The 144,179-nt window shown below is 41.5% G+C and overlaps 2 protein-coding genes and 1 long non-coding RNA gene across 5 annotated transcripts in view; 1 reads left to right on the forward strand and 2 right to left on the reverse strand.

The window, feature by feature from the left end:
- Window positions 1-19,515: 19,515 nt before the first annotated feature.
- On the reverse strand, window positions 19,516-21,647 carry LOC106589253 (uncharacterized). The gene is made up of 3 exons (XR_001324817.3): window positions 21,539-21,647; window positions 20,841-20,899; window positions 19,516-20,715 (listed from the first exon to the last, which is right to left on the reverse strand). It is a non-coding gene; the product is annotated as an uncharacterized LOC106589253 (long non-coding RNA).
- Window positions 21,648-33,689: 12,042 nt separating this feature from the next.
- On the forward strand, window positions 33,690-82,975 carry rgs17 (regulator of G protein signaling 17). 2 transcript variants are annotated; one of them, XM_014179913.3, is made up of 6 exons: window positions 33,690-33,848; window positions 41,876-42,148; window positions 51,348-51,478; window positions 70,581-70,652; window positions 73,077-73,308; window positions 73,632-82,975. In XM_014179913.3, exons 2-6 carry the CDS (start codon window positions 42,146-42,148, stop codon window positions 73,818-73,820), a joined length of 627 nt encoding a protein of 208 aa, XP_014035388.1. In that variant the 5' UTR covers window positions 33,690-33,848; window positions 41,876-42,145; the 3' UTR covers window positions 73,821-82,975. The 2 variants fall into 2 exon arrangements, with proteins under 2 accessions (XP_014035388.1, XP_014035389.1); XM_014179914.3 differs by having other exon boundaries at window positions 41,876-42,010.
- Window positions 82,976-121,075: 38,100 nt separating this feature from the next.
- pcnx2 (pecanex 2) overlaps window positions 121,076-144,179 on the reverse strand; it is a 30,319-nt gene continuing 7,215 nt past the window's right edge. The window contains exons 5-34 of one of the 2 annotated variants that reach the window (XM_082970517.1): window positions 143,592-144,179; window positions 143,301-143,439; window positions 143,020-143,162; window positions 142,025-142,103; window positions 141,752-141,887; window positions 140,901-141,043; window positions 140,645-140,798; window positions 140,326-140,358; window positions 139,498-139,669; window positions 139,254-139,364; window positions 139,044-139,135; window positions 138,785-138,894; window positions 138,567-138,675; window positions 138,333-138,425; window positions 137,800-137,950; window positions 137,395-137,536; window positions 135,397-135,574; window positions 134,987-135,095; window positions 134,662-134,791; window positions 133,675-133,733; window positions 133,285-133,500; window positions 132,743-132,996; window positions 131,961-132,194; window positions 131,627-131,730; window positions 129,394-129,538; window positions 127,055-127,285; window positions 123,402-123,676; window positions 122,811-122,986; window positions 121,957-122,390; window positions 121,076-121,672 (exon numbers count right to left, since the gene is read on the reverse strand). The exon at window positions 143,592-144,179 is cut by the window's right edge and continues 558 nt beyond it. In XM_082970517.1, the coding sequence (XP_082826643.1) occupies window positions 121,502-121,672; window positions 121,957-122,390; window positions 122,811-122,986; window positions 123,402-123,676; window positions 127,055-127,285; window positions 129,394-129,538; window positions 131,627-131,730; window positions 131,961-132,194; window positions 132,743-132,996; window positions 133,285-133,500; window positions 133,675-133,733; window positions 134,662-134,791; window positions 134,987-135,095; window positions 135,397-135,574; window positions 137,395-137,536; window positions 137,800-137,950; window positions 138,333-138,425; window positions 138,567-138,675; window positions 138,785-138,894; window positions 139,044-139,135; window positions 139,254-139,364; window positions 139,498-139,669; window positions 140,326-140,358; window positions 140,645-140,798; window positions 140,901-141,043; window positions 141,752-141,887; window positions 142,025-142,103; window positions 143,020-143,162; window positions 143,301-143,439; window positions 143,592-144,179 (5,111 nt within the window). In that variant the 3' untranslated portion in view covers window positions 121,076-121,501. Of the gene's footprint in view, window positions 121,673-121,956; window positions 122,391-122,810; window positions 122,987-123,401; window positions 123,677-127,054; window positions 127,286-129,393; window positions 129,539-131,626; window positions 131,731-131,960; window positions 132,195-132,742; window positions 132,997-133,284; window positions 133,501-133,674; window positions 133,734-134,661; window positions 134,792-134,986; window positions 135,096-135,396; window positions 135,575-137,394; window positions 137,537-137,799; window positions 137,951-138,332; window positions 138,426-138,566; window positions 138,676-138,784; window positions 138,895-139,043; window positions 139,136-139,253; window positions 139,365-139,497; window positions 139,670-140,325; window positions 140,359-140,644; window positions 140,799-140,900; window positions 141,044-141,751; window positions 141,888-142,024; window positions 142,104-143,019; window positions 143,181-143,300; window positions 143,440-143,591 lie in introns of both variants that reach the window. The other variant, XM_014179915.3, reaches the window with a different exon arrangement.

The raw sequence follows: 144,179 nt of genomic DNA on the forward strand, positions 1-144,179 counted from the left end.
TTGTCCATAGCTTATGCCTGCCCATACCATAACTCCACCGCCACCATGGGGCTCTCTGTTCACAACACTGACATCAGAAAACCGCTCACCTACACAACGCCATACATGCTGTCTGCCATCTGTACGGTACAGTTCATTCAAGGATTCATCGATGAATAGCACGCTTCTCCAGCGTGCCAGCGGTCATTGAAGGTGAGCATTTTCCCACTGAAGTCGGTTACGATGCAGAACTGCAGTCAAGTCAAGACCCTGGTGAGGATGATGAGCACACAGATGAACTTCACTGAGACAGTTTCTGACAGTTTGTGCAGAAATTCTTTGGTTGTGCAAACCCACAGCTTCATCAGCTGTCCGGGTTGTTGGTCTCAGATGATCCCGTAGGTGAAGATGCCAGATGTGGAGGTCCTGGGCTGGCGCGGTTACACATGGTCTTAAGTTGTGAGACCAGTTGGACGTACTGCCAAATTCTCTAAAACGATGTTGGAGGCAGCTTATGGTAGAGAAATGAACATGCAACAGCTCTGGTGGACATTCCTGCAGTCAGCATGCCAATTACATATGCCCTCAAAACTTAAAACATCTGTCACATTGGGTTGTGTGACAAAACTGCACATTTAAGAGTGACCTTTTATTGTCCCCATCACAAGGTGATATGCCACACCTGTCAGGTGGATGGATTATCTTGGCAAAGGAGAAATGCTCATTAACAGGGATGGAAACAAATTTGTGCACAACATTTGAGAGAAATACGTTTTTTGTGAGTATGGAAAATGTATGAAATCTTTCATTTCAGTTCATGAAACATGGGACCAACACTTTACATGTTGCATTTACATTTTTGTTCAGTGTAGAATGTGTGGTCATGAAGGGTTTACTTTCAATTTAAAGGCATTCACTTACACAGTCAGTTGGTGAAGGTTTCAGGATTGTAAATAATTGAATGTAACAACCATGTCTCTGTCACTAATAAACACAGTCATGGTTGTGTACATCTCATATTTACTTGAAAGGCTTGCTGGGAAATATGCAAATATGGCTTTACACCCTAGAGTGTTGAAACAACAATCTCAGTGTTTAGTGTTTGAAACCTAAACGCCTTAAACTAGGGCTGGGGAATTGATAAGGATCTCACAATACGATATTATCACTACGCTTTGGTGCCGATGGGATATGTACTGCAATTCTCACGATTCTATATGTATTTCGATTCAATACTGGGATTTTATTGCGATTCGATGTTCCAAACATATTGCTCACCATACGTCTGCTGCGGAGGGACAAGAGAGAGCCATGACAATTTAAAAAAAAATCAGGCATGGAAATAAAAGTGTGGAAAAAAAATTGGCTCCCTATTTAAAAAGAAGATGGAAGGAAAAATACTGGAGCTTTGGTGCAGGTACTGCCAACTAACGCAAAATAATATTGCAATACTGTCAAAACAATACGATATATCATCAAAAACAATATCCCGATATGTAACTGTCGATTTTTTCATCACTAGAATAAACATGTTCATGTGTTTAAAAAGTGTTAATGAATAAACATGTTCTGGTGTTTACAATCTAAAAACTGACGGATATCCATTGAAATTCAAAATGCCTTGACACATTTCAAAAGTGTAACAAAAGTATTTATGTGTTCAGATCCTAAACACTTGGTTTTACAGTTTATATACTTAAATTGAAACCATTTCAATTCCCAATTGTTACTCTTGTATATGCTACCTTAGTTATCAGCTATTCTGTACTGTACTTATAAATATATAGAATGTAGGCCTAATACATTATATTGTCATTCCAAGATGGCATAGCAGTCAGACGTCCTTTGTCCTCCTTTTGTCGTGTCCCGTGTATATATATATTTACATATTTTCTTCGCATATCTTTAAAAAAAAATTTCTTCTAAAAACTCAACCTCAAAACACTCTCCTGCAACCCGCCTCACCAATTAAAAAAAAAAGTATTATTTACCTCAAATCTGAAATCCACAACAGAAGCTAGCCAGAGGTTAGCCAGAGGTTGGCCAGTTCACTGGCTAACGTTGGAGTTCAGCTAGCCACGGTTGGCGGTCATCAGCTATCCCTTAGCTCGAAAAGCTATCGCCAGTTTTGTACAGCGCGACTCAGACCAGAGCATACCGGATCTATTTTCTCTCCATATCCCCGGATTTCTACCGCAGGCTCTGGACATTTACACCTGGATCTTGCAGCTAGCTAGCTGCTACCCAAGTGACTATTGGCTAACATCGGTCCCGGAGCTAACATCAATTATTCCGGAGCTAGCCAGCTGAAGAGTTCCATCAGCCACTCCTGGGCTACAATCACCTATCCGGACCCGTTTTACTGCCAATGCGGAGCCCCAACGGGCCTTCACGACTGGACTACCTACGTTATCTACCAAAGGAAGTTAGCCAACTGGCCCCTCCGTCGCAACGTAAGCTGAACGCCCATCTGCGGCCCGCTAATCGTTAGCTGTCTTATCGGCTGCTATCTGAATAGGTCTATCGGACAATTTTCTTGGGCCACTATAACTAGAACTATTTTGCCAATTGGACTGGTCCCCCCTACCACACGGAACCCCACTAATCTACAGACGGAAACGCACAAGGTGGCTAAAAACAGACCTCCATCCATCTTCTGCCAGCTTGCTACCTATGGCCCGGCTAGCTGTCTGAATTTCACTGGACCCTGATGATCACTCGGCTAAGCATGCCTCTCCTTAATGTCAATATGCCTTGTCCATTGCTGTTCTGGTTAGTGTTTATTGGCTTATTTCACTGTAGAGCAACTAGCCCTGCTCATGCTATGACATCTTCTGGTTTCAATGATGTTTCTAGAGACAATATCTCTCTCATCATCACTCAATGCCTAGGTTTACCTCCACTGTATTCACATCCTACCATACCTTTGTCTGTACATTATACCTTGAAGATATTTTATCGCCCCCAGAAACCTGCTCCTTTTACTCTCTATTCCGGACATCATAGACGACCAATTCTCATAGCTTTTCGCCGTACCCTTATCCTACTCCTCCTCTGTTCCTCTGGTGATGTAGAGGGGAATCCAGGCCCTGCAGTGCCTAGCTCCACTCCTATTCCCCAGGCGCTCTCTTTTGATGACTTCTGTAACCGTAATAGCCTTGGTTTCATGCATGTTAACATTAGAAGCCTCCTCCCTAAGTTTGTTTTATTCACTGCTTTAGCACACTCCGCCAACCCGGATGTCCTAGCCGTGTCTAAATCCTGGCTTAGGAAGTCCACCAAAAACTCTGAAATAGAACGGCCAAAGGGGGTGGTGTTGCAATCTACTGCAGAGATAGCCTGCAGAGTTCTGTCCTACTATCCAGGTCTGTACCCAATCAATTTGAACTTCTACTCTCTAAAAACAAGTCTCTCACAGTTGCCGCCTGCTATAGACCACCCTCTGCCCCCAGCTGTGCTCTGGACACCAAATGTGAACTGAATGCCCCCCATCTATCTTCAGAGCTCGTGCTGCTGGGTGACCTAAACTGGGACATGCTTAACACCCCAGCCATCCTACAATCTAAGCTTGATGCCCTCAATCTCACACAAAGTATTAATGAACCTACCAGGTACCACCCCAAAGCCGTAAACACGGGCACCCTCATAGATATCATCCTAACCAACTTGCCCTCTAAATACACCTCTGCTGTTTTCAACCAAGATCTCAGTGATCACTGCCTCATTGCCTGCATCCGTAATGGGTCAGCGCTCAAAGCCTCCTCCCTAAGCTTGTTTTATTCACTGCTTTAGCACATCATAGACGACCAATTCTCATAGCTTTTAGCCGTACCCTTATCCTACTCCTCGCCCAAGCCTTCCCCATTTCTCCTTCTCCGAAATCCATTCAGCTGATGTTCTGAAAGAGCTGCAAATTGATGTTAGCTTCGGGATGGTCGCTTTGTAATTGAGAATGTCAATAAGCATTTTTCTACGCACTCCCAAATCCATTCAGCTAATGTTCTGAAAGAGCTGCAAAATCTGGACCCCCACAAATCAGCCAGGCTAGACAATCTGGAACCTTTCTTTCTAAAAAATATCTGCCAAAATTGTTGCAACCCCTATTACTAGCCTGCTCAACCTCTCTTTCGTGTCGTCTGAGATTCCCAAAGATTGGAAAGCAGCTGCTGTCATCCCCCTCTTCAAAGGAGGGGACACTCTTGACCCAAACTGCTACAGACCTATATCTATCCTACCCTGCCGTTCTAAGGTCTTCGAAAGCAAAGTCAACAAACAGATTACCGACCATTTCGAATCCCACCGCACCTTCTCCGCGATGCAATCTGGTTTCAGAGCTGGTCATGGGTGCACCTCAGTCATGCTCAAGGTCCTAAACGATATCGTAACCGCCATCGATAAGAAACAATACTGTGCTGCCGTATTCATTGACCTGGCCAAGGCTTTCGACTCTGTCAATCACCACATCCTCATCGGCAGACTCAATAGCCTTGGTTTCTCATGATTGCCTCGCCTGGTTCACCAACTACTTATCTGATAGAGTTCAATGTGTCAAATCGGATGGCCTGTTGTCCGGGCCTCTGGTAGTCTCTATGGGGGTGCCACAGGGTTCAATTCTTGGGTCAACTCTTTTCTCTGTATACATCAATGATGTCGCTCTTGCTGCTGGTGAGTCTCTGATCCACCTCTACGCAGACAACACCATTCTGTATACTTCTGGCCCTTCTTTGGACACTGTGTTAACAACCCTCCAGACGAGCTTCAATGCCATACAACTCTCCTTCCATGGCCTCCAACTGCTCTTAAATACAAGTAAAACTAAATGCATGCTCCTCAACCGATTGCTGCCTGCACCTGCCCGCCCGTCCAGCATCACTACTCTGGACAGTTCTGACTTAGAATATGTGGACAACTACAAATACCTAGGTGTCTGGTTACACTGTAAGCTCTCCTTCCAGACTCACATCAAACATCTCCAATCCAAAGTTAAATCTAGAATTGGCTTCCTATTTCGCAACAAAGCATCCTTCACTCATGCTGCCAAACATACCCTCGTAAAACTGACATCCTACCGATCCTCGACTTCGGCGATGTCATTTACAAAATAGCCTCCAATACTCTACTCAATAAACCGGATGCAGTCTATCACAGTGCCATCCGTTTTGTCACCAAAGCCCCATACACTACCCACCACTGCGACCTGTACGCTCTCGTTGGCTGGCCCTCGCTTCATACTCATCGCCAAACCCACTGGCTCCAGGTCATCTACAAGACCCTGCTAGGTAAAGTCCCCCCTTATCTCCGCTCACTGGTCACCATAGCAGCACCCACCTGTAGCACGCGCTCCAGCAGGTATATCTCTCTGGTCACTCCCAAAGCCAATTCCTCCTTTGGATGTCTCTCCTTCCAGTTCTCTGCTGCCAATGACTGGAACGAACTACAAAAATCTCTGAAACTAGAAACACTTATCTCCCTCACTAGCTTTAAGCACCAGCTGTCAGAGCAGCTCACATATCACTGCACCTGTACATAGCCCATCTATAATTTAGCCCAAACAACTACCTCTTCCCCTACTGTATTTATTTATTTTGCTCCTTTGCACCCCATTATTTATATTTCTACTTTGCACTTTCTTCCACTACCATTTACTTTGCCACCATGGCCTTTTTTGCCTTTACCTCCCTTATCTCACCTCATTTGCTCACATTGTATATAGACTTCTTTTTCTACTGTATTATTGACTGTATGTTTGTTTTACTCCATGTGTAACTCTGTGTTGTTGTATGTGTCGAACTGCTTTGCTTTATCTTGGCCAGATCGCAATTGTAAATGAGAACTTGTTCTCAACTTGCCTACCTGGTTAAATAAAGGTAAAATAAAAAAATAATACTTAAATCTGAAGCAAAATATGCACTTAACATTTCCAGTTAGACAACCATAAGAGACTCCCGTGCATATCTTGATAAGAGGCTATAGTTCATGTGGTGTAATTGAAATGAATGTAAATTACAGATATTATTCTGTGACGTGTTATCTCGAACATGTTCCTCAGTTATTAGGCCGACGGGCAGAGGAGTTGGACTGTTACCAGGCAACAGTTGGAAGTGTCTATACCAGCAATCATGTGTTCTGCCTTTGTCAATCAAAGCAAATTATTTTAAATGCAGTGTTTTACTCCCTCTGTGCAATGACAAAAAAAGAGCAGATTCACAGCAGTACCCGTTTTGTGTGGTGGTATAATCATGGGTCATTCATTGCATGAATGACATTAACGGGTTGTTGGAGCTCCACGCACTGTAGCCCTTTGTTTGCCATCCTGTGAGTTGTTGACTATAACTCTACATCTTATGAGCTCACTCTGCATACCAGCTGTTGGCATAGAGAGGCTTGGTGAAGTAGCTAGTCATCCATAAATCAAAGTCTTACAGATCTCCTCACAAACGATGCAACATGGTACTGTGGCCCTATCCATTAAAAGTCAGTGATCTTTCTCTCACCTGATCTTCAGTACTTCAAACACAACTTCGCGTTGCCTTTGTTGATGCTTTTGTAAAAAAAATGCTAAAAAGTCAATTAAAATAGAATTAGACCATTTAATGCATTCAATAGTTAGTTCTTTATATGCACTGATTGTATGAGGAGGTGTCTTGAGACAAAGAAAGTGTAAAAGTCTGTAACAGAGACACTGTGAGTCGAGAAGCAGGTGAACCATTTAATAAAAAAACAAACATGAACCGAGACACCATACCAGCGGCATTTACCCATGAACACAGGAACAATACTGACTGAGGAAGGAACCCAAGGGAGTTAAAGATATAGTGGAGGTAATCAGGAAGGTAATGGAGTCTAGGTGCGTATCATAATGATCTGCAGGTGCGCGTGATGATGGATGCCAGGTGTGCGTAATGATTGACCCCAGGACCGGTAGTTAGTATACCAGCGACATCAAATGGAGGGGAGGAGCGGGAGTAGACGTGACAAAGTCTAATGGGTCCTGGTCAACCATGAATAATAGAATATGTGCTCATGAAACATGGTGTCTTTTCCCTCTTGATCGTCTGCTGTCTCTCTCTGACGCCGTGCACACACACACACACACAAACACGCACATGCACACACACGCACACACACACACACACACCACGCACACACTTAAATCATGCCCCAGGCATGCCCCAACCTGTGTGGAAAAGTGATTTAGGAGACTTAATAAACCTCATAACAACAAATTTAAAATGTCTTTATTTTACACTAGGGCATCCTCATAAATGAAGTTCCCAGCATTGTCTTATCCCATTTTGTCTGCGACTGAAATAAAATATTATTTTTACAAACTCACAACAGTAGTTGTTGACTCCCACCCAGTTTCATCTTCTCTCCAAAATTCTTTTCAACTTTTTAATATTAGATATTCAGCACACATACTTCAAACAAAGCTATTAGGGTTCTTATGTTATTCTCATTACAGTATTATATACTGAGCTGTTATGTCTGAACATTTAAAGTAAATTAAATCTATTTCCAAGGTCCACAAATTAAATGATCACTTTTCCCAAGTAATAGAAAAAGCTACCTTAAAAAGTTGGTCTTCAACCATGTAGACAAGATTTACAATCTATCTGTGATTACTTCTTGATTATTCACCAATTGGGACACTATAGTTTTAAACTACAATGGATGATAGCTACTGTTTGTCGGTCTGCTGTGTTATAGCTTTACCATGCATCACACAACCCCTTTGGTAATATTCTGCGCTGGGTTCTCATTATTACCACTGTCATTGATTTCACAGGTTAAGTTCAGCAGGAGCAGCAGTCCTAGATACGTGTTAGTGCTAACGTGTTAGTGCTAACAGACTTTCCATGTTTACGGTTCACAGAAAACACAGCACAACGCCCTCATTGCCACATTGATCTGCTCACCTGCTTTTAACACCCTTTGAGGTGAATGCATTTTGGAATTGGTTGGATGACCAATTAGATGCTAAATTAAATCTGGTGCCATTTCTTTAGTTTCCCCTGTGAACGTGACGAGGGTGACAGAGCTCAGATAACAGCTTGACATTCTTCCATTCCACATTGCTCCAAACAATCTGCAGACTATGTTCTGAGTTTGCTCATTTTGGACATACGCCTTTCCGTTGAAGTAAATATTTAGCTGTTAAACACACTCAATTACACAAAAGAAAGGCTGGCGTAGTGACTAGATAATTTGTCATGTTTATTGTCTAAATACTGTCAAACATTTCAGACAACAGACTAACAGACCTGCAATGACCTTGCATAAAATCTCCTGAACTTCCTTGTTTTTAAACTCTATTCTTGCTCTATTTTAACCAACTAAATGGTGCTGCAAAAGTTTTGTTGCTATTTTTCTTGCTGGATTCATATGCTGTCATGCTTCCCCACCTACAGTATATTATTGAACAGTAATGGGAACTAGCACTTCAGAATGCTTCCTTTACATGTAGGATACTGTATAGTATAACCATAGGTCAGTATGTACAGGACCCTGCCTTGGTGCAGTGGTAGACAATTTGAAGTGTTTTTCCCTTGCGGGTGCATCAGTCTTGAGTGCTCTCTTTTGTCACTGCTGTGCTGCCTGGTTGAAAATATTCAATCCAGAGCTCATCTAAAACAGACAGACCGGGGAAAGAGGATGTTGCACTTCAGAGTGTTCGATGTGCAGAAGAGACTTCACACTGCACTGCTTAGAGAAACAATAATTTGGATTTAATTATGGCAATGGATGGTCCTTCCATCCATAGCCATGTCGATGAATTTGAGTGTGGTTACATTTCTTCAACCCCATGCCTCAGTGTTTATCAAAACAGTGGCGGGATGGTCGCTTTGCTGTTGTTTGACCTGCATATTGCCCTTTTAATGATAGATAGTTATTACAGTATTGACATTATGCATTCATGACTTGCACAACGGCTAAATGCGTCTTAGTCTGATTATTTCAATCTTTAGCTCAATGTCATAGGAATTAATCTCATGCCCTTGAGATACCGCTTGATCCCAGAGAAGAGGATATTCATTAAAATGAAGTTTTTCTATTGTTATTCATTATTTAAGATTACAGTAATATAGGGAGTTAAGTTATTCAGCAACACAGAATGAAATCTTTGTAGGCAATATTATGGACAGTAACCACAGCACAGATCCAAATCAAAGGGAACTGGCAACCTAATCTGGCCAACTGTACCAATACGATTACGTGGATTGGGTCCCTGATCAGCCTGTCAGCCTTAGACTAAACTCACATATGTCATTTTTCCTTTCACAACAACCAGATGAGTCATGATAGTGTTGTTCTGGTTGGCCGTTGTAAAACATTGTTCACCCTGCTCAGAAGCAATTCATGAACGGTGAGTTCTTTCTTATTTCTTACATTTAGCTATAGTATATATCACGAAAAATAGCATGTTATGAATTATGAGTTCTTGCTTATTTTTTAAGTTAGCTATATATCACAAATATATATATGGAAAGTGTGTGTGTGTGTTTTTTTTTGGGGGGGGGGGGGACTTCCAGTAATGGCACAGTGATTAGAGTAATGAAGATGGAGGATATTTGTAACTCAAGTAATGACCACATGGCACGCATGCACACACACACTCACACAAATACAACGTCACTCATTGATATGCCATTGGAGTCTTGTGGATTCTGAGTTGAACAGATTTACAGAACATCCATGCAAATGCAACCAATTTTCTTCCAGCGCTAACAAAAAAATGAAGTCTTTGTCAGTTTAAGGCCATGTCTGCAGCAGGTAAAAGGGGTGATGTGGCAAGGCACGCAGGTTGTTAGCTTCTGACAGTAAAAAAAAAAGTTCTACATCATGAAGCAACAACCATGCACATGTTTTAGTTTTGGTTTTGTTTTCAGAATGTGTTCTTTCTGTTTCATTAACCTGTACCTAACCCATACCTTGACCATAACCACACAGGGTTTATTATCTAACCTTAACCCTACACGGTTCTTGCATCCTTGAAGTCCTAATTTTGTTGAGTGAATGTGATTATTTTTACAAGGCATGTCTCCCATAAAGAATGTTACATTTCTACATTTAAAAAAAAGAATATCGTCAAGAGCTTGTGAGATCAAGCTGCTCTCAGAGGATTCTGCTGTTGTAAAGCAGAGAGCATGACATATTTCTAATTTATATTTCTTTGTGTCTTTTTTTATACTGATAATTAGACTACAGTAGTTGTGTAATTTCAGCCTCTGGGATTTTTCTGTGTTGCACTATTTGATTTGAAATTAATGGTTAAATAAAAACCCAAGGCTGCTTCTTGAGTATTTAGCATGGATTCTGGAATGCTAATGAAAGAGGAAATCAGAAAAAAAGTGATGATGCACTAATCAGTCACGCTCCCATTTCTCCAGTGACACAGAGAGGCCTCAAGCAAGAAGCCCTTTTCAAGGCCAATGAGAGAAATGGGAGAGACACTTAAATACACCATCAAGATCACCTGGGGTGCATTTGTGACAGGCTAAACTTTTTGCTACTTGTTGCAACTGTGTGTACAGAATATCACATTGTCCTCAAATGGTGAGCCCTTTAACAGTCTTCGAGGTATGTTTACCAAAATAAAGTGACTGGGCGACTGTTTTGTTGTTGTTTGAATTACAGACTGCAGTGTTAAGATTATAAAGTGCGACCCTTTAGAATAGTTTCACTAATAAGCATTTTCATCCGAGCAAAGTTTGCACCTAATATTTCAGTTGGGAATAACAAACAAAGCAAATGGAACAGTCTAAACTCCTCATTATAAATATCAGCACTTGCACTTCCCAATTAAAAGGCCTGCATTGTTTTTCTTTCTCAGCACTGAATAATCTGAATACATTTGGGGGAAGCTATAGTCTGTTGAACAAGAAGGATAAAAGGGGGAAACGTGTAGAATTACACACCAAAACAATATTTGGGCCTCTCCAGTGTTCCCTCCTAGGCTTCTAGATTCGGACTTAGTATAATGCACCCACCCTTAGCGGCATTGGTAGAAAGCGGATGTTTCCAGTTTTCAAGGATACAGTATTTTCAACCTAAATTCCCTTTCCCCTGAAAAACGGATGTGTGGACTCAGCCCAGGCTTCTTTTACGCCTGCTACGTTAGGTTAAGTATAATGTAATGATACAGGGATCCAAACACATCTACCATGCTGTACGGCCCATTTTTTGGCAAATGGGATTATATACATGGAAATTAGCCTCCCCATCAATTACACATTGCTCAGCAATTTAAGAGCCCCCAGGTTCGTCTGGCTTTATCACAATGGAAACACTGCAGTTCAATGCACTCATGTAAATATATTTTAAATGTAAATAAGATGAGTATAATAAAGCGTTTCATGCTTTCTAGGAAGCATCCTTATGAAGACAAATGCTTGTAATGGGTAGCAGACGGTCTAGTAGTAACTTTACAATAGGTCTCCTGCACACTTCAACAGATGAGGCACTCAATTACACAGTCTGACTGGTGAAGTTGTCCCTTGTAAACTGTCAAACTGTCAATTTGTGAGGGAACCTATAACTTTCAAGAGGAGACTTGAGATTGAGGATGGAGCATCTTGATCTATCCACCAGGGGGAGACAATTAAGACCTGTCCTGATGTCCTCAGAAAGCTAACTATGGTCTCACTCATTGAATCTCAATGAGTAATCGATTTTCCTTGACAGAGAAACACCAGCCAATGAAACATCTCCAACCGTTGGGCACTTGGACAAGGCACTTAACCCCAAAACATGCTCTCCATTCATCGGCGCTACACTGCCACTTTACTGTGTATGTGTGTGTGTGTGCGCTGGATTCTCACAAAGAAATTGTTATGAGTTCGATCAGTATTCTATTCCATGGGTCCATTCATGTTTGACATTTTTTAATATACCCACATGGCAGTAAGACACTGAAATACATAGGTATGGACTAACATCAATAAATACAAAATTACATACAACAATTATACACAACTTAGATGAGGAGACTCAAAGAGTCTTATGGGGGATTTCTTGTATCTCTCAGTGCTGGCATGTCAGACAGAGGAGGTGGGTGCTGCAGGTGGTCTTGGAAGTGGGACTTGTATATATAATATTGTTACTATTCTATGAGGACATGTTCATCTGTATGGTTGGACTCCCAGTGAGGCATAGATTAGGTAAGCAAACCATGGAAACGCCGTAGGGGATAGATCCAGAATCTCCTCAGCCCCTTATTGCCGCCTAAATCATCTGTGTACCGGAGGGTGCTTCCTGAACTCTTCCCCCTCCATAATTACAGCCACACCCATCACCCACTTGAGTGGACCACCCCGTCTGGCAGTCATGGCAGTGCCGTCTTGGACTCCTAGCCCCCTTAGCATCACCATGTCACAATGTACACCATGTCTCAGGGCTGCTGAGCCGTCACCCGTAGGGCACCTCAAAATGGTCAAGGCCAGTTCGGACATGCTGGGTCTTCCTAGAGAACAATAGGGGAAAGCTCCATCTTCAGCCCTGCCACTCCCAGGACTACCAGACTACATAGGTCATCCTGTAGGGAAACAAACGTCAAAAGCAAACAAACTACTCTACTCCACAACTGCCCACTCAGTGGCCCAGATCCTGCCGACTACGCCAAATGTCAAGAGGTGGAAAAGTGACAGGTTATTTTGGATTTGAGTTGAGCAGGCAGAGTGAAGTACAAACCAAGGACCAGTTTCAGCATTTAATAAATAATAGGGAATGGTTTACAAGTTCACCTTTATAGCAGTGGCCATTCTCACTGGCCCAGGAACATTCACAAACCATGCAACAAACAAGCAAAGTAACAAAATAGCCCAGGAGGCAAGCATCCATCTTGTTACCCTCATCAAACTCACGAGACTCTATTTCCCCCATACTCCCGGAAACCACCTTACCTCTGGACTGCATCACCTCCCGTGAGCAGCCGCCCCTCAAACAGAAAGAAACAGGGGTTTTATATACTGTAGGTCAGGAAACATATTAACCAATGAGATTGTTTTGAGAGTTAACGAGGCAATCAGTCACACCTGCGGCAGTACCCTATTCCCTATATAGTGTATTCATTTTTTCCAGTGCCCTGTCAAAAGTAGTGCCCTACATAGGGAATAGGGTGCCATTTGGAATGCAGTGTATTTTATGGAAGGTTACCATCTGACTTTCCCAAGGGAGTAGCAGCATCGTAAGAAGTGTTCTGTTGACTGAATCTAGCATTGTGAAAAAATATAATTTCTGAGCCATTTCTCTAAGTTCGTTTGCCTGGCTACCCATCCACATCGCTCCAGCCAACGCCACGCCCACGAACGTTTCTTTTCAACCGTGAGTCTGGATTTGCCTCCCTCCCCGACGACTTCTGGAATGCGAACACATTCTGACCATTCTGATTGGTCCCAGAAACTGATGGGCTGGGGAAGAGCCTGCCTACATGGTGACGTTATCAACTTTGATACTCTGATTGGTTAGATTTGTTAGACAATCCAATTGCTGATTAATTTGTTTTGTACAATGCCCCTCGTTTTAACGTCACAAAAACAACTTCTATGATGGCAAATTCAGACTGAATGTATGTAGCGATGAATAGAGCAGCGGAATTAAATTCAGGATGGGTCATCAGGCAATAGGTTTGTAGCATTCAGGTACATACTGTAATGTCAATTCTGCTATCATCAATGGTGTAAAAATACTTTAAAGTACTACTTAAGTTGTTTTTTGTGGTATCTGTACTCTACTATTTATATTTTTGCTAACTTTTACTTCCCAACATTCCTAAAGAAAATAATGTACTTTTTACTCCTTACATTTTCCCTGACACACAAAAGTATTCGTTGTTATTTTTGACAGCAAAATGGTCTAATTCTGTCAGGTCTACTCCCGCTCCTCCCCTCCGGCGTTTGACGTCTCGCCAGTATACTAACCACTGGTCCTGGGATCCATCATTATGCACACCTGGTATCAATCATTACGCGCTCCTGCACGTCATCATCAGACACACCTGGAATCCATTACCTCACTTATTACCTCCCCTATATCTGGCACTCCCTTAGGTTCTTTCCCCAGTCAGTATTGTTTATGTGTTTCATAACTATATGCAACTCGTATTGGTTATATTGCTTGATGCTCCGTTTATTATTAAACTCACCACCTGTACTTGCTTTCCGCCTCCCAGCGGATACGTTACAAATTCACACACTTATTTAGAGAACATCCCTGGTCATACCTAATGCCTCTGAACTGGTGGACTGTCACGATCGTCGTAAGAACTGCACCAAGGCGCAGCGTACGTAGCGTTCCACATCTTTATTATAAAGTGAAACTTCAGCAAATACAAAACAATAAACGAACAAACGAAACGTGACGTTCTGGAGTGCTCACAGGCAACTACACAAAAACAAAACACAACAAAATCCAACAAAACACAGTGGGGGAATGGCTGCCTAAATATTTACATTTACATTTTAGTCATTTAGCAGACGCTCTTATCCAGAGCGACTTACAGTAGTGAATGCATACATTTCATACATTTTTTCCCCCGTACTGGTCCCCCGTGGGAATCGAACCCACAACCCTGGCGTTGCAAACACCATGCTCTACCAACTGAGCCACACGGGACCAAATATGATCCCCAATCAGAGACAACGATAAACAGCTGCCTCTGATTGGGAACCATACCAGGCTGAAATAGAACAACCTACATTACCCACCCTAGTCACACCCCGACATAACCAACATAGAGAATAGAAGGCTCTCTATGGTCAGGGTGTGACATGGACTCACTAAACACAAATACCCCGCCCCTCCCCCCCCCAAAGGTGCGGACTCCGGCCACAAAACCTGACTCAATAGGGGAGGGTCCGGGTGGGCATCTAGCGTTGGTGGCGGCTCCGGTGCAGGTCGTAACCCCCGCCCAGACCCCAGATCCGACCATGGCGCCGGGCTGAACATCGTGCCTGGACAGGGCACCGGCGCAGAAGAGGACTCCGGCCATTGAGCCGTGCCTGGACTGGGCATCGACGCAAAGAAGGGCTCCGGCCCTGGAGCTGGGTTGGACGCCATGCCTGGACTGGGCATCGGCGCGGAGGAGGGCTCCGGCCATGGAGCTGGGTTGAACGCCGCGCCCGGACTGGGCACCGGCACAGAGGAAGGCTCCGGCCTTGGAGCTGGGCTGGTCGCCGTGCCTGGACTGGGCACCGGTGCAAAGGAAGGCTCCGGCCTTGGAGCGGGACTGGATGCCGTGCCTGGACATCGGCGCAGAGGAAGGCTCCTGCCATGGAGCGGGACTGGACGCCGTGCCTGGACTGGGCACCGGCGCAGAGGAAGGCTCCGGCCTTGGAGCTGGACTGGACGCCGTGCCTGGACTGGGCATCGGCGTGGAGGAGGGCTCCGGCCATGGAGCTGGGTTGAACGCCGCGCCCGGACTGGGCACCGGCGCAGAGGAAGGCTCCGGCCTTGGAGCTGGGCTGGTCGCCGTGCCTGGACTGGGCACTGGTGCAAAGGAAGGCTCCGGCCTTGGAGCGGGACTGGACGCCGTGCCTGGATATCGGCGCAGAGGAAGGCTCCTGCCATGGAGCGGGACTGGACGCCGTGCCTGGACTGGGCACCGGCGCAGAGGAAGGCTCCGGCCTTGGAGCTGGACTGGACACCGTGCCTGGACTGGGCACCGGAGCAAAGGAGGGCTCCGGACTGTGGACCGTCGCAGGAGGTTCCGGACTGTGGACCGTCGCAGGAGGTTCCGGACTGTGGACCGTCGCCGGAAGCTCCTGACTGTGGACCGTCGCCAGAAGCTCCGGACTGGGGACCGGCACAGGTTGCACCGGACTGGTGACACGCTCTTCAGGGAGAGTGCGAGGAGCAGGCACAGGACATGCCGGACTGGGGGGGTGGGCGCACTAGAGGCCTGATGCGTGGGACCGGCACAGGTTGCACCGGACTGGTGACACGCTCTTCAGGGCGAGTGTGAGGAGCTGGCACCGGACGTACTGGGCTGTGGAGGCACACTGGAGACCTGGTGCGTAGGGCCGGCACAAATCGTACTGGAATGATGACACATTTCGCACGGCGAGTGCGGGGAGCTGGCACAGGATGTACTGGGCTGTGAAGGCGCACTGGAGACTTGGTGTGTAGAGCCGGCACACATGGTACCGGACAAATGATACACTCCTCAAGGCGAGTGCGGAGAGCTGGCACAGGACGTACAGGGCTGTGGAGGTGTACTGGAGACCTGGTGCGTGGAGCTGGCACAGTTTATACCAGACTGCTAGCACGCTCCTCAGGACGAGTACGGAGAGCTCACTCAGGTGGCATCAAACAGATAACACGCTCCTTAGGGCGAATGTCGTGCATCATACACCAACACAACAACTCTCTCATTTCTCTCTCCTCCAATTTCTCCATCAACTCACTGACGGTCTCTGACTCTCTCCGTTCACTCTCCTCCAATTTCTCTCTCTTCTCCCAGATCGGCTCTGGTTCGCTCCTCGGCTCCGCCGACCACCCCGTGTGCCCCCCCCCCCAAAAAAAATGGGGCTGTCCTTTGGGCTTTCCTTGTGGCCGCGAACCCCGTCGTCGCTGTCCTCCTTTCTCTCCTTGCGTCTGCTGCCAAGGAAGGCGATCCTGTCCTGACAGGATTTCCTCCCAAGTCCAGGATCTCTTCCCAAGTCCAGGATACCTTCTCCTCCTGGGCATGCTGCTTGGTCCTGTTGTGGTGGGATCTTCTGTCACTATCGTCGTAAGAACTGGACCAAGGCGCAGCGTACGTAGCATTCCACATCTTTATTATAAAGTGAAACTTCAGCAAATACAAAACAATAAACGAACAAACGAAACGTGACGTTCTGGAGTGCTCACAGGCAACTACACAAAAACAAAACACAACAAGATCCCACAAAACACAGTGGGATAATGGCTGCCTAAATATGATTCCCAATCAGAGACAACGATAAACAGCAGCCTCTGATTGGGAACCATACCAGGCCAACATAGAAATAGAACAACCTAGATTACCCACCCTAGTCACACCCTGACCTAACCAACATAGAGAACAGACAACAGAGCATTTGTAGAAGCATTTGCCTTTATACATCTTCTTGTAGTATACCTATATGTATTTAGACTAGAGAATATATAGTTAGTTCATCCCTATTTCTAGAAGTATGTAAATTAATCATGGTCCACTCATTTCATGTGAAGGATTTTAGGAATTTAAATAGAAACCAAACTGAAAAATGTCCAATGTTGGCTGTGACTAAGTAAAAACAAGGTGAATGCACCAATTTGTAAGTCGCTCTGGGTAAGAGCGTCTGCTAAATGATGTAAATGTAACAAGTTACTGAAGAGTTCTCTCCCCCATTAGAGCTGTCAGGCCTGTAATTGTGCCTTGATAAACACCCATTTCCTAAATTCCCAGGAGAAGGACAATCTAGTCTGCCGTAATAGACTATACTATCAGCTCAATTAGTGTCTATTGGACATATCCACAAGTGACTTTCCAGAAGCCCGCTTTCCAGGAAGCTATTATTACTGACTCATAGACCTACTCAAACATTCCATTAATTCCATGTTCCAAGTATGGCTTAGCTTTTTCGAGTCATCACTTGTATGCACTTGCCTTTTGCATGTTATGTTTTTTTGTATTTGTGTGTGTGTTCTTTGAAGATTAATTAACATTTAATTAATGGGAAATGTACCACTGTTTTTGATTGAAGCCAAGGTTAATTAATGGTATAAATGGAACTGAGACTCTATAGGTGTGATTGATTAGACCAGTGGAGCCTAATAGCCCAACAGTGATTTCCTCTGGGAGCTGATGCAGTGTTTCTCTAGCTTTTTGTGCTAGGAACACACTTTAATAGAGCTGAATCGATCCCGTCTAATCTGTTGGGAAGACAGGATACGGTGGTGGGCAATATTTAACTCGAATAAAATGTTCAAAATAATGTCCATTAAAAAGGCAGCAGCATTCTTGATTGCAGAAGTATTATGGGATGCAATAAAGGTACACACGTGTCTAACATTGGACTGCAGTACCCAATTTGACCAATGTCCAATTTTAAACACACTTTGGTTATTCATTATTTAAATGAAGAATGTATGATGGAAATAAAGAAGAACCCAATTTGTCGTGTTAATTGTTTCATCATGAACAGTTTCTGGGTTAGAGAAGGTTAATTGGTGAATGTGAGACAGGTAATGTTATGGAAACTCCAATCCCAGCAGATGTATTACATAATACTGGCACATACAGTACACTCTTAATACACTCACATGAACACTAACACTGTTAATGTGAATGTATTAAGAGTGTACTGTATGTGCCAGTATTATGTAATACATCTGCTGGGATTGGAGTTTCCATAACATTACCTGTGTCATATACAGCCAGTGTTAAGTAGCAGTAAATGTAAATTAGACACCGAGGGGAGCAATTTTCTCTACTGAGGGATGTTATGGTTTTTAATCCTTGCTTGTTTTGTGTAATGTAATTATGTAGAGCTCTCTTAATGAGTGTTTGCTGTACTTTCACTATTGGTCATTTCAATTACCTATTAAATCCAGTTGGTAATTACATATTGTGATAATGCTGATCCAGTGATCCAGCATGGTACTAGCAAGGGCCCCCCCTTTTTGCCATGGGGCAGAGAGGAAAATGTGTAGTTTTATAGCTAATATCATGCTATTTTTTTTAAAATTCCCCCACAGAGACCAATGTATCAGCTATCATACCATGTAAAGAAACAACCTAAATGTATTTTTTTTCTCATAAAATACAACTAACTGTATTTATGTGACCTTCACCAGACACCATAAAAGGCATTTTATTTGTACAATTTTTGTTCAACAAGTGTTTGAAGGCCTTGCTTGTTTAATTCTAACATTAGATTATTTAAATATGTCATACAAATTTCTAAACATCTTTTTGTTTAGTTTTATAGCCCTATTAAGTGCTCCAGGGCTAATTTTGTTAGCATTCTGGCATGTTGTACTAGATTTAGAACTTAAAACAACATTTCTAAAATAAACATTATCCCTTAGGTTTAGCACAGCAAATGCTTCAATTGTTTAAGCATATGTTGCAGAGAAGTTAATAAAATATTTGTTCATAATTTTGACACCGAAAAAAACGACTTTATGGTTATTAGCCATCAGTGACGAAGTTTACAAGCCATTGACGGAGTTGTTAACAGATATTCAAAACAGACATATTTTAGCCTCTAAAAATAAAAGTTCAATACAAAAATTTGCAAAATATAGAAAATTATTCATTTGAAAATCCTTAATGAAAACATATCCATTCTATCAGATCTTTCAGCACTCTGACGGAGTTGACGTTAGACACAAATATGACGGAGTTCATGTTTTACAAATTTGACATAAATTGCATTTTTCTTCTTCATTCAAGTGTTATACACAGTAGCAATCTAGATTTTCCTAAATTGCTTTATAACTCTAAACCCTAATTAAATGTAACATATTTGAACCAAAATGTATATTCTATTGTAATCTATCATTCAGATGGATTTGACAGTTAATGGTTGCACCAGTTAATGGAAGCACCATACCATGGTGCTTCCAATATTGTTTGTTTAAATCTATCAAAAGTATAGAACTTTACAGACCATGTGTGGTCTTGTTGCACTACATGCAATGAAGACATGAATAGGGGGTCCTTATGGTATAACTGACCCTGCTCATTCCTGATTCATTTAGGATTTTAGACAAATCTGACGGAATAAATCAAATCTCTGGACATCTTTTAGAAATCACTGTTTTGAGATACATTTTCATTAAAGATCATTTTTCAGTTGTTATCCATAATTGCCTGTTTTTAGAATTTTATACACTGTTTTGGAACGTTTGAAATTGGGATATTTTGCTCCAGACGGGCATTTCTAAGCATAGAGCCAAAATGGAAATACACAATATTGAAGGTATTTAGAAAATTCCCAAAACAAATCTTTTCCTGATAAAATGATTTAGCAAGTGGCTATGATTATGGCCAAACCAGAGTGGGTCTGGCCTTCTGGGACCATACACCATTTGTCAGTCCACTGACAGCTAGTTTCAACAGGTTTCTCACAAACTTAGAAAAAAAGTTCCTTAACGAACCAAAAAGGGTTCTATCTCTTGCTTCATATATGGAACCTCTAAAAGTTCTATACAGAACCATTTCATAGGGTTCTTTGGTCAGAACCCTAATGGTTCTTCTTCACTGAACCTAAATGATTCCATATAGAATCCTGCATGGTGCCATTTTATGAATTATGGCTGCTACTATTAAATAGTAATATTTTTTAACTAACAGCATCATTTAATAAACTATTCAATAACGGAAAAAAATATACCAGCATAGTTTTAGGAATGTATTGTCATTATATTCAAACATAGTTTGAAAATTTGCACTGGTGGCCAGGGAGACATCTCTTTGTTTGAATGATGGCCCATGTCAACTCTGGATGACTTCTTTAGAATACAATACAATGCAATCCAATACAACTTTGCCCATTAGTTACAATGAACAACAAAAATGTGTCTTCTGCTCCATTCTCAACCCCCATAAACAGCAGACCTCACACATATAGTTGAGACGAGCATATGTTCAAGCTGCAGTGCAGCAGCCCTCCAATTGTCAGATCAATTCCACTTTTCGGCCACAGGTCAAACTCCTGCATCAGGAACCACTCCTAAACCGCTAGGCAGCCTTCCGCCAGTACAGTATGGGTTGTTGCAAGACTGGTTCTAGAGAAGAAGAAAAAAGGAGCAAAAACATAAATTAATCTTCAGAAATAGCTTGAGTTAATCTGCCAAAACGAAGACAAAAGCCTATGCAGACATAATTATTAAGATGTAGAAGAACAACTTACAAGCAGTGGCTGTCAGTAGCAGCAGCAGCCAAAAGAGAGATCCTCAGCCTCTGATAGTTCTAAGTTAATACCAGACAGAGCAGAGGCTATTGAATCACCAAAACTTGTTATACATAATCTATTATAAATAATTTATACATACCTCAGTCTTCTAATGGCTTCATGAAATATTTTCATTTATACATTGTTTTATTTAACCTTTATTTAACTAGGCAAGTCAGTTAAGAACAAATTCTTATTTACAATGATGGCCCAGGAACAGTGGGTTAACTGCCTTGTTCAGGGGCAGAACGACAGATTTTCACCTTGTCAGCTCGGGGATTCAATCCACCAACCTTTCGGTTACTAGTCCAACGCTCTTACCACTACGCTACCTGCCGCACAACAAAGTCCCCTCAATGAATTCCACATTGAAATAGTGAAATAAATGTAACAATTGCTAATTGACAATGTCAGGCTGGGTCTGTAGCTGTATTTGGCATATCCCATAATAACAAATAATATTTATTTGAAAGAGTTTGCTGGCTAGCTAGTAAAGTGGTGAATTAGCCTAAAGTGGCCTTGCTTTTTCTGTTTAGCTAGCTAAGTTTACAAACATGCTCAAATTCTAATCAAGTTTCAACTTTATTTATCAAGCCTATAGTTTATCATATGACTTTGGCCTCATATATTTGAAATAAATAATAAACTTTGCTTACCTTAATACATTGAAAAATAATGTGCTTATTGGTAGGCTACTTCCAAGTTGGTTCAACAATCATCCCCTTGAATGGTCATGCTGGAATGACAGTTGGTTTTATAATAGGAATGGCAGTTACATTTTGAATTGACCAACATTTTCTATAAATGTAACATATTTTGTATCTAAGGGTGCATTCCTAAATTCACTCTGGCTATCTACTCCGATTGCAGAGCACTTAGTGTGCCAGAGCGCAGAATAACTGATGAATTTACGAACACGCAACACTCACTGAATATATGACCGGTGTCAGTGAACTCAGCAAAACAACATAATTAAATTGTTGCCAGCAGCACAGTTACAGTCACCAACTCCAGATAACATGAAAACAGCCTAACCAGCTCTTCTCTGGCGAGTTAAATGGTCAGAGTAAGGTGTTCTCTCATTTGTGTCTGGAAGGAGCTAGCAAGGTAGCCATCTTTAGCCTGTTAGCTTGGGTGCTTGACTGCCTTTGTGAGGTCAAAATGCTCGGATCAACGCTATTCCTCGGCCAGTGTCCAGTGCAGTGTGCGCTCTGAACGCTCCAAGAGCGAACTTAAATCTTACAGTACATTGCTCTGCATGTATGAACGCCCAGAGCGCACTTTCGAACACACCCTGTTTCTATGAACCTTGTTGTTAGTCACTCAGACCTTGGCAACAATGTTGCAAACTATGAATTCCATCTCCCCCTCTGCCATAGAGAGCTAATGGTGTCAGACATCAGCTAGCCATTTTTCTGACCAGGCGAAATCATACAGCAGAATCGTTAATATGAATATAAATATCAATGCAAAACAGCTAAAACAAATGAAAACAGAGATAATCAGCTGTCATTTCAGAATTTGATGTGACTGGCTTAGCTTTTGTTATCTGTTGTTGTCTAAAATCCCCATTACAGAAGGGGGAAGAGACATCATCCTCAAGGTTGTTTGCCTTCACTGGGTACACAGCATATACCTTTACTTTATCCACATTTTGTTGTGTTACAGCCTGAATTGAATATGTATTACATTTAGATTTTGTGTCACACTGATCTACACACAATACCCCATAATGTCAAAGTGGAATTGTGTTTGTCTGTATTCAACCCCTTTGTTATGGCAAGCCTAAATAAGGTGACTAAATAAGGTCAGGAGTACAAATGTGCTTAACAAATCGCATAATAACTTGCATTGACTCATTCTGTGTTCTGTAATAGTGGTTAACATGATTTTTAAATGACTACCCCATCTCTACACATCACATATACAATTATCTGTAAGGTATCTTAATCAAATAGTGAATTTCAAGTCCAGATTCAAACACAAAGTCCAGGGAGGATTTTCAATGCCTCGCAAAGAAGGACACCGATTGGTAGATGCTGAATATCCCCTTTGAGCATGGTGAAGTTATTAATTAGGCTTTGGATAGTGTATCAATACACCCAGTCACTGGCAAGACTTGAAAATGGCTGTCTAGCAATGATCATTAATCAACATGACAGAGCTTGAAGATTTTTTTCAAGAATAATTGGCAAATATTGTACAATCCAGGTGTGCAAAGCTCTTAGAGACTTACCCAAAAAGACTCACAGCTGTAATCACAGCCAAAGGTGCTTCTACAAAGTATTGACACAGGGGTGTGAATACTTATGTAAATGAGATATATATGTATTTCATTTTTTTTATAAATTCAGGCTGTAACACAACAAAATGTGGAATAAGTCAAGGGGTATGAAAACTTTCTGAAGGCACTGTATATATATAACCTTTTTCAGTAAAGGTTTCTTTAAACTCATCCAAAGAATCATAAGGTTCTGTACACCTCAAATAACCATTTTTTTCTAATAGTGCATGGCTTTTCAATAGTGCATGGCTTTTTGCCCTTTCTCTCTCTCTCTCTCTTCCGAAAGGGATTCCAAATGCCAGATTGTTTTCTAGTTTTTGTGAAAGCATGGGTGCCTTGAGGCGAGCAGTGAGGTTTTGTTTTTGGTGGGGGATTTTCTTTTCTAATTTGAAGCTTATTCTGCATTTCCCTGACTGCTAAGAACAATGGCTTTGGAATGCATCTGTATGGTTAGAATTTATTTGCTTGAATGAGGAAGAGAATGACTGCCCAGACCTGATATCCACAAGCAAATGATGAGGATCAATGATTAAGGACAAATCTTTTGTTTACACAAGGACATTTAAAAGTGAGTTAATTGAGTTGCCATGGAGGGACAGTATATTATAAAGGCAATGCATTTGATTGCTTTGGTTTTGTTGTAACCTTTAAACAAATAGATTTTGTTATCATCTCTGTTCACATTTGGGAAGGGCCTGTAGTGGCAGTTTAGGCAGATTGAACTTCTTTATGCCAATTTCTGTAAGTAGGAAGCTACCCTGCTTTGGTTCAAGATGTCATATTGCAGTTCATCTTTCATGTCATTAATACATTTCATGCCGTATCTTTGTCCATAGGCTGTGGATGTCAAAATAGATTCAGTACCATAGTGTGTGACAGACATCTCATCTGTATTCCGTATGAAATGTCAAGTGGAAAAGAGAGAGGGATGATTTCATCTGGGGGATTCTGAGCCTATCATTATGTTTGAAAGCATGAAACTGCAAGCAAACCTTGTTATCCTTGGACACTGAACAAGATTCCAGGACTTCATTTTAATCGCTACCCTCTATAAATCAGCTGAGCCTGCTCCCTTGCTGTGTGAATTGACTACAGCATATTTAGAGGTGGAAATCAAATAAAAGGTATAGCATATTGGTAACTATTAAATTTGCCCTGGATCAAACATTCCATTCAGTTACAAGGGTATGAATCCTATTCAAGACAGGCTCTGTAGTGTGTGAAACTTAGACTAAAGATGCTATAGTTCATGTCAAGCTGTTAAACTTTTACTCACTTTCTTGCCTCCACAATACATTACATATTAATGTTATATTTGATAAGGACTAGGGAGTTTTTTAGGATGAAAAAAACCCGTAATCGAGCTAAGCACAGGCAAAATCCTAGAGGAAAACCTGTTTCAGTCTGCTTTCCATCAGACACTTGGAGACCAATTCACCTTTCAGCAGGACAATAACCTAAAATACAAGGCCAAATATACACTGGAGTTGCTTACCAAGACAACATTGAATGTTCCTGATTGGCAAAGTTCCAGTTTTGACTTAAATCGGCTTGAAAATCTATGGCAAGACTTGAAAATGGTTGTCTAGAAATGATCATCAACCAACTTGACAGAGCTTGAAGAATTCTAAAAAGAATAATGTGCAAATATTTTACAATATAATTGATGCTCCAAATACATCACATAACTGGTAAGTACTCTCAATTAAAGAGGAATAAAGTATGGATATGTTTGAAGTCTATAAACAAAGAATATTAAGGAAGCTTAGTAAATGAAAACATAAGTCACCTTCATTGCCTTTAACAATGCAATTAGCAAGCAGCATTTTAATTATCTTTCAACTCTCTAAAGAAATATAAGATACCTCTGATTTCTAAGTAAGCAAATTAACACATTTTGCTGTAGCTATTCCTTCATGAACATCTCACATTCATTTCAGTCTGATGAAGCTGTCACCTTGACGACGCTGGCACCTAAGGCCCACTCATTGCCATATAAACAGCTCCACAAAACTGAAAACCTAAGTGTTGATCTATTATAGCACTAAATGGATTTTATTGAAATCAAACTTTATTCCCTAAAGCTTCACTTGAAATATCCAAATGCACTTCGCGGTACACACCAACATCCCTGTACTTTGCAATACTTTCACAAATGTACAATGCAGCACAGCAAATGACCACAGGGATTATTTTTCACCTTGAGGAAATAGGATAATGTGTTCAAAGAACAAATTTAAATAATAATGGTTTCCCCCCCCCAAAAAATTCATATTGTCTTACTTGCTGCTTCATGTAGATTAAAGTGACAGCACATTATGGATTATGCATTCGTAGGTCGCAGTTGTAAATGAGAACTTGTTCTCAACTAGCTTACCTGGTTAAATAAAGGTGAAATAAAATAATTGCACAAATGGCAATCTGCGATTGCTACATCAATTTTTTTACTTTTTAATTTATGATATACACCTATTTATTCTTGAAGAATATAACTTATAAATGCCTCATGAGCTAAGTTCAACTGTCAGAACCCAAAACAATAGCTTGTTTTACTCCATTGTTTGCAAACAATGTCATTTTAAACCAACACTGTATAGCCTCAAACATGGTTAAAACTATCATTTTCATACAGTATCATAAATGGCCAGTCCTTACATCCATAGCTCTGCCAATCAATTTGAGAGTGGTTACATTTCTCCAGCTCCAACCCTCAGCTGTTTACTAAAACAGTGGCGGGATGTACGCTCTGTTAATGTGTGAACTTCAGATTGCCTGACATTAACGATGGTCCCTCCCTGATCTGAATTCTGCATGAGAACATCCTGACAAGGACATTCAAAGTCACTTGTGACATCATCCCCTCAGTCCATCATCTTTACCAATTTTTCAATGACTCAGACTCACTGAAGGAAAGTTTTGTTCTTTGAATTTACTTGTGCAATTTCAATACTTTCTTTCAGCGATTCTTTCTCTTAGAGCAGCATAATAATTGCGCAGTATTGGGGAGAGTAATACATTTTTTTCTGAACACAATGATTAAAAAGGAAAAATAGCTGCTTGCAAGCTAAGTAAATTCTGAATATTGCATAACTAAAAAACTATTCTGAATTTTTATTCTCTTTAATTATAAGTTTTTATTTTGACTAAAGAAGAAAAGTAAGCTCCATTATTAATCGTTATCCATTTTTTGTTTACTGAGTGGTGGCCATCATCCCCTGTGTTTTAATGCCAGCCAGTCCATAGATTACCTTTTTCGAATAGCATCTATACCAAGTCATCACAACCTTATAGTTTTTACTAATTCGAGGGCACCAGCACTTTGTTTTTCATATTTATTTATTATCGTGTAGCAAACAAGTTCACTTCATGACACCATGACTCACAATGTAGTGAAACACATTTTGCAACCTCCAATTTGCTCCTTTGTGCCTTAACCAGTGGCGTCATTCGTCCCGAGCCTTTTGATCAAATGTTTTTTTTACATTTCAGTCTGATATGAGATTAAATAACCACAAATCACTTACGTTTTACTGACACATTTTTATGACAAAAATAAAAACTACAACATACTGCACTAGAAAGTAGCTGGCATTACAAGAAGCCCCTGGAGTGACGAGGTGTCTGCTGTGTTTAGTTGAGATTTCACATCACAGTGGACCGCTCCCATCCCTTGACCCCTCACCCACCCCTACAGCACCGGTTAGATATCAATCTGGCATCGATATGAGTCAAAAACATTTATTCTACTATCAAAATTGACTACAAAGTGTAAATAGTACAATTTCGGTCATGCAGTCAGTCTTCTCCAAAACTGAGTTGTGTGAGACTTGTGGTTGTGACTGCATCACAACATAAATTAAGGTTGGATGTGTTTCAATCCTGCCCACATGCCCACAGCTGGCAACAGGCAAGTAAATATCAATTCAGAGTGCAGCTACATGCAACACAATTGTAATGCCTGTGGTAAATTTGGGTTGACTTTGAATATCCCTTTGGGGCTAGTTAGGGACCATTGGCAAATTACACAATGTACATGGGACAACATGTTAAAATTCCAATAGCTCTAAATTTAAATGACTTAAAAACCTCAAACCAACTATGAATTGTAGAAATTCATATACAAATATTGAAAGCATTTAATGAGAAAACTTAAAGGTGTGCTACATGAAAATATTGTCTCATTTACATGTATTTATTAACGGTCCCTAACTAGCCCCAGAGATAGGCAATCTAAAGTCAAAGTCAGGTCGCACACCAGCCAGCTGAAACTAATTTGCTAAATAATTTGGCTATCTCATCCCACCTACAAACACACACACAAGACACCCACATCAAACCACACCCCGAAACCAACTCACATTTGAATTTACTCATGGCCGCTAGCATTTCTTAATTTCTTACCTTATTTACATAAGTATTCAGACCTTTTGCTATGAGTCTCGAAATTGAGCTCAGATGCATCCTGTTTCCATTGATCATCCTTGAGATGTTTTTACAACATGATTGGAGTCCACCTGAGGTAAATTCAATTGTTTGGAAATGATTTGGAAAGGCACACACCTGTCTATAGAAGGTCCAACAGCTGACAGTGCATGTCAGAGCAAAACCAAGCCATGAGGTCGAAGGAATTGTCCGTAGAGCTCCGAGACAGGATTGTGTTGAGGCACAGATCTGGGGAAGGGTACCAAAAAATGTCTGCAGCATTGAAGGTCACCAAGAACACTGTGGCCTCCATCATTTCTAAATGGAAGAAGTTTGGAAGCACTAAGACTCTTCCTAGAGCAGGCCGCCCGGCCAAACTGAGAAATCGGGGGAGAAGGGCCTTGGTCAGGGAGGTGACCAAGAACTCGATGGTTACTCTGACAGAGCTCTAGAGTTCCTCTGTGGTGATGGGAGAACCTTCCAGAAGGACAACCATCTCTGCAGCACTCCATCAATCAGGCCTTTATGGTAGAGTGGCCAGATGGAAGCCATTCCTCAGTAAAAGGCACATGACAGCCTGCTTTAACAATTTTTAGGGCCTTCCTCTTATACCGCCTGGTATAGAGATCCTGGATGGCAGGGAGCTCAGCACCAGTGATGTGCTGGGCCGTGGCCTACGCACTAACCTCTCTAGGGCCTTACGGTCGGATGCTAAGCAGTTGCCATACCAAGCGGTGATGTAGCCGGTCAAGATGCTCTCAGTGGTGCAGCTGTAGAACTTTTTGAAGATCTGAGGGCCCCTGACAAATCTTTTCAGTCTCCTGAGTGGGAAGAGAAGTTGTCGTGCCCTCTTCCCAACTGTGTTGGTGTGTTTGAACCATGATAGGTCCTTAGTGATGTGGACCCCGAGGAACTTAAAGCTCTTGACCCGCTCCATTACAGCCCCATCGATGTGAATGGGGTGTGCTCTGCCCTCCATTTTCTGTAGTTCACAATCAGGTCCTTTGTCTTATTGACGTTGAGGGAGAGGTTGTTGTCCTGGCACCACACTGCCAGGTCTCTGACCTCTTCCCTATAGGCTGTCTCATCGTTGTCTGTGATTAGGCCTACCACCGTCGTGTCGTTGGCAAAGTTAATAATGGTGTTGGAGTCGTGCACGGCCACACAGTTGTGGGTGAACATGGATTACAGAAGGGAACTAAGAATGCACCCGAGGGGCCCCAGTGCCTACCCTCAACACCTGGGGGCGGCCCGTCAGGAAGTCCAGGATCCAGTTGCAGAGGGAGGTGTTCAGCCCCAGGGTCCATAGCTTAGTGATGAGCTTGGAGGGCACTATGGTGTTGAACGTTGAGCTGTAGTCAATAAACAGCATTCTCAAGTAGGTGTTCCTTTTGTCAAGGGGGAAAGGGCAGTGTGGAGTGCAATAGAGATTGCGTCGTCTGTGGATCTGTTGGGGCGGTATGCAAATTGGAGTTGGTCCAGGGTGTCTGGAATGATGGTGTTGATGTGAGCCATGACCAGCCTTTCAAAGCATTTCATGGCTACAGATGTGAGTGCTACTGGGCAATAGCATTTAGACATTCTTGAGCACAGGGACTATGGTGGTCTGCTTTAAAAATGTAGGTATTACAGACCGGGTTGGGAAGAGGTTGAAAATGTCAGTGAAAACAAGTGCCAGCTGGTCAGCACATGCTCTGAGTATGCGTCCTGGTAATCCGTCTGGACCTGCGGCCTTGAGAATGTTAACCTGTTTAAAGGTCTTACTCACATCTGCTACGGAGAGCGCGATCACACAGTTGTCCGAAACACCTGGTGCTCTCATGTATGGTTCAGTGTTGTTAGCCTCGAAGCGAGCATAGAAGGCATTTAGCTCTTCTGGTAGGCTTGCGTTACTGGGCAGCTCGCGGCTGGGTTGTCCCTTGTAATCTGTGATAGTTTGCAAGCCCTGACACATCTGACGAGCATCAGAGCCAGTGTAGTAGGATTCTATCTTAGTCCTGTATTGATGCTTTGCCTGTTTGATGGTTCGTTGTGTATAGCAGGATTTCTTATAAGCGTCCTGATTAGTGTCCCACTCCTTGAAAGCGGCAGCTCTAGCCTTTAACTCAGTGAGGATGTTGCCTGTAATCCATGGCTTCTGGTTGGGATAGATACGTACAGTCACTGTGGGGACGATATCATTGATGCACTTATTAATGAAGCCGGTGACTGATGTGGTAAACTCCTCAATGCCATCCGATGAATCCCGGAACATATTCCAGTCTGTTCTAGCAAAACAGTCCTGTAGCTTAGCATCCGCTTCATCGGACCACTTCCGTATTCAGAGCATCACTGGTACTTCCTGTTTGAGTTTTTGCTTGTAAGCAGGAACCAGGAGGATAGAGTTATAGTCAGATTTGTCAAATGGAAACCGGCCAGTGAATGAAACCTGTATCTCCTCTGCACCACAAGACTGTGTTAGGAGATAAAGCCTAGCTTGTGGAGCTAATAATGTAGGTCTTCAGGTCTCAGACAAGGTTACTCATCATGCAAGCATGATTCCAATCCGCCTTCGTTACACTTCACTCTCCTTTGACCTTGTGGTCGTTTGACCCATTCCAGTCACGGCACAAAACTTTTTTAAAGCCAGGTTGAACCCCGGTCTCCTGAGCACCTGCTCGTGTGATGAAGCAAGGTTACTTATCACACAGGCGTTGTTCCAAACCACCTTCGTTATATTTACAAGACAAGGAAAATAATTAACCTATGTTTTCTCGACAGAAGCAACAACTGCTTCTACCCTTCTTGCCGCTTATCCTCCCGTAAATACCATGGGTCTAATAATGATTTGATTATTGTTTGGCTATTGAGAAAGTTAATAACTTATTTGACACACTTTCCTGTTTTCAGAAGACAGTAATGTCAGTGTACTATTAACCTTTTCAATGCAAATCCTAAGTGGCTGATGGTTCTTGTCTCGTTAAAAGGTCCTTTCAGGCTAGTCCATCAAAGGTCATTTCAGGCCAGTCTAATCAATCAAATCCATTTAATTATGACAATCAGAAACATCATGTGCTGTGCATCGTTCCTAGGTTATCGATTTATTAGTTAGTTACAAGATAGAATTAGGAATTATAATACTATTAATTTAATAGGATCTGTATGAGCAGTGGTGGAAAAAGTACCCAATTGTCATACTTGAGTAAAAGTAAAGAAACCTTAATAGAAAATAACTCAAGTAAAAATGAAAGTCACCCAGTAAAATGCTACTTGAGAAAAAGTCTAAAAGTATTTGGTTTTAAATATACTTTAGTTATCAAAATAAATGTAATTGCTTAAATATCAAAAGTAAAAGTAAAAGTATGAATAAGAAAACATTCCTTATTTTTTTTTAAACCAGACGGCACAATTTTAATGTTTTTTTTATATTTACGGAGAGCCAGGGGCACACTGCAAACACTCAGACCATTTACAAATGAAGCGTTTGTGTTTAGTGAGTCCGCCAGATCAGAGGCAGTAGCAATGACCAGGGTTGTTCTCTTGATAAGTGTATGAATTGGACCAATTTCTGTCCTACTAAGCATTCAAAATGTAACGAGTACTTTGGGTGTCAATGTATGGAATAAAAAGTACATTATTTTCTTTAGGAATGTAGTGAAGTAAAAGTTGTCAAAATATAAATAGTAAAGTACAGATACCAAAAAAACAGGGGGTATCTGAAGTCAGAAGTCGGAAGTTTACATACACTTAGGTTGGAGTCATTAAAACTTGTTCTTCAACCACTCCACAAATCTCTTGTTAACAAACTATAGTTTTGGCAAGTCGGTTAGGACATCTACTTTGTGCATGTGTCACGCTTGTCGTCGTAGAGAGAATGGGACCAAGGCGCAGCGGGTTTCGTGCTCAACATATTTATAAAATAATGCGAACACCACGGAAGAAAACGATAAACAAACTAGCGACATGAAACAGTGACTGCAGGCTCAACAAAAAGCAGTGCTCTCAAACAACTACCCACGAAAAACAAAGACAAACACACCCTACTATATAGGACTCCCAATCAAAGGCAACTCAACACACCTGCCTTCAATTGAGAGTCCAACCCCAATCAACTAGACATAGAAACACAGACATAGACCAGTGACAAACCCCATAATACATACATCAACTACCCTCTGCCACGTCCTGACCAAACTACAATAACCAAATATACTCTATACTGGTCAGGACGTGACAGCATGACACAAGTCATTTCACTTATAATTCACTGTATCACAATTCCAGTGGGTCAGAAGTTTACATACACTAAGTTGACTGTGCCTTTTAACAGCTTGGAAAATTCCAGAAAATTATGTAATGTCTTTAGAAGCTTCTGATAGGCTAATTGACATCATTTGAGTCAAATGGAGGAGTACCTATGGATGTATTTCAAGGCCTACCTTCAATATCAGTGCCTCTGCTTGACATCATGAGAAAAAAAAAAAAACATAAATTGGGATTTCATCTGGGCCCGCTGCCTTATGGGTTTTCACCTTCTGTAGCTTTCTGTAGACTTCCCAGGCTTGGACTGTTGGAGCAGGGCATGCTGGTAAAAAGAAGGGCAGCAGGGCTGGGTGGTAGGGACTGTGCTACTTTTGATAGTGCTTTGATCATTTCATTTGCTGTACCATGTCTATCGTCTGGTCTAAGACCCTCTTTGTGGAAGGTTGCCTCAGTTTGGGAGAGGTTGGCTAATTCTTTGATGTTGTTATGCCACTGGGCATAATGAAACGACATTCACTGTTACTTAACCCCTGTATTGATTAGCCTACATTAGGCCTTATAAATGTATTCTATAATATGATAATGCCTCTATAATTTCCTCTTCGAGTTGTACAAAAGAAATAGGCTATACTTTTAATGAGTCACTACTATCACATTATACAGTGACACCATGAATTTTCAGAATATAATTTCTATTGCCCTCCATTTAACAATAGGCATGATTTACCCATTGTAGTCATCGGAATTAGAAGGCAACATGGTTTTGATGCCTCCCAGTGGAGGATTAGAGCAAACATTTGTTGCACTTCCCATCTCTCACAAAGTGAAACTGCAATGTCCACTGGATTTTGTCTAGAAGGGATACAGTTTATGTCCAAATAGATTTTTTTGTAGCAGGTTAGGAGAACTTACGCAGCAGGTTAGGAGAATTAACTTAACAGGTTAGGAAAATTAGGTTATGGTTAGGAAAAGGGTTAGCAAAAATAAAAAATAAAAAAGTAAATTTTTACCATCAATTTGACAAAAGCTGTATCCCATCTAGACATGACCTGTCCACTGGCACTGAAGCCCTCATACCAAGATAGTAGTCTACAACAGCAACCACAATTAGTAAAGTGTGATGGAGGGGCTTGAAAGCACACAGGGCTCTTTTCTATCTCCGGTGAGAACAAACTCTCATTCCCATTTATGTTGGATATTTGTCAGGGTACTTCTATGGTGCAATGCGATTTTTCTTGTTGACCTAAATATGAGAAAAGATCATTAATTTTTCTATAAAAATGTCACTCGTATTATTTAATTTGTGTTAAATGTCTGCATCCATTTTATGATAAGATTGTTTAAGATCATGTTGGAGTTTTAATGTGTTCTATAATAATCAGCTGGTGATACAAAATGCCTATTCCTATTGCAATTTAATATCCAAATGATTACAAACACAAGATTAAAAAAAAAAAACATTATGTTAAAGATGGGAATACTTAATATCTTGTTAGAGCCAAACAATTGTTCATCTTGGTTCAGAAAAATATTGTATACATTCCATATGCAAACACATGTTTTAGTTTCAGACACTTGAGCAACAACTAGCTTGTGCTTAGATTGACATAAGTATCGAACCAATGGTGTAAACAGGAATTGTAAAAACTTGGGTAAGAATGAAATTAGCAACTGTATTTCAGACTACATTAAGGTGGGCCAACCGGTGGCCATCTATGTGGCAAAGACACTGGGAAACTTACAGTAAATGTTTCAATATTACTTCTCCATCTTTGAAAAATCAATGTAAGCAGCTCCCTTTCCCGCACCCTGCATGGCCAGCGTTGAGCTGACAGTAGCACGCATGCGCAGTATATCAACTGTTTCGGTGTCGGTGCTGAAGTTGGGCGGATGGAAGAAAAACACCGCCGATGGAGATTATACGGCAGGATGTATCTTTACTGTGCGATCTAACAAGCATCAACATAAAACACATATAAAGTAACCACTATAGACGACTGACAACCAGAATTAAAAGGGTAAGATGATGGATATTCTTATGTTAAATGTCCCACGAGCTAGCACTAGCCATGCTAGTCTCAGTAGCTAGCTGCCGCCTCTTCGCAGCACAGAACATGAGAACGGTCTGACGGTGGAGGGCTAGCTAGCTATACAGAAAGTGGGTGTTATTCGTAGTTTTTTTGATGCGACAATAAGGCACTATCGTATCTTTGTAGTGGTTTTGCATTATCATTTGGTGTTTTGCCATGCGGAATCAGGTTGTCTTTGCAGCTGACGTTACCTGCAATGATTTAGCTAGCTAGCTAGTTCAGATTCTTCGAATCACAGCTGCAAGACAGTGAGAGACCATACAAAACACCCAAGGATGAGCAGCAGGCAACGACCGCTATGTTGCGAATGCTTTAGGAAGTTATGACAAGAATGCATATACTTTAACATGTATTTAGCTCTAAAATGTACGATTGTATTACAGTTCATTAGCTAACTTATTTCTTCATGCATTTAATTAGGCGAGTCAGTGTATTTGTTATTAACGAACTAGGGGTTGTCACAAGTTACGACAGCCACAAAGTCCAAATTTGCTACTGGCTTATCGTAAAAATTCATGGAAACAAATATTTTATTTTTGTCTTAATTTAAGGTTAGGCATAAGGTTAGAAGTGTGGTTAAGGTTAAAGGGATAATTCGAGATTTTGGCAATGATGCCCTTGTCTACTTCCCCAGAGTCAGATGAAATCGTGGATACAATTTTTATGTCTGTATCCAGTATGAAGGAAGTTAAGAGGTCGTTATGCTAGCCATAGACTTCATCATGATGCGCTGATTCTTGTTAGCAATTGCAATAGTACTAGTTAGCAGCTTCATTCAAACCGCATGCAGAGACATAAAAATGGTATCCACAAGTTCATCTGACAAGGGAGGTAGATAAGTGCATCATTGGTTAGGGTTGAACCAGAATCTGTACTTACAGGAGGCGAAATTTCGTTCCATAGGAAGTGGGGGCAATTTCACAATAGTGTGTGATTGCAGCCGCAATTCAGGGCGTTCCTGTATCTGCAGGAACATCCCATTGGTGCACGTGATCTTCATGCTTGTGTTACACTTGATATTATGGATTTCCCCTGATTGTCTCTGTGATTCAAATGTGGTCCAAAGGGAAATATAAATATTTTCGGTGCTTTTCATGGGCGAAGAACATTGTCTACCGGTGTCCTAGCTAGCTACCTACCTGTGTCGCCCTCGCCTCCCGCCTGGTGTGTACCGGAGTCCTAGCTAGCTAACTAGCTACCTGCCCTCACAGTCATTAACAGAACTGTGGGAAAAAAGTGCCGGACAGGAGGTGGGCGACGTACACTGTCTACCGGTGTGCTAGCTTGCTACCTATCCTGCCTCCCACCTGCTGTGTACTGGAGTCCTCCTAGCTAGCTAGCAAACAAGTTAGCACACAGTGTCCTACGCTCCCACCTTCCAAACACCTGCCCTCGCCATCATTAACAGAACTGCGGGAAAGCAGTGCCTGACAGGCAAGGGCAAAGGACACTGTCTAGCTGTCGTTAGCTAGCTAGCTACCTATCCCGCCTGCTGTGTACTGGAGTCCTACCTGCCCTTGCTGTCGTTCACAGAACTGTGGGAAAACAGTGCCTAACAGGTGGGGGCGAAGTAGTCTTGTCTACCGGTGGCCGAGCTAGCTACCGTTGTCGCCCCCACTCCAGGCTGTATCACATTCGGCCGTGATTGGGAGTCTCATAGGGCGGCGCACAATTGGCCCAGCGTTGTCCGGGCATGTCTGGGGTAGGTCATCGTTCTATACAGTAATTTGTTCTTAACTGACTTGCCAAGTTAAATAAAAATAAACATTTTGTCTCATCTGATATTTTAGTTAAAAGACTCAGGTAAAAAAAAAATGAAATGAAATTTAGCAATATGTCACATTACATCTTACTAATACATTTTAAGTAATTATGGCAAAAATATTTTGGCTGCTAAAAAATCTGAGTGGCTGGTAGATTTTTTTTTCATCTACCTACCACAGTGGCTGATAAGACCAAAAAGTGAATTTTAGGCCCTGCTCTGAGCCCTTACCAAAATACAAAACATGGCGGACAATTTCTCTTACCTCGGATCTGAAACCAATAGTAACCCCCAACTTCAATGACAGTTAACATAAAACAAAAATACGAATTTGACATTCCCGCGCCCCAATGACATTGGCGCAGAGGAGGGCTTGCTTACTAGCTACAGTGTTTGATTCATATCAGCCGTTTTCTTATAAAACAGCTCAGCTAGCGAAATGCAAATTCGTAAATCATACCAGATGTGAAAAGAATGTCTGTCCATATTTCTAGATTGAGTTCTTAACTTCTATGGGCTAGCGTCCCACCCGTGGTACACACTATCAACAGCCAGTGAAATACAAAACAGCAAAAATTTCATTTTCTCAAACAATCAACTATTTTACACCATTTTAAAGATAAACTTCTCGTTAATCGAACCACATTGTCCGATTTCAAAAAGGCTTTACGGCGAAAGCATAAAATTAGATTATGTTAGGACATAAACTTCACAAGAAAAACCACACAGCCATTTTCCAAGCAAGGACATGCATCACAAAAAACAAAAATACAGCTAAAATATTCACTAACCTTTGATCTTCATCAGATGGCACTCATAGGACTTCATGTTACACAATACATGTATGTTTTGCTCGATAAAGGTCATATTTATATCCAAAAACCCCATTTTACATTGGCGCGTGATGTTCAGAAAATGTATTCCCACCAAAAGATCCGGTCAATGAGCACATCAATTTCCAAAAATACTCATCATAAACATTGATAAAATTTACAACAGTTATTGAAAGAATTATAGATATACTTCTCCTTAATGCAACCGCTGTGTCAGATTTTAAAATAGCTTTATGGAGAAAGCACGTTTTTCAATATTCTGAGAACATAGCTCAACCATCAAAGCAAGCTATACAGATACCTGCCAAGTTCTGGGGTCAACTAAACTCAGAATTAGTATTATAAATATTCTCTTACCTTTGCTGATCTTCGTCAGAATGGACTCCTACTTCCACAAGAAATGTTATTTTTGTTCGAAATACTCCATATTTATGTCCAAATACCTCCGTTTTATTCATGCGCTCAGATCACTATCCAAAGGCATAACGCGCAAGCGTAAATCCAGACACGAAAAGTCAAATAGTTCCATTACCGTTCGTAGAAACATGTCAAACGTTGTTTACAATCAAACCTTAGGGTCTTTTTTTTAACATAAAAGGTCGATAATATTCCAACCGGACAATAGCATATTCATTACAGAGGAAAAAGAAGGAGCGGCGCACCAAACGTGCCCGCGCAGTAAACAACTCACTGGTCCCAGGCAGTCCACTCATTGACTGAGCTCCTATTTTCTGCCTAGTAACAGGAGAAGGATGAAACACGTTTCTAAAGGCTGTTGACAGCCAATGGAAGCCTTAGGAAGTGCAACGTGACCCCACAGACACTGTAGTTTCGATAGGGATTCAAAAGAAGAACTACAATTCTCAGATTTCCCACTTCCTGGTTGGATTTTTCTCAGGTTTTTGCCTGCCATATGAGTTCTGTTATACTCACAGACATCATTCAAACAGTTTTAGAAACTTCAGAGTGTTTTTTATCCAAATCTCATACTAATAATATGCAAATATTTGACCCTGGGCCCGAGTATTAGGCAGTTTACTCTGGGCACTCTTTTCATCCGAAAATGAAAATACTGCCCCCTATACCTTAAAAAGTTAAGGGTGTGAGGGGTCTCCCCTATTTAACCCATGAGCACACCTTCACCATCACCATTGGCTAAGCTAAATGGTTGAACTGGCTAACTAAGCGGACCCACACAATGAATGGTTGGAAATGTGGTTGAACACTCAATTAGGCTAGCCACCACAACTTTAAAAAGTTCCTGCTACATCTCACTTATGGAAGATTCTCGTTGTTTAACACTGACTGACTAAGCTACCGTAAATCATTCAATTACAATGGAAGAAGGGGACGTAAAGGAGACATTCAGCGATTTTACCATTGGCGACTGGTTTGAATGCGCAAACTTCGTAATAACAAATTGGAAGATGGAAGCTGTCGCTAGCCATAGATAGACCACCACCAACTCGCTGTATAGAAAGCAATGATGTGAATCCTCTGTTGGGACTGCGGAGAAGTCGTGGGGATGTGAATCCTCTGTTGGGACTGCGGAGAGGTCGTGGGGATGTGAATCTTCTGTTGGGACTGCGGAGAGGTCCTGGGGATGTGAATCCTCTGTTGGGACTGCGGAGAGGTCCTGGGGATGTGAATCCTCTGTTGGGACTGCGGAGAGGTCCTGGGGATGTGAATCCTCTGGGACTGCGGAGAGGTCCTGGGGATGTGAATCCTCTGTTGGGACTGCGGAGAGGTCCTGGGGATGTGAATCCTCTGTTGGGACTGCGGAGAGGTCCTGGGGATGTGAATCCTCTGTTGGGACTGCGGAGAGGTCCTGGGGATGTGAATCCTCTGTTGGGACTGCGGAGAAGTCCTGGGGATGTGAATCCTCTGTTGGGACTGCGGAGAGGTCCTGGGAATGTGAATCCTCTGTTGGGACTGCGGTGAGGTCGTGGGGATGTGAATCCTCTGTTGGGACTGCGGTGAGGTCGTGGGGATGTGAATCCTCTGTTGGGACTGCGGAGAGGTCGTGGGGATGTGAATCCTCTGTTGGGACTGCGGAGAGGTCGTGGGGATGTGAATCCTCTGTTGGGACTGCGGAGAGGTCCTGGGGATGTGAATCCTCTGTTGGGACTGCGGAGAGGTCCTGGGGATGTGAATCCTCTGTTGGGACTGCGGAGAGGTCCTGGGGATGTGAATCCTCTGTTGGGACTGCGGAGAGGTCCTGGGGATGTGAATCCTCTGTTGGGACTGCGGAGAGGTCCTGGGGATGTGAATCCTCTGTTGGGACTGCGGAGAGGTCCTGGGGATGTGAATCCTCTGTTGGGACTGCGGAGAGGTCCTGGGGATGTGAATCCTCTGTTGGGACTGCGGAGAAGTCCTGGGGATGTGAATCCTCTGTTGGGACTGCGGAGAAGTCCTGGGGATGTGAATCCTCTGTTGGGACTGCGGAGAGGTCCTGGGAATGTGAATCCTCTGTTGGGACTGCGGTGAGGTCGTGGGAATGTGAATCCTCTGTTGGGACTGCGGTGAGGTCGTGGGGATGTGAATCCTCTGTTGGGACTGCGGAGAGGTCGTGGGGATGTGAATCCTCTGTTGGGACTGCGGAGAGGTCGTGGGGATGTGAATCCTCTGTTGGGACTGCGGAGAGGTCGTGGGGATGTGAATCCTCTGTTGGGACTGCGGTGAGGTCCTGGGGATGTGAATCCTCTGTTGGGACTGCGGTGAGGTCCTGGGGATGTGAATCCTCTGTTGGGACTGCGGTGAGGTCGTGGGGATGTGAATCCTCTGTTGGGACTGCGGAGAGGTCGTGGGGATGTGAATCCTCTGTTGGGACTGCGGAGAGGTCGTGGGGATGTGAATCCTCTGTTGGGACTGCGGAGAGGTCCTGGGGATGTGAATCCTCTGTTGGGACTGCGGAGAGGTCCTGGGGATGTGAATCCTCTGTTGGGACTGCGGAGAAGTCCTGGGGATGTGAATCCTCTGTTGGGACTGCGGAGAGGTCGTGGGGATGTGAATCCTCTGTTGGGACTGCGGAGAGGTCGTGGGGATGTGAATCCTCTGTTGGGACTGCGGTGAGGTCCTGGGGATGTGAATCCTCTGTTGGGACTGCGGTGAGGTCGTGGGGATGTGAATCCTCTGTTGGGACTGCGGTGAGGTCGTGGGGATGTGAATCCTCTGTTGGGACTGCGGAGAGGTCGTGGGGATGTGAATCCTCTGTTGGGACTGCGGAGAGGTCGTGGGGATGTGAATCCTCTGTTGGGACTGCGGAGAGGTCCTGGGGATGTGAATCCTCTGTTGGGACTGCGGAGAGGTCCTGGGGATGTGAATCCTCTGTTGGGACTGCGGAGAAGTCCTGGGGATGTGAATCCTCTGTTGGGACTGCGGAGAGGTCGTGGGGATGTGAATCCTCTGTTGGGACTGCGGAGAGGTCGTGGGGATGTGAATCCTCTGTTGGGACTGCGGTGAGGTCCTGGGGATGTGCAGCAGCTTGTTTCTGTATTGTCAATGTTAGCAGAGCCTTTACTTGGGCTACCATTTAGGGTTTTATCTTCCTTTTTTTAAAGGAGTGGGGCAGTCCCACTCTTTACGTAGGTCTATTTTTTGTTTATTGAATATTAAAGAAGTAGAGAGGAAGGATAGAGGAGAGGGTTGCTGAAATAGCAGTGGGCCAGATTCTAAAGTTTTAAGTTCCTCAGCGTACAAATCACAGACAAACTGAAATGGTCCACTCACACAGACAGTGTGGTGAATACGCCTCTTCAACCGCAGGAGGCTGAAGAAATTTGGCTTGTCACCCAAATCCCTGACAAACTTTTACAGATGCACAATCGAGAGCATCCTGTTGGGTTGTATCACAGCCTGGTACGGCAACTGCATCGCCCTCAACCGCAAGGCTCTCCAGAGGGTGGTGCAGTCTGCACAATGCATCACAAGGGGCAAACTACCTGCCCTCCCATGACACCTACAGCACCCGATGTCACAGGAATGCCAAAAAGATCATCAAGGACATCAACTACCTGAGCCACAGCCTGTTCACCCTGCTTCCATCCAGAAGGCGAGGTCAGTACAGGTGCATCAAAGCTGGGACCGAGAGACTGAAAAACAGCTTCTATCTCAAGGCCATCAGACTGCTAAACAGCAATCACTAACTCAGAGTGGCTGCTGCCTACTTTGAGACCCAATCACTGGACACTTTAATAAATGGATCACTAGTCACGTCATACAATGCACTCTAAATAATGCCACTTTAATAATGTTTACATGTCTTACATTACTCATATCACGTGTATATACTGTATTTTATACCATCTATTGCACCTTGCCTTTGCCGCTCGGGCATCACTCATCCATATACTTACATGTACATACTCTCATTCACCCCTTTTGATTTGTGTGCATTAGGTAGTTGTTGGGGAATTGTTAGATTACTTGTTAGATATTACTGCACTCTCAGAACTAGAAGCACAAGCATTTCGCTACACTTGCATTAACATCTGCTAACCATGTGTATGTGACAAATAAGATTTGATTTGATTTTAAACCCATGCTGCTGTGGTATAGGCTATGTAATCTGGAGGCAGCGACCCAGACCACTAAACTTCCCTAGGCTACTAGGCACTGTTTCCTGACCAAGCTAATTTTGACTTGTGAGTATATGTATTAATGTCTTTATTGTGAACCTCCTGAGCCTCTGACACAGATCTCGGCTAGGCAGGGTACTGTACAGTGGCCCTCCCCAGGCCACGTTAGAAACCAGATGAGGAAGTGTGTCTGTTTGTAGTTGTCAAGGAGATGACAATCTAGACCTCTGCGGTCATGTGCTTGCAGTAGTTTTGCAGTCGGAATATACAAACATACTGTAGGCCCATGCTATAGCTAGCCTAAAGGCCTAAAACTGTAGAACACAAACTCACGTGATATACTGTCCATAACAGTCACTTTTGAAAACTGTTGGCTATATCCTACATTATGCACAGTGGTAAGAGACAGACCTAGATTTTTGGTGGACTTTACTATTTTGTTTTATATAATAGGCTACTCCAAATCACCAAAAGAGTGAAAAGTAAGCCTAATTTAGGGGTGTCAAACTACATTCCTGGAGGGCCATGTGTCTGCTGGTTTTGTTGTTTCCTTTCAATTAGTTTCCAATTAAGACCTAAACAACCTGGTGAGGGAAGTTCCTAATTAATCAATGACCTTAATTAATCAAATACAGGGGAGGAGCGAAAACCCATAGACACACGGTCCTCCAGGAATTTATTTTGACACCTAATACTTTAGTGGCACAAGATCAAAGGTTAATATAAACCCTGTCTGTCTGTACAATATTACAATGCACTGTATTTCTCTTTTGTGTTTTTCAGATGGTTTATTGTTGCTCCTCGTGCGATCAACACTGCAAATGATCCACCCACTGAGTCCCTGAACTCTGCTGAGACCCAGGCGGAAACCGCTGTCCTCCTTATCCCTCCTCACTTCCTGGCCCTCCGTCAGGGATGGTGAGAACAACAATACTACCCTGTAGACACACCCTAGTGCTTTACTTCTGAACCCACCCAAGTTCAACCAACCACTTACCTCAACGCCATGATTCACCTGCCTGGTCTGTCTGTGGAAGCAACTGACTAATTTTTATGGTAGGTTACTTAGGACAGATTTCCAATACCTTATAGTAGTGAATGTGACTGTTAAGTTTCATTACATTTTATCCGTACATCATTGAAAGAAATTCTTTATGTTACGACATTAAAACTTAAATTAATAGCCCAGGCGTTTATTTGCTTAAATCACTGAACACAAGAGGCGCTTGCTTATTAGAGACGGCCTTCTACAGTGCCTTCAGAAAGTATTCATACCCCTTGACTTATTCCACATTTCATTGTGTTACAGCCTGAATTCAAAATGGATTAAATATAACTTTTTTCTTACCCATCTATACACAATACCCCATAATGACAAAGTGAAAACATGTTTTTCGAAATTGTAACAAATTTATTGAAATTGAAATGCAGAAATATGTAATTTACATAAGTATTCACATCCCTGAGTCAATACTTTGTAGAAGTAGCGATTACAGCTGTGAGTCTTTCTGGGTAAGTCTCAAAGAGCTTTCCATACCTGGATTGTGTAACATTTGCCCATTATCCTTTTAAAAATTCTTTAAGCTCTGTCAAATCATTGCTTGATAACCATTTTCAGGTCTTGCCATAGATTTTCAAGTAGATTTAAGACAGAACTGGAACTCGGCCACTCAGGAACATTAACTGTTAGTCATAAATCATGTTAAACACTGTTATTGCACACAGAGTGAGTCCATGTCATTTATTATGCGACTTGTTAAGCACATTTTTACTCCTGAAGTTATTTAGGCTTGCCATAACAAAGGAGTTGAATACTTACTTGACTCAAGACATTTCAGCTTTTCATTTTTTTTAAATTAATTTGTAAGAATTTTGAAAAACATAATTCTACTTTGAGGTGGGGTATTGTGTGTGTAGGCCAGCAACAAAGAAATCTACTTTTTTAATCCATTTTAAATTCAGGCTGTAACACAACAAAATGTGGAAAACGTCTAGGGGTGTGAATACTTTGTGAAGGCACTGTATTTAAGCCAGGTGTCTTTTTCCTTAATGAACACAGCGTTTGCTAATTTGCATAGTTCATTGTTTCTAATTTGCGTAGTTCATTGTTTAATTCCAGCATTCACTTCCAGCATTTTAATACATTTCCTGCACTCATGTGTTATCATTTACACACTGTGTCACGTTTCTTTTGTCTTAGTATGTCTCTATAAAAAAATATAAGCAACTTTTCCTTGACAGAATAATTATTCACCACTTTGACTAGAGGTCGATCGGTAGATTTCTAGTTGTTAACTGGCAAGCAAAAAAACTGTCATCAGCGTTTCTCAGCTGTTAGCAGCCAATGGCTAGCAGTTTCTTAATGGCGATAAAAGTCATTACTGAATTATTTAATGTAACAAATCAAACGTTAAACCTCGTAAACAATTCATGGTAATACATGTGAACCTTGTAAACAATTCATTTAGACCATGCGTTTATTTGAAACGTGCGTTAATTCACTGAAATGTGTACCGTTGCCAGGCTATTTATAGGGACAGGCGGCAATTTCAGACTAGGCGTTTAATACCTTTTTTGCACTATTGGTTAGAGTCTGTAAGTAAGCATTTCACTGTAAGGTCTACTACACCTGATGTATTCGGCGCACGTGACAAATAAACTTTGATTTGATTTAAGTTTTACAGTATTTGAATTCTCTGAATTCTCTTCAGCTGTACGCATCAGACAGGTGTAGACTAATTTATTCTGACAGTCACAGCATAAATGTAGTAGATCTAATTTAAGGCTTTTTTGTCATGCACTGCATGACCTCTCTGGGTGGAGACTGGAGAGTGGCAGGCGGAGGAGGATCCTCTTGTGCAGTGGGCCGTAACCCTTGCTCTGCATCACTGGCTGCTGCTTTAGAACGGCTAGGACCATGAGCTGTTAATATTGAATAAATTAGCCTTACATTTAAAGAGAGTCATATTTGCCATTGAACAAAATGATGTCTGCCTCTGCTGTATTTTGTGCCACAGCAAGATCAAAGGACATTACATTTCCCAAATGGCTAATAGAATAGAATAGAATTTCTCCTCACTGTAGTTCGACAATAGAATTAAAATAAGAAATTAATCCTGGCCAAAATGATGGAGATGCAGAATGAAAATTAGGTTCTTTGGCTAAGCCTATATTTGTCTTTCCACATGGAGGGATCCTTTATTTGCATTTCTTTTCAGTGGCTTGGACGTGTCCCCAGCTAGAACAAAGGTGTTTGTCACTGTATTTTGCATCAATGTGCATGTTTTCCACCGGTAGAAGGTGAATAACCGATGGCTGCTCAAGTGACCAACTCAGGATTTGCATGTTTGGTTTATTGGTTCATATATGACCCCTAACATGAATGTCGAAGTGTAGGCCACACAGAGAGACAGACAACATTCTCACTGTTCATTGTTAGTGTCCATAAATACGGAGCAAAAGTTGAATGATGACTTTGCAGGTAAGACAATCCTTTATTTAATAGTTTTGGGATTCAAGAGCAAAGTTTAAAAGTAGTGAAATGAAGTAGAATCACAGGAGAGGTCAAATGAGAGCAGAGAAGACATTTATTTTTTAAGTTTAGCCAACATGTACCATCTACAGTACTTGGGGCCCGTGTTCCACACCCAGATTGTGCAGAATGGTATTTATTAACCTGTCATAATTATTATAATTATATTAATAATGATCTGTTCTTTGGGATTGATTGAAACAAGCATTATTGTACCATTCCTTACCAGGATGTTAATAATCGTGGTGATAGTAACCATTCTCTGAAATAAGTACCAGAAAGAATCCAATGTTGGCACATATTTTCAAAATTGCTCCTCTTATTTCCTAGGGATGTTCCCAATAGGCCATTTTATATTTAAGATTCTTCAAAGTAGCCACCCTTTGCCTTGATGACAGCTTTGCACACTCTTGCCATTCTCTCAACCAGCTTCACCTGGATTGCTTTTCCTCACTCTCCAGTCCAACTCATCCCAAACCATCTCAATTGGGTTGAGGTCAGGTGATTGAGGAGGCCAGGTCATCTGATGCAGCACTCCATCACTCTCCTTCTTGGTCAAATAGCCCTTATACAGCCTGGAGGTGTGTTTTTGGTCATTGTCCTTTTGAAAAACAAATGATAGTCCCACTAAGCGCAAACCAGGTGGTATGGCGTATCGCTGCAGAATGCTGTGGTTGCCATGCTGGTTAAGTGTGCCTTGAATTCTAAATAAATCCCTGACAGTGTCACCAGCAAAGCACCCCCACACCATCATACCGCCTCCTCCATGCTTCACGGTGGGAACCACACATGCGGAGATCATCCGTTCACCTACTCTGCGTCTCACAAAGACACGGCGGTTGGAACCAAAAATCTCAAATTCGGACTTATCAGACCAAAGGACAGATTTCCACCAGTTTAATGTCCATTGCTTGTGTTTCTTGGCCCAAGCAAGTCTCTTCTTGTTATTGGTGTCCTTTAGTAGTGGTTTCTTTGCAGCAATTCGAGCATGAAGGCCTGATTGACGCAGTCTCCTCTGAACAGTTGATGTTGAGATGTTAATTGAACTCTGTGAAGCATTTATTTGGGCTGCAATCTGAGGTGCAGTTAACTCTAATGAACTTATCCTCTGCCGCAAAGCTTACTCTGGGTCTTCCTTTCCTGTGTCGGTTCTCATGAGAGCCAGTTTCATCATAGCGCTTGATGGTTTTTGCGACTGCACTTGAAGAAACTTTAAAAGTTCTTGAAATTTTCCACATTGACTGACATTCATGCTTTAAAGTAACGATGGATTGCTGTTTTTTTTGTTGCTTATTTGATATTTTCTTGCCATAGTATGGACTTGATATTTTACCAAATAGGGCTATCTTCTATATACCAACCTTGTCACTACACAACTGATTGGCTCAAACACGTTAAGAAGGAAATACATTTCACAAACAAATTTTTAACAAGGCACACCTGTTAATTGAAATGCATTCCAGGTGACTACCTCATGAAACTGGTTGAGAGAATGCCAAGAGAGTGCAAAGTTGTCATCAAGGCAACATCAAGGCAACGGGTGGCTACTTTAAAGAATCTCAAATATAAAATACATTTTGCTTAACACTTTTTTTTCTGTTACTACATTATTATATTTATTTTACCTTTATTTAACTAGGCAAGTCAGTGAAGAACAAATTCTTATTTTCAATGACGGCCTAGGAACTGCCTTGTTCAGGGGCAGAACGGCAGATTTTTACCTTGTCAGCCCGGGGATTTGATCTTGCAACCTTTCGGTTACTAGTCCAACGCTCTAACCACTAAGCTACCTGCCGCCCAGATGATTCCATATGTGTTATTTCATAGTTTTGATGTCTTCACTATTATTCTACAATGTAGAAAAGTTACAATGTAGAAAAGTTATAGTTACAAAAATAAAGAAAAGTTTGGACACTCATTCAAGGGTTATTGACTGGTACTCAACCTTCAGCATGACATTATCTCAGTTTAATAACTGTACATACATATACATACGTATATTATATATACACTACTGTTCAAAAGTTTGGGGTCACTTAGAAATTTCCTAACTTTTTAAAGAAACACTTTTTCTCCATTAAAATAACATCAAATTGGTCAGAAATTCAGTGTAGACATTGTTAATGTTGTAAATGACTATTGTAGCTGGAAACGGCAGATTTTTTTGTTGTTGTTGATTTTGAATGGAATATCTACATAGGCCTACAGAGGCCCATTATCAGCAACCATCACTCCTTTGTTCCAATGGCACGTTGTGTTAGCTAATCCAAGTTTATTGTTTTAAAAGGCTAATTGATCATTAGAAAACCCTTTTGCAATTATGTTAGCACAGCTGAAAACTGTTGTTCTGATTAAAGAAGCAATAAAACTGGCCTTCCTTGGATTAGTTGAGTATCTGGAGCATCAGCATTTGTGGGTTCGATTACAGGCTCAAAATGGCCAGAAACAAGGAACTTTCTTCTGAAACTCATCAGTCTATTCTTGTTCTGAGAAATAGCCAAGAACGCGAAGATCTGGTACAATGCTGTGTACTACTCCCTTCACAGAACAGAGCAAACTGTCTCTAACCAGAATAGAAAGAGGAGTGGGAGGCCCCGGTGCACAACTGAGCAAGAGGACAAGTACATTAGGGTGTCTAGTTTGAGAAACGGACACCTTACAAGTCCTCAACTGGCAGCTTCATTAAATAGTGCCCGCAAAACACCAGTCTCAACGTCAACAGTGAAGAGGCAACTCCAGGATGCGGGCCTTGTAGGCAGAGTTGCAAAAAAAGCCATATCTCAGACTGGCCAATAAAAAGAAAAGATTAAGCTGGGCAAAAGAACACAGACACTGGACAGAGGAACTCTGCCTAGATAGCCAGCATCCCAGCAGCTGTACTGTTTCCTTTGTTAAAATGGACTCTTTTGACCTAAATTGCTTTTGTTTTAGAGATGAGTCCTGAATTGCATGGCCTCTAAAGGCACATTTAAAAGTGTCCCGTACAGTAAGGGGATCTGCTGTACCTATGTTATGTCGGGAAAAAGTAAGTTATAAATTATTCTGTCCTAGTTAAAAACATGTTATCGTACAAAAGGCTTTGATTAAATTTCCAATATCCTCGTCCACGTGGAAATGCTGTAAGAATAATGTATATGCCAATTATCTGATTGTCCGACCGCATTCTGTCCCCTAACAACACTTTTTAAACTTTTGGTGCCAGAGAGAATGACATAAGAAAGTAGTCAAGACGACAAGCTTGATTGAGACTCCACCATGTATATCTCACTAGGTCAGGATATTTAAGCCTTCATATGTCCACTAGTTCCAATATATCCATGACATTCGGGATTTCCTTAAGTGGATGAAGGTGATATCCTTTAGGCTCCATAGAGGTATTTAAAACTGTATTATAATCTCCCACCATAATAATAGTCTTGTATTGCTTGTAGGGTTGATTCATTATTATATATATTTTCAAAGAAGCGTGGATCATCATTATTTGAACTGTAATAGGTTAATGAGCCATATCTGTTTATGGTCCAATAACATATTTAAAATCTACCTTGTTTGGACAATTTGCACATTCTGATCAAAATTACTGTTAATTAATATCCTCACCCCTTTTTGAATTTTTTTGCACATAGGAGAAATATATTTTGCCCCGCCCCCCCAGTTCTTTTTCCACACAACTTCATCTAAAATTGTTGAATGAGTTTCCTGTAAACAATAGATATTGTATTCCTTCTCTTTTAGCCGGGTAAATGCTGATTTGTCTTTTCTCATTATCTGCTAAGCCATTACAATTATAACTGGCTATCATTTTTTTATTGATTGATTGAATGTGCTTGACTGTCTAAGGCTTGATTGTACTGGAGTGTTCATTCACTCAAGAAAGATTTGCCATATGTCAGTGTCTACTGCCTAAAGTAGGTAAATGCCTTTGTATCCTACTTTTGTTGGGTTTCACAATGGTGGTATTGCACACAGCTATTGCACTGCAACCTTTAGGCTAGCTTATGTCCACTTGTTTACTCCCCTTCACACATATAGGCCTAATAGGCTATAGACAGGCCCTTGATTTGTGCTCCTTGTCATTGGGGACAAACATAATATGTTTCTCTGTTACAATGATATACAGTTGAAGTCGGAAGTTTACATAGGTTGGAGTCATTACCCCGGGGCGGCAGGGTAGCCTAGTGGTTAGAGCGTTAGACTAGTAACCGAAAGGTTGCAAGTTCAAATCCTCAAACTGACAAGGTACAAATCTGTCGTTCTGCCCCTGAACAGGCAGTTCCTAGGCCGTCATTGAAAGTAAGAATTTGTTCTTAACTGACTTACCTAGTTAAATAAGGGTAAAATTAAAACTCGTTTTTCAACCACTACACACATTTCTTGTTAACAAACTATAGTTTTGGCAAGTCGGTTAGGACATCTACTTTGTGCATGACACAAGTCATTTTTCCAACAATTGTTTACAGACAGATTATTTCACTTATAATTCACTGTATCACAATTCCAGTGAGTCAGAAGTTTACATACACCAAGTTGACTGTGCCTTTAAACAGCTTGGAAAATTCCAGAAAATGATGTCATGGCTTCTGATAAGGTAATTGACATCATTTGAGTCAATTGGAGGAGTACCTGTTGATGTATTTCAAGGCCTACCTTCAAACTCAGTGCCTCTTTGCTTGACATCATGGGAAAATCTAAAGAAATCAGCCAAGACCTCAGAAAAGAATTGTAGACCTCCACAAGTCTGTTTTATCCTTGGGAGCAATTTCCAAACACCTGAAGGTACCACGTTCATCTGTGCAAACAATAGTATGCATGTATAAACACCATGGGACCGCGCAGCCGTCATACCGCTCAGGAAGGAGACGCGTTCTGTCTCTTAGAGATGAACGTACTTTGGTGCGAAAAGTGCAAATCAATCCCAGAATAACAGCAAAGGGCCTTGTGAAGATGCTGGAGGAAACGGGTATTAAAGTATCTATATCCACAGTAAAACGAGTCCTATATCGACATAACCTGAAAGGCCGCTCAGCAAGGAAGAAGCCACTGCTCCAAAACCGCCATAAAAAAGCCAGACTACGGTTTGCAACTGCACATGGGGGACAAAGATCGTACTTTTTGGAGAAATGTCCTCTGGTCTGATGAAACAAAAATAGAATTGTTTGGCCATAATGACCATTGTTATGTTTGGAGGAAAAAGGGGGATGCTTGCAAGCCGAAGGACACCATCCCAACCGTGAAGCACGGGGGTGGCAGCATCAAATTGTGGGGGTGCTTTGCTTCAGGAGGGACTGGTGCATTTCACAAAATAGATGGCATCATGAGGTAGAAAAATTATGTGGATATATTGAAGCAACATCTCAAGACATCAGTCAGGAAGTTAAAGCTTGGTTGCAAATGGGTCTTCCAAATGGACAATGACCCCAAGCATACTTCCAAAGTTGTGGCAAAATGGCTTAAGGACAACAAAGTCAAGGTATTGGAGTGGCCATCACAAAGCCCTGACCTCAATCCTATAGAAAACTTGTGGGCAGAACTGAAAAAGCGTGTGCGAGCAAGGAGGCCTACAAACCTGACTCAGTTACACCAGCTCTGTCAGGAGGAATGGGCCAAAATTCACCCAACTTATTGTGGGAAGCTTGTGGAAGGCTACCCGAAACGTTTGACCCAAGTTAAACTATTTAAAGGCAATGCTATCAAATACTAATTGAATGTATGTAAACTTCTGACCCATTGGGAATGTGATGAAAGATATTAAAGCTGAAATAAATAATTATCTCTGCTATTATTCTGACATTTCACATTCTTAAAATAAAGTGGTGATTCTAAGACAGGGAATTTTTACAAGGATAAAATGTCAGGAATTGTGAAAAACTGAGTTTAAATGTATTTGGCTAAGGTGTATGTAAACTTCCGACTTCAACTGTACCTTTCTGTTTTTTGAGGGGTAAATTGTTATGCATGTTTTTTATTTTGGTATCTATTTAGGCACTCACAGCAGACGCATAATGTAGCACAGACTGAGCATCTTCTGCTCGTGTGTAAAGACATGTGAGACCTCACACATCTCCCTCAGTGTTTGCTCTGTGTGTGTGTGTGTGTGTGTGTGTGTGTGTGTGTGTGTGTGTGTGTACCAATCTCTTGCTCACACAGCAGAGCAGATTTGTCACGGTGCCAAGCAAGGCCAGCTCCAGGAGGGAATCCTCTGTCTCATTCTTTCACCACCTCTTTCTATCATTCTATCTATTTTTCTCTCTCCATCCTCGCCCTCTATCTTTCTCTTTGGGCTTGTGCAGCCTAAAATGTTCTTTGTTGGCCTCTGAGTTTGAATATCAATATTGTTGAATTTAATTTATTCTGGGTAACGGACATATATACAACAAAATGTACAATGTGGACCCAGAGGATATCACTTGAAAGTATTAATTTAAAAAAAATCCAAAGTGGTCCTTGATGGTTGTTGACATGGTTTGACTGTGATTGCCACACACACAATACCTTGTTTTAAAATGTATTTTGTTGAAATTATAAAAAGTTGAACGCATGAATGAGTGGCAAAGATAAAAGGGGAACATTTAGAAAAGAACCAGTGAAAAAATACCTTTTCACGTCTATATTGATTTCTGTATGAAATTCACCTGGTTCATGTTCTCTCAATGTTGTGGTATTCATACATCTATGAGAAAGATGGCATAGTCCTTAACCAATGTGTTTGGATTTTGTCCACAGCCCCGAAGTTTAAGCGGTGTTGATATGAGAAAACGGCAGCAGCCACACATTGAAGGACCTCCCCAGGCGCCTGGCCATCCAAGGCCCAACAACTGCTGCATGTGCTGGTGTGGTTGTTGTAAATGCCTCTGGTACGTCAATCCTCGCTTTCTGTTTACTTACCCCATGACTCCTCCATATTCAAAGGGCAATGGCTGTCTAAATGCCCTTTAGAATTATGAGAAATTGTGTTTCGATTTTCCTGAAATATAGACAGAAAAAAGCACCTGGTCATATTACCTTCAAGACCACATCCCTTTCAGTGTTTTTTTTATTAGTGGGGGAAAGTATTGTAGACTGTAGTTATCAGCACTTTAGGCCAAAATAACCAAAACTCGTACATTTGGAATTATTGTCGTTATTCACCCAATGTTTAGGCCGATCACATTGTTTATAGATTAAAGTAATGAATGCTGAAAGACTGTAGGTCTCCAGGTAAAACATGACTCGATGCTTGAAGTCTTTTTCCTCTCATAGTTTTCAGTACTATGGGTGCATAAACATTGTTTATCAGACCAATTATCTGATGCCTGGGAAAAGGGTGAGCTTAGGAAAAGAGACTCCCATATACAACTGTATGATTACTACTCTTCATGTTTCCGTGGAGAAAACAGCAGGGGCGCATTAGCTTTTAATAATCTGCATTTTCAAAATGCAGACCATCAAGAAAATCTGCATTTTAAACCATTTCACCTGCATTTTATATTGAAAGTCAGTGTTTGTGTTTATTTGCTTCAATAGAGTCATCAGGGGCATGCAACTATAGTTTTTCTTCACACTAAATAAATTAATGCAACACATTTGGTAGAAAATAGCATGGTTTTCATCAGATGACTAAAAGTGCAACACTATTTGGCTAGCAGCCACACATAAGTAAATTAGCTTACAATGAAAAAGTATGGTCTTTTTTGCAGTTCAACGTCTAGTTTTGATTTATATTTCGTTGAGTTTTCAGCTAACATTAATCCAATGTGAAATCAAGAAAGAAATGCAACGTCATTGGATTTTGGTTAAAAGTTGGGTAAATAAAGGCGAAATGCCCTTACATGCTGACCACACCGCTTGCGTCGCATGCGCGAGTGTTGCAAAATAAATGTACATGTTATTCAGTAATTTCACCCACACTGATGGTGCGCGTCAACGAGAGTCTGCGTAACCAGGCGCTAAAATAGAACTTGGTTCTATTTGTGACACTTGATGCGCTGCCAGTCCCGCCTCTCCCATCTCCTCATTGGTTTTTAGGATCATATACCCACGTGCCATCTCCTCATTGGTTTTAAGGAGCATATACCCACGTGCCATCTCCTCATTGGTTCATTGGTTTTTAGGATCATATACCCACGTGCCATCTCCTCATTGGTTTTAAGGAGCATATACCCACGTGCCATCTCCTCATTGGTTTTAAGGAGCATATACCCACGTGCCATCTCCTCATTGGTTTTAAGGAGCATATACCCACGTGCCATCTCCTCATTGGTTTTAAGGAGCATATACCCACGTGGGTGATTGAAAGATGAGGTCCACACTCCAGTTCAGTTGGTAGTGGTAATGCACCTACAAACTTTTACCCTTTTTATTTGTGGATATATTTTTGGAGAAGAGGACCTTGTACATTTCAGGTAAAATAACAACCCAATGTTTATATCCCAGGACAAATTAGCTAGCAAGCTAGCTAGCTAATTGCCATACTTTTTTTAATGCTTTTCGACCTGTTCCTAAGTTAATATAGTTGGTTTAGAGTTCGTTTTGATATTTCAACCTGCGTGTCCTGATCGCGTCTGGTGTGGGTGGACAAAATCAACATGCGCACGTGCGGTCTGGTCCGCATGTTACATTGATGACTTTTTTGCAAATCCAATCAGTCCAAGAGTGCTCTGATGTACTTTCTTCCGTGTAGTTTTTCTCCGGGAGCAAGTTAAAATGCAAGATGAACTTCAAGTAAAACATTAGGAAATGTAGCTGGCTACATTATTTCTATGATAAACATGAGAAATCTGATGCCCCACCCCCTGGACAAAAACTGGTTGAATCAATGATGTTTCCACATTTCAATGTGAAGATGTTGAATCTAAACTCAGCAAAAAAAGAAATGTTGCTTTTTCAGGACTCTGTCTTTCAAAGATAATTCATTAAACTCCAAATAACTTCACAGATCTTCATTGTAATGGGTTTAAACACTGTTTCCCATGCTTGTTCAATGAACCATAAATAATTAATGAACATGCACCTGTGGAACGGTCGTTCAGACACTAACAGCTTACAGACGGTAGGCAATTAAGGTCACAGTTATGAAAACTGAAGAGGCCTTTGTTCAGGGACACATTATTCCATTTCTGTTAGCCACATGCCTGTGGAACTTGTTCAGTTTATGTCTCAGTTGTTGAATATTGTTATGTTCATACAAATATTTACACATGTTAAGTTTGCTGAAAATAAACGCAGTTGACAGTGAGGACGTTTCTTTTTTTGCTGAGTTTACGTGGAAACAATGTTGAGTCAACCAGTTTTTGCCCAGTGAGTGGACATCAGATTTATCATGGTTATCATAGAAAGAATTTACCCTGCTACATTTCCTAATATTTTGTAAGATTTTTTTTTAGCTTACATTTTAACTTGCTACCGGAGAGAAACTATACTAGAGAAAGTATATCAGTCAGAGTGCTGTCTGCTGATCGAATGACCGTTTCTGAATGCGGGAATCTGATTCATGAAGACAATAGAAAATATTTATCATCCAAGTGGAGAAGTGTAACTGGAGCACGAAATTAAGCCGAGTAGAAATTACAATAAGAAGCATTTTAGATCTGTGTTTACAAAACGCAGCAAAATATTTTTTCAGTGTTATATCTTTCTTTTTTCACAGAATTCTGTGTTAACACGATCCCTAAATGTGAAAAGAACAATGTAAATATTAACGGATATCATTGGTTGTAGTTTGCATAGTGTATTGATAAGCCATCCTTTACATTTCCATAAAATGGGTGAAGTTTGTGATGACAACATGAGCAAACAGTAATTTGCAGTTTAAGAGTAATATATTAAAAAACTGATCAAAGGTTAAGCAAAGCTCTAAGATTGTAAGAATAATGTGTGACTGACCAGCTCAAATCGGTCTTATGCAGCAAAATTTGAAATTGTGTCTTTTACATTGGATAAAAGTAGAGACTCAGAGCTACAAAATGGTATATCATACACTGCAATTGAGGAACAATGGGAAAGTCATTCTGCTTTGAAAGTTGATCAACTCACTTTTGAGAAAGGGGCCTTGGTACCTACTGGAGAACTCTGCTTTGTCTACACCCATTAAGCGTTGTTCACACCCTCTTAAGCCAGCCTCACCCATCACTTTAAGGATTCACATGTCATGTGCTAAACAGTGAGTAGTGTAGTAAAGATTAAGACTAAAAGTGGTAGTAGAATACAATAAGGAACCATTCCAGGTAAACATAGTGTCCAGATTAAGAAATGTATAAATATTAGACACCCAGACACACTTGTCTAAATTGATGGGTCATGTGAAATAAATGCTATAACCCCCAGCCATATCCAGTGGTGGAACAAGTACTAAATTGTCATAGAGTAAAAGTATAAATCATTTCAAATTCCTTATATTAAACCAGACGGCAAAATTATTTTATTTTTATTGACGATAGCCAGGGGCACACTCCAACACTGAGACATAATTCACAAACGAAGCATTTGTGTTTTGTGAGTCGGCCAGATCAGAGGCAGTAGGGGTGACCAGAGATGTTCTCTTGATAAGTGTGTGAATTGGACAATTTTCCTGTCAAAATGTAACAAGTACTTTTGGGTGTCAAGGAAAATGTAATGCGTAAAAAGTACATTATTTTCTTTACTAATGTAGTGAAGTAAAAGTAGCCAAAAATATGAAATAGTTAAGTAATGTACACATACCACAAAAACTACTTAAGTAGTACTTTCAAGTATTTTTACTTAAGTACTTTACACCACTGCCCAAATGCCTTCACACCAGTACATTAGCATACTTTATATACCGTTAAACATGCACTTATCACATAGTATTCCATACATAAGTTAAGGCCATGCAATCGGAGTTGAAACCTGCGTGAGGTGCACATGTACAGTACATTAACAGATGCATGCGCCATATATTTATGTGGTGGACACTTGATACGGTCACATGTATGTACAAGAACAATATCAGTGATAGACGAGGTAGTTATATGCATACGATCAGGGATAATGTGGCTGAGCAGCAGGATAAAAAAATTATAGTAGCAGCAACATATGGCGTGTGTGTTAGGAGAAAGTCATGTGAATAGAGGCACTGCGGATAGTGCTGATGACTGGTCCGTCCAAACCACGCATGAACAAGGGAATCTATATTCGGAGAGCCTGTTTCTGTCCTGCCCTTGACTTTGGTGCAGGGCATGTGATGTCCATAGCCTCTTCGTAACAAAACTACCTGATCTTCTCAAAAATATAAGTTTGTCTAGCTGTGTCCAGTCCAGGTGGTGCTTTTACAGGCAGACCATCTATGGGAGGAAGGATGCGCAGCAGCTGAAACCTGGTCCCGACAGTCTGAACGCTCCTTGGCGACAACACCAGGCTCCAGAGCATTGAAGATGTAAAACAGGGAATAACAAAAAAAATCAGAAGACATTACAACCCTGAAGAAAACATCAATTCACCTCCCAAGTTTACATAAGAATAACCTCCTACAATGAAAATCATTTTTTACCTCAAGTACTGGTACTGCTTGATCTGTGGCAGCGGCCTGAAGTACAGAGTCGGGTGTTGTTGCCAGCCATAGTTTTCCACCAGCACCGCGCCATCCTCCAGTCCAACCAGCTGTGGGATGTTGACCCCTGTCACAGTGGTGTCCTTCACAACACCAGCAATCTCAGACAAAGTGTTCACTCTGGTCTTTCTAAAGCACTGCTTGATGAGGCCGAAGCACCAGTCGTGGGCAAACTTGTTGTGGCCTGTGATCAGGAAGTGAAGGTCCAGATTGTGGTGGAGCTTGTGCATGGTCCACCAGGCACAATACCAGAGCACAAACTTGTTCTTGTTTTGGCCACTGCAGTTATCACAATTCAGGTCCACACATGTTTTCCCAACTCCCTAGTTGGTGAAGAAAGGGTGCAAGTAGTTGATGACTGCGCTGCTGCCTTTGCTTGCTTAGGCCAGCTCTCTTTTTGATGACTGTATGACTGGTGGATTAGAGTCAGGCATGTTCTACTGATTGATGCTGAAAGACAAATTCCAGATACAAATATTTTAGCATTATTATACAATAGATGCAAAGTGGCATTCTGAGATCACTACACACCGTCTCATACTCCGCCGGGAATGTTAGCTACTGTAGCTAGCCAGCTATCTAACATCAGCTGGCTAGCTAACAGCAAGCTTTAACTAGAAATACAAACCGATTGTCATAGCTAGCTAAAGTTAACCAATAGGTTCAATGTTAGCTATCTAACATTAGGCTATAACTAGCAATGCGAAATGGCATTCTGAGAAAAATACACTAATGTTACACACACTTTATACACATAAGTTCATGTTAGCTAGCCAGCCATCTAACCTTAGCTGACGTTAGCTAGCTAACAGCAAGCTTTAACTTGGGGTCTTTTGTTTAGACATGTCACGTTAACGTTAGCTAGCTAGCTAAAATATGAAATATAATCCCAATCCATAGAGTAACGTTACTAGCAATACAAACCAATTGTCATAGCAAGCTAAAGTTAACCAAATAACAGGTTCAATGTTAGTTAGCAATCCAGCCATCAAACTCCAGCTTGCAATGAAAACAACTTTCTGACAAACGTTAGAAACGTATAATATCTGAATCTGTAACTAGATTCTTACCTGTATACATGGATGAAAGCTTCACGGCAGACTGCAACCCCTTTATAAAACATCCTGTGTTGTTTCCGTTTAGTTTGCGCAGCTTGTTTGGCCGGTTGTGTTCCACTGATTTCAAAATGTGTAATTTTCAGAGTGAGAGAGAGTCAGCATTGCATGGCATGATCGTCATCCAGAAAGTAGTCTGACACAACTTTTTCCCACTCACCTTTTGTTGATAGCGCCTGATAAATTCAGGGCAGCAAGTTATTGAGAGCAGTAGCAACATATTAGCAGTTCTCCATGGCTAAAGTTATATATTTTGAGAAAAAAACCTGCAGTAGACAGGACTATCTACGCATTACAAGCAGCTCATTTTATAGACACAAGATGCAACACCGCAGACCAATCCAAACTCATCTCTCGGCATGTCCAGCCCACTCATTATCTCAACCAATCATGGCTAGCGGGAAGGTTGCTGGCTTTCTCTGTGGCTAAACCAACTAGGCACGTAATTGAACAATTTTATTCGTATTTACAGATGACATACAAGTTTCATATTAAGGCACATGAAAGTTCACATGTCCGAGAAGGCATTTCTTCCAAAAAACGCATTTAGATAAAAAACATTTTTACGTTCAAAAGGCTCTCCTGTGAAGATGTGACTTGCGACATACGCCTAGTTTCCTGAATCAGGTCACATATAATACAAGGTAATCTTTTAGGACTCAGAATATGTCTGTTCTCATAAGTGTTAGCATGGAATGGTACATCCATACAGTTCCATGATCTACAGATGTAGGATGATCATTTGAGCCAGTTTGCTACAGCAAACAAATAATCCTGCAGAAACCGGAAATTTTAATTTTTATGTGAATTTATATTTAAGTGACATTTTTGTAGTGGTTGATACATTTTTTGTAAGTGGAAATTACAAACTTCAGAAGTTTTTCTAAAACTTCAAATAAACTACACGTTTTAAATGTCCTGCACTGCAGGAAGGTTATCCTGCAACAGAGTGATCAAATTAAAATCCTACATCTGCATTGTGATAGGTGATGACTGTGGAGCTTTGAGAAACTCATGTCCTTGATGTTGAAGTAAATATGTCATGTGTTTGGAGGCAATTGATATTTGGAACACAACTTCTGAGAGTTCTGCCAGTCAGAGTTGCATTGTAACTTTACATTTCTCGACCACTGTAACACGTGTGGGTCTCTGGTATGCATGACCGACCTGAGAAGGCCAAAGGCAAAGGTAGAACGACTTGAGCAACACTTTCTACAGATCAGAACAAGCCATCGATGACTCCTGGATCCGTATTCACAAAGAGTCTTAGAGTAGGAGTGCAGATCTAGGATCAAGTCCCCCCCCGTCCATATAATTATGATCTAAAAGGCAAAACTGATCCTAAGTTTGCACACGTACTCTGAGATGCTTTAGGAAGTCAAGGTCTTGCTCCATTAAAGGCAAAAAGCTTTTTCCAATTGGGGACACCAAACAATAGAAAGCGGTGCTCAATAAAAACTCATTGTGGAGGTAGCCTACCATAAGCAAGTGTTAGCCTATAACACAAACTGGACAACTGTGTTACAGCTGTAAATACAGTACTTTTATTAGGTAATAATGGCCTATACTATAACTACAGTGGTTGCTCAACTAAAAGTTAGTGATTATGCTGCAGAACTTTGAGGTAATTTGTTGTTTAGTACGGTACCCTGCGTCACTACTTCATTGCTCCAGACCAGCGCAAGGGGGAGTTAGAGCACTGATTATGCTTTTGTGTCCCAAGGTGCAAAAGCATGTGTCTCTAACTGACAATGAATGGGCGACATAAACCAAATAGAAACTGATAATTGTGCATGACTTCAGTATCACTTACAAAAACTGTTGTTACACTAAGGTTTTTATTCTAAGTGGAACTTCGACTACAATTAGGGTGTTGCAATGTTAGGATTATTTTGCTCTTACTGTAGTACTGTAGTCTACTCCCAACCGGTCACGTTGTACAGCGCCTGAGTGGCACAATGGTCTAAGACTCTGCATTCCAGTGCAAACTGCATTGCTACAGATGCTGGTTCAATACCCGTGCCAGCCGTGACTGGGAGACCAATGAGGTGACTGTAGGCTTTTGGTTTCTCTCCCTCTAAAAACAGAAATAAATAATTCTAAATAACAATCTGGCTTTATTTACAAATTAGTAACAATGTCTCACCCCATGTTCAAGAATGGCCTTTTTCTTACTCACTTTAGGTTATTTGAAAACTAAATCATCTCCAAAATATCGTTCTTTTTAAACAAAGCAATTATTATTAATTAATTTTGAATTATTTAAAAGCCTCTTAGATATTCTCACAGATCAGATTTTACCAAATGAAAAATGCCCCTTTGATATTAATTTAGAATTCTCCAATCCTCTAAATCTAATTAAAGGCTGAGAGTCACGTCATTGCAAAAAAATATTTTTCGATATACTGTTGGCCTACCGTAGGCGACATGAGTCTCACTAGTGTTGAGTAATGTGCTGTTAAAAGTGGTGTAGGTCTTATTTATTTAAAAAGCGTATTGAAGATAGAAGCAATAGGATTTGAAGCAATAGTCTACCCGCTGTGGTAAACTATTTCAGCACCGTTTTGCGTTGCTCTGAGACAAGCATGGGGACTGGTCTTGATAAATCAATGAGATTTTTATTTTCACTGAATCTCCGTTTGGGTATTGGTTAGACTACAATTAGGGCGTGGAAATGTTATGCTCTTAGTACTGTAGCCTACTCCCGACCGTCACGTTGTACAGCGCCATATTTTTCGTTTCATCCTAACGGAAACCCTGAGGGTTTAGTTTGTAGTTTTTCTTGGAATAGAAACACCATATTATTCATAAAATTAATTAAGCAACATTTCTTAAAATCAATCCCATATACTATGTTCTTATAAAAAAGGTTAAACATTTTCTAGTACAGCCACAATTGAAGGCTATCAAATGCTTCTCAAAGATGCCCTCTGGTGGTCAAACTAACACTAACTAGCATTAATGGTAAGAATGGCTGACAATTAAATAATGTGCCATAGAATTCTTGGCAGCCCACAAGGTGTGCTGCAGTATGACGCAACTTTTAGAGGAACCACTGTAATATTCACACCCCTTCACTTTTTCCACAATTTGTTGTTTTACAGCCTGAATTTAACATGTATTAAATTGCTTTTTTTTGGTCACTGGCCTACACACAATTCTCCATAATGTCAAAGTGAAATTATATTTAAAATAATTGTAGAATTAACAAAGAATTAAAAGCTAAAATGTCTTGAGTCAATAAGAATTCAATCCCTTTGTGGCAAGGGGTTGGCAGGTGTAAATAACTTCAGGTGGCGAACATGTGCTTAACAAGTCACATAATAAGTTACATGGACTCACTCTGTGTGCAATAATAGTGTTTAACATGATTTTTGTAATGACTTACTCATCTCTATACCCCACACATACAATTATCTGTAAGGTCCCTCAGGCAAGCAATGAATTTCCGACACAGATTCAACCACAAAGACCAGGGAGGTTTTCCAATGCCTCGCAAAGAAGGGCACCTCACAGGAGGCCTTTTGGTAGGATTTGTATGTGAGAAAGGAGTAACCCCCAGTCAGATAGCATTTGCTGTGAAGACTGTTCCAATTGTATAGAAATCAGGGTTTGGCACCTAAGACAAGGTTCCTCCCATCAGCCGTCCACACCAGAGACATCTCCTCCCTTGTACCTAATATTAGATAATGTTTACATAATCTACATTATTCATCTCATATGTATATACTGTACACTATACCATCTACTGCATCTTGCCATCTTGATGTATTAGATGTATCACTAGCCACTTTAAACAATGCCACTTCATATAATGTTTTCATAACCTACATTACTCATCTCATATGTATATACTGTACTCTATGCCTTCCTGATGTGATGTATCACTAGCCACATTAAACAATGCCGTTTATATGTTTTCATACCCTACAATACTCATCACATATGTATATACTGTACTCCATACCATCTATTACATCTTGCCTACGCCGTTCGGCCATCACTCATTTATATATTTTTATGTACATATTCGTATTCATTCCTTTACACTTGTGTGTACAAGGTAGTTGTTGTGGAATTGGTAGATTCCACAGTATTATAACTTTATTATAAACAGTATTATAACTTCATCTTGTAATTTTTCTATCATATTACTCCACAATACTAACCTAATTGACAGAGTGGAAAAAAGGAAGCCTGTACAGAATAAAAAATATTCCAAAACACTTTTCCTTTTTGCAACAAGGCACTAAAGTAATACTGCAAAAAAATGTGTCAAAGCAATTCACTTTTTGTCCTGAATACAAAGTGTTATGTTTGGGGCAAATACAATACAAAACATTGCTGAGTACCACTCTCCATCTTTTCAAGAATAGTGGTGGCTGCATCATGTTATGTAATCATTAACAAAAAAAATGTTTTAATTACGAATGGAGCTAAGCACAGACAAAATCCTATAGGAAAACCTGGTTCAGTCTACATTCCACCAGAAACTGGGAGATTAATTCACCTTTCAGCAGGACAATAACTTAAAACACAAGGCCAAATCTACACTGGAGTTGGTTACCAAGGAGACAGTGAATGTTCCTGAGTGGCCGAGTTACTGTTTTGACTTAAATCTACTTGAAAATCTATGGCAATAATCAACAACCAATTTGACATAGCTTTTAGAATTTGTAAAAGAATAATGGGCAAATGTTGCACAATCGAGGTGTGGAAAGCTCTTGGAGACTTACCCAGAAAGACTCACAGCCATAATCGCTGCCAAAGGTGATTTTTAAATGTTTTGATTCAGGGGGTTGAATACGCATCTAATCAAGATAAATTTGTGTTTTTTTTTATTTCTTTTTACCAATGTTTGAATTTTTGTTCCACTTTGACATTAGTATTTTGTGTAAATTGTTGACAATTTTGTTTATCCATTTTAATCCCACTTTGTAACACAACAAAATTTGGTAGAAGTCTAGGGCTGTGAATACTTTCTGAAGGCACTGTACATGGTATCTGTCTCTAAAACTACCATGTAAGTAAATAGTTTTAGCACCGCTTAATATGAAATGGGCCTAACTTTGAACCTACTGTAAGTTTAAGACCAAGGCTGAACAAAGCAAGCTTCAGGACGCCATCACAGCCAAGTCTGTCTTGGACAGTGAACCCACAATATAGGCCTACAAAACAATGGCTTGAAATAATGAAAACATTGAAGAAAGCATAATTGTAAGACCCGTTTCTAAAATGCGGCCTCCACAACCCTTCCCAATTATATGGTGACCTTATCTTCTCTATAAACAGCCAGCCTATTTCCATCTTCACATCACATGCAAAATAGCTGTGAAGAACATGTTTTATATTTAGAGCCATCTCAGGAGGTGTAGAGCCTGTGGCTAGCCAGCTCAATTATGTCAGCACAAAGGATACTTTGATGAAGATACTAAGAGGAAGCTAATATTCACCACTGTGCGACTCCCAGTATATGACATATAATATATGTAGGAAGAGACATGCCATGTATGGGTACAGATGAAGATTAGGAGGGGTTTTCTGAATGCTTAGCGCTCATTCTGGAACCTAGCTGCATGAAGGGCTCAATTCAATTGGGATACTTTTTTGTGCATTAGCAAAAATAAATAAAGGGGGAGCGGGATTCCTGTGGTAAACTCCGTCACAGGTAGATGCTTCCTGCTTTCAGAATAACATAGGTCCACAAAGTACACAGGCGGAAGTTTGTAAACAAAGATACTACATATAGCCTAATTTTATTAGGTTTGATTGGATACGGTAGCCCCATGGCTTAAGAACACTCCCTCAAGTGCTTTTATAACCCAAAGACAAATGGAGCTTTGAGATAAAGAAGAGGAACTTATTATCTCAAGCTCTTTGAGAGACGCTGCTGTGCCCCTAGGCAGAAGCACATTATAGCAGCACTTACTAGCATGGCACTAGGAATCTGCTGTCAGAGATGCACAAGTCAATCCAATCTACTTGTGGCGGTGCTCTGTGTCTGTAGCTAGGTTTTCCATCCAATTGGTGACAGATTTCCATTTTTAAATCAAAATGTTTTTTGAGGGGCAGAAATACCTTCTGGAACGTGTCAACGTTCATGTGCCTTAACCTCTATGGGCAAGCGTCCCACCTACTCAACAGCCAGTGTAATCCCGTGGCGTGTTATTAAAATACCTAAAAAATGCAAAAACTTAAATTTTTCAAACATATGACTATTTTACACCATTTTAAAGACAAGACTCTCGTTAATCTAACCACACTGTCCGATTTCAAAAAGGCTTTACAACAAAAGCAAAACATTAGATTATGTCAGCAGAGTACCCAGCCAGAAATAATCAGACACCCATTTTTCAAGCTAGCATATAATGTCACATAAACCCAAACCACAGCTAAATGTAGCACTAACCTTTGATGATCTTCATCAGATGACAACCCTAGGACATTATGTTATACAATACATGCATGTTTTGTTCAATCAAGTTCATATTTCTATCAAAAACCAGCTTTTTACATTAGCATGTGACTAGCATTCCCACCGAACACTGCCGGTGAATTTACTAAATTACTCACGATAAACGTTCACAAAAAGCATAACAATTATTTTAAGAATTATAGATACAGAACTCCTCTATGCACTCGATATGTCCGATTTTAAAATAGCTTTTCGGTGAAAGCACATTTTGCAATATTCTCAGTAGATAGCCCGGCATCACAGGGCTAGCTATTTAGACACCCAGCAAGTTTAGCACTCACCGAAGTCCGATTTACTATAAGAAAAATGTTATTACCTTTGCTGTCTTCGTCAGAATGCACTCCCAGGACTTCTACTTCAATAACAAATGTTGGTTTGGTCCCAAATAATCCTTTTTGGATTTATGGGACCAAACCTTTTTAAAAAATATATTGCGTAGTAGAACTGCATAAGTGCTGATGTCCTCTTTCTGGAGGACTGAGATTTGAAATCAGTGGAATTAGAGTAGGATAGCTAACGAGATGGAGGAAACCCTTGTCTCTGGATTACATCTTCAAACTAAGGGCAACCATGGCATCTGTGTGACAGAGAGGGAGAAGCATCCATCCATGTATACGGGTAAAATAGTCTAGCTAGCTACATTTTCAGATATTACACGTTTCTAATTTAGTCAGTCATTTTATTTTCATGGCTGGCTCGCTAGCTAACGTTACGTTTATGCTCTGTGTAGTAATATTCTTCGTATCTCCGAGCCATTTGCTTTGCTAGTTATAGCCTAGTGTTAGCTAGCTAACGTTGAATCTGGTTCGTTAGCTACCTGCAAATTCATGCAGGGTAGTAACGTCATGAGTTGGGATTATGGTTCATTGTTTAGCTAGTTAGCTACATTTCTTAACAAAAGACTCCACTATGCAAGTAAGCTTTTCAATAGAATGTTAATGATGTCACTGCGACAACTGTTGATAGATGTAGCTGGTAAATTTGATCTGGCTATCTACTCCGATTTCAGAGCACCTCCTCTCTTCTGAGTTTGCCAGAGCGCAGAATAATTTACGAATTTACGAACGCTTAACCTGTTGGGTCTAGGGGGCAGCATTTGCACGTCTGGATAAAAAAAATGTACCCGATTTAATCTGGTTACTAATCCTACCCAGTAACTAGAATATGCATATACTTATTATATATGGATAGAAAACACTCTAAAGTTTCCAAAACTGTTTGAATGGTGTCTGTGAGTATAACAGAACTCATTTGGCAGGCAAAACCCTGAGACATTTTCTGACAGGAAGTGGATACCTGATGTGTTGTATTGACTTTAAACCTATCCCATTGAAAAACACAGGGGTTTAGGAATATTTTGGCACTTCCTATTGCTTCCACTAGATGTCACCAGCCTTTACAAAGTGTTTTGAGTCTTCTGGAGGGAGATCTGACCGAACAAGAGCCATGGAACGATGATGTCCCATTAGACACCTGGCGCGCGAGTTCATGTTGGGTACCCTCGTTCCAATACGTTATAAAAGAGTATGCATTCGTCCACCTTGAATATTATTCATGTTCTGGTTAAAAAAGGCCCTAATGATTTATGCTATACAACGTTTGACATGTTTGAACGAACGGAAATATATTTTTTCCCCTCGTTCATGACGAGAAGTCCGGCTGGCTTACATCATGTGCTAACGAGACGGAGATTTTTGGACATAAATGATGAGCTTTTTTGAACAAAACTACATTCGTTATGGACCTGTGATACCTGGAAGTGACATCTGATGAAGAGAATCAAAGGTAATGGATTATTTACATAGTATTTTCGATTTTAGTCTGTATCGCAACGCGTATTTTTCTGGGCGCAGTGCTCAGATTATTGCAAAGTGTGATTTCCCAGTAAGGTTATTTTTAAATCTGGCAAGTTGATTGCGTTCAAGAGATGTAAATCTATAATTCTTTAAATGACAATATAATATTTTACCAATGTTTTCTAATTTTAATTATTTAATTTGTCACGCTGACTTGACTGCCGGTTATTGGAGGGAAACGATTTCCTCAACATCAATGCCATAGTAAAACGCTGTTTTTGGATATAAATATGAACTTGATAGAACTAAAAATGCATGCATTGTCTAACATAATGTCCTAGGAGTGTCATCTGATGGAGATTGTAAAAGGTTAGTGCATCATTTTAGCTGGTTTTATGGTTTTGGTGACCCTGTCTTTGACTTGACAAAACATTACACACAACTCTTGTAAATGTACTGTCCTAACATACTCTAAATTTATGCTTTCGCCGTAAAACCTTTTTGAAATCGTAAAACGTGGTTAGATTAAGGAGATGTTTATCTTTCAAATGGTGTAAAATAGTTGTATTTTTGAAAAATTTGAATTTTGACATTTATTTGGATTCAAATTTGCCGCTCTTGAAATGCACCTGCTGTTGATGGAGTGCACCACGGGTGGCACGCTAGCGTCCCACCTAGCCCCAAGAGGTTAACACCCGTCAGTAAACGTTGGCAAAAAAGCGTAAATTGTTGCCAGCATCACAGTTGCAGTCGCCAAAGCTCTGCATAACAGACTGTCCAGGTCTGTTAGGGCGAGTAAAATTGTCAGAGTGAGCTGTTCTCTCATTTGTGTTTGGATGTAGCTAGCCAACGTTAGCGAGTTAGCTTGGGTGCTTGGCTGCTGCTGTTAGGACAGAACGCTCAGATCAACCTTAAAGAGATGGGTGGTGCCAAAGCTTATGAGGGTGTGAATGATGCTGAATGGGTGTAGACAAAGAAGAGCTCTGCAGTATGTGTACCAAAACATTCTAAGGCCATTTTCTCAAAAGTGAGGTTACGAGTTTATCAACTTTCGAAGCAGAATTACTTTCCCATTGTTCCTCAACTATAGTGTATGATGTACCATTTTCTAGCTCTGAGTCTCTACTTTTATCCAATGTAAAAAATTACAATTTCAAATTTTGCTACATAAGACAGAATCAAGCCGGTCGGTCATATTTTCTAGTCTGCATAGAGAAAATATGTGAATTTTCCCATTAGAGGTGTTATTCATTTATTTTTGCTTTACTTTTTAGCAGATAAAATGCTGTGCGTGATGACGTAGTGCACATACAAGCACATTTGTTTTAGTTTTCAAGTACTGAATAATAAAACAAGTTTGTGTTTCCATTGCAATTTCAACTCTACGGATGGTTTTCTCACAACAACTGTTGCCATAAATAGCATACTTGCCCAATTTGGTTTTGCCTCATGCTCTATTGACAACAGTTCGCTGATGAAGTGGACAGGGTAGATTATATGAGATATGGATAAAATGTTTTCATTGGCAGCCATGCACCGATCATCATGTGACCATCATCATCCAAATGAAAGTTACAAGCTTGGCACACCTGTATTTGGGGAGTTTCTCCCATTCTTCTCTGCAGATCCTCTCAAGCTCTGTCAGGTTGGATGGGGAGCGTCGCTGCACAGCTATTTTCAGGTCTCTCCAAAGATGTTCGATCGGGTTCAAGTCCGGGCTCTGGCTCAAAGACATTTGAAGACTTCCCCCGAAGCCACTCCTGCGTTGTCTTGGCTGTGTGCTTAGGTCCTGAGTGCTCTAGAGCAGGTGTTCATCAAGGATCTCTCTGTACTTTGCTCCGTTCATCTTTCCCTTGATCCTGACTAGTCTGCCAGTCCCTGCGGCTGAAAAACATCCCCACAGCATGATGCTGCCACCTCATGCTTGACCGTTGGGATGGTGCCAGGTTTCCTCCAGATGTGATGCTTGGCATTCAGGCCAAAGAGTTCAATCTTGGTTTCTTCAGACCAGAGAATCTTGTTTCTCATGGTTTGAGAGTCCTTTAGGTGCCTTTTGGGGAAACTCCAAGCGGGCTGTCATGTACCCTTTACTGAGGAGTGGCTTCCATCTGGCCACTCTACCATAAAGGCCTGATTGTTTGAGTGCTGCAGAGATGGTTGTATTTCTGGAAGGTTCTCCCATGTCTACAGAGGAACTGTGGAGCTCTGTCATATTGACCATTGGGTTCTTAGTCACATCCCTGACCAAGGCACTTCTCCACCGATTGCTCAGTTTGCCCGGGTGGCCAGCTCTAGGAAGAGTCTTGGTGGTTCCAAACTTCTTCCATTTAAGAATGATGGAGGACACTGTTCTTGGGGACCTTCAATGCTGCAGACATTTTTTGGTTTTCTTCCCCAGATCTGTGCCATGACACAATCCAGTCTCTGAGCTCTACGGACAATTCCTTCGACCTCATGACTTGGTTTTTTTCTCTGACATGCACTATCAACTGTGGGACCTTACATAGACAAAGGGAAGGGGTCTGAATACTTTCTGAATGCACTGTACAGGGGAAAGCTAAATCTGAGTTGGTATGAAACCAACTGAGTGCTGTGATGGCTAAATGAGGCTAAACACTGAAATGTTTAGATTTTTAGGCTACATTAGTATTGACTGTCTGATGATTGACAACCATTATCGATGGTGATGACATTGTGATGTGACAAATGGTGGTTTAGCCTATTTGAACTTAACTGGCGCTGTGCAGTAAAGAACACACAAATTACATTGAGAGTGATTTGCCTATTCCTTTTTGCTTTAGCCTATTTCAATATATATATACAGAACGCAAGAGAGGAATGTAGGCTAGACAGAGTGGAGAATTCCACCAAAGCAGTCCAGTCAGAAAATATTGTTTCGCTCTCTCTCTCTCTCTCTCTCTCTCTCTCTCTCCTCTCTCTCGGATGCGTGGGCCTTACAGCCTAAACCTATTCATTTTTTCTATATAATGGACACCCCATAGTTCACTCAAATTACAAAATTACATATTGGTTTCATTACCCTGTAAGCAGTCTTTGGACAAAGTAGAGCTGGGCAATATGGACAAAAATCCATATAACGATAACAAATTATGATAAAACATTTTGGGGGGGAGGTGCTTGAGCTGGGCGTTATGAACAAAAAGTAATAGTGCGATAAATGTAACTTTTTTTTGCTTGATAAAACAAATAGAACGCTACATATTTAGTTTTTTTGAACAGTTACTTTACATTGGCTGCAGGGCTCTAGACACATTTTTCTAGTGCCAAGTTAGACAATTAAAATGGTCGCCTATGATTCAGAAAGTAAACTGTTTCATCTAACATATCCAGGAAATGCATTATTGATATTTTGATGGGATCCAGAATGATCAGATTTATTTTTTGATCCTCAGAGAATTTTCTGACATCTTTGTGCAAATTGGCCTTAAGGCTATATTATTGTTATTAGGAAGTGGGATCTCAAAACACTTAGCTAGATTGCTAACTCTGATATTGTTGCTATTAAGCCATGTGGGCTGATTGATTAATCACTTAGCTAGATTGCTAACTCTGATATTGTTGCTATAAAGCAATGTGGGCTGATTTGATTAATCACTCAGTAAATCTAGGCTAATGTCCTAAAAAAGAATCCCGTGCTAGGCCTAGGCTACTGGATGTAGGCCTATTCACCGCAAATGGCGCGCTCCGGCTCAACTCCTCAGGTGCATCAAAACCATACTACACAGATTACTCTGGTTGTAAATTGGTGCCATGAACTCAATATTAAGAGGTAAGAAATACATTATATATACTCCCAGAAAGCTGTGACTCTCCTCTCTAACTAGAACAACAGTAGTTGCTTTGAAAACTGTATTTTTCCCCAATAGCATTTTGAGCAACGGTCATATGCTTGTGCTTCTCAGAATGCAGCTCTCTCTCCTATGTGCGCACAGTGGGGAAAGGGAGTAAGAGTAAGCAGCTGACAGCGAAACAGGGACAGGCAAATACTTTCATAGCAGGAATCAACATAATGCTTATATTACTGTTGACCAAAGAATTGTTTTAGAAAAATCTACAGGATTTGTGTAGCAAAATCACCTAAAATGACTGACAAGCAAAATGCTTCGATAAGAGGAAGGCAGTGTCGGTGTCTAGTTTTTGGTTTATCGTCCCAGCTCTAGGACAAGGTATGACAGCAACCCATGCTTTGGTTTAGTTTCCGTGGCACTGTTTCCACATGCTAACGTTTTAGCATTTGCGGCACAAATCCCATTCAAGTCATGGGACCGATATTAGCATTTTTGCACATCACGTTCAAATCATCTATATTGGACTTTGTTGAGCTTCACAATCAATTTGAGATGATTTGGACATGATTGTGTATGTAGGTGTTTAGTGTGAAAGTAATGATCGTATGACACAGGCTGAACCAATAGGCCTATACTAGGCTACATCCAAGCGCAATTCAGTCAAATCTGCATAGCAGTATTTACACAGTGGCATATAAACGTGCCGTTTCTCCAATACATCCCTACTTGAAATTTTACACAGAATTAACACATTCCGTTTGCATGGCAGTTGAAATTTCTTGATAACCTCTTTCCAATACATTTGTAATGTATTTAGGAACAGAACATGCACCTCAAACTAGCTTTTCAGGTGTTTGTGAAAGGACAGACAGCTGGAATGTATTGTTAATGTGTTACAATTCAATTTGTGTCACAATATAATTTGTTATTGTGTATCCAACATGTGTTGAACATGTACATTTCCGGTATAGCGATGTTGTAAAGGTTTTGTGTACTGTAAATAGCAGAGAGTCTCACTCCACTCACAGGTTTAATTTTAATGACTAGTTTTCACTGGTTTTCAGAAGAATACATACCTGTTCTCAGGCAGTAGTTCAACAGAGAGACTACATGAACATCCAACCTTGAGACTGCCATATGAATAAGTATGTTTGAATATGGAATATGTTTGAAAACAATAGTAATGTTTGATCTCCCTCTGCTTCTCCTTTTCCAGGAATGAGGACCGCATGGAGCGCTCCGAACGGGCATGCACTAAAATGGATAGTATTGAAGCCACGGAGGAGCAGTGAGTTGCCAGCTATGCCTTTTTCCATAGGTTGTCTCTGAGAAAATACCAAACCGTTTTGATATCATGTCACATTTTGGTAATTTAGCAGATGCTCTTATCCAGAGCAACTTACAGTAGATAAGACAACCACATATGACAGTCATAGTAAAACGTTCCTCAACAAAGCAGCTATTAGCAAAATCAGTCTAAGTAAGAAAAGACAAGTGCAAGAAAGGGAAGTACAACAGTGAGGTGTTATTTTTGTTTTCATGTTGTCAGATAAGCTGATGACCTTTGGTCACATCTGTTCATCCCTGTCTTTGAAGGCATTATACAGTACATAGACATTATACATTAGGACTGTCTACCTCAAGAAAGGATGCCAGAAAATGTAATTATTGCATGCAAGAAATTAGCCAGAATGCATGCCAGAAATTTTGCAGTCTAATTATTCTGCCTGTTTCGTTTTACTGCTTTGGCCCATTCATTTTCTCTCTTTACATTGCTGCTGTGTCAATATCTATTCCTGTGTGTTGCTCACTCATTTGCTGTATTAGCCAATTAGAGCATGAGTTTTATTTTCTCTCCACCTCTCACAATTTCAGTTATTTGACTGAAATGTCTCTTAACTGAGGACACACAAGGACATCATTTTCATCCACCCCAAAGGAGCAGGTCCATTATAGAGTATAGGGCTCAGCTCTACGGTATATTGTGTGCTTATTATTTGCGTGATATGTAAAATTGTCAGATTTCAGCATTCAGCTGCATTTACACGATGTAGCCTGTTTGGCTGCCCAAACAATTGTTCTCACATGGCTGTGGCTCACAATACTGTTCTCACATGGCTGTGGCCATGACACCAGGTTCAACCTGAGGCTCTACCTTGGAACACTCATTCTTCATGTTGTTGTAATAAGTGAGAGGGATTTTTCTCCTTATCACCTAGACCTAATTGTAATAATGGTAACACTTTAGCATGTGACATGCTTAGCAGGTTTTGTCGATTGAGACATGAAAATAGCAGGAAGGCCCGCACACTGAATGCTCCTAATTACCACCTTTTAATTTCAATCGGTCCCTGTAGCCATGACTCTTAGGCCTCAGACACACCAATAGCGTTTGCTGGCCGAGATTACTTAGCACCTGTGACCGTAATTTGCGAACCGAGTGACAACCGATTTTACATGTAGAATCAAGTGAAAAATGTTGGCAGTCAGACGTTTACAGTGGGTGGTCCCTAAACACAGCGCGCTGAACGATCGGCAGATGAACGCTAGATCCACATTCGGTGCGATGTGTGCGAGCCTTTAGGTCAAAAAGGCTCTTAGGGAGATGCTCTGGTTCAAAGTGTTGTCATTGAATGTGGTGATTAGGATCATACCAAAGTGTTCCACTAGTATATGCACAAGTCAGCCAAATGGAATGGTTGGTTGGTTACAGTGGCTCACCAAGGTATGGATTGCAGTCTCTTCATGTCTGCTTAGACTGCTTCGAGGTAAGCGGTCTACATTATAATGTGGGTCAACTATCGCTTTTAAAATAAGGCTTGAATAAAATAGTTTTCCCATAAGGGCCACACCCCTGGTCTATGTTTCCCAAGTGCTAGCTGTTTGAAAATGTTCATGCTAAAACAATGACTTTCTCCAAATCACTCTACCTGGCTATAAATCTTCAGGTGGTTGAGGCTGACTACTTGCAGAAATGTGTCATCATATAACAGTAATTGGGTAAGATCTTTGTTGTTGAGTCCCCCTACCATATCTGCCTATAGTAGCTTGTGCACAATACTGAAATGACATCTCTCTAAAATGACAAAACAGGATGTTTGAGGTATGGGGTATTTCAATATAGCCTATTCTCGTTTTTATGACATATAATCAACACTGTCCTTGACCTAGTAGCTATATGAATGCCTACAAAAATGCATAGCCTCATTTAATTTATTTTCAAAGACACAAGTAGGTAAATCAGATTTCAAATAAGTAATTACACTGGCAAAATTGTGAAGAAGTTAAATGATAAAATAAGTATGGGGAATAACAGTAGTGTTCTGACAAGCACATGAATTACCTGCGGACTCTTTTCCCTTTCTTCTTGTGCCATCTTCAACCAAATGTGTGCCTGTCAAGTTACCAGGTTGTTACCAGGTTGTTACCACCTAGCTAATATGGTAGCATGACTGAACAAGGTTGTTGGTTATCAAAATAATTATTAGGCTAGTTAGCGCCCCAGCGTCTAATGTTTATCATTAGCCCAGTACCTACGTTTTTCAAGGATGTGTGTATGACATATGACCGCTACTATTTCTATTGCTAATTGAAACAGCCTGTGGAAACGATGTTATTGCATCTCTGGAGAAAAAATAATGAATCTGTTTGTCTTGTGCGTATTGTGAGAGTCCAGACTGCTAACACTGGGTTCCTGGTATCCTGTGTTTAGGCAACCCACTCTAGACGAGGTGGTTGCCTGGGCCCGTAGCTTCGAGCTGGTGATGCGCTCCTCAGAAGGCAGGGAGATTTTCCGAGAATTTCTGCGCTCTGAGTACAGTGAAGAGAACCTGTTGTTCTGGCTGGCCTGTGAGGAGCTGAAGAAAGAGACGGACCTGACTGCGATCGATGAGAAAGCCAGGATCATCTACGAGGACTACGTCTCCATTCTATCGCCGAAAGAGGTAGGAGGCATCACGTTGGAAGCAGGAGTTTGACTGGCACCTAGTATCACTTGGCTGATATTTACTTTGCTTTCAGGACTATTCCATTGGTTCCATTTTGGAAAATTAAAGCACATACAGCTGAAGTATTTGACTATGTTTGGAATACATGTATTTGACCCAGGTCTGATTCCAAGACATATTGAAACCCCAATCTCAAAGTGGTTGAAGAGGAGGAGGTGGGAGGTGACCTTATCTCCATTGATAACATGACCTCCCTCCATTTCCGCTGTGGCTCTGTGTGATAGTAATGTCACTGTTCTCTCCCCCTCCTCTGCCTTCAGGTGAGCCTGGATTCGCGGGTGAGGGAAGGCATCAACCTGAGCCTGACGGAGCCCAGCAACGTGATGTACGAGGAGGCCCAGCTGCAGATCTACACTCTGATGCACAGAGACTCCTACCCCCGTTTCCTCAACTCCTCCGTTTACAGGAACCTTCTGGACAGCAAGAGAAGCTCCTGCCTAGACACCTAAAGTAACCCCCACCCCCCCAAAAAACAAGAAGACAATAAGGTGCCAAAACTGGGTTTGATATTTTCCTTTTTTGAAAAAGAAACAAGAAAATAATGAATAGTTTAAGCAATTTCAAGTGTCTGCTCGCAGGCAGCCCTGAGGTTTAGTTCCTGGTTTAACTGCAGATAAGAGCTCCTCGGGCTACTATGACAAAGAGAAACAAAAGGAAGGACAGACCCATTGTTCCTGTACTGTACTTTTGAGAGTTCTCCTCCTTTCGCTCCCTCTTTCTCTCTCTATCTTGCTCTGTATTTTTCTCTCTCAAATTCTGTCCCATGCCTCAGCCATTTTTACAGTCCAAAAACAATGTATTTTTTACGATGGCTGTAGAGCTTGACGGTGGTGAGCAGGAAAATCAGACTTTGCATGTAACAAGGTAATGGAATTCGCTCTACAGTAGCTTGGTATTTTAGCAGTGGACTGCAAAGGTTCTTGAATATGAAATGTAATTTCTTCTGTTCTAGGGATATACCCTGTCAAGCTCTTGATGTGTTATGTGAAGGGAATATTGATATTTGCCAATTAGCTTGCAGTCGTTGATTTTGAGAAGGTTGAAAGTTTTACAGCAGTGTTAATATCCAAGCACTTGCCTTCTTTACAACTCTAAAACTGGGAGAAGGGCTAGAATTGTGGTTGGGCAGCTAAATGTCTTATGAACATTACTTTCCACGGGAAATCACAATGCCTTTATGTGAAAAAGGCAGCACAAGAGCTGCTTGTTATGGCAACAACCACAGTTTAGTAAACACAGAGTCCTTTCTATCCTTCCCACACCATCTCACCCTGAGAGAAGCACAGGTTATGTCAGAGGTTGGAATCCTTGTTGGAGAAAAAAGAAATCAAACATTCAATTCAGTCGTTTCATACAATAAATCATGAACACTTTACAGCTCTCGAGAATGAAAGAGAACCATTTACTTTTTAGTTTTTCTACTGCCTATAATATAAATAGTAGTAATCACGATGCCTTGGTTTGGAAGGTCAATTATAAGGTAGTGGTATGTCTAATGCATCACCATGAGGTCTAAGAGTGGTATGCATTGCTGACACATGGAATAATGAAGTAGGCCTATATGGCCTCTGATTTTAAAGCTGTAGCTAGTCCTAGACTGAAGGGGGTCAGTACCAGCTAAGGAACAGCCCAGTCGAGGGCAGAAGAGGCCAGGTGGAGTCAGACGTATTTATATATAGGTTGTTTGGAGGTTTGCAGTCCTATTCACCAGATGTGCGTCTGTCTTTAAGACTGGTTAGTGAGGCTCCAGTAAGGTGCTTGGGTACCGGTGAGCCCCATGCCTTTAACAGTCGGTGAGCCCCATGCCTTTAACAGTCGGTGAGCCCCATGCCTTTAACAGTCTCTGCTTTACAGAGTTGGACAGGGGAGGTGAATAGAGATTTTGGAGACGGGTCGGTATTTTCTTTCCTAAAATTGCCAGCACGCATTAATGTGTGTACCTGCCATCCAGATACATACGTATCGAAACATTTTAAAGAGTTAACGTCCCATGAACATATAGGCCTAAAATATATGTTCAATGATTTTTTGTTGTTGTTGCAAGTGTGACATTTAAACATGGAGAAATGATTGCAGGCCTTTGTCACCTGTTGATGTGTAGAGGTCAGTGCATGAGTAAAGTATATTGTGAGAGGGAGAGTTGTGTGTATTATCACCACTGGTGGGTAATGATATTCAAGTGTCATTGAAGCAGTGCCACTCTTCTGTTTGAACATACTACCTGAAGTTCATGTGCCAAGGCCAGTTATTAAGGGTTTTAATAAAGCCCACATACTGTAGGTTATTGAAGTGCAATTGGATCAGATGTAGAGTCTTTCCGTTTGTATTCATTCACAAAAATGAACATATAGCATAGCCTAATGATATCAGCCGTTTTGAGCATCCAACAATATTCTAACGTTCCCTATATTTCGTTCACATTCAGCCACCTTTATAGATAGTTTCATTCGCAATAGTGTTTGCATACTCTTTTTTTAAGGAAGAGTGATACAGTATGCATGCACCACAGTGGTTAGGTAGAGGATACCTTTTTATGTAGCTCTATTAATGACAACTCGCATTGAAATAATAAAAAAATAAATGACTTGCTCATTTTAGATATTATTTCAGCTGTAACTTCTGAATCAACCAGACAGGGAAATGATGGTTCAATCAAACCAAGTTTACATTCATGCGGTTAGCAATCATCCTGGAAACGCAAGAGAAGCCAATAGCAAAAAAAATGTAGGTAGGAAAATGGTTGTGAATGATTCACAATTAGCATTTTACACTGGGTGAAGAGTAGTATTGCAGGTTTGTACGACGTGTCCTCTGGTGTCTCGGAGTAATTGATTATTTTCACTCCGTGGAAAGAAATGGTTGTTCATTTTACTGACATTTCAACAAGGATTTAGCAATTAATGACATGAGGTGGTATCACAGGCATAGTGTCATGGTCAAATGTTGACTTTCAATTCAGAATGAATGGCTTTGAAAGGTGGCAGAGGTTTGTTGGCAGAATAAGATTTTTATCTAGAGTGTCAGAATTGATGTGATTAGAGAAGCATTGGCCTTATCTACTGTGTTCTCCTTTAACTTTCATTAGGGATTTCACTACCTCTCATATTGGTTAATTTATTTCACATCTAGTTGTCAATGTACACTTTGTTTTTAGATCTACTTGAAGCCTAACACTGTAAACAAAATGTGCACAGAAAATATATGTATTAAGCGTTAAAGGACGATTAGCCTAGTTAACTTTTTTGTTTGTTTAATTGTGTTCAACTGGAAAAAGATTTTTAGATATATAAATAATTCAGGAAATACACTGTTTAAAGGGCTAATCTCATTTTGCCTATGCAAATATGTTACTGTTGAAATATGGGAAAGGATAGGTTAAGTTTGATGGAACATGGTTTACATTGCCCTTTGCTGATATTCATATCTTATTCAGCAAAAGTGTATCGTTAGTTTTGTTTCTATATAAATATATAACAAGTAATATACAGAGAAAATAGTATATGCCTTCATGATGAAAAAAAAAACAACACTTGATAAATACAAATAAATGTGTGTTGTCCGACCTGTGGCTGTGTTATGAGATGACAGTTCACTGCAAAATACACCTGATGACTGATCGACTAGTCCGAGACGCCCTCATCCAGAGAGGCTTTATTATCCATTCACAGTGTTTTCTTTCAGGCCAATGAGCATCTCTTTATCCAAGGAGCTATTCTATGTCATTATTGCTGTACGTAACCCATATTGTCATTTGCAATCCTACCATTTCGAATTTCAAAACATTTCTACTGTACAATCAAGGGACAGTCTCGTTTCTTGTTGTTTCCAAGGGTGCTTCGTAGTCACATTCACAAAGGTTGAAGGGCTATTTTAGTCACTTAAACAAAGATGTTAAATCCACAAGAACAGAAACATCTACCTCTTGGTTGCTTTCCCAATCCTCCAAACCTGTAGGCTACTTCGGTACTTGGCCTTTTTTTGTCAGACCACCAGAATGTAATAAGACTGAAATAGCTGTACAAGAGCCAGGATGTCGTGGTAAAATTCTGTAGATATAAGGGTGCAGTTTTTCTTCGACTGCACACAACACATTAATAACACAATAACTCATGAATAAAAATACATTGAGCTAATAACTAATATTACTACTGACTGGCTGAATTAACATTTTCAATAAGTACGTTCGCTAATAAGACAACTGAAATGTGATGTCAATGTTCCCTTTTAAGATTTAATGTGGTACTACATTATTATGTCCAAGTGGGGTATAATGATCACTAGACCCATAAGTATTTTTCTGTATGTCTAATCATACCCCTTGAGCTGTCTGTGTCTTCCTGACTGGTGGCTCTTTTTAAAATAAAATAAATATGCTTCTCTGCTAAAATCTGGGTAAAAGATTGAAAGGAATGAGAATCTTAATCAGTACATTTAGTTATTGCTTGCTTTTCTAAAGTCTACCAACTTTGCCAGCAGGCATGCCAGCTAAGATAGATAGACAAGCTAGCTACTATAACTTGATTGATAGACTGAAATGGCTTCTTGGTAGCTAGTTATGAGGTTGGGAGATAGCTTTCCAAGCTGGCCCAGATTGGAAACCTAACTTCATAAAATTGCTAGGTGGCTCGTAGTATTACAGAGAAAATAATATATATATATATACTACCGTTCAAAAGTTTGGGGTCACTTAGAAATGTTCTTGATTTTGAAAGAAAAGCTATTTTTTTTGTCCATTAAAATAACATCAAATTGATCAGAAATACAGTGTAGACATTGTAAATGACTATTGTAGCTGGAAACGGCTGATTTTTAAAAATATTTTTATGGAATATCTACATAGGAGTACAGAGGCCCATTATCAGCAACCATCACTCCTGTGTCCCAATGGCATGTTGTGTTAGCTAATCCAAGTTGATCATTTGAAAACCCTTTTGCAATTATGTTACCACAGCTGAAAACTGTTGTTCTGATTAAAGAAGCAATAAAACTGGTCTTCTTTAGGCTAGTTGAGTATCTGGAGCGTCAGCATTTGTGGGTCCGATTACAGGCTCAAATTGGCCAGAAACAAAGAACTTTCTCCCGAAACTCGTCTATTCTTGTTCTGAGAAATGAAGGCTATTCCATGCGAGAATTTGCCAAGAAACTGAAGATCTCGAACAACGATGGGTACTACTCCCTTCACAGAACAGCGCAAACTGTCTCTAACCAGAATAGAAAGAGTAGTGGGAGGCCCCGGTGCACAACTGAGCATGAGGACAAGTACATTAGAGTGTCTAGTTTGAGAAACAGACGCCTCACAAGTCCTCAACTGGCAGCGTCATTAAATAGTACCCGCAAAACACCAGTCTCAACGTCAACAGCGAAGAGGCAACTCCGGGATGTTGGCCTTCTAGGCAGAGTTGTAAAGAAAAAGCCATATCTCATACTGGCTAATGAAAAGAAAAGATTAAGATGGGCAAAAGAACACAGACACTGGACAGAGGAACTCTGTCTAGAAGGCCAGCATCCCGGAGTGTGCTTTTCTTTCAAAAACAAGGACATTTGTAAGTGACCCCAAACTTTTGAATGGTAGTGTATATATATTTTTTTTACAAAACAAATCTGAGGGGCCACGTGCCCCTTTGCCCCTTATGGGCATGCCGCCTCTGGTCCGATGTACATTTTTTTGTCCACTGGGTTAGCTTTATGTTCAGATACTGAGAGAGCTTGGGTACTTGCTTTCAAAGGGTCATGCCTATAAACACCTGTCTTATTCGTTTGTTCAATTGTTTATTTTTTTCTCTATGCGCTAAACATGTTTTAATTATTCTCTTTCCTCTAACTCCATTAGAAACCATTTGTAATGTCCACGAAGGGACATTAGTGGTGACTCACTGTCACCCTGCCACACAAACATTGATTGAAATAATGCTATAATAATAAATATTATGAGTGAACTTGTCTTGCTGGGTTTTGTCTAATAGTATACATTACACATATTTTTTGTAATATAAATTGTAGAATGATTTTGGGAATTGGCAATACCGGATAGTTTTCTGTCACAGGTACCTTTTTATATGCGTCCACCTGTTTTGTCTGTTGACCACACCGATTTTGTCCTCTGTTAAGTGTCATCCATACCTTACTCCCATCTCATCTCTCAACTGATTTCCAATGTCCAGTCATCTACAAAGATACAGAACATTGATGAGGCTTTTCAGGAATTACCAAAGAAAGAAGGCTATTTTCAACCACAAAATATTATTGGTTAATATTACCACCACAGGTGTCCGTCAGTGATTCAGGCCATGATTTCAAGAGTACTAACTGCTAGATTAGTTCCTCGGATATTGTACTATTCTGATTATTCACTGTCTGCTTAAAACTGAGCACCGTTTGTTTAACATGATTCTGTAGGCCTAAATCTTGTTCCCGGTTACAAATGGCTATATACAGTCCTTTGGCTCCCATCCAAACTATTATTTTGCGGCAGGGAATGTTTAACCAGTCTTGAAGCTCTGTCTAAATGTTGATAATCCCTACTTCTGATATGGTTTTGGAAACCTTTTTGAACTTTACTTTCATATCATCAAGTATTTTTTATTATTATTATTATTATTTTTTTTTACAAATACCAAAGATACACTTACTGTACACTGTTTTAACACAGTTGCAGCTAACAGTATATTTCAGTTAAACAATTCTGGCTTCCTTCTTCCGTTATAAAAGGTTTTCGGAATGCTGGGTAGCTAATTAGAACAGGTCATCGCCTCTCATGTAAACAATCCATAGAATTTCTGTAACATGGGAACATGGCAGTGTGGGATTCATGTTAAAAATGGGTATAGTAAATTTACCTTATTTTTTAACATTTAGACAGAGCGTTGGAACTGGTTACCTATTCACCACAAGCTAAATAATAATTTGGATTGGTTCCCAATGGCTGAATGATAACACTTTGTGACTGGGAGCAAGCCTCAATCATGAGATTAGATGCAGGTATGATATGGGCTGTTGGGAGGCAACATGTCTGTAAACTGGAAGTGGCAGGTTTTCTCCATCATTTAATGTTCCCCATAAAGTTTTTGCCCTTTTGTCCTTGCTCTTCAACATAATGCATATGTCCCTTACCTCACTTTATGGATCTGGCTGTGACCAGACACAGTAACCGGCATAGATATAGAACGTTGCTGTATTGTTTATGTAAACCGGTCTCACTCCAGATAGCAAAAGAGTAGGAAGGAGAATCCTCAAACACACATTTTACCTCGATCAGAGGCATTCATGACAATTGTGTCTTGCTTTGGGATGATAGGGATCACTTTGTACAGGTATTTCTCGAATTTATTTTCAACGTACACAACTGGTGAGGCAATCAGAGCATGTTTATTGATTTAGAATGCCAGACCCTTCTTTTCGCAATGCTTTTGAAGATACCATCAATGATCTGGAATTAAAATAACTCTTTTAAAGGTCACTCAAGTAATTGAAAGTTCTATTTTATATTCAGCATGCTTTTGCTAAATAAAATAATAATTCAGTTATTTACCATAAACAATACTGTATGAGTATGTATTAAAGTATTGCATTATGCAGACAGTAAAGTTAGAACTCTTTTGAGAGATTATTTTACTTCTAGTATGTTTCACTAATATTGACAATATAAATATCTAAGTCTTTTTTTAGTATATTCTCGTCAATTGCCTGAATGACTTTAATCCTATTCATATGAATGAGATTAGATTATTGTAGTGTTACGAAACCAGCTAGCTGGTCTACTGATATTGCTACACTCGCTAAGTCTAGGGGTCCTAGGCCTAGCTAAATGGTCTGTAACCTGATTTAATGTGTTTGTTAACCTGAGAAGTCAGAGTATGTGGACCGTGTTGTATGCACTTGCCCCAGGAGACAGCACATTTTTTTGGGGTCCAGGGATGGCTCTGTTTTGACTCTCTGGTCAGCCAGCCCAAGCAGTATATTGTGTGTTCAGTTTATGTTGATGAAAATAAATACATACAAAAAGGAAACTGCAAAAAGGCATGTCCAAAACGAAAGAGATGACACAAAACACTGTCCGGCCGAGAATCTCATGTCCACTTCTCTCTGTCGATCCCTGATTTCCCCCACCTGTTTATCAAGGCTTGGCACAGCATATGGCCCGATTGCTGCTGCCACCTGGGGATGGGGAGTGGAAATGGTAGTGTGCTGTTTATCTATGTGCTAACAAAAAACTACCCCCCATATCATAACAGTAGGTCACTTCAGATGATTTTACAGTATGCAGTTGCATGACTCAATAACTTTTATCTAAAGGCCATTTAACACGTGTTTGGGAACTCAAGGGCATCAAGAGGGATTGTTGTACGACAATGTAATGAAAGCAAACATTTGAGATATGTAATGTAAATATTTAGGTGCTTCATATATTCAAGAAAGACACCCTTTACTGACCCCTAAGTTTGACATTATCTGTGCTATTGTAGCTGCCCTGTTTCACAGTGACACATTTCTTCTTTAAAAGGGGCACAGCCTACTGTAATTGGAGAGGTTGTGTTTAGGAAGTCATGGATTGGTGAGCATTGAGATGTTCTACGCGTCAAGTATCTTGTCAGTCACTATTTTCCTTTCTCAGCATGACAGTATTAATATGACAAAATCACACCAGGCTATTGGTTTAAATAAGCACTGGCTTTCCTGATTCTAGGTGGTTGTTATAGGCTGTCATTCTACCTGATATAATTTGGTCATGTAAATCTCATTTTATCTACGGAGTGCATCGTGAAGTTGCCAAACGTTCTCCTGTTGCTTATATTTGCTTTCTCTGCTAGAATGTGCCAAAACATTTACCGAAGGCTGAAATGGTCCTCTCAGTCCATTTCTAGACATTTGGGAAAAAATATCTGTTGGATTTTGATGGTGTTGTTTCTTTGCGGTCTGTTTGTAACAAACACAGAATAGCCTGTCATAAACCCACCCTCTTCACTTCACTGTCGTAGGCCCATGTGAAAAATAATGAAAACATATTTCACTTTTCCTCCTCAAAATTCATTTTCACACATAACCTTGACATTAGTCAACTCATTTGTCATTTCAGATAAAACATACAAGAACGTTTATATAATTAACAAGTACTGAACAATTATTGGGGCTTTGTTTGAATCTTTGTCAAGCAGGTCAACATTTTGTAATATTTCAGAGAACCTTTGCTCCCACCCGAAACAGAATTGGAAAAATAGATTTTTAAAAGACTATGTGGTGTATATATCCGGTAATGATGAAATTGTAACGTTTTTGTTGAATAATGCCATTCACATTTGCTGTTTTATTGTTTTATTTATTTTAACTGGTCTATATTTAATTTGTTTTATAACTCAGAAGACAGTGTTTATTAATGTTTAATTTATTTTTTAACATATGGAACATCTTTGTTAGAAATTGTCAAATTGTGGTAAGCATATGATGTAAAGTTCAGTTTTTTTCTTTGTTTACAAAACAACACCTTGCAAAAGAAAAAAATGCCAATCTTGTAACTGCCCTTGAATATCTGTGTCATTTAAATAGTGCTGCTAGAGAAATAAATACATTCTAAATGTAACATCTTACAATAAACACTTTTTAGACTTTTTCCCATATGTGATGTTCTTTTGAACTAAGTTTTCCTCCCATTATGTATCACTTACTAGGACTGAGCACTAATATACTGTACATTGTATACTGTATGTGTTACATCCTAGTTTAATAATTAACAAAACTGAGTAAAGGTAACAAGTACTATACAGTAGGCATATTCTACAATTACTAAATATGTGTACAGTATGTCTGCTTTCCAGCCCCCTCTTCCCCTGGAAATGACAGAGAGGGCGTCCCCCTCTACAAAGGCCCCGTACCTCCCAAAATGCAGTGACTCTTCTGCATGTTCACATGTGGCCAACAAGTTCATTTTCATGGATTTGAGAGATACTTTTGTATATATAGTGTATATGGACATCCCTTTAAATTAGTGGATTCGGCTATTTCAGCCACACACGTTGCTGACCGGTGTATTAAGTTGAGCACACAGCCATACAACTTCCATAGACAAACATTGGCAGTAGAATGGTCTTACTGAAGAGCTCAGTGACTTTCAACGTGGCACCGTCATAGGATGCCACCTTTCCAACAAGTCAGTTTGTCAAATTTCTGCCCTGAAAGAGCTGTCCCAGTCAACTGTACGTGCTGTTATTGTGAAATGGAAACGTCTAGGAGCAACAGCGACTTAGCCGTGAAATGGTAGGCCACACAAGCTGACAGAACGGGACCGCCGAGTGCTAAAGCGCGTAAAAATCGTCTGTCCTCGGTTGCAACACTCACTACCGAGTTCCAAACTGCCTCTGGAAGCGACATCAGCACAATAACTTTGTCGGGAGCTTCATGAAATGGGTTTCCATGGCTGAGCAGCCACGCACAAGCCTAAGATCACCATTTATTTTTATTGGTCGCATACACATTTAAGAGATGTTTTTACGGGTGTAGCGAAATGCTTGTGTTCCTACCTCCAACAGTGCAGTAGTATCTAACAATACACACATCTAAAAGTAAAAGAATGGAACATATAAACATTATGACCAGCAATGTCGCAGTGGCATTGACTAGAATACAGTATGTAAACATTAGTGACTAGTGTTTCATTATTAAAGTGACCAGTGATTCCATGTCTATGTACATAGGGCAGCAGGGTTGAGTAACTGGGGGGTAGCCGGCTAGTGACAGTGGCTAAGTGTTTTTCAGTCTCTTGGTCCCAGCTTTAATGCAGCTGTACTGACCTCACCTTCTGGATGATAGTGGGGTGAACAGGCTGTGGCTCGGGTGGTTGATGTCCTTGATGATCTTTTTGGCCTTCCTGTGATATCAGGTGCTGTAGGTGTCCTGGAGGGGAGGCAGTGTTCCCCCAGTGATGCGTTGGGCAGACCGCACCACCTTCTGCAGAGCCCTGCGGTTGCGGGCGGAGCAGTTGCAGTACCAGGCGATGATACAGCACAGGATGCTCTCAATTATTCATCTGTAGAAGTTTGTGAGGGTCTTAGGGGCCAATACGAATTTCTTCAGCTTCCTGAGGTTGAAGAGGCGTTGTCGCGCCTTCTTCACCACACTGTCTGTGTGTGTGGACCATTTCAGATTGTCAGTGATGTGTACACTGAGGAACTTGAAGCTTTTCACCTTCTCCACTGCGGTCCCGTCGACGTGGATGGGGGCGTGCTCCCTCTGCTGTCTCCTGAAGTCCATGATCAGCTCCTTTGTTTTGTTGAGGGGAAAGGTTATCTTCCTGGCACCATTCCGCCAAGCGTCGGCTGGAGTGGTGTAAGCTTGCCGGCAGTGGAAATGCGTTCTCTGGAGTGTTGAATCACGCTTCACCATCTGGCAGTGCGATGGACAAATCTGGGTTTGACGGATACCAGGAGAACGCTACCTGCCTGAATGCATACTGTCAACTGTAACGTTTGGTGGAGGAGGAATAATGGTCTGTGGCTCTTTTCATGGTTCAGGCTAGGCCACTTAGTTCCAGTGAAGGGAAATCTTAACGCTACAGCATACTTTGTGGCAACAGTTTAGGGAAGGCCCTTTCCTCGTCCAGCATGACAATGCCCCTGTGCACAAAGCGAGGTCCAGAAATGGTTTGTTGAGATCGATGTGGAAGAACGACTGGCCTGCACAGAGTCCTGACCTCAACTCCATCGAACATCTTTGGGATGAATTGGAACGGCGACTGCGAGCCAGGCCTAATCGCCAATCATCAGTGCCCGACCTCACTAATGCTTTTGTGGCTGAATGGAAGCAATTCCCCATCTCTATGTTCCAACATCTAGTGGAAAGCCTTCGCAGAAGAGTAGAGGCTGTTATAGCAGCAAAAGGGGGACCAACTCCACATTAATGCCCGTGACTTTGGAATGAGATTTTGGACGAGCAGGTGTCCACATACTTTTGGTCATGTAGTGTATATGACATATAAAAAAAATGCTATTTAACTGTGGCCTGGAGTAGTCCAATGGTCTAAGTCACTGCCTTTGTGTACGCTGCAAGTATGGATTCAAATCCGACCCACTGCTCTAGCACTATCTATCATGTTGTCTCTGTTCAATAATCACAAAAACTACGAAACGAGTGGTGCGGAGCCGGCCCTTGCCACCAAGCGACCGCTTAGGGCTCAGCGGCTGCTAGGGGGCCCCTGACCCAAATTTTGTTTGATTTGTTATACATTTTTTAGGAACTCAGTCGGGGTCTCAACTTACTGTTGAGAGAAAGAACAGTAGAATACACAAATTTAAAATCGCACACAGAATAAGTTATAAGGATCATTTAGTTGCTAATGGCAGCTTGTAGTACCCTGGTCGGCCTTTAACTTGAGTTGCTCAATGAGAGGGGGCAGCATTGAGCGAGCAATGTCAGAGTGGCATAGACAAAAATACAGTAGAATAGAATCTATACATATGAGATGGGTAAAGCAAAAATATGCAAACATTATTGGCCAGTGATTTCAAGTCTATGTATATAGAGCAGCAGTCTCGAAGCTGCAGGATTATGTAACTGGGTGGAAGCCGCCTACTGATGGCTGTTTAACAGTCTGATGGCCTTGAGATAGAAGCTGTTTCTCCATTGGAGCACTGTGATTAGTTGCCCAAAATTCTGGGGTGGGGCTTAGTGAAATGTCAATTCAAGAACGATCCAACTAGCTAAAATACGAGTATTGTCTGCATCAGATTTTCTTACACCCTTGTCCTTCCCTTGATGGCATCCCAATCTCTTCTGCCCAATGGAAGATGGCTTCCAGTCTGTCGGAAAGTAAAAAACAAATACAACATATCAGACAATAGGCTGTGGGCAGAGCTCATCCCTCCCTCTCACCTGTTAGAGCAGTAGGCATTGCTTCTTTTCAACCTTGGTGGTCTGTGGACAGACACTCTTATCCAGAGCAACTTACAGTAGTGAGTGCATACATTTTCATACTGGTCCCCCATGGGAATTGAACCCATAACCCTGGTGTTGCAAGCACCATGCTCTACCAACTGAGCTACAAGGGACAACCTTGGTAGGATGTGGGCAGAGCACACTACTCCTCTCCCTTCCTCTCTCCCGCCATCTCTCTCCCTCCCTCTTCCGCTCTCCCTCCAATTTCTCTCCCTCTCTCCCTCTTCCCCCCCCCTTTCTCGTGCGCCCTCCCTCTATCTCTCTCACAAGTTAGAGCAGTAGACATCCCTTCTTTTCAACCTTAGTAGGCTGTAGGTGGTGCACATTCCTCCTCTCCCTCTCCCTTCCTCTTTTCCTCCTCCCTGTAATTGCTGTCATCTGAGTAAATGATGTGGTTAGTTATTGATCTCCCCTTCAAGTAGATTTAGCCTACTTGGATTTACAATTTTTCGCTCTCCTTCAGCCCGGTGTAGCAAATGCCTCCTTTCCGGCTTCCACCGGCCTGTACTGGAAACTACATTACTGAGGATAATAGACGATATTGACACTCCTATTTGCCATATCTTCAATTTAAGCCTACTAGAAAGTGTGTGCCCTCAGGCCTGGAGAGAAGCAAAAGTCATTCCCCTACCTAAGATTAGTAAAGCCCCCTTTACTGGCTCAAATAGCCAACCAATCAGCCTGTTACCAACCCTTAGTAAACTTCTGGAAAAGTTGTATTTGACCAGATACAATGCTATTTCACAGTAAACAAATTGACAACAGACTTTCAGCACGCTTATAAGGAAGGACACTCAACAAGCACAGCACTTACACAAATGACTGATGATTGGCTGAGAGAAATGTATGATTAAAAGATTGCGGGGGCTGTTTTATTAGACTTAAGTGCAGCTTTTGACATTATCGATCATAGTCTGCTGCTGGAAAAACGTATGTGTTATGGCTTTACACCCCCTGCTATATTGTGGATAAAGAGTTACCTATATAACAGAACACAGAGGGTGTTCTTTAATGGAAGCCTATCCAACATAATCCAGGTAGAATAAGGAATTCCCCAGGGCAACTGTCTAGGCCCCTTACTTGTTTCAATCTTTACTTTGAGTAAAGCCAGTGTGTCTATGTATGCGGATGACTCAACACTATACAGTGAGGGAAAAAAGTATTTCATCCCCTGCTGATTTTGTACGTTTGCCCACCGACAAAGAAATGATCAGTCTATAATTTTAATGGTAGGGTTATTTGAACAGTGAGAGACAGAATAACAACAAAAAAATCCAGAAAAACGCATGTCAAAAATGTTATAAATTGCAATTCCAATGTCTTGAAAAACGTTATGAACACAGCTACCTCCTCACGTGAATGTGCGTAATTGTGGCCTGTCATTCTCTCGGTGATCAGACTCCAGGAGGTCTTGTTCGCTCTCTGTTGACTGCAAAAGCCTGAAACACGTTCTGAAGACTGTTGACATCTAGTGGAAGCCTTAGGAAGTGCAAATTGAACCCACTTCCTGGTTGGATTTTAGGATTACTTAATCCTATCCCAGGTATTCCTTAAAGAGGTGGGGTTTCAGGTGTCTCCGGAAGGTGGGGATTGACTCCGCTGTCCTGGCGTCGTGAGGGAGCTTGTTCCGCCATTGGGGTGCCAGAGCAGCGAACAGTTTTGACTGGGCTGAGCAGGAACTGTGCTTCAGCAGAGGTAGGGAGGCGAGCAGGCCAGAGGTGGATGAACGCAGTGGTTAAAGTGACTAGGCATAAAAAAATAAGAGAGTAGCAGCAGTGTAAAAAAAAGGGGGGGGGGGGCACCACCAAGTCTAGGTCCAAGAGGCTTCTAAACAGCTCTACCCCCAGCTGTAGAACCTTTTGAGGATCTGAGGACCCATGACAAATATTTTCAGTCTCCTGAGGGGGAATAGGTTTTGTTGTGCCGTCTTCACGACTGTCTTGGTGTGCTTATACCATTAGTTAGTTTGTTGGTGATGTGCTCTCAACCTGCTCCACTACAGCCCCGTCGATGAGAATGGGGGTGTGCTCGGCCCTCCTTTTCCTGTAGTCCACAAACATCTCCTTTGTCTTGATCATGTTGAGGGAGAGGTTGTTGTCCTTGCACCACAAGGCCAGGTTTCTGACCTCCTCCCTATAGGCTGTGTCGTTGTTGTCGGTGATCAGGCCTACCACTGTTGTGTCATCGGCAAACTTGGTGTTGGAGTTGTGCCTGGCCGTGCAGTCATGAGTGAACAGGGAGTACAGGAGGGGACTGAGCACGCACCCCTGAGGAGCCCCCGTGTTGAGGATCAGCGTGGCGGATGTGTTGTTACCTACCCTTACCACCTGGGGGCGGCCCGTCAGGAAGTCCAGGATCCAGTTGCAGAGGGAGGTGTTTGGTCCCAGGTGGAAAGGGTAGGTAGGAACTGCAGCTATTTTGTACAGTTCCAGGATAATATTTACTGGCCAAATGTACAATTTGGAAACTGTCAGCTTATGGTGAACTGAACACAGCTATGCAGACCACCTCAAGATAAAAACGTAATATTCAATATCGGTAAGTTAGATTAAATACAGTTGAAGTCGGAAGTTTACATACACTTAGGTTGGAGTCATTAAAACGTGTTTTTCAACCACTCCACGAATTTCTTGTTAACAAACTACAGTTTTGGCAAGTCGGTTAGGACATTTACTTTGTGCATGACACAAGTAATTTTTCCAACAATTGTTTACAGACAGATTATTTCACTTATAATTCACTGTATCACAATTCCAGTGAGTCAGAAGTTTACATACACCAAGTTGACTGTGCCTTTAAACGGCTTGGAATTCCAGACAATGATGTCATGGCTTTAGAAGCTTCTGATAGGCTAATTGACATCATTTGAGTCAATTGGAGGTGTACCTATGGATGTATTTCAAGGCCTACCTTCAAACGCAGTGCCTCTTTGCTTGACATCATGGGAAAATCTAAAGAAATCATCCAAGACCTCAGAAAATATAATTGTAGACATCCACAAGTCTAGTTCATCCTTGGGAGCAATTTCCAAACACCTGAAGGTACCATGTTCATCTGTACAAACAATAGTATGCAAGTATAAACACCATGGGACCACACAGCCGTCATACTGCTCAGGAAGGAGACGCATTCTGTCTCCTAGAGATGAATGTACTTTGGTTCGAAAAGTGCAAATCAATCCCAGAACAACAGCAAAGGACCTTGTGAAGATGCTGGAGGAAACAGGTACAAAAGTATCTACATCCACAGTAAAACGAGTCCTATATCGACATAGCCTGAAAGGCCGCTCAGCAAGGAAGAAGCCACTGCTCCAAAACCGCCATTAAAAAAGCCAGACTATGGTTTGCAACTGCACATGGGGACAAAGATTGTACTTTTTGGAGAAATGTCCTCCGGTCTGATGAAACAAAAATAGAACGTTTGGCCATAATGACCATCGTTATGTTTGGAGGAAAAAGGGGGAGGCTTGCAAGCCGAAGGACACCATCCCAACTGTGACGCACGGGGATGGCAGCATCATGTTGTGGGGGTGTTTTGCTGCAGGAGGGACTGGTGCACTTCACAAAATAGATGGCATCATGAGGTAGGAAGATTATGTGGATATATTGAAGCAACATCTCAAGACATCAGTCAGGAAGTTAAAGCTTGGTCGCAAATGGGTCTTCCAAATGGACAATGACCCCAATCATTCTTCCAAAGTTGTGGCAAAATGGCTTAAGGACAACAAAGTCAAGGTATTGGAGTGGCCATCACAAAGCTCTGACCTCAATCCCATAGAACATTTGTGGGCAGAACTGAAAAAGCGTGTGCGAGCAAGGAGGCCTACAAACCTGACTCAGTTACACCAGCTCTGTCAGGAGGAATGGGCCAAAATTCACCCAACTTATTGTGGGAAGCTTGTGGAAGGCTACCCGAAACGTTGACCCAAGTTAAACAATTTATAGGCAATGCTACCAAATACTAATTGAGTGTATGTAAACTTCTGACCCACTGGGAATGTGATGAAGGAAATAAAAGCTGAAATAAATCTCTACTATTATTCTGACATTTCACATTCTTAAAATAAAGTGGTGATCCTAACTGACCTAAGACGGGGAATTTTAACTAGGATTAAATGTCAGGAATTGTGAAAAAAACTGAGTTTAAATGTAAGGTGGCTAAGGTGTATGTAATCTTCCGACTTCAACTGTATTAGCACTTCACAATCTGGTGGGTAATAACCTTCAATCTGGATAACAACACAAAACAAATCATAATACTAGAGAAATGTATTGACAAATATTACGAAAACAAGCAACACCCAAACATGACGGAGAGTAAGACAAGGGAACCATTTTTCAAAACAAAAACGTGACTCTTCTACAGACACGGACGATTTAATCCACCACCGGGAATGGTAAAGGTCGAAACTGATCTGTTAAAATCAATAAATGACAAACTGGGTATACTTGAACTAGTCAGTAAGGATATAAAAGAGTTGAAGGCCTCGAGATGAGTGATGAAAACACTGCGACATTGGAGAAAGATACAAACAAGCTAAAAGGGACAGTCAACAAGATTGAAACAGAAGTTAATGAACTTAAAAAGGAGAACATCGTTCTGAGGGAAGCCTTACTTGACATACAGACTAGATCCATGAAAGAGAATCTGGTACTTCCAGGTATCCAAGAGAAAGAAGGAAAAGTTCCTGAAAGTGTAGTTAGAGAGTTCCTCCTTACAGCGCTTCAGATCCCACACGACGCTATCGACAAAATCCAACTCGAACGTGTACACCGCTTCAGACAAAGAGGGCAGAGGTATGAACCCCCAATCATTGCCAAATTTGCTCTCTTTAAAGATCAAATAATGGTTAAAAGCCTGGGTAAAACACTTGCTGGCACGAAAATAGGCATGAATGACCAGTTCCTGAAGGGAATTTCAGAACGGCGCAAAGTTCTGTATCCAATTTTCAAGGAAAATAGATTGTAAGGTAAACGCGTAGCTCTCGTAGTCGATAAACTGTATATTGATAACCAATTGTTCAAAGACTACTCCATGGCTATTCTAAAAATTACAAAGTTCTCATAGAGGAGGCAAATAATTAAACACACAATTCTAGCCCTGTTATGGATTGTAATAATACAAAACATATATATATATATATATATATATATTAGCTTTTCTATCTAACTTCAAATATAACTAATTGGAACACAAAAGCACTAATTCAACATGGAGATAAAAACACAGCAGACAGAAGGCACTGTATGTGGGTATGTGTGGATGGATGGTGTGGAGTGTCTTTTTTGGTGTTTGGGAAAGTGTGGCGTTAAGTGAGTGAGAAAGGAAATGGTTGCATATCCCAGAACCAATGTATATCTGTGAGCATGGGTTGTGAGATAGCTTTCAATTTTGTGCAGATGAGGGATAGACATTTTATAATGAATTATACATTTTATTGATTTATTGTCCTATCATGATGGAACAGCATTTTAAAATAAATTATACATCTTATTTATTTATTTATTTATGGTCCTATATTGATGGAACGATTCACAACCCTATATCCTAGCCACCCAACTGAACGACCCAGATACTAAGGAGAAATCCCTATCTGTTTTATGGGCCTGCTGTAAGCGGCCTGTATGCAGCCAAATGCGAGAAACCTTCTAGAGCAGCACCGCCCCCTCAAGATTCTGAGCCTGCCTGGCAGGGTTGGTCCTGCAAAGCCAGAGCCCCCTGATGGGAGAGCATAATATACAAGGAAATTCTCAAAGCTGCTAATGAGAACCTTGACGACCTTGTACTTAGCCGGTGGGGATTCCGGTGGGGTGCCCCCACCCAGGCAGTGGCAGTGCTGGCAACACTAGCTGCAGTAACACATGGGGAGGGGGTCACACTCGGACATTCAGAGAGGGGCATATTATTGTGGCCATGTGGAACAAAATCAAAGGTCTGACTGCACGGAGATACTTGAAAATATGGTCACTACGGGGGACCATGTGGGGTGTTTCAGGGGAAGGGGGTATATCTGACCTCCATCACCTAGGACGTGACAATTGTTCATCAAATTTCCCCATTTCTGACAATTTTTTTGCTCAGTTTTGCAGGCCTTCTCATACAACTGTACATGCATTCATAAATCACAACCTTTTTTGAGTTGGTGCAACTGAATCCGAGTCTATGGTTGTTGTGGGGGAAAGGGGTTGAGTGTGTATGAGTGTGTGTGTTCATGTATCCCACAATTGTTGGAGGGAGTAAAAGACATTAGGGACAATATAGGATGAATCACAAATTGTTTGCTAAAATATGAATTGCTTGCCATAATGTAATTTTGGTAATGGTGAGAGGTAAAAATCCTTTGCATAAAGTGCCTACATTACTACAAATATTAATTGCTAATTATGGTAAATAAGATAAACAGGATTTAAAAATATATATATTTTTATTGGCTATATATAATACAAATCAAGGTGAGGGTGATGGAAATGCATTTGGTAGTTGATCTGCTTCTGTTCTGTGGGTGGCACTGTGTGCTCTTTTCAAAGGATGGGTTCCGGTCTCTCCGGGGCCATGGGATCCGGTGGGTCGGGAGTAGTCTGCTGGGCATTGGGATGACAACCCAACTTGGGATGAGGAGGGGTTTTAGCAGGTGGAATAGTGGGGACCCTTTTGGAGGTTTACTTAGTAGCAAAGCAGATATTGTATCATGGTACTGCTCAATCATCATGTTACTTTTTAATGGTATGTTTACAAACATATATTATCATAAATATAATTGAAACTTTATGGTCTCATTATGGTAATTAGTGAAATTAGCATAGCCAGTTATAATTGTAATGGCTTAGCAGATAATAATAAAAGACAATCAGTATTTACCTGGCTAAAAGAGAAGGAATATAATATCTATTGTTTACAGGAAACTCGTTCAACAATTTTAGATGAAGTTTTGTGGAAAAAGGCCTGGGGGGTGAAATATATTTCTCTGATTAGTAAAGAAATTCAAAAGGGGTGATGATATTAATTAACAGTAATTTATATCCAAATGTGCAAATTGTCCAAACAGATCATCAAGGTAGGTGGATTATTTTAAATGTGTTATTGGACAATAAACAGATATGGTTTATTAGCCTATACGGTCCAAATAATAATGATCCAAGCTTCTTTGAAAATATACAGTGGCAAGAAAAAGTATGTGAACCCTTTGGACTTACCTTGATTTCTGCATAAATTGGTCATCAAATTTGATCTGATCTTCATCAAACGAGTTTAATGACTCCAACATAAGTGTATGTAAACTTCCGACTTCAACTGTATGTGTATATATTTATGTATGTACAGTTGAAGTCGGAAGTTTACATACACTTAGGTTGGAGTCATTAAAACTCGTTTTTCAACCACTCCACAAATTTCTTGTTAACAAACTATAGTTTTGGCAAGTCGGTTAGGACATCTACTTTGTGCATGACAAGTAATTTTTCCAACAATTGTGTCACTGATATGTAGGGCAGGAGGAAGGAGCAGAGTCAAATGCAGGATGTGATAGTTCAGTAGGCCGAAGTTTAATGGCACTCAACACGCTAGTTGTATCAACAACACCAAGATCGCGGAAAACCCCAAAAGGGAAACAGGTAATCCAGATGAAGAGGCGAAAATACGCACGGGGCGCAGCCCGGCTTGAATCAATACTCCAAATAATAAAATGCTGGACCAAAATACAAAGTACAACCACACTGCCGCTGACAATCAAAATAATCCCACACAACCCCACAGGAACAAACTAAATACCCCCACTAATGACAGAAACGAAAACAGGTGCGGACGTAGACAGACAAAACACAACGAACACAGAAACATAGATCGGTGGCAGCTAGTAGACCGGCGACGACGCCCGGCCGAGGAGGGGCACCATTTTCTGTGGATACTGTGACAAATTGTTTCACTTATAATTCCCTTTATCACAATTCCAGTGGGTCAGAAGTTTACATACACTAAGTTGACTGTGCCTTTAAACAGATTGGAAAATTCCAGACAATGATGTCATGGCTTTAGAAGCTTCTGATAAATGATGTCAATTAGCCTGAGTCAATCGGAGGTACCTGTGGATGCATTTCAAGGCCTATCTTCAAACTCAGTGCCTCTTTGCTTGACATCATGGGAAAATCTAAAGAAATCAAAGACCTCAGAAAATATAATTGTAGACCTCCACATGTCTGGTTCATCCTTGGGAGCAATTTCCAAATGCCTGAAGGTGCCACGTTCATCTGTGCAAACAATAGTACGCATGTATAAACACCATGGGACCACGCAGCCGTCATACCGCTCAGGAAGGAGACGCATTCTGTCTCCTAGAGCTGAATGTACTTTGGTGCGAAAAGTGCAAATCAATCCCAGAACAACAGCAAAGGACCTTGTGAAGATGCTGGAGGAAACCGGTACAAAGTATTTATATCGACATAACCTGAAAGGCCGCTCAGCAAGGAAAAAGCCACTGCTCCAAAACCGACATAAAAAAGCCAGACTACGGTTTGCAACTGCACATGGGGACAAAGATCGTACTTTTTGGAGAAATGTTCTCTGGTCTGATGAAACAAAAATAGAACTGTTTGGCCATAATGACCATCGTTATATTTGGAGGAAAAAGGGGGAGGCTTGCAAGCTGAAGACACCATCCCAACCGTGAAGCGGGGGTGGCAGAATCATGTTGTGGGGGTGCTTTGCTGCAGGAGGGACTGGTGCACTTCACAAAATAGATGGCATCATGAGGTAGGAAAATTATGTGGATATATTGAAGCAACATCTCAAGACATCAGTCAGGAAGTTAAAGCTTGGTCACAAATGGGTCTTCCAAATAGACAATGACCCCAAGCATACTTCCAAAGCTGTGGCAAAATGGCTTAAGGACAAGAAAGTCAAGGTATTGGAGTGGCCATTACAAAGCCCTGACCTCAATCCTATAGAAAATGTGTGGGCAGAACTGAAAAAGCGTGTGCGAGCAAGGAGGCCTACAAACCTGACTCAGTTACACCAGCTCTGTCAGGAGGAATGGGCCAAAATTCACCCAACTTATTGTGGGAAGCTTGTGGAAGGCTACCCAAAACATTTGACCCAAGTTTAACAATTTAAAGGCAATGCTACCAAATACTAATTGAGTGTATGTAAACTGCTGACTCACTGGGAATGTGATGAAAGAAATAAAAGCTGAAATAAATCATTCTCTCTACCATTATTCTGAAATTTCACATTCTTAAAATAAAGTGGTGATCCTAACTGACCTGACAGGTCATTTTTACTAGGATTAAATGTCAGGAATTGTGAAAAACTGAGTTTAAATGTATTTGGCTAAGGTGTATGTAAACTTCTGACTTCAACTGTATTTATGATGAGCCGGCAGATGCCACGGTTATCGATCCTGCATCCCAGTAGAGGTCTTTGGTGAATGGGGATGAAATGTCTTTGGGGGATCCCATCCTGCTGATCAACAGTCTTTCCCACCTGCTTCCAGAGATTCCTACTCCTGCTCCTTCATCCTCTACCCTTTTTCCTGAGGGTCCAGCTCAGGTGGTTTCTACGACAGGCCCGTACCCCCGGGCTCCCTCTCACATCAGGCCTCTAGAGTGTCTGAGGCTCCAGTTCTTTTCAGTGAGAACTTGAAACTACCTATGGAGGTTATAAGTTTCAAGTTCTTCAGAAGACTTTTCCAAAGAATGGCAGCTGAGTATAAAAAAAGTTTCTTTCCCCATACCACTTTTAAATCTAAAAGGAACAGTGTCAGTTTCACTACTTATAGTAGAATAGTTATGGTTATCCTGTACCAAGTTAAAGTAGTTACATAGGTACCTGGGGACCATACTGTGGACAATATTATGTACAAGACACAATTTAATCTGAGAGAATCTCCTCCACTTTGAGCCATCTAAGGCATTCAAAGTGGGAATGGTCAAGATGTGTAAGTGCTAGAAGTTTAAGAATAAGCCTGACTAATTTGTTCTGAGACTTCTGAAATGTATTTTGTATTATCTTGGGGGCACTATTGTACCAGGAAGAGCATGCATAGTCAAAGTGGCATTGAACAAGAGCCCCTGCCAATGCCCCCATTGCATTCTTATCCAGATATTTGGAGGTTCTTGACAGAAACCTAGTTTTATGGTTCACTTTGGAGATAACCATCTGACAAGGTAGAGCATGGCACAACATGTTATCTAGCACACATCCAAGATAATTAAATAGTATTTTGCTGTGACGACTATGTCACCTACTACCACCTTAAAATCAGGGGATTTCCTCCGTTTCAATTTGGACCTGAACAACGTGGACTCTGTTTTTCCAAGGTGAAGTGACAGCTTATCATCATATAGTAATTCACTGACTTTCAGAAGTTCAGCACTGAGGGCTTTCTCATCCACATTTTTGTCTTTGTGAGAAACCAACAGTGCAGAATCATCTGCATAGAGGAAAAGGTCACATGTACAGGCAGATTTCAGATGATTTATACACAATAGAAAGAAAAGTGGACCCAGCACACTCCCTTGGGGTACTCCACAGTTCAGGATTTGGGGTTTAGACTGGGTCCCATCCACATTCGCCATCTGTTTTCTTCCTTGCAGATAACCAATTTTAAAATAAAATAGTATTTGTCACATGCGCCAAATACTACAGTAAAATGCTTACTTGCAAGCCCTTAACCAACAATGCAGTTAAGAAAAAAGTGTTAAATAAAAGTAACAAATAATTAAAGAGCAGCAGTAAAATAACAATAGTGAGGCTATATACAGGAGGTACTTTACTGCTATTAGTCAGAACAAATTAGTCAGGATTATTCTTAAACCTCTAGCACTTACACATCTTGACCATTCCCACTTTGAATGCCCATGGCTCTTAGTTTGATTAACAGAATCTCATGATCCACTGTATCAAACAACTTTTGGAGATCTAACATATCCATACCACAAGATTTCCTTCCATCTACTTCCTTTCTGATGTGGTCAGTTACATATAGTAGGCAAGTGTCGGTGGAATGGGATTTCCTAAATCCAGATTGGTCCCCCATCTCCCGTCCACAGCCACTCACATTCGTCCAGCCATCATTATTGGTAGCTCCATGGTAAGGAACATCTCGATTCTTGGAGAAAAAACCCTGCACTACCTGGGGGCTATGGTGAAGGATATCACAGGATTTCTTCTGTCAGTCCTACATCAGCTGCAGCTGCCGTAGTGCATGTGGGATCAAATGATATCAAAAGGGTAAATCAGAGCTAATGAAAAAGGTTTACATTTAGCTGATCAACACCCTGAAAGGCTCTGAAAAGCAGCTGATTATCTCTAGTCCAGTGCCATTGCTGGGACACTTTTTGCAAAACAAAAGATGATGGACTCCACCCAAACCATCTAGGAGCCTGGACCCTCTTCACATTTCAAGGCCGCATTAAGATTTTGACTCGGAAACAGACCTACAGTAGCCCCGCTCAGGTAATACCTCCCATCCTTTCTAAGTGTTATCATCGTACTGTTGTCTATACTGCCAGGGGTGTTGTCAGTTGTAATCTTGTACCCATTCATTTGAACTGTTATAGGTGTCTACCGTCCTCCCTCGGCTAACCTTTGTGCACTCGAGGACTAAGCTAGTTTGTTGTCTTCCTTTACTAAATCAGAATTTATTATCCTGGATGACCTAAATTATGATTGGGAAATGCAGGCTTCAGACAATCTAAAAGATGTGTAATGATCTAAACCTAATCCAGCTGGTGACCCAACCCTAAAGATCTTCAAAGTCAACTCTGATTGGTCTTATTTTAACAAATACACCAGAGAAACATGTTTATTCTGGTGTCTTTGCACAAGACTTTAGTGACCATTTCACCTGTTGTTTTTGGCGCATGTGACAAATAAAATTTGATTTGACCAATTGCCTAGTTGTTTGTGTTAGAGATTTGAGAATACAAAAATCTAAGCCACTTTAAAAACTTAAGTGAACAGGCTTTTTTCCCCCCATGATCTTTATTTTAGTGACCTTGATTGTAATCAGCTATCCCTGAACCTTTTTGAAGATGTCTTCAATACTATTGTGGACAATCTTACTCTGTTAAAAAAAATAAGGGTTAAAGGACGTTAAAGCATTGAGAGAAAATACATCCATTTTCGAGATGAGAAGCGATCGTCTGAAAAACATTGCTTAACCCCCCTGGGTTACGTCCCAAATGGCACCCTATTCCCTACTTTTGACCAGGACCTGTATCCACAAAGCGTGTCAGAGTAGGAGTGCTGATCAAGTCCCAACCTGTCCATATATATCTTATTCATTATGATCTACAAGGCAAAACTGATCCTTGATCAGCACTCCTAGTCAGAGATTTTTGGATACGAGCCCAGGGCTCTGGTCAAAAGTAGTGCACAATATAGGAAATAAACAAAGAAATCTAGTCAGACATGACACATGCTCCACCGTGACAAACATAATCCTAAATCATACTTTATCGTATCACATTTCTGTGAACTTCTCATTCAACTCTAATATTTTGTCTGCACTAATACTTTGAGTCGCCTTTTTAACATCGCTGAGACAACTTAATTGCACGTTGCCACAACTGTCACACCATTTCACATTTCGCTCTGGATCTTAAACATGCAGGTTAAATCGCTCTCTCTCTCATACGGGGCCAAATTTGGCTGTAGTTTAGATGGAGAAACATGGCTAAAGATGGCTCATGAATAAACAGACGTTCAGAAGCATCATGAGATGTGGCATGCCAATGTGAAGAGCCAGCTGACAGATGTTAGGAGAATAGTGGAGCAAATGAGCGAGGTTAGAGAGAGAGAGAAATAACATTGTTGGACACCATAACAAGCAGATCAGAGCTTAGATGATAATGCAAGCTGACGAATTAAGGATCTCAGTCACTTTGTTTGGCAAATATCAAAGGCACTTTCATATTCTATGCAATTGGGTAGATCACTTGGCTTACTTACAACAAGCTGATTTAGTAGCAGTTTTCCTTATACAAAATATATAGTTAAACAAAACAGCAGAACCCACATTTGTGTAAATGCTTGATCATTTTCTGTAATTACAGAAAGTAAGACTGTTACGGTCGTTAAATCACAGATCTCCCTTGTTAAGCATACTTTTTAAAATTTTAACTCCTAGGGGATTTTCAAGCAAACATTCCTTGATTAAACATAAATTCTGAATTTAGGTCATATTGTCCTGATAAACAAAACAACTCGAGTTGTGCTCAAGTTGAGTTCTGTCTCAATAGCTGCCCTGCTACCAATTGAAAGCGGAAAAATCCCTGCATTTGATTGTTTATTATATACGCAGTATACACATTTGGTTACTTTTACACCAGAGATACCTTTGTGTATAAGCCTGTTGTATAAGAGCAATGAACCTGCTGTGGAGTTGCATGCCAGTACCTGTGAATCATGATAATTAGATTACCTGCAGAGGTAGATGATTAAAGGTCCGGAATGATCAGAAGTCATTCATAAAAGCGATGATGCTTGGGTCAAGGCCAGGATTGCAGGCTTTTAAGCATCTGAGGAATCATTGTGTTAGTAATCGGATTTAGCCTTTGATTTGTCTATGTAACCGCTCTTTCGGATTGTAATGGGAACCTGGCTAAATTCTGGAAAACTGTCAAATCCCTGAAGGGTTATACTTCCTCTTCTCTGCCAAAAATGCCACCATTGATCCATTTAATCACCATTTTATTTCAGCGGGCTGTCTCTTTGAAAGAACTTCTGAGCCTATTCACAATGAAATTGGGCTTGATGCTGTTAGGGGAAAGTTGCTGAATGATCAGATAAATGATAGTTAAAGCTTTTCTTTTAGGCTATTTACACAAAAAGAAGTCCTGGATGCTTTGCTAGCAATAGAAAACAAGAAATCCACAAGGGCCGACCAATTGGATCCTGGTCTGCTTAAGGGTGCAGCGCCCATCATTGTTGCCTCATTAACCCACATTTTTTATTTAGCATTGTTATCAGAAAATATTCCAAAAGTATGGAAATCAGCTCTTGTGCTGCCATTCCATAAGGGCGGGGATAGTAGGGATCTTAATAATTATCGCCCCATTTCAAGGACTACTTGTTTAGCTAAGATTCTTGAATCTTTAGTAAATGTACAACTTTGCTCTTTTTCATCTGAGAAATGTATTTTGAATGTTAACCAATCAGGGTTTTTACGACTGGGCATAGCACTATTACATCAACCACTTTAGATGTTAATGATCTTGTCAATGCTTTAGATACTAAAATTAAATGTGCTGCTTTGTTTGTGGACCTGTCAAAAGCTTTTGATTACTTTTGATCATACTAATTTATTGAATAAGTTGTCCTCGATAGTCATGAACCGGCGTCGGAGCTCAGGCCTATCTTAGTCTGAATTTCTTGAAGTACATAATGGTGTACCACAGGGGTCGATTTTGGTACCTGTTCTCTTCACTATTTATATAAACACCAATGGCCAATCCGGTAAATTATTTTATTTTAACTTAATCTATATGTGTATGATACTATTATGCATGCTATTGCTCCTACTGTTGATCTGGATTGGATTGTGTGTGTGCAATTAAGGAGGGTGAATGGGCATGACAAAATATTTAAGTGCCTTTGAATGGGGTAGGGTATTAGGTTGAAGGCTCACCAGTTTGTGTCAAGAACCGCAACACTGCTGGGTTTTCCACACAACAGTTTCCTGTGTGTATCAAGAAATGGTCCACCACCCAAAGGACATCCAGCCAACTTGACACAACTGTGGGAAGCATTGGAGTCAACATAGTCCAGCATTCCTGTGGAACGCTTTAGAGACAATGCCCCAATGAATTGAGGCAGAGCCCCACCTGTTCTGAGACCCACAATTTTTGCAAAAAGTATATTTATATATAATAAAAAAAACTTTAAAAAATGGGGGCTTGCATGTTATTTTAGCATTAATATGTGTCAGACATCAGTTTGCAAATATAATTGAGTTAATAAAGCCGCATACAACCATGGTCTCTTTTTGTTTTCTTGAGTAAGGCAGCCCCAAAATGCAGGTGTTTCAGCCCAACTCAGTGCTTTCTGTGGTGGGGCAGGCCAGCAGAAAATTGGAGCATTGCGCCGTGATTGGCTCAGTATTCTGTCAATCATGGGGACCTTGCACAATTGCCTAGCTTCAGTCCTTTAGTAATGGTAGACATCCAAAATTTCAGCCCTTTTGGTCCTACCATAGAGTTATAATACAAGTGCCCTTCCAAGAAGACTAAAGGTCATTGGCCACAAATGACGTCAAATCAAGTTATATGTACAGTAGCTTTGATTGGACTGATCATGACTACATCTTACTTTCATAATTTAAGCTAGCAGTCATCATTGTGAATCAAGTCTACTCGCAAATCCTTTTTAATCCTTGTCATACGAAGAGAAAATATAGATAAAAACGTACCGCAAGCATTGCAACTGGGAAGTCAGACTGGGAAAATACATTTTGAACGGTCATCCAACTCGGAATTGTAAATCTTTTTCTTTGATGACTAAATTTGCCACTGAAGGACCGTCACGCACAATAAGGTGAGTCCAAAAATGTCTTATATGCTGCTGCACAAATGATGTAATATGCCAGGGAGATATGGTCAGCCATATCAGCTATGTGTTTTTTTTTTTAAAGGCAGTAAACAAGGCTGAATGAATTGCGTCGCTGATAGCCAGGTGTAGTGGTGGTAAGGATTCACTCCATTGTGCTGAAAAGAAAGAGATGTTGTTGGGACAGCTTTATGTAAGCCCTAAACGTCTGTGGGCACCGCTTGTTGCCATAGTGCAATTAATGTATTGTTTCGTGTTTAGAGTTTGCCCCGCCAAGATTTACATGCTAACATCGCCACTGGTTCTGATTTTATTTTAATTTTTTTAATGTATTTAACTAGGCAAGTAAGTCAGTTAAGAACATATTCTTATTAACAATGACGGCCAAACCCGGACAATGCTGGGCCAATTGTGCACCGCCCTATGGGACTCCCAATCACGGCCGGTTGTGGTACAGCCTGGATCCAATCCAGGGTGTCTGTAGTGACGCCTCTAGCATTGAGACGCAGTGCCTTAGACCACTGTGCCACTCGGGAGCCCCGTGTGTATCAATTATGGTGATATTATTTATCAAAATCCAGCAACTACTAATCTTAAACCTTTGGGTCGATACTGTACCATCTACTATAGTGCCCTTCATTTTGTTACAGGTGACAGTTTTGATACTCATCACCACATCCTGTATCTAAAGGTTGGCAGGTCTTCGCTGAAGACCCGTAGAGTTCTACATTTCTCCTTTTCTGTTTACAAGGCCATACTTCATAAACTTCCGTCTTATCTAACTCTGCTGTTGATGTATACAGTAGACACCCGAGTTGCCTAACCCATTCACAGGATTGGTTAACTCTTGAGGTTCCTACGGTCTCCACCGAGCTAGGTAAATCTGATTTTAATCTTAATGCACTGTATCGCTGGAACAAAATTCTAAATAAATGTTATCTTGATGTTCTGGTGCCGTTTGGGCAGTTTAAAGTATTGATTGGGGACTTATTTGTGGAGGAATGTAACTGTTTTTATTGATGAGAATGCCAAGAGTGTGCAAAGTTGTCATCAAGGCAACGGGTGGCTACTTTAAAGAATTTCAAATAAAATATAATTTATATTTGTTTTACAATTTTTGGGGTTACTACCTAATTCCATATGTATTATTTCATAGTTGTGATGTCTTCACTATTATTCTACAATGTAGAAAATAGGAAAAATAAAGAAAAACCCTTAAATGAGTAGGTGTGTCCAAACTTTTGACTGGTACCCTATATACCGTGACTTCGGAAAGTATTCAGTCCCCTTGACTTTTTCCACATTTTCTTAGGTTACTGCTTTATTTTAAAATTGATTAAATGTTTTTTTCCCCTCATCCCCCCCCCCCCACACACACACACCAGCAAAAACAGGTTTTTAGAAATGTTTGCTAATTTACTAAAAATAAAACACTGAAATATCACATTAGTATTCAGACCCTTTACTCAATACTTTGTTGAAGAACCTTTGGCAGCGATTTCAGCCTCGAGTCTTCTTGGGTATGATCCTACAAGCTTGGTACACCTGTATTTGGGGAGATTCTCCCATTATTTTCTGCAGATCCTCTCAATTTCTGTCAGGTTGGATGGGGAGCGTTTCTGCACAGCTAAATTCAGGTCTATCCAGAGATGTTCAATTGGGTTCAAGTTCGGACTCTGGCTGGGCCACTCAAGGACATTCAGACACTTGTCCCGAAGCCACTCCTGCATTGTCTTAGCAGGTGAACCTTCGCCCCAGTCTGAGGTCCTGAGCGCTCTGGAGCAGGTTTTCATCAAGGTTCTCTCTGTACTTTGCTCTGTTCATCTTTGCCTCGATCCTAACTAGTCTCCCAGTCCCTGCCGCTGAATAACATCCCCACAACATGATGCTGCCACCACCATGCTTCACCGTAGGAATGGTACCAAATTTCCTCCAGACGTGACACTTGGCATTCAGGCCAAAGAGTTCAATCTTGGTTTCTTCAGACCAGAGATTCTTGTTTCTCATGGTTTGAGAGTCTTTAGGTGCCTTTTGGCAAACTCCAAGTGGGCTGTCATGTACCTTTTACTGAGGAGTGGTTTCCATCTGGCCACTCTACCATAAAGGCCTGATTGGTGGAGTGCTACAGAGATGGGAGAACCTTCCAGAAGGACAACTATCTCCACAGAGGAACTCTAGAGCTCTGTCAGAGTGACCATTGGGTTCTTGGTCACCTGATCAAGGCCCTTCTCCGCCGATTGCTCAGTTTGGCCAGGCAGCCAGCTCTAGGAAGAGTCTTGGTGGTTCCAAATTTCTTCCATTTAAGAAGGCCACTGTGTTCTCAGGGACCTTCAATGCTGCAGAAATGTTTTGGTACCCTTTCCCAGATCTGTGCCTCGACACAATCCTGTCTCTGAGCTCTATGGACAATTCCTTCAACCTCTTGGCTTGGTTTTTGCTCTGACATGCACTGTCAACTATGGGACCTTATATAGACAGGTATGTGCCTTTTGAAATCATGTCCAATCAATTGAATTTACCACAGGTGGACTCCAATCAAGTTTTAGAAACATCAAGGATAATCAATGGAAACAGGATGCACCTGCGCTCAATTTCGTGTCTCATAACAAAGAGTCTGAATACTTATGTAAATAAGGTATGTTTTTAGCGAAAAATTCCTAAAACCTGTTTTCGCTACGTAGTTGTGGGGTATTGTGTGTAGCTTGATGGCTGTAACATAACAAAATGTGGAAAAAGTCAAGGGGTCTGAATACTTTCCGAATGCACTGTATATACTATAGCCCACAAAGCAAATATTGCATATAACAAACAGTTGACCTGCAGCATGGTCAAGCAAGTTAATGTTTGACAGTTTACTAAACAACTACTGATTTAGAACCACAGAGTTACCACAAGTCAGCACAGACATGAGTCAATCAATCAAATGTATTTATAAAGCCCTTTTTACATCAGCAGATGTCAAAGTGTTATACAGAAACCCAGCCGAAAACCCCAAACAGCAAGCAATGCAGATGTAGAAGCACAGTGGCTAGGAAAAACTCCCTAGAAAGGCAGGAACCTAGGAAGCAACCTAGAGAGGAACCAGATTCTGAGGGGTGGCCAGTCCTCTTCTGGCAGTGCCGGGTGGAGATTATAAGAGTACATGGCCATTTAAGGCCAGATTGTTCTTCAAGATGTTCAAACGTTCATAGATGACCAGCAGGGTCAAATAATAATAATCACAGTGGTTGTAGAGGTCAGTACCTCAGGAGTAAATGTCAGTTGGCTTTTCATAGCTGAGCATTCAGAGGTCGAGACAGCAGGTGCGGTAGAGAGAGTCGAAAAACAGCAGGTCCGGGACAAGGTAGCACATCCGGTGACCAGGTCAGGGTTCCATAGCCGCAGGCAGAACAGTTGAAATTGGAGCAGCAGCAGCACAACCAGGTGGACTGGGGACAGCCAGGAGTCATCAGGTCAGGTAGTCCTGAGGCATGATCCTAGGGCTCAGGTCCTCCGGGAGGGGAGGGAGAGAAAGAGAATTAGAGGGAGCATACTTAAATTCACACAGGACACCAGATAACACAGGAGAATTACACCTGATATAACAGACTGACCCTAGCCCCCCGGCACATAGACTATTGCATCATAGTTACTGGAGGCTGAGACGGGGGTGGGTCGGGGACACTGTGGCCCCATCCAACAATACCCCCGGATAGGTCCAACCAGGCATGATATAACCCCACCCACTTTGCCAAAGCACAGCCCCCACACCACTAGAGGAATATAAACAGCATGGATTAGGTTCTGCATAATTTTTTTATAAAATATTAGATTTTTGCAATGTTACGAAGATGGAAAAAAGCTGTCCTTGAAATATTCTTGATATGTTCGTCAAAAGAGAGATCAGGTTCCATAGTAACGCAGAGGTCCTTCACAGTTTTATTTGAGATGACTGTACAACCATCAAGATCAGATCCAACAGCATATCTCTTTGTTTCTTGAACTAGCATCTCTGTTTTGTCCGAGTTTAAAAGTAAAACATTTGCCGCCATCCACTTCCTTATGTCTGAAACACAGGCTTCCAGGGTAGACAATTTTGGGGCTTCACCATGTTTCATCGAAATGTACAGCTGTGTGTTGTCTGCATAGCAGTGAGTGTTGACATTGTGTTTCCCGAATGACATCACCAAGAGGTAGAATATATAGTGAAAACAATAGTGGTCCTAAAACGGAACCTTGAGGAATGCCGAAACTTACAATTGATTTGGACAAACCATCCACACAGACATACTGATATCTTTCTGACAGATAAGATCTAAACCAGGCAAGAATGTCCGTGTAGACCAATTAGGGATTCTAATCTCTCCAAAAGAATGTGGTGATCGATGGTGTCAAAAGCAGCACTAAGGTCTTTGAGAACGAGGACCGATGCAGAGCCTTGGTCTTACGCCATTAAAAGGTAATTTACCACCTTCACGAGTGCAGTCTCAGTGCTATGATGGGATCTAAAACCAGATTGAAGCGTATACATAATTTGTTTTCAGGAAGGCAGTGAGTTGCTCGACAACAGCTTTTTCAAAAGAATTGGGAGGTTCGATAATTTTATTTAACTAGGTAGGCCAGTTGAGAACAAGTTCTCATTTACAACTGCGACCTGGCCTGGATATAGGCCAATTTAGTTTTTTTTTTACATTTTCCGGGTCAAGGTTTGTCTTTTTTAAGAGAATCTTTATTACTGCAACTTTTAGTGAGTTTGGTTCACATCTGGTGGATAGGGAGCCATTTATTATGTTCAACATAGGAGGGCCAAGAGCTGGAAGTAACACTTTCAGTAGTTTAGTTGGAATAGGGTCCAGTATGCAACTTGACGGTTTAGAGGCCATGACTATTTTCATGAATGTGTCAAGAAATACAGGATAAAAAAATAAAACTTGTCTCCATTGATCCTAGGTCCTGGCAGTTCTGTGCAGACTCAGGACAACTGAGCTTTGGAGAAACACGCAGATTCAAAGTGGAGTCCGTAATTTCCTTTCTAATGACCATGATCTTTTCATCGAAGTTCATGAATTTATCACTGCTGAAGAAGTGAAAGCTATCCTCTCTTGTTGAATGCTGCTTTTTAGTTAGCTTTGCGACAATATCAAAAATACATTTAGGATTGTTCTTATTCTCCACAATTAGGTTGGAGAAATAGGATGATCAAGCAGCAGTGAGGGCTTTTCGATATTGCACGGTACTGTCTTTCCAAGCTAGTTTGAAGGCTTCCAGTTTGGTGGAGCCCCATTTCTGTTCCAATTTTCTGGAAGCTTGCGTCGGGGCTCAGATATTTTCTGTAAATTTCTTATGACAAATGTTTGTTTTTTTAGGGGTGCTACTGCATCTAGGGTATTACGCAATGTTAAATTAAGATCCTCAGTTAGGTGGTTAACCGATTTTTGTACTCCGACATCCTTGTGTAGGTGGAAGGAGTCTGGAAGGGCATCTAGGAATCTTTAGGTTGTCCGATAATTTATAGCACGGCTTTGATGTTCCTTGGTTGGGGTCTGAGCAGATCATTTGTTGCGATTGCAAACGTAATAAAAAATGGTGGTCCGATAGTCCAGGATAATGAGGAAAAATATTTAGATCCACAATATTTATTTCACGGGACAAAATTAGATCCAGGGTATGAATGTGGCAATGAGTAGGTCCGGAGACATGTTGGACAAAACCCACTGAGTTGATGATAGCTCCGAAATCCTTTTGGAGTGGGTCTGTGGGCTTTTCCATGTGAATATCAAGTGTCACCAAAAATGTGAATATTATCTGCCATGACTACAAGGTCCAATGGGAACTCAGTGAGGAACGCTATATACGGCCCAGGAGGCCTGTTTAAAGTGATTGAGTAGGCTGCATAGATTAACTAGGAGTGATGAGCTGAACAGCAGAGTCTCACAACTCAATCGCTGGTTGAAAACTGTTTTCTGCCCCTCCCAAAATATAGAATTTGTAGATAATTAGCCCTCTTTCTGGGACTCACCCACAAACAGGACCAAACCTGGCCTGCTGAGGAGTGACGGACTCCATCCTAGCTGGAGGGGTGCTCTCATCTTATCTATGAACATAGATAGGGCTCTAGCTCCACAATGAGATGGGGTGCAGGCCAGGCAGCGGGCTGTTAGCCAGCCTGCCAGCTTAGTGGAGTCTCCCACTACCACAGTCAGTGTAGTGAGCTCAGCTATCCCCATTGAGACCGTGTCTGTGCCTCGCTCTAGGTTGAGCAAAACAAAACATGGCGGTGTTCACCTTAGCAATCTCACTGTAATAAAAGACCTAAATTCCTGTCATTATTGAAAGAGATTGTGATAGGTCCCATTATGCCTGGCGAAAACCAAACACTGCATTCCACAGCAAGAACCTTATAGCAATGGTCAAGCATGGTGGTGGTAGTGTGATGTTTTGGGAATGCTTTGCTGCCTCAGGACCTGGACTATTTGCCTTAAGAAGGAACCATGAATTCTGCTCTGTATCAGAGAATTCTACAGGAGAATGTCAGGCCATCCATTTGTGAGCTGGAGCAGAAGCTGAAGCGCAGCTGAGTCATGCAGCAAGACAATGATCCCAAACACACAATCAAGTATACATGAATATAGCTAAAAAGCAACAAATGTAAAGTTTTAGAATGGCCTAGTCAAAGTCCAGACCTAATCCCAATTGAGATGTGGCAGGATTTGAAACGAGCAATTCATGCTTGAAAACCCACAAATGTCACTGAGTTAAAGCGGATCTGCATGGAAGAGTGGGCCAAAATTCCTCCACAGCAACGTGAGAGACTGGTCAACAACTACAGGAGGAATTTGGTTGGAGTCATTGCAGCTAAAGTTGGCACAACCAGTTATTGAGTGTAAGGGTGCAATTACTTTTTCAAACAGGGGCATTGGGTGTTGGATAAAGTTGTTATAAATGAAATAATTAGGTAATTGTGTTTATTTGTTCACTCAGGTTCCCTTTATCTAACATTAGGTTTTGGTTGAAGATCTGATAATTCAGTATTAAAAATATGCAAAAGTAGAGAAAATTAGAAAGGGGCAAATACTTTTTCACAGCACTGTATGCTTTGTTTAATACAATGAAAAGAAACTCAATGTTGCTAAATATCGTGTGTAAGTAAAAAAAAATAAAAAAAATAAAAGTTGTGGGACTCACCCTACTTGTGGACTAGTTGAACACTTTCAGTTTTGTTTTCATAGGCTACCTAGCTAAAATGCTTGCTAGTGTAACTTCCTTGCATGGGCAACAATGAACCAGCAAAACAACAAGTCCAAATCCCCATCTCCATCCATGGCTTAGGAAAGGGCCGATTTAACAAGCTAGGTACTACAGGACATCAACACCAGCAGACCAGACACAGACACGTTTTTCTGACTGATGACGTTTTGCTCAAGATGTGATTTGATTGGTGTGAAGCCAAATCCAAACTGGCCTCCCTTTGGGAGAGTTTTGCTGCGCCAGGAAAACCCACAGATGACCTCAGCGCAACGCTGATTGGCTAATTATTTTATACTTTTTTCAATCAAGGGAGGCCAAATCTTTGCTGGCATCAATCAATCAAATGTTATGGCGGCAACATGTCATACTCTTTTGTTCCAGATAGCATCAAATACATGGGCTGCACATACTGAGACAGAGGGGCGCTGTTTCCCTTGCTCAGATGATTTCTCCGGTGAGATTCAGCCACTTGCGAATTTAAGGAAAATTATGAAAACACAGAGACGAAAGTTAATGTTATAATTTTTATTTGTAAAATATTTGGGGAACCTGGCTTCCCTTGGTATCCATGAATACATGCCACTGCTGAAGGGAGGGCCATCCATTTTAATTTCAGAGAACTCCATGTAACCCTTATTATAAATAACGCACCCTCCCTAACCATCATGTAGAGTCACACAATGATATGTTTTGTTGTCCTCCCACCACGATGTGGAAGAGGCATTAAGAGTTTATTAGGCAAATGAAATAAGTTGGAATGAACTTCGCACGTTGATGAGCTTGAAGCAGATTTCCAATACATATCGATAAGGGTATTATTTGTATGCTGGTGACATGATGATTGGTGCTTGGTTGCCAATACTTTTTTTAATGATCTTGTTCATTCATATCTCATTATGTAACCTCTCCACTTTATCAGCGAACTGTTGTCTAAAGTGCATGTGCACATCGGCGTCGTTTACAATGGGAGCCAATGATGCACAGTTTGCGGAACAAGCAAGGAGGTGGGCAGAGCCAAGCACAAGCTAGCGAGATCCTAGCCGAGGGTTTTTGCATATTTCTGTTAGGGAATGCCAACTGCTGCGTTTCCAGAGCTTAATTTGAGCCGGAACAGAATCTGGCACCGCTCAGATTTGACTTTATTTGTTCCAGTGCCTATTTGCCCTGATCGGGTACCTCTTGCGGCATGATTTACTAATTGTTTAACTTTTCGCACTATAAACATTCGAAAAAAAGCTATCAGAGTTAAATGAAGTTGCCTCCTTGTTATCCCCCCCAGAAAACCATCACGTAAAATTGCGGGGATCCTTCTGTGTAATCATCTTATCCTGCCACACTGATTCCAGATCTGCTCTCTTATACATAGAGTTTAGGGGGAGAGCCGGTGAGGTAAGTAACTGATCTTGACACAGATCTTGGTAGTGGTGATCAGCTAGTGAAGAGGTCCCAACATATTTACTTCACGTAGACTAGGCTTGTCATCTCCCTACTGAATTTGAAATGTGGGAAAGCCAAATAAAAAATTGATAAGAAAAGGCAATTGAGTTTGATGACGTTTTCCAAGTCCAAAAATAGAGAAAAATGTCAATGTAATTATTATTATTATTATTTTATTTTTTTTAAATCAGGCTGTAACAACAAAATGTGGAATACGTCTAGGGGTAAACTTAATTAGATGATGCACTCACTGTATGACATGTACTTATAGGCATTGTCATTAAAACAGAATGACATTTAGATACACACAACAGAGTGAGAGAGAGCAACGTAGTGGGAGGAAGCTAGCTACATGGGTGACAATGCAGCTAGTTAGCTTAACCATAATATCTAGTGGCAACCTAATGTTATAACTAGTTAGCTATTGTCACACACACACACACACACACACACACATCTGATTCATTTGTTCACTCGTTATGCCAATGACAAGGTGGCTAGTTAGCCAACAAACAGAAATCATTTGGAGAGCTAAAAACATGATTAAACTTTGTCAGATCCTGGGTTAGCCAAAGCTAGCTATTTCATTTGCACTCTCCCTCAAAACACAATATCAACAGCAGAATTATTACTGAGAAATACTTATCTTACTGCAGAAATATTTTATATTACAAAGGCGGAAGGTAATAAAGTGTAACTTAGCTCTCTGGTTCGAGTCCAGGCTCTGTCGCAGCCAGCTGAGACTGGGAGACCCATGGGGCGGCGCACAATTGGCTCAGCGTTGTCCGGGTTAGGGGAGGGTTTGGCCGGCAGTGATGTTCTTGTCCCATCGTGCTAGGTGTACAGTGTTTCCTCCGACACATTGGTGCGGCTGGTTTCCCGGGTTAAGCGGGCATTGTGTCAAGAAGCAGTGCGGCTTGGCTGGGTTGTGTTGTGTTTCGGAGGACGCACGGCTCTCGACCTTCGCCTCTCCCAAGACCGTACGGGAGTTGCAGCGATGAGACAAGACTGTAACTACTAATTGGATACCACGAAATTGGGGAGAAAAAGTGGTAAAAGTAAAAAAAAAAATGAAAAAAAAAAAAAATTACCTCTAATCGCGTCTGGCTAAGAACTCTCAACAGTGAAGATGCGTGCTCACTTCAAGAGCCGTGGTGGAGATACGGGGATTGACAGACAACTTTTCTCAGAGTTTTGATAACAAGCTATTTTGAATAGACTTTATTGGTCAAGAGGTTGTGAAACGTTCCTACAGACATAATGGTGAACAATTAGTATCGATTCACGTAAAAAAAGATACATAATAATAAACACATTTGTAGTTACGAGGTTTTAATCCAACAGCGACGAAACAATAATATAAATATATGTAAGTGAAGTGATTTGGTAAAATGTAACGGAGTAAAAAGTAAGTTAGTTCTTTCAGAAATTACTTCGAATAAAATAAAATGTTATTTGTCACATGCGCCGAACAGGTGTAGCTTACTGTGAAATGCTTTCTTACATGCCCTTAACCAATAAGGCAGTTAAAAAAAATAAGGAAGTTTAAAGAAAATATTTTATAAATAAACTAAAGTAAAAAAAATAACACAATAAAATAACAATAACGAGACTATATACAGGGGGTACCGAGTCAATGGTACAGGTTTGTCGAGGTAATTGAGGTAATATGTACATATAGGCAGGGGTAAAGTGACTATGCATAGATAATAAAGAGTGAGTAGCAGCAGTGTATAAAAGGGGGGGGGGGCATCAATGCAAATAATCCGGGTAGCCATTTGATTAATTGTTCAGCAGTTTTATGGCTTGGGAGTAGAAGCTGTTAAGGAGCCTTTTGGACCTAGACTTCCAGATGGGAATGGGCAATGTGGAGTGCAATTGAGATTGCGTCATCTGTGGATCTGTTGGGGTGGTATGCGAATTGGAGTGGGTCTAGGGTTTCCAGGATGATGGTGTTGATGTGAGCCATGACCAGCCTTTCAAAGCACTTCATGGCTATAGACGTGAGTGCCATGGGGCGGGAGTCATTTAGGCAGGTTACCTTGGCGTTCTGTTAGGGTTGAACTGGCTATTTGTATGCATAACCTTTATAATATACCGGGGAAGCTATTCTACAATATTAAGTATATAAACTACAGGGAAATCAACTGTTGAAGACAAGAAGAACTACAACCGGCAACAGGAAGTGCGTCACGACGCTGGGATCAGCCTACACGCCGACGACAGGAGGAGCAAGTTTAAACCACGCTCCTCCTCCCTCGGACAGGCCAGCATTAAGCGGGAAATATCTCTCAGTATAAAAGAGAGAACAATAGGATGTGTCGCTCTCTTCTCTGTTTTGCCCTGCGAGGTAAAACAGCGAGACCGTATATATACGAACCACACATATACCACGCACGTGTTTGCATTAATTAAAGTACAACTAAATCAGAAGTTACTATGTGCTGACTATTTTGTTCTAATACCAGAAACGAACTGTCGCAACATTAACAGTTCTTGGGCACAGGGACTATGGTGGTCTGCTTGAAACATGTAGGTATTACAGACTCGGTCAGGGAGAGGTTGAAAATGTCAGTGAAGACACTGTTGGTTGGTCCATGCATGCTCTGAGTACACATGCTGGTAATCCGTCTGGCCCCGCGGCCTTATGAATGTTGACCTGTTTAAAGGTCTTGCTCACATCGGCTTCGGAGAGCGTTATCAAATAGTCGTCTGGAACAGCTGGTGCTCTCATGCATGCTTCGGTGTTGCTTGCCTCGAAGTGAGTATAAAAGGCATTTAGTCAGTCTGGTAGGCTCGCATCACTTGGCAGCTCACGACTGGGTTTCCCTTTGTAGTCCTTAATAGTTTGCAAGCCCTACCACATCTGACAAGCATCAGAGCCGGTGTAGTAGGATTCAATCGCAGTCCTGTATTGACGCTTTGCCTGTTTGATGGTTCATCTGAGGGCATAGCGGGATTTCTTATAAGCATCCAGATTAGTGTCCCGCTCCTTGAAAGCGGCAGCTCTAGCCTTTAGCTCTGTGCGGATGATGCCTGTAATCAATGGTTTCTGGTTGGGATATGTACGTACGGTCACTGTGGGGATGATGTCATCAATGCCATCGGATGAATCCCGGAACATATTCCAGTTTGTGCTAGCAAAACAGTCCTGTAGCTTAGCGTCCGTGTCATCTGACCACTTCCATATTGAGCGAGTCACTGGTACTTCCTGTTTTAGTTTTTGTTGTAAACAGGAATCAGGGGGATAGAATTATTGTCAGATTTGCCAAATGGAGGGCGAGGGAGAACTTTGTACGTTTCTCTGTGTGGAGTAATGGTGGTCTAGAGTTTTTTTTCCTCTGGTTGCACATGTGACATGCTGGTATAAAATAGATAAAAAGGATTTAAGTTTTCCTGCATTTAAGTCCCTGGCCACTAGGAGCGTCACTTCTGGATGAGCATTTTCTTGTTTGCTTATGGCTTTATACAGCTTGTTGAGTGTGGTCTTAGTGCCAGCATCGGTTTGTGGTGGTAAATAGACAGCTACAAAAAATATAGATAAACTCTCGGGCGAACAAAACCTAGAGACTCCCTTAATATTAGATATCACGCACCAGCTGTTACTGACAAATAGACACAGACCACCACCTCTCGTCTTACTGGAGATAGCTATTCTGTCTTGCCAATGCAGGGAAAACTCAGCCAATTGTATATTATCCATGTCGTCGTTCAGCCACGACTCGGTGAAACATAAGATATTACAGTTTGTAATGTCCCGTTAGTAGGATAGTCTGGAACGGAGCTCATCCAGTTTATTCTCCAGTGATTGCACGTTGGCCAGTAAGACGGATGGTAGAGGCGGGTTACCTACTCGCCGACAAATTCTCACAAGGCACCCGGATCTTCAGCCCCTGTATCTCCATTTCCTCTTCATGCAAATGACGGGGTTTTGGGCCTGGTCCGGGAGCTGCAGTATATCCTTCGCGTCAGACTCATTAAAGAAAAATCTTTGTTCAGTTCGAGGTGAGTAATCTCTGTTCTGATATTCAGAAGCTCTTTTCGGTCATAAGAGACGTTAGCAGAAACATTATGTATAAAATAAGTTACAAACACTGCAAAAAAACACACAAAATAGCAAATTGGTTAGGAACCCATAAAATCGTAGCCATCCCCTCCAGCGCCATTATGTACTGAGTAAGTACAAATTTAGTAAGAGTATAAGTACTGCCAACAGAGAGTAACTTGAAAAGTAGAAATTCCTCCAAAAATGTACTTAAGTACATGTTATGTGTTACTTGTAGCGCGTTACTACCCACCTCTGGTAGCTAGGATATATCAGTTAGCTAACCATTTACAGTAACAGCAGTTTATTAATAAGGCAATACACACTATCATTGTTGTGGCTAGATTACAAAGCTAACCTGAAATATAAAGCAGAAATTGAAAGACCTCACCTTATCTTAGCACTGCGGCGTGGTATGGAGGCTATTAATTGATTAATGAATAGATTAATAGAACGGAGTTATAAGGTTGAACTGCTTTTCTGAAGGGACAGAAAGTGTTGGATGTGTATTTGGCCAATGACAGGAATTCCACATTTAAATCCACCCACACTTGAAGATCGGAACTTACACAGACCGTCTTTTTATAAAAAATTGATTTAACTAGGCAAGTCAGTTAAAAACAAATTCTTATTTACAATGACGGCCTACCTCAGCCAAACCCTAACCCGGGCGACGCTGGGCCAATTGTGCGCTGCCCTATGGGACTCCCAATCACGTCCGTTTGTGCTACAGCCTGGAATCAAACCAGGGTCTGTAGTGACGCCTCTAGCACTGAGATGCCTAAGGCCAGATTGGACAAGGAGGAAGAGAGGTATAGTATTACTAGGAAACATCATCTAGAGACTGTGGTTGTTACTCTCGGCCATCTCCTCACCTATTACTGTGAATGCCCCCTGGAAAACAACACCACCTTCGATTAGCATTTCCCCCTGAAAACACGTACAGTACAGTCTGGCCCCGTTTGACCAGCAACTCGATCGCTATATCAAAATAATATTTTACCTTAATTTAACTAGGCAAGTCAGTTAAGAACAAATTCTTATTTTCAATGACAGCCTAGGAACAGTGGGTTAACTGCCTTGTTCAGGGGCAGAACAACAGATTTTTACTTTGCCAGCTCAGGGATTTGATCCAGCAACCTTTTGGTTACTGGCCCAATGCTCTAACCACTAGGCTACCTGCCACCCCCATAAACAGCCCCTTGTATACTGATAACAATATGTTAGCAAATCACCCCCTCTGTGTCAGCAATAACAAGTGTTCTAGATGGGCAGAGAGCATGCTCTTTCCACTGGGACTCTGTGGGCCTCAGTGTTCTTTCCCTGAAGAATCCACCTCAGGACACATGAGGTAGAAGGTAAAGACAGAGCAGGGTTGGAGGCCATCTAAGAACCATTTTTTTCTAAAGGGAAAATCAGATTCAAAGAGTTCCACTTACTGTACTACATATGGAGGGGGATGTACATTCTATCCTTTGACTCCGTAGTATTGAAGTCTTCCCTGTGGCTCAGTTGGTAGAGCATGGTGTTTGTGACACCAGCATGGTGTGTGCAACGCCAGGGTTGTGGTTTCGGTTCCCCCGGGGGGCCAGAGAAATGTATGCATTCACTGCTGTAAGTCGCTCTGGATAAGAGCGTCTGCTAAATGACTAAAATGTAATATCTTCTCTGTAACTTCTTCTACTGAACATAGCCTTACAGTATATTTCATGACCTGGGTCTGGTTGTGGGAGCTAGGTTGAGTGTCACACACACACATCAGCTAATGGGGATCCTTAATAAATACAAATACACACACACACAGAAAGAGAAAGAGTGAGACTGACAGCTGAACCCAGCGAAGGCTGCTCACGATGGCAGTCTTGAAGACAACACCAGAAAACCAATTATGCCAATTGACAGACTGGACAGTTTGGGAAGAATGTGAACTTAGTTTTTTAAATTTTCCCACAATTCCAAAAGCATCAACACAGCCAGAACAAAGGTAAAAAAAAGCTGTGCCCCACACCTTCCCCTAGCCTCCCAAAACCCTCACTCCCTTCCCCACAGCCTCAGCAGTGTGGAGAGGTGGGATTAGATTCAGGTGCGAGGTCCTGTTTGGGTTGGACAGGCCCCAGTCCAGAACAAAGTGTTTCTGTCTGCACTCAACCCAGTTAACAGCTTATTATGAGATGTTGCCATTCCGAGATGTCAATCAGTCGGAGGGAGACTGATCTAACCAGCTGCAGGCTCTGAAAACATTTGACTCTCAGTTTTTAATGGGATCCCTTTACATGCCCCCTACCTCCACAAACCCAACCAACTACTGCCCCCATGCTGGTAACAAGAGCTACTCCAGGTATTCTCTGGCAAACATTAAAGCCCCCAATCAAACAGGAGAGAGATAGAATGGCAGAATAGTATATAGGGTTCTGAAAGAGGCGATTGCGGAGGTGCTGACTGACGTGGAGCCGTAACGATGGTCTGTATCTGAGACTGGTCTCACTGACTAACAAGTATCCATGAAGCCTTTCACAACAGCCTGAAAACTGCCTTACAGCCATATAGGAGCCAGAATGACGGTATCTACTGATGCCCAGACGGTAATGATTGTATGGCCCATAATGAGGGTTACCACTGAAAATGTTTTGGTCCTGACTGACTGACAGCCTCTATGCATGGAGTGAATACTGTAGCATGGTAATACTGTAGAATGCGGTGATGACATTTCTACTGTCGCCATCACAGGCACAGGCTTTTGGCATAGATGGTAGAGCTCTCATCTAATTTCTGGACTGCACCCTCTTACAGCACTGCTCTCACTCTATACATTGATCGGCAGTGGTGGAAAAAGTACCCAATTGTCAAACTTTAGTAAAAGTAAAGATTTCTTAATAGAAAATTAGTAAAAGTAAAAGTGAAAGTCACCCAGTAAAATACTACTTCAGTAAAAGTCGAAAGTATAAATCATTTAAAATTCCTTATGTTAAACAAACACGAAGGCACCGTTTTCTTGTTTTTTTATTTTATTTATTTATGGATAGCCAGAGGCACACTCCAACACCCAGACATTTATGTTTAGTGAGTCGGCCAGATTAGAGGGAGTACAGATGACCAGGGATGTTCTCTTGATAATTGCGTGAATTTGACAATTTTCCTGTCCTTCTAAGCATTCAAAATGTAACGAGTACTTTTGGGTAAAAAGTACATTATTTTCTTTAGGAATGTAGTGAAGTAAAAGTTCTCAAAAATATAAATAGTAAAGTAAAGAACAGATACCCCAAGAAACTACTTAAGTAGTTTACACCACTGTTGATCAGTAGGTTTAGGTTACACTATATTTAGATACTACAAATACTGCCTGAGACACCTTTGCTATTTGTTTCTGTACCCAATAAATAGTGATCGAGGAAGATCCGATTATAGCGCGATTGACATTTAATGGTCATTTCCGATTGAGCCGAAATCCAGGCTGCGTCACATCCGGCCGTGATTCGGAGTCCCATAGGGCGGCGCACAATTGGCCCAGCGTCTTCCGGGTTTGGCCATCATTGTAAATAATAATAATAAAAATAACAAATAAAAAAACATTATGCAGCGTTTCTGGTCTCCATGAACACGGAAACATTGCCTTTAAAAGGTGCATAGCCGGCAAAGGGCGATTGGATTGAATCTAACCCTAAATGTGATGTTCTTTCTTCAAATGAAAATGCATGAAATGTACAGTATATAAAACATGTCTCGCACTGTCATAATTAGTAGAATATCGGATTTGGCACAATCAAAATGTTTGCCACTGCAGATATGGCACTGGGGTTAGAAGTTAACCACCTCCATTTATCCACATTCATTGACTTAATAATAAGTATCTGAAATTGAAACATTCATTTCCCAACTGCTTTTCTATAATTTGCAGGCTCTTTATCGTTCTACATTAGATCTAGCTCAACCACAGTGCAGCCAATGTGTACAACAAGCTCTGTCAAAAGTTAATAAAGATCGCGTGTTATACGGTTTTGGAAACCCCAGAAACTAAATTCATATCACCCCAAAATAATTGTACAAATATAGAAGGTAAACTTACTGTGCACCGTTTAACCACACATAGGTGTTTTGCGTTGCACATTAAACTGAACTGTGATACTTCCTTAGCTAAATGGAAACTCGGGAACACAAAGAAATTTGTGTTCCCATACACACTATGCTTTTATTTGGGTTGACTTCCAGTCGACTCGGTTCGACATCTCACTTTGGGACATGATCTAATAAGATCATTTGGTGGATTTGGCCTGATCAATATCAAATCAAAATCAAATCAAATTTATTTATATAGCCCTTCTTACATCAGCTGATATCTCAAGGTGCTGTACAGAAACCCAGCCTAAAACCCCAAACAGCAAGCAATGCAGGTGTAGAAGCACGGTGGCTAGGAAAAACTCTTTAGAAAGGCCAAAACCTAGGAAGAAACCTAGAGAGGAACCAGCCTATGAGGGGTGGCCAGTCCTCGTCTGGCTGCGCCGGGTGGAGATTATAACAGCACATGGCCAAGATGTTCAAATGTTCATAAATGACCAGCATGGTCAAATAATAATAATCATAGTAGTTGTCGAGGGTGCAACAAGTCAGTAACACAAGAGTAAGTGTCAGTTGGCTTTTTCATAGCCGATCTTTGAGAGTATCTCTACCGCTCCTGCTGTCTCTAGAGAGTTGAAAACAGCAGGTCTGGGACAGGTAGCACGTCCGGTGAACAGGCCAGGGTTCCATAGCTGCAGGCAGAACAGTTGGAACTGGAGCAGCAGCACGGCCAGGTGAACTGGGGACAGCAAGGAGTCATCAAGCCAGGTAGTCCTGAGGCATGGTCCTAGGGCTCAGGTCCTCCGAGAGAGAAAGAAAGAAAGAGAGAAAGAGAGAGAGAGAGAGAGAGAGAATTAGAGAGAGCATATTTAAATTCACACAGGACACAGGAAAAGACAAGAGAAATACTCCAGATGTGACAGACTGACCCTAGCCCCCAGACACATAAACTACTGCAGCATAAATACTGGAGGCTGAGACAGGAGGGGTCAGGAGACACTGTGGCCCCATCCGATGAAACCCCCGGACAGGGCCAAACAGGTAGGATATAACCCCACCCACTTTGCCAAAGCACAGCCTCCACACCACTGGAGGGATATCTCCAACCACCAACATACCATCCCGGGACAAGGCCGAGTATAGCCCACAAAGATCTCCGCCACGGCACAACCCAAGGGAGGGCGCCAACCCAGACAGGAAGACCACGTCAGTGACTCAACCCACTCAAGTGACGCACCCCTCCCAGGGACGGCATGGAAGAACACCAGTAAGCCAGTGACTCAGCCCCCGTAATAGGGGTAGAGGCAGAGAATCCCAGTGGAAAGAGGGGAAACCGGCCAGGCAGAGACAGCAAGGGCGGTTGTATGGGTGTGCAAGGACAGCAATATGGGTGTGACCATCTGAATTCGCAAAACTCATGCAGCACACCATAATATGGTAACTGCCCTCTGGGCCACCGTAATCACATTTTTTAACTGGTCGTTCAGTACAGTACCGTTTCCGTGTCTGTTGAATTCAACATTGTGTGCCGTTCTGGCATACTGAACGCAACCCTGATGGCTTGATGCCGAAACGTTTGTTTTGTTTTTTCACCTTACATTATGAACTTTTCTGCACAATGCACTTTTTGGGCATCATGATGTCCCAATAAATAATCTCTATTTTTGCATTTAAACCCGTTTTGGATTTTTCCTCATTTTCGACAGTGTGCAGGTCTCCATCTCTCCCAGTATTCTTATATATTTTGAAACCTACTCACCTGTAACAGACACTATTTGATATAAAGGTCCTTTAAAGAGCGCAGATGGCCACCCATCATTTCATTAGAGGCCCAGTGCAGTCAGAAACGGGATTTTCCTGTTTTATATCCACTGAGTGTATAAAACATTATGACACCTGCTCTTTCCATTACAGACTGACCAGGTGAATCCAGGTGAAACCTATGATCCCTTATTGACGTCACTGGTAAATCCACTTCAATCAGTGTAGATGAAGGGGAGAAGACAGGTTAAAGAAGGATTTTTAAGCCTTGAGACAATTGAGACATGGATTGTGTATGTGTGTCATTCAGAGGGTTAATGGGCAAGACCCTTAGTGTGGTAAAAAGAAATGTATGGAGGTGTGCTAGACAATCTATACTTAAAAGGATAAGTTGTGTATTGTTTTTAAACATATGTATGCTTTTCTCCTACGAGAAAACATCTGCGGTAGGATATACCCAAGAATCCTCTGCAGAGCCAATCGAGGAGCAGACTCCTCTGTTCACCTATTAACGAATTGACACTCCTACATATGGCGACCAATTATGAGTTTCCGGGTCATGGAGGAGAGGAAGACAGAGGAGTCGAGGAGAGGACTTACTTTTGCACAATTGGGAAAAGGCTTAAGTGTTCTACTTTCCCAGCCAGCACCTCACCAACCAATAGCGATACAACCTTTAGAAAGGGACGAAATATTTTCCAATTTATGAACGCTCAAAACTTAGTTTCAAGCACCTTTTTGTTAGGTTTTTTATTGGTACACTGAGCACATTGTGAAAAATTAACATCAGTCATTGGAAAGTGCCCATATTTCATGCACCAGATATATCCTTAAAGTGATCTGTGATTATTGTTCACATTTACAGCACAGTATGAAATGAATCCATTGATCCAGCGGCACCCTGAACACGACTGAACCTTTGAATGTGTTTAATTTGTTAAGTGTTTATGAGTTTTTAGTACACTATTAACACACCACATAATTCACAACCCTTTGGACAACCCTCCCGGTGTAGGATCATGAACGGTGCAGGAGTTGTCTTTCTTACAAAAAAGTTTATTTTGTCACTCGAGCAACAGGCATTGTTGTTTACATTCAGAAAACTGGGGCTGAACATGCTGCGGAGTGAGGCAGGTGTTGGTGGTCTCAGATAGTCTTTTGTTCTGGAAGTTCGTGGGTTTCAGAAGTTGTCGTGTCCTCCTGGCTCTTATCCGCGCCCTGTGTGCAGCCTTTGTCACTTGAAGGCTTGTTGTCTTTCGCGCCATTGGGAGTGTTGGAGTAGGTTGCATCTATACTCTCGTAGGGCTCTGATGTCCACTGGGAGCAACATAGAAAAGATAGAAAATTCCTTCAGAATTATTTCATTACATTTATTTAATACGATCTGATATCTGATGCATTGTACCAACTAAAAAGCAAATTTAGTCTCATTTGAATTTGACTTATTTAAAGGTTCTGACCCATGTCTGATAAGTGTCCTCAATCAACTGTTGACATTAAATGCTAACATAGGTAACCACAACATAGTTAAACGTTAATATAGTCTCATGAATTAAGCTTAATAAATGCTACTAAATATGTTATCGGGCTGGAGCTTCTACCTGTGTGGCTCGGCTTGTGGACCGGCAGGAGGGTCCACCCATGGCGATGTTGACGCTGCTGGACGACTGCGTGTCCGTGGTGTTGCCCCCCTCAGCCGCCGACAAGCCGGAAATGACCAGACCGCTGGAGAAGCTCCTCTTGCCGAACAGCAGGCTGAGGGTGGAGCTGGAGGATGACACCTGGCTTGAGCGGTGGTGGGCTGCAGCCTGGAGCTGGGAGCTCAGCTGGCCCCCGGCCGTGGAGAGCCGCGGCACCTGGGAGAAGATAGAGGCGATGGAGGTGTTGAAGGACAGCTGGCTGTTGGAGAGGCGCTGCACCAGGCCGTTGGCAGAAGCTGACACCTGCTGGCTGTCCAGGATGGGCCCTGACTGGCTGGTGACTGGAGGCCGCTGGCTCTGGGGCTGCACTGAGCGGCTCCGGTACTCTCTCCTGGCTGGATGGATGCACATAAAGACAAGAAGACACAGTCAGTGTCAGAACCTAACATGGCAGAACCATGAACATAGCGGTCAGAACCTAACGTTTCAGAACCATGAACATAGCTGGCAGAACCTAACATGGCAGAACCATGAACATAGATGTCAGAACCTAACATGGCAGAACCCTGAACATAGATGTCAGAACCTAACATGGCAGAACCCTGAACATACATGTCAGAACCTAACATGGCAAAACCCCTGAACATAGCTGTGCAAGACACATCAATGTACTCTACTTAGATGTGTAATGCTTTCATGGTAAGGAAACCAATATGTAAATTAGTAACTTGGGTGAACCATCCCTTTAAACGTATCATGTATTGCATTTGTTGAGCATACGTGTGCATCTCCAGAGAAAAGCTGGTGAACCAAACCTGCAGCATGCTGCCTATTGGTGTGAGAGGTCCTGTTGGGCCTGGCCTGGTAAAGACTCAGGCTCTGGGAGGTGATGGAGTTTGGGTTGTGGCTCAGAGAAGAGGAGCCCCCTGCACAGTCCACATCCTCCATGTTCACACCACTGTTACAACTGGTCAGGTTATCCTTCCGCACCCTGCAACACAACACACACAGCCCTATGATTCCTTTATATGCTGTCCGACAGCTCTATTAAAATGTTGTTTAGTCAAGGGCAATGAATCTGGATTGAAAAAATCTACATCTAATGTCAATCGAAAGCATGGACCTATAAAAGGCTTACACAGTGCAGCCGTGCCTCCACCCAATAAACACTCTAAACATAAAAGTTCCATTAGCCTAACAGAAGATGCTAATGGTCAGTTAGTTATTTCAATCTCTCTGGATGCAGTCAAACATGTCGCAGCACTTTAGCCCTATAGGGTTTGGAAAGAGTGGTGCTGTCACAGCAGAAAAGTCCCTGATTGGATTCCATCCATAGGAGAGCAGAGCACTAGCAGACTGGCTGATAAAGGATACCCTTCTGTTTCCCCTTGGCAGCCAGTACTCACCGCAGCCACTTGGAGAAGAGCCAGGTCCTGATGCTGTCCAGGCTGAGAGGGCCGCCCCAGATGCTCCTCAGCTGCTTGTGGGTGCCCATGTAGGAGGTGGTGAGGGGGGACACGTACATGGGGTAGCCCAGCGGCTGGTCACACGACGAGTTGATCATGTTTCGGAGGGCCTGCTTGGAGTTCTGGATGCTGCCGCGCTCTGGGTTGCGGTTGCGCAAGAACACCAGCTCCTGCTGCTGGCCGGCCCACAGGCCCCTTACACACTCCTTATTGATCTAGAAGAGAGGAGAGGATGAAGAGGGTAGTATTACTGACATCTGAATACACATGACACAGTCCAAATCCATACTTCTTTGATTTAAATCACAATTTTAATCAACTATGATACTATGATTGAATCATGACTTCAATCTACTGGTGATGGCAGAGAGAAGGATCAGGATAGTACTATTGATACCTGAAAACACATCACACACCTTGTCCAATTCCACATTTCTTTACTCTGATTAGAGCACAATTTTAATCAACTGGATATGGCAGACCCATTTGGATAAAGTTTCTTTACTTCATTAATCAAACCAACAACTCGTCCACCCCACAGTGCTCACTCTAAACTCTATTAATATACAGTGCCTTATGAAAATATTCACAGCTCTTGACCTTTTCCATATTTTGTGTTTTAGACTGAATTTAAAATGGATTAAATTGAGGTTTTTGTCACTGGCCTACACACAATACCCCATAATGTCAAAGTTGAATTATGTTTTTACAAATTAATAAAAAATTAAAGCTGAAATGTCTTAGGTTAATAAGTATTCAACCCCTTTGTTATGGCAATCCTGAATATGTTCAGGAGTAAGTATTTGCCTAACAAGTCACATAATAAGTTGCATGGACTCACTCTGTGTGCAGTAATAGTTTAACATGATCTCTGCACCCCATTTATACAATTATCTGTAAGGTCTCTCAGTCGAGCAGTGAATTTCAAACACAGATTCAACCACAAAGACCAGGGAGGTTTTTCCAATGCCTCGCAAAGGGCACTTACTGGTAGATGGGTAATAATAGAAAAAGTAGACATTTAATATCCCTTTAAGCATGGTGAAGTTATTAATTACACTTTGGATGGTGTAGCAATACACCCAGTCACTACAAAGATACAGACAGAGAGAAAAGAAACCGTTCAGGGATTTCACCATGAGGCCAATGGTGACTTTAAAACAGTTAGAGTTGAATGGCTGTGATAGGAGAACACTGAAGATGGATCAACAACATTGTAGTTACTCCACAGTACTAGCCTAATTGACAGAGTGAAAAGAAGGAAGCCTGTACAAAATACACATATTCCAAAACATGCATCCATTTTTATGGAATGGTCTGCCTACCAATGTGAGAGACGCAGACTCAGTCTCAACCTTTAAGTCTTTACTGAAGACTTATCTCTTCAGTAGGTCCTATGATTAAGTATAGTCTGGCCCAGGAGTGTGAAGGTGAACGGAAAGGCTGGAGCAACGAACCGCCCTTGCTGTCTCTGCCTTGCCGGTTCCCCTCTTTCCACTGGGATTCTCTGCCTCTAACCCTTTTACAGGGGCTGAGTCACTGGCTTACTGGTGTTCTTCCATGCCGTCCATGGGAGGGGTGCGTCACTTGAGTGGGTTGAGTCACTGACGTGGTCTTCCTGTCTGGGTTGGCGCCCCCCCTTGGGTTGTGCCATTGCGGAGATCGTTGTGGGCTATACTCGGCCTTGTCTTAGGACGGTAAGTTGGTGGTTGGAGACATCCCTCTAGTGGTGTGGGGGCTGTGCTTTGGCAAAGTGGGTGGGGTTATATCCTGCCTGTTTGGCCCTGTCCGGGGGTATCATCGGATGGGGCCACAGTGTCTTCTGATCCCTCCTGTCTCAGCCTCCAGTATTTATGCTGCAGTAGTTTATGTGTCGGGGGGCTAGGGTCAGTCTGTTACATCTGGAGTATTTCTCTTGTCTTATCCGGTGTCCTGTGTGTATTTAAATATGCTCTCTCTAATTCTCTCTTTCTCTCTTTCTGTCTTTCTCTCGGAGGACCTGAGCCCTAGGACCATGCCTCAGGACTACCTGGTATGATGACTCCTTGCTGTCCCCAGTCCACCTGGCCGTGCTGCTGCTCCAGTTTCAACTGTTCTGCCTGCGGCTATGGAACCCTGACCTGTTCACCGGACGTGCTTGTTGCACCCTCGACAACTACTATGATTATTATTATTTGACCATGCTGGTCATTTATGAACATTTTAAAATGTTAACATCTTGACTATGTTCTGTTATAATATCCACCCTGCACAGCCAGAAGAGGACTGGCCACCCCTCATAGCCTGGTTCCTCTCCAGGTTTCTTCCTAGGTTTTTGGCCTTTCTAGGGAGTTTTTCCTAGGGAGTTTTTCCTAGCCACCGTGCTTCTTTCACATGCTTTGCTTGCTGTTTGGGGTTTTAGGCTGGGTTTCTGTACAGCACTTTGAGAATATTAGCTGATGTACGAAGGGCTATATAAAAATACATTTGATTTGATTTGATTTGTTTGCAACAAGGCACTAAAGTAATACTGCAAAGAATTTGGCAAAGCAATTTACTTTTTGTCTTGAATACAAAGTGTTATGTTTTTGCCAAATCCAATACAACACATTACTGAGTCCCACTTTCCATACTTTCAAGCATAGTCATGGCTTCATCATGTTATGGGTATGTTTGAAATCAAGGACTGAGGAGTTTTTCAGGATAAAAAAGAAACAGAACCTGGTTCAGTCTGCTTTCCACCAGACATTGGGATATTAATTCACCTTTCAGCAGGACAATAACCAGAAACACAAGGCCAAATCTACACTGGAGTTGCTTACCAAGAAGAGTGAATGTTCCTAAGAAACTGAGTTACAGTTTTGACTTAATCTACTTGAAAATCTATGTCAAGACCTGAAAATGGTTGTCTAGCAATGATTATCAACCAATCAACCAGGTGTGGAAAGCTATTAGAGCCTTACCCAGAAAGGCTCACAGGTGTATTTGCTGTCAAAGGTGATTCTAACATGTATTGACTCCGGGGGTTGAAAACGTATCAAATCAAGATATACTAGTATATTTTTCTTCATATTTTTTTTAATACATATTTTATAATTTTTCTTCCACTTTGACATTAGAGTATTTTGTGTAGATTGTTGACAAGAAATGACAATTAAATACATTTTAATCCCACTTTGTAACACCATAAAATGTGGAAAAAGTCAAGGGGTGTGAATAATTTTTGAAGGCACATCAGAGTAACTTCATATCATGTTCCAAACAGCTTCACACAGCTTGAATAGACAGCAATGCTGAATAATTCCAGTATGAACTATAATACCATAGGCACTTCTATAGATCTGAAAGGACTGGATTAATGTAAGCAATATTGTAATAGCTTCATTTTGCCTTTTGGTTGGTAGAAAAACTGCCATATTGCTTACTTTATACACTCCTCACAGATCTACAGAAGTGGCTACAGAATAGGGGCTTGGAATTCATTATGTGTTCAGCACAACTGTTCATTCCAATCCGGGACAAAGTTTTTTAACCATTGGTGGGGAAAATGCAAAACTGACCCAAGATCAGTGTCTAGGGGCAACTACACCCTACACCATTCATCCCACACCCACCTTAATGACCTTGAAGCTGAGGTGGCGTTTGTAGAGCATGATGATCTTGTACTCGTCCGTGCCATCATCCACCATATGTCTCAGTGTGAGAAGAGTGTCCCGGCTGGACAGAACTGCCTTCCTCCAGGCTGGGTCGCTTTCATGGCAGATCACCAGACTGGTCTTGTAGTTACTAATGGCCTCGTACAAGATGGCTGGCTCCTCTGTCTCCTCCAGACATGTGAAGTGGTCCTGAAAACAACCAAGGAACAGAGCAGTAAGTAGAACCGCCATAAGTAAAAGCTTTGTTTCAGGGATTTACTGAACCACTTAAAGGACAGGATTCAATTAACAGAGCATTGTCCAAAACTTTTATAGCGCAATTTGCACTGGAGCCGACATCCGCCGCTTTTACCCGTGAATTGCTCCTTTTAAAGGCAATTTCTCTTGACATTTGCGGGAATCACATTCACAGTAAACGCTGCAGATGTCAGCTCAAGGGTAAATAACCTTTAAAAGCAAAGTGCAGTCAGTGCACTTATCGACAATGCGCCTTTGATTGCATCCTGGCCTAAATAAATCAATCTTTGCAGCTCTACTGTAAAGTGCCTTCAGAAAGTATTCACACCCCTAGACATTTTCCACATTTTGTTGTGTTACAAAGTGGGATCAAAATGGATTTAATGTAATGTTTTTGTCAACAATCTACACAAAATATTCTGTAATGTCAAAGTGGAAGAAAAATTCAAACATTTGTACAAAAACATATATGAAAAATTAATTAGATATATAAGTATTCAACCCCCTGAGTCAATAGAGTGGTGCAGTGGTCTAAGACACTGCATCTCAATGCAAGAGGCGTCACTGCAGTACCTGGTTTCGAATCCAGGCTGCATCACATCCGGCCGTGATTGGGAGTCCCATAGGGTGGCGCACAATAGGCCCGGGGTAGGCTGTCATTGTAAATAAGAATTTGTTCTTTACTGACTTGCCTGGTTAAATATATATATATTTTAATAGACATTAGAATCACCTTTGGCAGTGATTACAGCTGTGAGAAAGTCTCGAAGAGCTTTCCACACGTGGATTGTGCCCATTATTATTTTCAGAATTCTTCAAGCTTTGTCATATTGGTTGTTGATCATTGCTAGACAACCATGTTCAGGTCTTAGATTTTCAAGTAGATTTAAGTAAAAACTAACTTGGCCACTCAGTAATATTTACTGTCTTCTTGGTAAGAAACTCCAGTGTAGATTTGGTGCTTAGCGCAATTCCGTTTTTTTTATCCTGAAAAACTCCCCAGTCCTTAACATGATGCAGCCACCACAATGCTTGAAAATATGGAGAGTGGTACTCATTAATACTGTATGTTGTACTATATTTGCCAAAAACATAACAGTTTGTATTCAGGACTAACAGGATGCATGTTTTGGAATATTTTTATTCTGCACAGGCTTCCTTCTTTTCATTTGGGTTAGTATTGTGGAGTAACTACAATGTTGTTGATCCATCCTCAGTGTTCTCCTATCACAGCCATTAAACTCTGTAACAATTTTAAATTCACCATTGGCCTCATGATGAAATCCCTGAGCGGTTTCCTTCCTTTCTGGCAACTGAGTTAGGGAGGACGCCTGTATCTTTGTAGTGACTGGGTGTATTGATTCACCATCCAAAGTGTAATTAATAACTTCACCATGCTCAAAGGGATATATATATATATATATATAATATATATATATATATATATATATATAGTTTTACAATCTACCAATAAGTACCCTTCTTTGCGAGGCATTGGAAAATCTCTTTGGTCTTTGTGGTTGAATCTGTGTTTGAAATTCACTGCTCAACTGTGGGACCTTACAGATAATTGAATTTGTGGGGTACAGAGATGAGGTAGTCATTCAAAAATCATGTTAAACACTATTAGTGCACACAGTCCATGCAACTTATTATGTGACTTGCTAAGCACATTTTTACTCCTGAACATATTTAGGCTTGCCATAACAAAGGAGTTGAATACTTATTGACTCAAGACATTTACGATTTTCATTTTTAATTAATTTGTAAACATTTGTAAAAACATAATTCCATGTTGACATTATGGGGTATTATGTGTAGGCCACATAATCAATTTTAAATTCAGTTTAACTCAACAACATTTGGAAAAAGTCAAGGGGTGTGAATACTTTCTGAAGGCACTATACACCAAGATACCATGGTTAATAGATATATGTACAGTCCACTGAGAATGCACAGGAAGAGTTTAAGGTTAAATGTACAGTCACCTACATATTCTACTTCAATAAGGGAGCAAGAGACCAAATGTTATTGTCTTCAAGATAGGCTATTGTGAATACCTGATGGAGCTTGAGACTCATCCTCACACCTGGGGCCACCACTTTCTGCAGCAGATCCATATCCGTGAACACCCACTCATCTTTAGTGGCGATACGGAAGTCTCCTTTGAACAGAGTGTTGAACCCATACAAGAAGGACTCCAAACTGAATTAGAGAGACAGAGAAAGGGAGCATTGTCAAGGTTTTTAATCACATTACAGCAAACAGAGGGTTAGAGTTTAAAGAGACTTGCGTACCACTGTGATACTACAGTGTATTTGTACAGTTGAAGTCGGAAGTTTACATACACTTAGGTTGGAGTCATTAAAACTCGTTTTTCAACCACTCCACAAATTTCTTGCTAACAAACTATAGTTTTGGCAAGTCGGTTAGGACATCTACTTTGTGCATGACACAAGTAATTTTTCCAACAATTGTTTACAGACTATTTCACTAATAATTATTTCACTAATAATAACAATAATTCACTGTATCACAATTCCAGTGGGTCAGAAGTTTATGTACGCTAAGTTGACTGTGCCTTTAAACAGCTTGGAAAATTCCAGAAAATGATGTCATGGCTTTAGAAGCTTCTGATAGGCTAATTGACATCATTTGAGTCAATTGGAAGTGTACCCGTGGATGTATTTCAAGGCCTACCTTCAAACTCAGTGCCTTTTTGCTTGACATCATGGGAAAATCAAAAGAAATCAGCCAAGACCTCAAAAACAATTGTAGACCTCAACAAGTCTGGTTCATCCTTGGGAGCAATTTCCAAATGCCTGAAGGTACCACGTTCATCTGTACAAACAATAGTACGCAAGTATAAACACCATGGGACCACTCAGCCGTCATACCGCTCAGGAAGGGGACGCTTTCTTTCTCCTAGAGATGAACGTACTTTGGTTCGAAAAGTGCAAATCAATCCCAGAACAACAGCAAAGGAACTTGTGAAGATGCTGGAGGAAACGGGTACAAAAGTATCTATATCAAGGTATTGGAGTGGCCATCACAATGCCCTGACCTCAATCCTATAGAACATTTGTGGGCAGAACTGAAAAAGCGTGTGCGAGCAAGGAGGCCTACAAACCTGACTCAGTTATACCAGCTCTGTCAGGAGGAATGGGCCAAAATACACCCAATTTATTGTGGGAAGCTTGTGGAAGGCTACCCAAAACGTTTGACCCAAGTTAAACAATTTAAAGGCAATGCTACCAAATACTAATTGAGTGTATGTAAACTTCTGACGCACTGGGAATTTGATGAAAAAAATAAAAGCTGAAATAAATCATTCTCTCTTCTGTTATTCTGACATTTCACATTCTTAAAATAAAGTGGTGATCCTAACTGACCTAAGACAGGGAATTTTTACAAGGATGAAATGTCAAGAATTGTGAAAAACTGAGTTTAAATGTATTTGGCTAAGGTGTATGTAAACTTCCGACTTCAACTGTATCGGTATTTATCTTCCTGGGGTCCAAACACATTAAGGCACTAACATCACACATACAACAAACGATAAAACAGTACATCATATAACATTAATACACCACTACATATCTACAACACAAAATGCATAAAACTACCAGACAACAATATTACAATATACATGTGTGTAGAGTGCATGTGCTAGCGTATGTGTGCGTATGTGTGTGTCTGAACCTGTGTGTGTGTCTCTTCACAGTCCCACGGTTCCATAAGGTGTATTTGTATCAGTTTTTTAAATCTGATTGTACTACTTGCATCAGTTACCTGATGTGGAATATACTAGTTCCATGTAGTCATGGCTCTATGTAGTACTGTGCGCCTCCCATAGTCTGTTCTTGACTTGGGGATTGTGAAGAGACCTCTGGTGGCATGTCTTGTGGGGTATGCATGGGTGTCTGAGCTGGGTGCTAGTAGTTTAAACAGACACCTCGGTGCATTCAACACTTCTTACAAAAACAAGTAGCGATGAAGTCAATCTCTTCTCCACTTTGAGCCATGAAAGATTTACATACATATTATTAATGTTAGCTCTCCGTGTACATTTAAGCGCCAGCCGTGCTGCCCTGTTCTGAGCCAATTGTAATTTTCTGAGGTCCCTCTTTGTGGCACCTGACCACACGAGAGCCATAGCTGCCCCCTTATGGAATCTCAATGGAACTACAACTAAGTGTAGATTGATGTGTTTTTACCGTCCATGCCTGGAGGGTAATAAATCCCATATTTAACATGAAAGGAATGAATATTTGACAGGTATGGAAGGTTTACCTGTTGGACATGTTGTGAGATGCTGTTCCCAAGGATCTCCTGCCCAGCACAGACAAGGCATAGCACAGAGTGACCAGAGGGGAGTCCTCGTCACAGTCCACAGGCTGGCAAAGCACAAAGGTCAAAGGTTCTCATTGTTCACATCCACTGAAATGACCAGCGGCAAGGAAACCAAAGTGTACAACATGGATGTTACTGCATGTCATGATAAGGCCCTGGAGTTTTTCTTGACCACATGACCTTATCAGGATAAATGAACTAGACTAGGGCCTGGAGTTTTTCCTGACTACATGCATGATTGTACTGTTCATTGCAATCTCACATCTCTACTTACCTCCTCCATTTTGTTGGCACAGTACTGGATCCACTCCAGATAGACGTTACAGAAGCTGGCTCTGGTGACGCCCTGGAGGCAGTGGACGTAGTCCTCATCTATCTTAACGCTGAACACGGCCGGGTCTCTCTCTATGTGGTGCCACTTGGTGTAGGACACCAGAGCCTCCGTAATAGAGGAATCCTTGATCCACGTCTGTAGCTTCAGGGAGTGGATCAGGTAGTAGATTATGCTCTAGAGGTGAAACAAGAGGGAATAATCACAGAAGATTGATGATTTTATGGTCTACTCCCTTTTGCTTGCATAAGACCAAGCTCAGACTTACCGTGGGATGAAACGTATTTAACTGCTTATGAAATAAAACCGGTAATGAATTACAAAGATGCTGAAAGTTTTAAAAAAATGAATATAATTGAGCAATAAGGCCTGAGGGGGAGTGGCATATGGTCAATATACCACGGCTAAGGGCTGTTCTTAACCACGACGCAACACAGAGTGCCTGAAAACAGCCATTAGCCGTGGTATATTGGCGATATACCACAAACCCCTGAGGTGCCTTATTGCTATTATAATCAATCTGGTTACCAACATAATTAGAACAGTAAACAAGTCATTTGTGTCATACCCGTGGTATACGTTGTGACATACTATGGCTTTCAGCCAATCAACATTCAGGGCTCAAACCACCCAGTTTATAATACTGCTTAGATCATAGGTTAAATTCAAATACAAAAACCTTTATTGTCTGTTACATTTCCATAAGAAGTAAAAAGGTCTACAACCTTCAGATAGTAGGTGATGAGCAGTTTGCGCAGGTCGTACACCTGCAGCATGGTGGCAGCATTGTTCTCGCTGATGCTGTAGCCCTCCAGCAGGTACTTGGTGGTGGTGACCTCCCAGGCCAGCCATCGCAGGTTGAAGGCCGCGTTGCAGGACAGGACGTGGGGCAGGTGGCCCGGCTCACAGCAGCAACAGGCATCATCCTCCTCCACCCCCTCAGTGATGGCCTCTACCTCCCTCTGCTGGCAGTATGTACCTGGGGAGGAGGAGAAGGAGCACAGACCATCATGTTAATGGTGATTTTAAATCTGTGGTCGAGATGTTAGGTTTAGGATTATTAGAAAACAATTTCAGATAAAAATGTAATAACTTCCGAATTAAATGAAACATATCAAACATGTAACATTCAACACAGTCAAGATATTTCCCATATAAGTAGAGTGTGATCAGAGCCACAGACTATCTATATGTATATAGATGTATATGGTTCTGGGTGTGGTATAGTGCTCCTCACTGTGTTGCTGTATATTAGTCAGTATCTGACCTCTGAACTCCAGGCCTCGGAGCTGGAAGGTGACCAGGCCATTGCCAATCTCGATGAGGTGAACAAAGGCGTTGAGGTAGTCAGAGGCCAGGATGAAGCAGTCTCCAGAGCTGTAGTTCCCCCAGCGGCCCAGCATCAGGTCACCACACAGAGAGTGCTGCAGAGAGCGCGTCAGATACTCATAGAAGATGGAGTTCAGGTTGTTGTCGTCGCATCCTGGGGGAATAAAGGTTTATGTAAAATACACTGATTGACATGACCAACAAACCAACATGTAGTAACCATGAGAAGATCCTTGTAGAGTTGAGAAATTCTCAATCAGATTATTATTTTAACGTTAATTAGGGGGAAAAACATGTTGATATTTATTCAATAAACTCAATAGGTTACCTGTCTCTTTATCAACCTGAGACACCAGTCTGCTATTAGAGTTGTCAATGCGTTTGGTGCTGCAAAATGGTACAAAACCAGAGATTAGGGAGACAGCACATTCATTAATATAAGGTAAACATTGTCTAATTCTGGTTTATTTTTAGGACCTTTTCTGTGTGTTAAATTAATTACATAAATCCTCATCAATAACTCAGTGACTGGAGTAGAGTTAGAGACGGAAAAGGAAGCGAGACATCTCACTCGCTCCTTTTTTATGGTTCATATAGGGTCAATGAACTAAGCAGACCAGACCCAGTTGCTATCGCAATGGGAGAGACATCCCTTAAGCAGACCGGAATTGTGACCATTCTTTTCAGTGGTAAACGTCCTGAGTAAGACTTCTTTTATCCATCATCTTTAGTGGTCTCTATACTCTGCTTGTCTACCCCTAGCCTAGAGCACTTAGCTCAGGGTCCTTGCTATCCGGAATCCTTGGGACGTCCCTACCCCCTTGAAGTTTACATTTAAAATGGTTAAGGTAAGGGTTAAGGTTAGGGTAAGCGTAGTGGTTAGGGTTTAGGGTAAAAGGATCCCAAGGATCCAGGATAGCGCTAACACTTGGCTCAGTCAGCTGAGCGCATGACATCATCTCTGAGAAAGAAATGTCCTTATATGGATGTCAACAGGGGCTCTAGGAAGTCATATAATTGACTACTTGCATATTTCCTGAGCACATTAAAAACAGATGAAACAGATGTGAGTGACTAACAATGAACTTTCACCAGATTAAAAATTATTGTAAGCGACCTAACTCAATGGTTTGGTCATAGACTCAAATTGAGTCGGACGTCCCTTGTCCCCTTCTTTATTCATAATGGACTTTCCCACGTCCCATCTCTAAGGCTGAATGCCCTGGGGTGCGGCCGACACACCGTGGTGCTTTAAGGGGTGCATGCATATTTCATGGTGCTTTATCTCATGCTGCGGTCGGTGAAAGGCCATTACTTGTAGTTCCTCTCCCAGAACTTGACGGGCCGTGGGTAGGAGGTGATGAAGATGGCACTGCCCAGGAAGGGGCTGAGAGGGGTGTAGAACAGAGTCGTCACAAACGTTTGCAGCAGCAACATGGCTGAGTCTGAGCTGTATCATGAAGGAGAACCACCACAACCAAGGAAAATCCACCAGGTATCAATTCAATTGGAGACAACAGGTTTACCATACTCACATATCTTCTGTCAAATTCGCATTACATTACAGTTTCAGTCAGAGCAACGTCAAAACATAGGCGGAAGCTTGTGTAGTTCCTACACATGTCAAAAGCAAAGGATACGAGGCACAGCGAAGGGCTGAGCGAATGCGTGGAAGGCGCTGCCCCATGCGATTTGCCACGGTGCGATATAGACCATGATGAAGTGGAGCTTGTGAAGCAGATCACTGAGCTGTAGAGGAACAAAGACCTGCTGTGAATCACTGACAGACAGCAAAGCCAGTTATTTTTAGACCAGATCCTAAAAATAAATCCAATATAATCAAAAGTAGGAAGGCCACTCTACATACAGAGCAGCTGGCAGGTGTTCGCTGCTTCATATAGACCCCGAAAAAACGGTATGTTTGTTAATCAACTGTAGGCAGTTTGGGGACTGTAGTCATAGTGAGTTGTATTCCTTTCCTATCTTATTGTAGTGAGAGGTCTATCATTGGGAGTGTGTGTACCAGTCTCTGGTCACATTGCAGACTGACCTTGTGGAAGACAATGGACATGATAAAGAAGTCCAGCAGAAAGGTCTCTGAGGCCCTGCTGCAGTCGAACTCGAAGAAGACGATAGTGAAGATGAGAGTGACGAACTGGAAGCTGGGATTGCAAAAGGAGGCGCGGAGGAGCTTCATCCCAGCAACTGTCATCAACAAGACATCACAGCTGGAGCGAGACACAGAGACCTGAGCGACTCAGGTGTACAGGCGTGACACAGCAGAGCAAAGCAGAGGGGTGACATGGAGTGGGAGGGGAGCAGGGGAGACAAATGCACCAATACTAGCGAATATTGTATATACATCATACTTTCTTCCCTAGCAAGGGAAGTGACATGCAAAGTGACTGTTGTCATGATGACCAGGCTCAGATGATGGCATCAAAGTGACTGACTGTCTACTAGTTAGTACATGTACATAATTCAGACTGGGTTGAAAGTGATATTTATGTGATTGATTAAGGTGCTAAGGGTTTTGTTCCACCTCCATGATGCACAGAAGGGAGTGGTGGAGACTTTATAAACCTATGAAGAACTGTGTGTTTCTGGATAAGGTTTTTCCTCAGCTGCTACATGTAACTGCCAAAATAAAGGAAACAACAACATAAAGTGTCTGAATAGTGTTGGGCCACCAGAACAGCTTCAATGCACTTCGGCATAGATTCTACAAGTGTCTGGAACTATATTGCAGGGATACGCCACCATTCTTCCATGAGAAATACCATAACCAGCTTTTTTGTTGATGGTGCTGGAAAATGCTGTCTCAGGCGCCGCTCCAGAATCTCCTATAAGTGTTCAATTGGGTTAAAATCCGGTGATATGGACGGCCACAGCATATGGTTTCAATCGTTTTCATGCTCATCAAACCATTCAGTGACCACTCGTGCCCTGTGGATGCAGGCATTGTCATCCTATGGTGGCATAACCACGGTAGCCAAAATAATACCTGTGGAAAGAAGTCGAGGTGCAACCAACATTTTTTTTAATCATAGAAAAGGAAAAGGTGCAACACTCGCTCACCATTAAACATTATTTGTTTTATTTAAGCAAGGTTAAAAGATTCATGTTTCGGCCTTCATTAGAATAATCCTGATGATTATTCAGATGAAGGCTAAAACGTGAATCTTTTAACCTTGCTTAAATAAAACAAAAAAAATGTAGTGGTGAGCGAGTGTTGCGCCTTTTCCTTTTGATTTCTGAAATAATGGCCCGTCTAGCATTTTATACGTCATGGGATGTTAATTGCTTAATTAACTCATTGCTTAATTAACAGCACCTGTGTGGAAGCACCTAATTGTAATATACTTTGTAATGCTCATTTACACAAGTGTTTCCGTTATTTTGGCAGTTACCTGTACATTAAGATTTATGTTGACATTTTAAGGTAATTACGTAAGCGAGACAGAGGCAAGTTTAAAGTATTTCATACTGTCTACCTGCAAAGAGATTAACTTTACATTCTAAACTGAATGTTATACAGACTGAAAATGGTTCTTAGAAGCCCTGGGTCAAATACATACACAGGTTGGCATTTATTGAGATGACTCATGTAATGAAGGCAGCTCTGCAGATTGGTCACTAGCTAGCACAACCACAAAGTCATAAAATCTGATTTTAAACTTAACCCTAACCTTAACCACACCGCTAACCCTAATGTCTAACCCTAACCTTAAAATAACACCAAAAAGCACATTTTTGTTTTCATGAATTTTTATTATATCGACAATTTTGACTTTGCAGTTGGCCTATCAAGTGGAAACCGATCAGTTCTGCCTCCAGGGCAAGCAAGACTCATGACAATAAACGTCAACCTGCAATACATACGTCCAATATTTGGCATGTGCTTGATTTAGTTAGCTTGGTACAATGGAACCACTGGAATAGTTCCAAAAGTGCAAACCCCAAATTACACCAAGCTCACATCAAATACTTTCAAATGCTTTTGCATTTGACCCAGGTCTGGGTCTTGGTTCAGGAGAAAGGTACTTACTGGATGCCTAGCTTCTTGCGGTGACTGAGTGAGAATCCATCGTTGGTGAGCGCACTCAGAATGATGGCTGGGTAAACCACGTATTTCTCAAAACACAGCAGGCCCACGTACAGACGCTCAAACCACATCAACTGAGCATCATCTGGAAAATGAAATCAACTTTAATCACAACACGCAAGAGCTGTTTCTTACTTTTGCAGTACTTGACAAATCCGTATAGATGAAGGCACAGGAGATAGGTCTTCCCCAACTAACTGAACCCACACGTGTATAGAACTATAGCCTATTAAATGTAGTCTTTCATCAAATTTGTACCAGAGAGTCAGAGATGCAAAAGGTCTACCATAGGAAAGACTGCATTGTGTCAGAATATCTTTTTTTTTAAACAATAAAGGCAGGACTGACCTCTGGGCTCAAACTGGGAGTACTCATTGCTCTTTAGCACTGGGTGAGAGATCCAGAGCCAAGGGTGGTGCTTCCGTAACTGGGGTACGAGATAGTGGGTGACAAAGCCCACTGTCCCTGCCAGCGCATACAGTACTATGGTCACAAAGGGCTGTGGAGAGAAAGGAAGAGAAAAGGAGAGAGAGGAAGAGAAAGGGAGAGAGAGAGAAATAGAGAACGGGAGAGAGAGAGAGAGAGAGAAAGAGAGAGAGACAGAGAGAAAGAGAAAGGGATATAGCGGGAGAGAGAGAGAAAAGGGGAGAAAAAGGGATAGAGAGGGAGAGATGGAGAGAAAGGTATAGAGAGGGAGAGAAAGGCATATAAAGGGAGAGAGATGGAGAGAAAAGGGGGTTGACTGAATACTGAACCGATCAGATAACATTTTATTTACGACACCACAGTAATTATTTACTGATGAGACAACATTGCTTTATGACACAAACAACATTTATGACACATCGTTTAGGGATGGTGTTTGGATGTAGGTAACCCACCTTTAGGGACAGGAAGACAGTGCTTGAAGTAATAGCAAAAGTTAAAATGTAGGCAATGGAGCAGACCACAAGATCCGAAAGAAGAATCTCCTTCTGCAAATGCAAAAGCAAATCATACAATATCACAATTGCGGAATATAATAATGTGTTTTAGTCAAACTTTTGTTTCTGAAACAAAAACAGAGGACAGCATTTGAGTGGAAGTGGAGGAAACAATGCATGTCTCTGACTTACCACTGAATTCATGAGCTTCTCTGGAAGAGGATCCTTGATGTCTTCTGAGTCTTCACCCTCTTCCTCATTGTCCACAAGAGTGGGCATCAGTTTGGACTTGATCAGAGACCTGTATGTGCACAAAAACAGGAGAATATCTTAGCCTTAGCACTAACAACTCTCATACAGTCAGCATGTTAGCAGGCATAACAATAGGAGCAGAAAAGCAGGCAGCTTACATTAGCACAGTCGGATCACTGCTCTGCCCACTCAGATGATAGGAGAGAACCACTAGCAAGCCACAGAACCCAGAGAACAAGGCTGGGGTATGCTGTTCATCCCAGGGCTCCTTTAGAATAGAATAGAAATATTGATTATTGTACCTTTTCATGCTCGACTAAACTGCCTCTGCAGCAACAAACTGTTCCGTCGCAGTGCAAAACATATCCTTCATGTAATCATACACACGTCTTTACTCAATAATGAATTCATTCCTACCTTCAGAGCTCCAAAACAGAAACCGTACAGCAAAGATAACGCTGTCAGACTACGGAATATGCTGTACACTGCTGAGTGGAGTCCAGTTGCAGCTGACAAAGGAAGTGGAAACACAGGAATCACGTTAAGGGCTAAGTTTATTGTGGTACAGCATGCATTCAGTTCATGATTATGAAGGTCAAGCGAAACAGACAAGAGAGTGCTACTCACCTGTTCCACCAAAGAAATGAATGTCTATTTGTTCGAGCAGGTAAATCATAAATGTGTTGATTTGTGGGAACAGGCCAACGAGAAATGTGATAGGAAAGCAGTAAGTGATGCCTGTCGAATATAGAACAGACAGGACTTTAGAACTATAAGCTTTTTAGAATGTCAAAATAAAACATAATGTAAAATTATTTATTGGAGATGACTGAAAAAAGGTAAAAGAAATGATTTCTGGTACGTGACTTACCCACTAAAATGTCTCTCAGGAATTTGAGAGCATCTGCTAATACTATGGTGATGCCATATACAGTGGACACAGGCAGATCCTTACTTCTTAACATCTGTTCCAGAATCCAAATAAGGCCACAGAAAATACAGAAATAAGCAGCCCGGCTGTAGGCAACAATCTGATTGTGTCCCTGGAAAACATCAAGAGGGGAGAGAAATGAAGCAGAGAAAGCCTTGAACCATCTAGTTTGAAAAAAATGTAAATTCTAAACAACCAGTGAAAGTGTAAAGGTAATTGCCTAAATAAAGGAAACACCAACATAAAGTGTCTCAATAGGGCATTGGGCCAACAGAACAGCTTCAATGATTCTACAAGTGTCTAGAACTCTATTGGACGGATGCGACACCATTCTTCAGCGAGAAATTCCATAATTTGATGTTTTGTTGATGGTGGTGGAAAAAACAGTCTCAGGTGCCGCTCCAGAATCTCCCATAAGTGTTCAATTGGGTTGAGATCTGGTGACTGAGACGGCCATGGCATATGGTTTGCATTGTTTTCATGCTCATCAAACCATTCAGTGACCACTCATGTCCTGTGGATGGGGGCGTTGTCATCCTATGGGGGCATAGCCACAGTAGCCAAAATAATGGCCTGCCCAGCATTTTTATACATGACCCTAAGCATGAAGGGATGTTAATTGCTTAATTCACTCAGGAACCACACCTGTGTGGAAGCAACTGCTTTCAATATACTTTGTATCCCTCATTTAATCAAGTGTTTCCATTATTTTGGCAGTTACTTGTATCTTCACAGTATGCCTTTAGAATATGTTCCATACAGACTCACATGTGTTGGCGAGGCTGCATCAGGTTGGACACTCTGTAATAAACAATTTGTTCAAAGTGTTATTAATGTGATTAACTGATATACAGTCAATGACTGACAGAGAAATGTGTTTCCATCAGCAATGTGTCAGATAAAAAGTACTTAGCTAAAGCTTAATTCCATTGTTACAGTGGAGTATGTGGTGGAGCATTGAAAATGGCACAGTATTATCACAGATCTGGTATCCTATCACTGATCTGAATTATGTCAACACAGATAAGCAACGGTTGTACGGTTGATTAAGCCTTATCCTTTGTTACAAAATAGATACCTTCCTTACCTTTAACAACGAGTACTGGCAGCTAGCTATGACCACGCAGAACTGGAAAACCCAGATGTCTTTGAAGCAGCCATGGTTGAGCAGGATGAATCCCAGGAAGGCCACCAGGAAGGCCAGGAACACAACTGCTATGTTCTCCACCACATCCTGGTTCCTGAGGAGAGAGAGCAAAGGTCAAAGTAAAGTCTCTGTTAACTAGTTGATCAATCGCTGAGAGATGGAAAAGGAAAGATAGAATGGGAGCTTTTTCTCTTACCTGTCCAATAGCGCCAACAAGGCGAGCCGGTCATACAAGATGTTTACCCACTTCCCAGGAAAAAGCTTGAGCTTGTAGTACAGCTTACGAGAAGGCTTTTCCTGTGTGGAGGTCTCTGATGATTCATCAATCGAATCCTCCTCCTGTCAGAGGTGGAATTCGGGTTGTAGTGTAAAATAAATCTCAATATCACTTTAATTGAACCCTTAGTCATAAGGGTTACATAACACTGACATAATAGATGTCTTAAACCGTCATGACTGTTAGTTTCTGCTCATAACAACTGACTACACGCTGTCATGACACAGATAATGTTTAGATCAGTTATCTCATACAGCTACATTGTAAGTAATAATCATCAGTACATTTCACCCAGTGTATTTCCTATGTGTGTGTGTGTGTGTGTGTGTGTGTGTGTGTGTGTGTGTGTGTGTGTGTGTGTGTGTGTGTGTGTGTGTGTGTGTGTGTGTGTGGTGTGTGTGTGTGTTGTGAACCATACATTGTGAATTAGGCGCTGAGAGGAACGATGTGCCATGTGATGTCTGAGCCAGGCAGGCAGTTTCTGTTCTGCTCACAGAGTCACTATAGTTTGATTAATGGACAGCACTCTGATTTGCAGTGCTGAGTCTGAGCACCGCTTGGCTGTGGTTGCCTGCGTCCACTGTCTGGGATGGATAGGGGTTTATGGGTGGAGTGGAGAGGAGAGGAGAGAGGAGATGGGGATGAAAGAGTGGAGGGGCGGGGTGTAGTGACTTGGAAGATTCTGGGTGAGGGAAGGAGGGGAGGAATGGGTGGCGGGGGAAAAGGGATGGGGGAAAGGGGTTGAGGTGGAGGTGGGGGGGTGTAGTCACCTGGAAGATTTCAGGGTGAGTTCTCCGAGGCCGAAGCCTGTGTGAAGGGATGATGCGGCGCTGGAAGGGGCAGTCTGTATGTCCACCCGCTAGCCCGTCCTGGCACTCCGAGTTGGAGGAAGTAGACAGGAGATCACTGGGTACACAACAAGGTTCACATGTAAAAGCCCATGACGTTTAAAAACAACTCAAATTAAACATTGTCAAATGTAAATAGAACACAACAAGAACTTCATACAAATATTACATATTAAATAATTGAGGTTATAGTACCACATGTTGCCTGTGATAAGTTCAGCTCCGAGGGGTAGGTTTAGAGCTCTCTCAGCATACAGCTTACGAGGTCTGTCTCCTGGAATAGAGAGCAGACAGAACTTCACATTTAAAACACCTACCTGATATGACGTAAGTGATATACAGTATGTTATACAATAGTTGGGCAATAATAGCACAGACAATTGACTCTTGGTTACTGTTGCAACCTCTGCCAACATTTTCCCGGGAAGCCCAATTTCCCATTGAACCACTGCCGAAATTCCCTCCAATGATCTCAAACTGTGTTTCTAATAAACAAATCCACTCACAATATTCTAAAACTGTGTTTCTAATACACAATTAAATTAAATACAGACTACCCCTTGCTAATCAGGAAACTCTTGGGTATGTTGTGGTGGACTGTCATTACAATTGCTTCACAGGCACCTGGTAAAATTAAGTTTGTAGTGTAGCTTGCCACTGACTGGCTCTGAATTCACTGTCAGCAAGCAGTCAAAGCTATAACCACTTTTGGAGCTAACTGGTGCTCTCAAATCATATCCTGATGTTGACAGCAGATGGGAGTTAACTAGCTAACATACATTTTGAGAAAAACAGGTTATATTAAGTGGCTAGCTAGTGTTAGCAACGTTTGGTGGTCAATGTGACTTAGAGCTAGCTAACCAGCTGAACTAAACAAAAGTATAATTTCACATTTAAAAAAATACTCCAACAGGCTCTGCATTTCAAGAATCGCAGTAGCAAGATACTATTGAATTATTTAGCCATTTAAACATTTATTTCTTGAAGAAAACGCTCAGTTTTCATGCGATTTAAACGGATGCTTGTCCGATGTATCGACAGTTGATATCCATTGAAGTGCTGCGATTGGTTGGCCAAAATTCTAGGGCGGAGATTATCGAAGGGTCAGTTCACTACCACATTATCCAGGGTTTGTAACCAGTTTGTAGACTTCAGTGAATTGATGCCGCACAACAATATTTTGCACTTACTGTGGACTGTATGGAAAGTATAGGCGTCCTCCTTGTTGGTGGCCTCTGGTCTGCATATGACCTGGAGCATGGAGCTCTCTGACTGAGATGTTTGGGAGGGCAGGGAGTCGTAGTCTGGGTCTTTATCCCGGTCTGTCTGGGGACTGAGAGTAGAGGACAAACTATACAACGATTATATAAAAAAAATGCATTCATTTACAATAAAGATCAGATCAAATAACAAAATAAAGTAAATTGTGATGATGACCTTTTATATCTAAGAATCATTTAAAAAGGTTTACCTGTCTGGAGACACAATGGGGATCCGTGTTTCGGGGATGGTGTGAAGGGTGTCTGTTGTGGCCAGAGTATTGGGAGGGTTTGGCTGCTTCTGCTGGCTCTCTGTCTCTGTGTTATCCTCAATTTTTGCAGTGACGTCCTCTGCAAAAGCAACACTCGTTTTCAATTTTACCAATAAAGAATGAGTAAAACACAGCTATTTGCACAACAGAGACAATAGCTTCTCTCCTAAAATCTTAACTGCCTACATGTATATCATCATTATCTGACAACCTACATATGCCTGGACTCACCTTCCTCCATGGCTCTGTCCTCCTCATTTGTCTTCTCCTCTGGTGGGTTTTCACTGCCACTGGCTCCCCTGGTGCTGTTGATGGACTCCAGCAGCGACACAAACTCCACAAAGTTGGACTCGTTGGGGATCTGGCCCTCCTTGGCCTCCAGGTCTGACTTGGATGAGGTCATGGTGGTCTGTTTATTCTGTGATCTGTCAGCAATGAGGACTGCATCCTTCCCGCTGTCCATGCTCAGGCCTCGCACGTGTGTCCTGCCCCCCGGGCCGTACTTCCTGAACATAGACGGGATTCGCAGGAAGCCATCTGCATCCACATTGAGGTCCGGAGGGTCGTTCTCGTCAGGGTGGGAGTGGACATCGATGCCAGAGGAGCTGTTGTCGGCTGTGGTCAACTGCGGGCTGGGGTGTTCCAGGTCTGCCTCGTTGTACTCTAAGTCCCGGCAGTCCAGAGCAGCAGAGTCAGCGCTCATCAACTCTTTGGTGATCTGGCCGTCTGGGCTTGGGGTCTGCAGCTGAGCAGAGTCAGCCTCAGATAAGGGTTCCCCTTCACTCTCTGCACCACTCCGTTCATCATCCTCAGGTGAGT

Source organism: Salmo salar, chromosome 28 (assembly GCF_965601325.2).
Source record: "Salmo salar chromosome 28, fSalSal1, whole genome shotgun sequence".
Taxonomy (NCBI): domain Eukaryota; kingdom Metazoa; phylum Chordata; class Actinopteri; order Salmoniformes; family Salmonidae; genus Salmo; species Salmo salar.

Coding starts and splice junctions, on each gene's coding strand:
- rgs17 (XM_014179913.3), top strand. Junction 70,653..73,076: donor ATTGAAGCCACGGAGGAGCA/GTGAGTTGCCAG, acceptor TCCTGTGTTTAG/GCAACCCACTCTAGACGAGG. Junction 73,309..73,631: donor CCATTCTATCGCCGAAAGAG/GTAGGAGGCATC, acceptor CTCTGCCTTCAG/GTGAGCCTGGATTCGCGGGT.